Source organism: Falco punctatus, assembly GCF_963210335.1.
Source record: "Falco punctatus genome assembly, chromosome: 5".
Lineage (NCBI taxonomy): Eukaryota > Metazoa > Chordata > Aves > Falconiformes > Falconidae > Falco > Falco punctatus.
In genome coordinates this window covers 2,159,771-2,303,949 of record NC_137584.1, presented here as the reverse complement: position 1 = coordinate 2,303,949, position 144,179 = coordinate 2,159,771, and the positions used below count along the sequence as shown (strand labels likewise).

Here is a 144,179-nt window from a genome sequence, read left to right as displayed (position 1 = left end):
TGGTAGTTTCCCCTTAGTGTTTCAAATATGGCTGTGTTACTTTTACTGACCAAAGCTTTTTTTGTAAAGGGAAGATGGAAAGGAAGAAAGGCGTGACTCCTGATGCCTGCAAAATTCATCACTTAAGTAGTTGGAGGAAGACAACAACAACAACAACAACAACAACAACAAGATTAGTGGGATGATGGAGAAGGAGGGAATAAAAGGGAATAAAATGATCTAAGGGAGCCTGTGAGTCAGGCTGCCCTTTCAGTAGGATTTTGTAGCCCTTGGAGTATCACATTATACTGTGAAAATAATATAAGCAAAAGTTTTAATTTCTAATCCTTTGGAAAAGCATCTTCTAATTCCAAATCAATGTCAAAATATTGAGGGTTTTTTTCATCAAAAAGTTCAGGAAAAACTCTGGTTCAGAAATAGCTAAATATTGTGTTATGAGTCATTTTGACATTAAATTGGATTATCTGCCATCCCACATGGTCTCACAGGAGCTGTATCATCACCAGCTCATAATCTACTTCATAAACAGTGCTCAGTGTCAGGACTTCATCTTTCACAATGTACTGACACTTAGGAATCTTCACATGTTTCAATCAAAAGGCTACTATACGGCATCATGAGATTTATAATCCATCTGAGGAACATAGATTAGACTGTCTAGAGGCAGGATTCTAAGCACCTTAATCTAGAGATGTTATGAAATTTCAGTGACAGGAGGAGATTCAGGTTAATGCTGAACTGAAGTTAACATTTCAAATTTGGCAAAAAAGGACTGTTTAAGTATTCCTAATGGAATTTTGTTTTTAAATCACCAACATAAAAACATGGTTTTATAGAAAATCTATGTTATATAGAAGTTGGTCTTCTCTACCTAAAAGAAACATAGCAAAGATTTCCTGGCTATCTCTTGATGATTTTTAGACTATGAAGGAGAATGGGACACAGTTATGAAGAATAAAAGAACTCATTCCCATTGATTCTGGCAGGAAATAGTATCTACATGAGGCACTGCCTCAGAAAGGCAGGATGGATGTTAATATTAATAGCCAGACTACTAAAAAAGTCCGATTGCAGAATATAAGACAACACAGCTGGAGTATTCTGATGCTTGATAACTCTGGCTGGAATGATCTATTTCAGGCTGGATTACTGACTGATTTAAAGCAGCTAATTCATCTGAGCAATCAATTTATCTGAGCTATACAGAATCACAACAGCAAAGAATTATTACTTATCAAAGCATAATAAAATTGAGGTCATGTTGAGAACCAAGTGTCACCGAGATGTTGCTTTATGCCTTATCCCTGTGCAACAAAACAGGCAAGGAAAGATAATCTTCTAATCAGTCCAATATGAAAATTGGAGGTGAGAGGTCTTTTTATACTCTTTGATACATTTTCTATGCATCTTCTTTTTCAACATCTCAAAAATGAGATGACTCATGGAAAAATTTCAGCACTGTTGATTATATATATATAAAAAAATACTTTACAGGATATTTTTCTTCCTTTTTTTTTTTTTTTTCTGTTGTTTTGGAAAATGTGACAGAGCACATGAAAGACACATACCTCTTTCATTACTCTGCATTCTGTTTTTAGCAATTTCATCCTGTATTGCATCATGTTTCTTATTTGATGTAGTAAAGTAACTTACCATTTCTCAATCATGCCCCTTGTCTTTGTGGTTGTGAAAAGGTTGGAACAAGATGCTAGTGAGAAAGAACTAAAGGATAAGAGCACATTTAATGTCACTTGGTGTGGCTAGAAGGAAAATAGGTCTTGTCAAAAGTAAGATTTCATTTTGGCTGAGATTACCAGTTTGATTCAAGAAAATAACTGCAGAGGTATAATTGAATAGTTAAGAATTGCTGTCTAAAATTCAGATTTAAAAATTAACCTTCTGTATGATCAATGAATTAAGAAGCACACAACTGACAAACCCCAAAAGTCAATGGAGGTCATCACTTAAGTGCTTCTACTGGAACAGACTAGAAAAGGTTTTCCTGTCTCTGACAATTGTGATGTAAAAAGCATTAGCATTTTGTGGTACAAACTGTCACAAAATTAGACAGAATGTCTCATGAGAGGACTTTGTCCCTCTCTCCCAATGAATATTTAGCCACGCATATGAAGCAAAGAAGAAGTATTGAGACCCTTTTAAGAATTACTACACTACGGTAAGAGAATTCATTTGGGACATGGGTAATCGTGGTTAAAAATCAATCCTTAGGCTGAATCAAGAAAAAGAGAAATCTGCACCTGGACTCAGTGTATTTCTCAGTATTCAGGAATGGAATTTTGTTATCTTTAGTTTTCATTTCTGGATCTGAGAAGTCTCTCTGTAAAATTCTCATTGGAACCATCACAGTCTATGAAGGATTATTAATTCCAACATACTGATATAATCCATTGAAAAAGACCTTTAAAAACACCAGCCTAGGCCCATTTTCTATGGAAATTCTGCAGGATCTGAAAATACAGCTGACACTAATCAGTATCTTCTTCAATGGTATGGAAATAACATAAAACCACTGCTGACAAAATCATATCAAATGATGCAAAGATAAGTGGAATGCTAAATAATTATGAAGTAACACCATTGCACTTGGTATATTTCTCAGTAAACTGAGTCCATTCAGGCAGGATACATTACACCAAAATGTGTAGGAGGTGCTACACATATAGTACAGAAGGAGGGACCATGTTGTGAACACAGCAGCTGTGAACAGGGCTTAGGGTTCCCACCATCTGAGTCAACTGCTGCAGTAGAGGGTAGATGCCAACCCTGTTCAGATGGCAGGTGACTATTTCAGGCTCTATGTGTGTTTCTAGATGATACTGATTACTGAAGATCTCTCAAGTCTTAACAGAAAAGGCTAGTCACATTCAAATTGGAAAAAGTCTTACGTTTGTAACAATCTAAACACCAGGGAAATGGTGACTTCGTCTTTCCTCCCTCTCGTCAAGTGAAGACTTGATGACTTCAGGAGAAACACTGCTTCAGTCCAACAATTTCCAGTCTTTTCTTAGGTAATATTGCTTCTGTGTTTGTGGTCTTATCTTCCATTGCTATCCTGTGGCCTGGGAACCACTGACATAGCCAAAACCAAGTTATTAACCTCCAACATTTCCAGCAAAATGGAATGTATTGGTTTGTAAAGTAGAGAAGATTTGATGAGGTTCAGCTCTTTGAAGTGTGTTAGATATTTCAAGTGTATCGTGTGCTTCAGCAGTCAGTTCAGAAGACAAATGTAGCACCTCAAGGTGCTCCACAGGATAGGTACTTTCCCATTACTGATACGCCTAATTCTGCCATATTCCATCATTGGTGTCAACTATGTTATGGATCAGCTTTTTGACCAAGTAAAACTCCCTCCAAACAAGCATGCAGTTCCACAGGTTCCATCACTGAGGAAGTCTGGTATCTCATGAGCTTTTAACCTCCATCATAGACTTTAGTAAGAAAATGCTAACCCTATCTGGAAATTCAAATCCTTCCCACATGGATCATCCAGTGACTCCACTGGCTGAGATCCTAGAGGCCCTTTTGCCTCAGGTATTGCATATGCAAAGTACTTTTCCTTTACTTATCCACCTATTTTCATGAAACTGGAGAACTAGCCTGCTGCCCGGTCACGCAAATTCAAGCTTGTCGTTTGCACCTCAGTTTTAGGTACCCAGAGATGCTGTTTAAGTGCTTTAGCACAATAATCACTGAATGGAAAGTAGGTGTTTCCGAAGGCTTTCAGAAGCACTTATTGTCCAACTAACTTTCATGCCTAAACTATGGTCATCAATATCAGAGAGATCTCTAAAGGCACCTGTTCCTCTGCCTTAACTCTACAGGGAATTTAGCCAGCTGCTTTAGCACTTTTTTTGCTAGGAGTGAAAAGATAAACACATTATAAGTTGAGGAGATTTGGCTGAATGTTAGTCATCATCAACTATATAAGAAATTATCAGAGAACTCCAAAGGCCATACTAGCACACAAACATGCATGTATCGTATGATCCAAAGTCTTTTTCTCCATAGAAAGCACACTGAACATAAAATTCTTGATTTTTTATTTCTCTTTTATTTTTATCTCTAAAAGGAAAGCTTCAGCATATTTTAAGGTAGCTGACGTCCAAATTCTTTTAACAAAGCCCTATTGTAAGGAAATTTGAATCAAAGGGTTTTCCCATTTATTATAAGATATATTTGTCCAGAGAACAGTACTTTATAAAATTCAACACCACTTCATCACATTTTCCTAAGCTAACATTACCACTTACCATTATCGCTGAGGTGATGTGGCTGAACTATCCAGCAAGAATCTAACTCATCACCGGACTGGTCTTAGATGCATCAGTAAAATTGCTGGCAGCAAAGTCTGTGTGCTGAGGACATATGGACCTGCTAGACATGTACCTCTGTGCATTATAAACCTCCACATTTTCAGTTAGTGTACACTGAGAATTTTTATCCTTGGGCTACCTGCAATTTAGGATTTGACTTGGATTTCTTTCCCTGCCTCCTCTGCATGATAGCCTAAAGGTTAGTCCTTTTGATTCCTGGTGAGGTTTTTTTCTGCTTTTTTTCAGCATGCTAGACTATAAGGGTTATTTTCTCCATTATTCTATCTTTGTCTTATTTCTTGCCTTCCTTTAGCTTTATATACTTGTTCCAAACAGATGGCTGTTTTACTTCAGTGCTCTCCCTGAAATTCAATAGAAGACATCTTTCTAGAGATAAAGCTGCTCCTCTCGTAAATCTTCCTAGTAAGTTGGATTCATACACTCCACAAGAGATTCAGCCTTTGACTAGGGATTCCTTTCTCTGAAGTCGTATGGCAATGGAAAAATTCTTAACTGTGCAAGATTTTGGAACATCTTTTGAGCCACAGTTTGTGCCTCAGAACTTTCGAAGTTGCTCTCTCCTGTGTTCAGACACCATTTCTAACAATGGTATCCCATTTATTTGTTTTGTTTTTTCTCTCATCAAAATATTTAGAAGATATTACCTCCATTTTTTAAAATCTTTATCACAGGAAGCTTGCATACAGACTTGACGCTTGCATCCATTGCTTTTATGCAGATACTTGGTGGTTCAGCCTGAAGCTGTTTGATTTCTTTCTCAGGACTGTAGTGTTCAGTTCTTAATCACAGTGTCTTCCTCAGCATGAACAACACCAAACTGAATATTGCTATTGTTTTGCTTCATCACACGTTAAGTAATGCATGAGAAGATTCTTTCTTCTGATGGACCATTGTCTGTTTATTGACCTAGACATATTCTACAACTGTAGCCAGCCATCTAGCCACATGTTGGCTTCTCAGTCTCCCTTTCAACACCTTGCTTCTGCAAGCTGGATGGTTTCTTTAAGAATTTTCCAGAACTTTTAATTAATGCAAAATTTACTAGAGGGTAAACAAGCAAGCAGCAGTGTTGCCAGTGTTCCATAACTTTGGTTCTCCATATGGACCGATAATTTAGTAATCCCCTGCACATTACCAGTAAATTACATCCCCTCTGTAGTAGCAGATGATAGGAAAACATTAATTGAACCTTCCTGGAAATGCCACAAACTCATTTGGAACTGTGAATCTCCAAAATAAGACACCTATGAAATTTATGATGTAAGGGTCAAGCACAAATCAGTCTCTCAGTATCATTTAGTGGATCTACAATTTCTCTTGCTATCTCTGCACTTGGGACACAGACAACTCAAACTGTAAAACTAGCAGAAGACATGAGAGTCCAACGAGTTATGGTTACAGCAAACACTTGTGAGGTAGTTATTTGTAAGGTAATTAATTTTTGTATGAGCGTTTGAAACTTATACGACTGAAACTGTCAACACTTCGAACCTTTACTACTTGTAATGTTAATTTGTAATTGCAAATTACCTCAAGGCACTATAAACAAGTGCAAAGCACCTTCAGTATTTTCTCAGTCCCTTTCTCAAAGTGACAAAAGAAAGCATATCTCAGATACCTGAAGAAAATAAACAGTAAACACAAATTATTAGTAGTATAAAACCGCAATAATATCAGAGGCGAGTGGAAAAAGGTAAAATACTAAGAAATGCCCAGGAACAGTGGTGTTTTTTCAAAGGTAGGACCTAATTTGAGCTCATAAAATTGTACTCATAGTTATGAGGAATGTGGAGCTCCCACTGGCAAAAAGATGTTTCCTTGAACTCAATAAGCAGTCATATGTGCAAATCACTACTTCAGCGTGACAGTACCCTTTCTCAAGCTGATGCCATCCATTTAGGTTTACAGCTGTGAGACAGCAATACACATCTTTAAACAGCTCACCACACTTTTAAAACAGTAATGCAGCAACTCAGCTCCTCAGCTGGGATAAGCCACTGATGGTCCTTCTCCGAGATCCTTTTTTCAAACTAATGACTGGAAGCCCTAAAACTCCTTCATGTCCAGAAGTTAAAAAATATTTGTCTTTTTTTCCATCCCTCAACTTTACACACTTCCCTGTTTGAAGAAGGGCAGAGCAGAGGGAGTGGCAAGACCTTGCCCTGTCTTCTTTCTGTCTTTGTTCTTTTTAGCTTTGCTCAACAATGGTATTTTTTGTTCTGTAAGTGAAACCACAACAATGACCTCTGTTCAACAAGGACCACTAAACATATTAGCACTGGTGACAGGAACAGAGCTTGAAATACAGGTTCTAGAAAAAACTTAAAATGTATTTTGTTTTTTCTCTTCACTACATTTTTTGTCATAAAATTGCCACATCATCTTTTTCCTTAAAAAATATTGCTTTTTGCCTCCAGCAACCCACAAATCACAGAGATTGCTAATGATGTTTCTGTCTTCTCTTCTTCCCCTCAGAAGTAAAATTTTTGTCTGATGTTATCTTTCTAAGAGAAATAATCTTCTTTTAACAAGTGTGGTTTATATTTATTCTGAGATAGTGTTATCCTATCATGTACCTTTCCCATGACTCATTTTCCACTTTGTTGACTTTGATTTTTACATCTTTTAGGACTTCTGAAAGCTGACGGTAGGCATTAGGACTTTTGCATGAGAACAGATTCTGTTGGTGTAAATTACATTCAAATCTTCCTGCCCAGCATTTTCTGTTCCTCACTGGTAGGTCCTCAGAGGTGAGTGGCTAATACGAAGCACTGTACAGTGAGACTGAAATGGAATTCATTGTCAGAACTTACATCCTTATCCTTACAACCCTGAAGTCTCAAGGAGACTCTTCCATCTGTCTGAATTGAGAGGACTTTTTATCGCAACACAGTAGGCAGCACCCTTCAGATCTAGAGTTAGCTTTACATGACTTAGTATCCTTTGTTATATTATAAGGCTTTCCAGGGTTTCTCAGGGCAGATTAGCAAGGGGTAGTAGACAGTTGGCTGTCTTCTGTAATGTCATTAACTCATCAAAGGTCAGTTCCATTCCCACCACACACACCTGTGTGGAGAATGCTGAGCCTTTACAGTCATGCTTTCATTTAGAAAAACGCATGCATTCATTTAGAAAAGTAAAATGTAAATGTGGCGCAAGTAAGGCAGGAGTACTAGTTTTTATTTACTGATCTTGTGGTCCTGATCAGAATTACTCCAACTTATGCAAATAAGATTAGGAATTCAGCCATAATTTTGGTTGTCAAATCATCCTTAGTAGTACAAGTCATTTTCTGCAAGGGCGCTCAGCAAACCAGTTTCTTTTACAGCATATAGGGTTTAAAGTATATTAGACTCACTGTAGATGTTAAAGTTATTGAATAGGATGGAATTTGCAGCTCAAAAAGCTTGCAACACTACTGACTAAGAGAAAGCATGAAGAAGGAACAGTCTCTAATATTATTTTTTTTCTTTAGTCATACACTACTGGGGAGCAGAAACAGCATTCCAACCAGTGGGTCCTTATTTTTTTGCCACTATGTGCATCTCTATTGTGAGCTACCCCTGTACCTGGGCATCTTTTCAGCTTCTTAAAGCTTTCAATGTATGAGCTGTGATAAAGCTATTTTGGTATGAACTGGTTTAGTCTGGTTATTGACTGCTATATGAAAGTTCTGGGCAGGATTTACAAAGAAAGATACATAAGAGGTAAGTCTTAATAGAAGAGTGCCACTTCTATCAGCTGGACACAGTGGTGGTCGAATCTATTTTTAATAAAAAGCACATGACCTGTTGTTGGGATTTTTACTTTTCATTCCTTGGTTGGTGCAACAGAAGAAAGTAAACAGAAGAGTTTCAGCTAATGAAAGGACACGGCACAAACGAATACTTGTAAAATTCATGACATTAGTGGCATCTGCAAGACTTTTCACAATACTGGAAAATCCTCATTTCTTGCAAATATTTAACATATGAATCCATACCTAACATTCTATTCTTTGAAGTATTTGTGACTTTCTTTTTTAAAGGAGCAAAAGCCGTATAACATGTCCCATTAGAGGAATTTCAGCATGTACATTTCTGGATAGAATCTGTTGTAAATCTTCCAAAATCCCATTCTCGCCAATACCACTCTAGCTTAGCCATAGAATAACAGAATGGCTGAGGTTGGAAGAGACCTCCGGAGGTCATCTTGTCCAACCTCCCTGCTCAAGCAAGGCCATCTAGAGCAGGTTGCCCAGTATCATGTTCACATGTCTTCCAGGTATCTCTAAGGATGGAGACCCCACAACGTGTCTGGGAAACCTGTGCCAGTGCTTGGTTACCCTCACAGTATAAAAGTGTTTCCTGATGTTCTAAGGGAACCTCCTGTGTTTCAGTTTGTGCCCGTTGCCTCTGGTCCTGTCACTGGGCACCACCAAAAAAAGCCTGGCTCTGTCCTCTTCGCACCCTCCCTTCAGGTAATTCTATATATTGATAAGATCCCCCTGAGCCTTCTCTGCTCCAGCCTGAACAGTCTGTCTCTTCTTTCTCAGCCTTTCCTCACAGGACAGATTCTCCAATCCCATAATCATCTTTGTAGCCCATCACTGGACTCTCTCCAGTATGCCCATGTCTCTCTTCTAATGGGAAGCCTAGAACTGGACACAGTACTCCAGATGTAGCCTCACCAGTGCTGAGTAGAGGGGAATGATCACTTCCAACCTGCTGGCAATGCTCTGTGCAGCACAGGATGCCATTAGCATTTTTTCATGCCCATACTGAATAATACAAGAAGGGAAAAAAGTCCTTGTGTTTTCTCTGTGGAATACAGTGTTAGGTATTTAAATCTTCTTATAAGAAAGAAGCATTAAGGAAAAACAGCTCACCAGTGGTCATTGCAAGTCAATGAATCTTCTTTACTACCATCCATAAATATTGCTAATTCATTAGTGTTTCACACATTGAACTCAGAGATGAGAAAATATGAATCATTGATACATCCAGTATTTTTCAGCCACTTCATAACACAAAAGCCTGATCTATACAGTACCTTGTAAAAATTGTGAGACTCTCCATATCCTACAGAGCTGAGAGACCTATATAAGTTTATTTCCAGCTGGCAACTGGTTGTAGGAGGACTTCTTAGTAAATTCAGTTCTCAAAGGACAGATTCAGTGTTCGGAAGCCACCTGGCATCAAAAGCTGACCAGTTTGCTCCTTCATACATGGTATGAACCTAAGAAGTGTTCTCAAGTACGGTACCACACAGGCATGAGGGATACAACTGTGTTGTGCTTAAGGGGGACACGTCTCAATCCTCCAGCAACACCACACAGCTATCCATTTTTAACTTTTACTGAGGTCTTGCTCTGCTTCTGCCTACTACACACCTTTGATTTTCTTCCTGTTCTCTTCCATATTTCCATAACATGTCCTCATGGAGAACTCCTCTTTGCCTGGGAATTGTCAGCTACTCCTTTCCAGTGCCCTTGTGTTGGCTTTGTGCAGCTGATGAATGAGACAGATGTAGCAATCAAAGGTCTGGCTCTCCGATTTGGCTCTAACAACAAGCTAAAGGTCTGGAATTGATAAGAATTGAAACTTAACTAGGAACTAGGAACTCCTGTATGTATTTCATATATATCCATAGTAACAGCTCACAGCAGACTTTTTCACTTGGTCAGCCACCCTGAGAATGGTTGCTATGGATGTTTTGATGGTTTCTTTCTAACTACTTGACAATTAAAAGGTTTTGGAGAAACTGATTTCTTTGACAGTATATAATTTCCCTGAGGTGAATTTCACATCTGACTACATGCTATTCTGGCATTCCCCTAAGTACTGCAGTAACCGTTACACATGCACACACATACAGGCACAAATCAAATAGCAGCAGATGCTTATTTCAGTCAGGAAGTTTCCGGCACGTAGTTAATGAAAATACTCCACATGCAGATAGCCAAAAGTGACTATGGACAGTCTAGTTCAATGTAATTGCAACCCATCTTCACTATAATCTCTTATATGCATGTATATCACTGCATGGCAACAGGGCACCACACAGCCTTGCAGCAGGTCAGAACCCAAAGCATGCTTTTAAAGATGAAAAAAAAGGAAAGTAAAAAAGAAATTGCTTACAGCATCTGATATAATTTCCACATTATTGTATAGGACAATGGGACATTTTGTGGCTTTTTATTCCAGCACAGGAATTAAACTGGAGAATGCTATTACCTAGCGATGTGTTGCAGATTCTGAGCACTTACAGATGAAAAACAGCCTATACTGCTTTTGGATAAAATTAATAACTTCAAAGCTGCATAATACTGTCATTAAAAGGTTGGTACACTAATAGATTAATTAAAATTTGACTTTACAGGACAGATACATTTTATTAGTTCAAATCTCACCTGATTTTATTCACCTCTTTCTATGTTTCCAATTAAAATAATATGAGCAATTAATATTAATCAGAGAAAGATTTGAATTATTCAATCAAGTAAATCTTCCACATTTTTCCTCCTTTTAATAAGTTCTTTACGTTGTAGGTGTTCCAGCTGAAGAGCACAGGAATCACTTTGCATTCAACCTTTGTCTCACTTAAACATCAGGAAAGATTGTTTTTTTTAATAATAAATAAAAAAATCACTGTTCACAGGCACACAAAAACCAGCAATCAGTCGTTCATGTTATTATGCAATAGCTTATTTCCTCCCTATTTATATTTCATTCACCCAGGAATAACTACAAACATATAGTATAATGGATATTCTGGACACAGAAGACATTTTAGTACTGCAAAATCAAGCAATTTCATCATCACTTGCAGTCAAAGACTAATAATGAAGATAATAAATTAATGATTGCTAATTTCCTTTGTTGGTTCCTATTATTGTATTTATCTTACTGTCTTTCAGATACACATTTGCAAATCAGGTATGGAAGCAAGACATGTAAACCCCTCAGTGATGTAACTGAAATGTACTTTGCATCATCCACAGCCCATGTTGGAAGACTGACTTAGAGGCATGCTGCTGATTTCAGCAGACAGTTACGGAATGGCTTCATTTATGGAAATGAGAAAGAATATGGGGGGTGGAAATTGCTTTGAGGAATAATTCAAACTGGGTAGCGTAAAAATGGATATCATGTTGGTTAACAGATCCTAAAAAGGAGTGAAAGGTAATGACCGACTGATTGGCTTTGGAGATCAGTTAGTGCTGGTTTCAGTTAGCTTTTCAGGGTTGATCAGGTAGATAAAGTGAACAGGACAGTAACTTGAAAACAGCCCAGTTGAACAGATCTGTGAAAAGCAGTGAGTTAGATGACACGACACAAAGAGAGCTCGAGAGATTAGAAATCTGCGCCAAAAGGAGCAAAATTAATTTCCTCTTCTGAAAAAAATGCAACCTAATATACCTGGGGAAATCCAATTAAAAACAGATACAAAAATATTCAGTCCGGTGGAGAGGTCTGCGTAAGATTAATGATATAGAAGTCCCAAGCATGAAAGCTGAAAGTGAATGAGACAGGGGTTGGCAATGTGATAATGGCTGCAAAACCGATTGATACAATTTAGGGTTGTAGTCACAAACGCAGCACATTACGGAACAACAAGGCATGGGATTTTGATAGCACATGCTCATCTCCCAGGACTCTATGAAAGAAGATGCTCACAAATTTGAGGAAGTTCATATAAAAGCAAGAGCATTTGAAATTAAATTAAAGATTTAAAGAGCATATGGTATGCTGCTGTGGAAACAAAAAAACTGTGAAGACCTTTGACTTGTTGGGATTGAAAGGGCAGCACTGTCCATCCTTTCATATTTAAGGAGAGCCAGCTCAGCCTAGGAGAATTACATGCAGTACTCAGCACCACTAGGACACAGCTCCCACATGCCCACGCAAGATCCTTTTTCATGACAGTTCTCCAGTCAGTTTCAGTAACAGAAACAATACATGGACACTCCCTGTGAAACAACTTGGTAAGTTACAAAAAGACATTATTGTTGCTCAAATGTATGTTTATATGTGTATATCATACAAACATACAATGCATATTTCGTGTGTAACAGGATATAAGAATTTACACCAAAGCCTTGCGACAAAAAAATCTCTACACATATTTTTTGCAAATATAACCCTTGAAGGGAAAATATTTTTAATAGATACAGTTGGACACCTATTATCTGAAACCATTTAAGAATGTGAGCCAACTTATGTGTGAACCATAATTATACAAATATGATCTAATTAATATTTCAGGCCATAAGAAATGAATAGCACAGTATATATTGCTATATGAACATAATTAGTGGAATAATAATTTCCCATATTGCTAGAAAATAAGAATTTACATCAATTCTGATAACTAATCCTTTTGTTTTACCAAAGTGACAGAATTTAGGTAATTCAAATGTATAAATTTGTATTGATCTTTGGGAAAAGTTGTGGATCAAAATGGAATGTAGAGAAAGCTAAAATCCCCTTTTGCCACTTTACTTAAAATTATAATAGTAATCTGTGTAAAAAGCATTTCACAAATATTCTCCAATAAATTAAAATAAAGAAGCAAACTTTCCCGAGTGCAACTGTTGTTAATCAAAAGCAGCTTAAGTTTTCATCTCCAGGCACTGCATGAAATTCATACTGTAAATCTTTGATATCAAGTGAATGAATGTGCCACAGTGATATGGAACTTTCATTAAAATGTTGAAACAACTACAGCCGTAGTTTGCTTCCCTGAACAATGATTCAATACACAGCAAATTTTCAGTGAGTTATATCTATTTTGTGATGAAATCACAACTAATATTAAAAGTATCACAGCCACAGTTCTCCTGATGAAAGCTTCAGGTTGCCCTACTTGTTTCTCAGTTGCTCAATCCAGTTTATAAATAATCTTTGAGACACAAATATATGTGGTTTATGTTAAGTTAGATTTTATTTTCATTTGGGAATCCTTAAATAAGATCAGAAATGCAACATGGAGAAAAGATACACAGCATTCCCAGTTTCCAACAAAAAACATCCAGGCTTCTCTCGTATTCCTTGAACTACCTTTCATCAGATAAACTGTAAAGCACTTTTCCATGTTTTCCTGTACCTGCTAACAAGTAAAAATCAACTCTGTCTCATCTTAGGTCAGAAAATGCTCACAGCATAAAGAATCTATGTAGTTCAGAAAAAACACCTGCTTGATCAAAACAATCACCTCTCCAGGAAGCTAACACCATCTGGGAGGAATAACATGCATGAAAATACGCAGACATTCAAACAAGTTATGCAAGCTTAGGCATGGGTGAAATGACGGTTAATTTAGAAGTCGCCTCACAGTTGCTGAAATGCTGACTTCCTTACAACTGCGGCGGAAGACTACTGCACTTCCAGATAGGAAGATCATATGTTGAAGGAATCTGAAGGGAGAGGGAAGAGACAGGGAAGGGAGCAGGAAAAGGGAAAATATCCTTTAATTAGCTATATTGTCTTAAAAGTTTTGAACAAAAGAAGATTCAAACAGATAAAACAACACGCTTCCTTGGTAGACTTTTAACAATTTTATTCCTACCACTGACTTTCTAATGGTTAAAAGGAAAGTTTCTATAAATATACCATCTAGTACTGCCAACAGCCACAGTCCAACTCATAAACTTCAAAATAGTCATTTAAACAAAATATGGCATTCTAGTTTGTTATGTAGCAAAAGAGCAAAAATAAAATGCAAATACAAGCAATGAGGTGCCTAACTAGAGAAAAGTGCTTTGTATAACATTATTTCTATGCAATTCAAAAGGAAAAAAATATTTGTGTAGTTCTTTACTCCATCAAAAACTCATCCCCTCAAGTCAAATTGAAAATATCACAGATTCAATTTTATGGATACTTAATTTGGTTCTTTACTAACAGCCCTACAGGTCTGGACTTTCCAACAATGTGCATGCAGCTTGCTGAGAGTTAAATTAAAAGTGCTATTAACCAGTAATTTACCAACAGAAAACCGCTCATGAGCAGATAGCAAAAGAAGCAAAAAGAACAGGTTTTTTTATTGTAAGAAAAAATAATTTCTGTACTTCTCTATCCATGTATCAAGGCATCAAGTAGTGTTATTATTATTCAATAATCAGTAGCACTTTCCACATCTCAAAGTTGGTCCTCGTAACTGAGTACTATGGCATGCTGGCCTCACAACTGACTGAGTTAAGGACCGGCTGGAGCTGTTGAGGGCACCCAAAACTCCCACATCTTGACTTTGGTCTTGCCTGGATCCTATCCCAACACACCAGGCCGGGGCCCAGGTGAACAGATTCCCAGAGGACAATTTTTTTTGCAGCCTACACTTTCCTTGGGCAGCCCCTTTGCAGCTGCACTCCAGTTGTGGCTTTCTCCCTTTCCAAACTCTTGTCCTTGGCCTTTGTCTTGCCCAAGTCCCACCCCAAGAACCAGTGCCATGTCCCAGATAAGAAAGTTCTCCAGGGGACAAGTCTTTCAGCAGCCTACATCTTTGTTGTGGCAGTCCCTTTGCAGCTCCACTCCGACTGGATTTCTGTGGTTATTTTTTCTTGAACCCTGAGAATCCCAAGCGATAAGCTGACTGCCCTGGCTCTGGTTCTTAATCCTATCAGAGGCTCCACATTTCTGATAGGAAAACTCAAGTATCAGCTGTTCCTCTTCTTAGAGGATTTTCCAGACTGCTAAACACAGCTATCCCAGTCTCTCTTTTTCTCTTAACTGTAATTTTATTTGTAATTATAATCCCAAATGTAAAATAAGCCTAGACATTGCCCTCCTTCGTTTTACCCAGAAAAGGATTTGCTCAAGGGGAAACCTAGCCTACAGGCTTCTTTTCAGACAGCCCTTCGCCTGCACCGCTCCAGCTGTAGCTCTGGGCTTTTTCTCTCAATCACTAGAGAGCTGTTAAAAGAACCGAGTGGTGTAAAAATAATTGTTTCCTTAGGAACTTTCCATCTTCACTGGTACGATTTTTCTAAGGTTCAGTTCAGGGTTTGGGTTAAGGTTATTTTTGACTGGAAGTCCACAGCTAAGTTTGGTTACATCTGGACACCAGCTGACAAAGAAACCCATCGGCAGGTTAACATTCTCCTCAGGAGAACGCTGAATCTTTGCACAGGGCACCATCTTTGGCACATGCGTCAGCCATACATTTGTGTTAGAGCTAGAGGGGGTTTAGAGACCAAGGGAACCCAGAGATGAAGCTGTGGTGGGCTGCAAAGTATCCTCCGCTGTTACGTAAGAGCTGATACTACAACTGGAGAATCGCATCGTACTTGTTGAGGCATGTTTCTGGATAGAGAAGGTTTCCCCAACTGTGGCCCAAGCTAGGTTTAAGGTACACAGTTCAGATTAGATTTCCTGAGGAAAAGAAGAAGCCCAGAGCTTCAGGGGGATGAGACTTCCAAAAAAAAAAAAAAGAATCCTTTTGGCCAATTGTCAGTATGGATAAATTCCATCTAGACTTTTGTGGCACTCAGGTGAGGTGTAGGATTTGGTGTTAGGGCTTTGGTTACTGTTCTGAGAAAGAGCAATCTTAGAATGATACTTTGGAGGCATCTTTTAAATGTGAAAATCCTTTTCTTAGGAATATTGATTCTATTTGATTGGAGTGTTAGCCCTGTCCTATACATCAAACTAGAGTAATTGCCTAAGGCTAGGGTTGAGAGAAAGACATTTCAGAACTGCACTTGCAGGGAGACTGCGAATGGACTGCCAAAAGAAACTGAAACTCTCTCATGAGGAACTTTTTGTCATGACTGGGCTGGAACGCTTTTTTTCTGAGGCTTACCTTGCATTAGGGTCTTTTTGAAAGAAACATAGTGATTTGTTTGAATGTGTAAGATGTTTCCATGCATACTCTTTTACTAGCCTTAAATAACTTGCGGGCTAATGGTGCACTCATGTGCTTGCATGGTACCGTGAGTTAGGATTCCTTGTGCTAACCGCAAACTTTCAGAGGAGGCGTATATCCACTTAGGCTAAGTGCAAAAAGTGTGCAAGAAAGTTACAACATTCTTTGTAAAGGAATGAACTTTTTTCCCCCCATTTTTCCAACATACAGTAGTAATTACTTTCATCTTGTTAGTATTATTTTGACAATAAAAAACCTACATGTTCATGTTTTGTGTGATACTGTTTTCTTGTCCCTCTTGCATTATATGCATGCTCACACACATCTGCTCCAGAATTCTCTGTTGAGATCTGTAACAACTAAAAAGCCTTACAACCACCACCAGTGGTTAAAAGCAACTGAATGTGTTTTCAGTGACTTTCAAGGAAATAGATTCTATATAATTATTCTACATAATTACTTAATTGTATAATTTCACTCATGCTCATCATCACAGTATCTATGTGTTTGTGTGTGCTATATGCTACAGCAAAGCATCAAACAAACAGCTTTAGGACTGTAAATCTAGCACACGTGACATAGTTTATATTTAAGAGAACATAAATATACTTTTTGGTTGCTTCTGGCTGCATGGATAATCTTCCATAAACAAACTGCAGATGACTGAGCAATGTTAGCCTGAGCATGTCTATTTAGGAGGTCTTTTGTAATAAAAACCTCTTTTCTCAGGGAGAGGCTTATGCCTTAGGCTGTCCTCAGTAAGAACCAGAATCTAATTTTCATAACCTGAGGGAGCTCAGATGCTGTTTTTTAGTTTCACTCATTAAAAGCAAAAGAGACCCACCTCCAAATATGAGCAAACGGGTTCATGCATTCATACTAGGACCTGTCTCACCTTCTTGCCTACATGTGAGCAAATCAGTGTCAGTGAAATAAGGACCCTCTCTGAAAGGCTCTGACATAAGTAAGGATGGTTATGGCAGTAATGGTTATGGGAATAATCCTAAGAGTATTGCATTGTCACGCTTGCATTGGTCAGACTTGGTTTGCTTCTTTGGGCTACTTCCCATGAAGCTCACCCAGTTTGTGCCTGTGTTGCTTACTGCTTCCTTAAGCATATCATCCACTTACCAAGTCAGAATTCAGACCACTCTTATGAATTCTGCATCAGATATCACTTGGAATCCTCTTCCACCTTCTGCATGACAATCTTTAGAGCTTGAACGCAATATTTTCAGTAAAATATATGAGCTCATTACTTCCCAAGAAATTACTGTTGTAAACCTCCCCATTTAACCTCTTTTCATTATTATTTAAATACATGTATATGTTTATACAAAATATTTAACATACTTGTATTCAATACTGTCTTTATTCAAATAAAAGCATAACATATATGCACTGTGCTCCATGTACAAAATAAATACTGTGAAACTGCATGTTATCACTGGGCATATCACTAATGATTACAACGAAGTTATTACAGAACAAGAAAATGTGATACTGCAGTATTCAGCTACATGATATTGAAAAGTTCCTCAGATTGTTTGCTTAATACCTAGAGCATAAGACTGAGGTGAACGTAGGTATGGGGTATACTTTGTTGTTCTTCCTGAATAGGAATCCTGAGGGTTCTGGTTTGTAAATCTATGCATACCCAGCCATGTGCTAGTCTCAGAGGCAAGAGTATCACCATGGAAAGCCCAAATCAATGTTAACAGCTGGAAAAAAGTATCTGCACCATTTTCAAGTCCTTGTCTGTTTGGTATTATTGAGAATTAGAGAAATCTCCTGAGATAAAATGAAATTTTTAAGTATAAATATGAATTCTAGCAGATGCTATATTTCATATTTTATAGGTTACAGAGAGTAACTTTCTGTTTACATACAAGTGGAGGTAGGTGAGCAGGAGTGTTAGCTGAGGGTAATCAAAGTTTAACACACTTTGCTCACATATCAAGCTCACTCCCTTCTCAGTGCCCCTTCTGGAACATCAAGCAAGTAAATTTAACCTTCTGTTTTAATTTATGTGGCTGTATGTGTGTGTGTACACATATGGATAAAGGTTTGGACTGGTGTACTATGTACACATTTTTTTTTCTTTTTTATTTCTTTTTTTTTCCCTGAATGCCAGTAGTGCTGTGTAGTATTGTAACACCAATCAGCTACAGAAAAACTATTTTGGGGCTGTGCTATTGCACCCAGGGATCCAGTTGTGCAGGCCTAAGGCAATATCTGTACAAATGCTGCAAAGAAGCAATTTAATCACTACCTGGTATCACTGGAAACTGCCCAAAAGAGATTTACCCAAGTAGTGAGAGTAGTCATGTTTACGCTATATCAGGGCACAGGCTTGTCCATGTATTTGCCCTATGGCAACAGGGCTATAATTAGAGCTGTAGCTGCTGGATTAAAAGAGATGCTGTTACACTAAAACTCTTGTTACGAGCAAAAGAGAATACACCATACAACTGAAACTAAGAATGTATTTTTATTCCAATTAAAGTTTTAGCAGGCTAACAGTCTGAATTAGATAATTAATTGTCATAGCCCTCAGTGCATCAACAGGTTTTAATTGCTCTGACCTCCACCCATGTCCGTTAGTCTAGGAACTGCAGTTAAGCTCCTTGACTGAATTATGTTGCAGGTATGTTTGAGTTCAGTTCTGTTCCTGGCTTGTTTTGACTTGTTGCTTTGTATATCTCAGAACACCACTGGACTGTAAATGGGTCTTCCTAATTGTCACTGTCCCCGTACTTCTCAGGTCTATGCCTCTGTCAGAACAGATGCTGCCCCTCTTCACACTGTTGTTCCTGGCTTGTTTTCTCTTGCAGAGCAGCCCTGCTCTTGTTACTCCCCAACTGTATTACATCAGTCTTTTTCATAGACCCAAAATTATTAGGCAAAATAAATTTTTAGTATCTAACCCTTTCCTCTGCTGTTATGCTCAGCATTCCAGTGTTATCACAGATCCTAGAGAGGAGTGAGTGAATGAGCAACTGGCTAAGTGCTCAGCTGCTGGCTGGGGTCAACCCACCACAGCAGAAAGAGAAGGTCGTGTACTCCAAGCACAATACATTGCTACTGTTCTAGTTTCACCATGTGTCTTTAAAAATGTTTCTGGCCTTGTTTGTTAGCGGCTGGTACTGAGTACAGTTTTCACTAGTCAGATCTGGTTCATATCACATTAGGCAGATACTTGTGAGATCTAAGAAGAGATGGAGAATTTCTTCCCATCCCAGAAAAAGCTTTGCATACTGGAAAGAAAGAATGAGCACAGAATAAGATCCCTGTTTCTGTAGTGCCAATCAGCTTAACCCTTTACATATTCCCTAAAGCTCTTTCTTAGAGGAGATCAGTATCTACCTGCCCAACCTGACATCAGGATGTGACTGTGGTTTATATTGTGCAAGAAACAGTCCACAGGCATTTTCTAACCCTTCTTCACTTCTAGTACACTTACATGGGGACAGCTAAAAAAGTCCCTGACTATTAGGTTTTGTGGTGGAAAAGACTCGCATAGATACGCCCTCAACCTTTTATAACCATGACAAGGCATCATCTGTTACAGCATAAGCAGGCTGCTGAGGAGCCAAGGCACAGAGATGCACCTTACCTTCTATGACAGCAGTAAAAATGCACATTTTCTACCCAAGCATTGTCCATTCTGATTCAGACTAAGGTGGCTGAGCACCTTGTGTGGCTCTCCCTCATCTGTGCTTCAAGCTTCAGTAAAGAACAGGGGTCTGCTCCAAACCATCATGAAAGCTCTGTTAACATGCCAATATGAACGCTTTCAACACTTGTACGCTAAGTACATTACTAGGTTTTATAGGATGGAAAATAAAGAGTAAGAAAAGAAAAAAAAAAAAAAAAGAAGTGCATTTAAGGAAGACTAGTCTACCATGGTTATCGATTGAGACATGTTTGAAATCAGTAGTTTAGCACAAACATCAAATATTCACTCACAGATGCTGCCACCTAGAGTCCAACATTAAGACACTGAGAACAAGGATAAACTGTCAAGCAAAATTCTTGTATTTTTGTGGTTATTTTAAGAAGCAGAGGAAGGTGGAGGTGTTGGTTTTCAGGGGAGTATGTAGCAGGAAAAGGTAAAAGAGCAGACAAGCAAGAGGCTGGTAATCTGAAACTTTAATTTTGTAAGTGTCTTCCTTACAAAATCTGTAATGGGCAAAATCAGATCTTACACTGAAAGGTGGAACAGTGGAATTCAGCATAGGAAAGCAAGTCAGAGCTGGTATTCTGAACATTTATTAGAATACTTTATTCATACATATTTATTTCCACTTCAGTTTCCAGGTCTGCAAAATAATGGTCAGCAGACTAAGAGATGTTCTAGTTGAGCAGCCTTGCCTTCAATTTTGATGAAAAATCCTGCCAGTTTTCAAGAAAGTCTTAAATAAAGTATATTTAAGCTTCTTTCTCTCCACCAGTAGAATATTGCAGAGACAAAATATCCCCACAAGGTAGCCTAACTAGAAATCCAAGGCAGCCTAGAAAATGAGCTATCCTGCTATGCTTTAGAAATTGCAAACAGCAGCAACCCAGTTTCTCAGCTAACCTGAAGGAGCTGCAGCATTTGCTACAAGATGCCTAATTCAGTGCCTGGACTCTCACACTGTGTAATTTGTTTAGAAATGAGCTATGAACTTGGATCTCAATTTGCACAACAGGATATGGTTTGATTAAATGTGTCCGGATGCATTTGTAATGGGATTATAGATTTCAGTTAGAAGTAAGCAACAATCATTACAAGGTAATACTTTTTCATGCATGTTTTAACAAGCTGAATTGGAGCAACAAATAGGAATATGATGGGAAAATCTCCCATTTCTTTCTCCCCTCCACAACATTGTTAGTGTTTCTTCACACTCGAGTACTATTTTTTTCCAGCTCAGCCTCATGTTCTTTCTCTTTGCTGGCCTGTTGTCTAAGCAATGGCTTCTAGTTGCACGGAGCTCTGAAGGTGACCATTCTCCCAGTAACAGCCTGATCTGCAACTCTTCTGCCTGCCAGTAAGTGACAGTGAATAGATCTTTGCTACATTTGATTGTTGAGTCAAGAGGGTTAAGCCAATTTTTCCATGCCGCTCGTAGGTGTACCCTTTGGCTGAGCTAGCCACCACTCCCTTACCTTGGCTTGTGTCTGTTCTGCATGGTGAACAGGCTTGAGAAGACAGCCTCTGTTCACTGAGCCCCGTGACCCTCACAGCTGGCGACTGAAGAAGCGCCAACCCCCAACGCCTCCTGCTCAGTAGGTGACTGAGCCTCACTTATGCCTGCTCTGTCAGACTGCATCTCGAAGAGTCATTCTGCAGAACCCCGCACGCTAGGATTCTTTCTTCTCCAGGAAGCTCAGGTTTGGACTGATTTGGCCCCTCAGTGCAAAACTGAGGGTTTACAGCACGGGGGGTGGTCAGCTCTTTTCTGATGAGTAGACTCAAACCTCTGTTGCCTGTAGGAGAGAAACACTACTGTCACAGAGATACGTGCCAAGGTATAACCATGCAGCTAAAATTTCTTTTCACCAAATAGGATGGACTTATTCAAAATGGAAACACTCCCTGGCTGGTACTGCTCTCCAGAAGCGTGCATGTCCAGGACGTCTGACAAGCTGTTACCTGACACAGGCCAAAATAATGCTAGAAAAAGTGTTAGCAGTGCTGGACTTTGCTTGGATCTTTGCCCTGGTCTTGAGTAGTTTTGTGTCCTTGGAGAGCAGGAACTTAAGGCAGTGGTAAAAGAAGGTATGTAACTGTTTCTGAATAGAATGCTGGTCTTTTGGTAAGAAATATCATTTGTTAACTGTGGTTTAAGTGTCCTGATTCCTCCTGTGAAAAAATAGGAATGCTGAATGGAGAAGGTGAGAACAAGGCAAAGCAGTTTACTCTCCCTGTTTCCTTTTAGGGTCTCTGTAAATAACTATTACCGATACAAATAATAATCACTTGTGACAGGCAAGAGAGTTTTCTAACATATGTTTCAGGCATGCCATCAGGAAAGCCATTCAGTCCCATATAATATCCTCCAGGGACTGCAAGGAATGGGACAAGGAAGGTAGGGTTTATGTTAATGAACTGTCAACAATTTACCTGACACTCTCCTTGAGGGAACTGGGTGAAGATGGGATGTCAGAGATAGCAGCTGTTCATTTATCTTTCTCTGTTCCTCCTAATCTCTTGAAAAATTAATCTCTTTAAGGGTACTAGATGGAATCATAGAATCATAGAATCATTCAGGTTGGAAAAGACCTTCGAGATTATCAAGTCCAACTGTTAACCCAGGACTGCCAAGGCCATCAGTAAACCACGTCCCTAAGCACCACATCTATGGGTTTTTTGAACACCTCCATGGATGGTCATTTCACCACCTCCCTGGGCAGCTTGTTCCAACGCTTCACCACTCTTTCTGTGGAGAAATTGTTCCTAATATCCTGTCTAAGCCTCCCCTGGCATAACTTGAGGCTGCTTCCTCTTGCTTTGTCACTAGTTAACTGGGAGAAGAAACCTACCCCCACCTGCCTACAGTAAATCTGATACAAGCTGATACACATTTATTTATTTACACACATACACACACACTTATACTCCTGACAAGACTGATATTGCCACTGTCATTTCAGACAGTCACATCCCACTTTGAGGGTTATATAAACCCTGAAGTGCAACAGATGTGTCCGCTCGGTTATGTCACTTACCTGAAGCACTCTCCACTGCCTGTTGGTGAGCAGCTAGCTGTATAACGTGCTTCCTTACAAAGTATATAAATGCTCACAAGGAACTTCAAAGGACACAGCAAAGAGTCCTACTTTAGCAGACCCATTCATTCTAAATAATAGGCACCCCAGAGAATGGAGAGGAGACAACCTGAATAAAAAGAAGTTTGACTGGGCAATGATTAATGCACATATTTGGGTAGAGTTATCTGTTTTCCTCATCTATCATTGTGGTGGTTGGTGATATTTATTATTATATAGACATCTGGCCTGTTCATGGCATAGTCGGTTGATGGATTGCACATGCTCCGTCTCTATTCCAACCTACAGAACCAGTCTCCATTAGTTTGCACTGTACTGGAAAACTCCATTTGCATACACTGCCAATCCACTGGCACAAACAGTAATGACTCAAGCAATGCACTAGTTCTGCTGTTGCCAAAAGGGGCAATGGATTGGCAATTTCATTGCATCTGCCATAACATTCAGGCCAGCTTTCTCTCCTGCAAAGGAAAGCAAACAGTCTTCCAGACCAGATAAATTTAAAAGGAAATATGACAAAATCTGCCCATTCATTCTATTCACATATTTCTGTTCAGTAGTTACAGTATATCCATCACTATTTCATTTATATCCTGTACAGTAAGGGAAGATCTGGTGCCTCTTTGCACCAGTGTTCTAGATAGCTATTACCAACCCACCGAATTGAGCAAAGTGCTAAGATCAAACCCCTTTTCTACAAGAACAGCATGAAAATATGCAGCTGCTTAGCCTGGACCGATCACCTACTCTTTTCCTGATACTTTGTTTGATGAAGTCCTAGTCTGAGTGTACATTTTGTTCTTTGAAATGTACAGAAAAACATTGGGGGGGAAAGTGGGAGTTTACAGTACAGATAGAGAAATGGAAAGCTGACTGAGGAAAGAAAGATAAGAGAAAGTGAGACATACAAGTAACACTTCCAAAGCCTCACAGCAGATTCACATGAGGAATTATCCTTAACTGTGGCAGGAAGAAACTAACTATATCCCAGAGACATCTTTAATCACTTCAGCAAATGAGAGAATGGGAAGACAAAGGGCTGATGGTTGCAGTAACATCAGATAACTTATCCTGAAAATCAGTCCATAGGAGAAATAAATTTTAAAAGATACAGCATCTTTCTGAAAAGCACCTATCTGTATGCCATTTTCCAGGATCACAAGGCACATGGTATTAGAAGTACTTTAGACATGATTGTCAGAGGCCATACGCAAAACAAGTTTTAGTTAAATAAAGCATTATTAGACCAGACAATATAACTGAAGGTATTTCCCTTTTGTCTGAAACAGAAACCTGGCCTGCAAATCCTCCATTCTGCCCAACTTCCTAACCTGCCTCTAACCTTCTCCGCATCCTGCTGACCAATCATGGAAACCCTCCAGGAGAAGGATGTCAAAGACTCACAGATCAGAAGAGCATGCGTGTCTGATATGCAGTGTGGCCAGTAGTTTCAGAGCAACTCACGCAACCAGCAGAATGACAGAGAATGTCTTAAATGGCCTGTGTGATGCTTCCATTTGATTTAAGCTAAACTGTCTGACTAATCACTGACACACCATCAGGGAAAGATGAGAGGCAGTGGAACCGATGGAACAGTTTTGAAAGGGACCACTCTTACATGTCCCTTCCTCTTCATCCTCTCATCAGCCCCCCAACTCATATTTCTTAAGTTTTTAATTTATACTGCAATGCTGTTTGTAACAGATGCTCTTGCATACCGTTTATAACAGATACTCCATATTTGATCCATTTCTCTAGAGTTAAAACTAAGAAACAGGGAAGTACAAATATGATGGGATTCACACAGCGATAGGATTAATACGCAAAATCCAAAAGGTAGCTGCCTGGGAGAATTAAATGCCAGCAGTCATGAGCAATGATAAATTATTTTCAGAACATGCAGGCAAGCTTTAATGCTTTAAATTGGAGTACATTCAAGTTTGGGGTGAGGGGGTTGGGGAGGTCTGGGGGGCAGTTGGGCTCTTTTGTTTGTTTATAGAAAATTGAAAGTATTTCTAAGATTGTGTAGTGGAAAGAATATTCATCTCTCTTCATCTTACAGGATCAAAGAAGAGAGTACTGGGGCTGTGTACCCAGGAACTCTTGTCGGCTTCCACTGAGCAGTGCCAGTGCCACTGTATTCCATGTGGCACTATAATGAAGTTCTTTAGAAACTCAGGTGGCCCATATTTATTTAGCACATCATTTTTTAGTGCCGTTCTAGATAAGGGTTTTGATCTATAATTCCCTGTGCAGTTAAAAGCTGTTGCTGTTCTTATATTTTCACCGGCAGTTGAAATCTGCTAAACTAACAGCCTCTGTTGTGTGTTTGCCTGGATGCACGGCTGGGGTTTTTCAGCCGTTAGCCTTCAGAATTTACCCTTGATTCAATGAAGCTGAAAGACATCTGACTTTCAGTTAACAGGGTGAGGCATTTTTCACGGGATTGGAAGGTAATTTCAGAGGGATTACAGGCATACAAAAAAAAAATCACTGTGTTTTCTTCGGAAAGATAATTGATACATTATGTGAGTGAGGACATTTCACGGACATAGACTTCTGCTCCACATGGCTAGAAAAGCAGGGGTAAATCCTGCTCTGGGTTTACAGAGCCATTAGCTCCCCAGTAATTCTACACCTGTAAGACTATGCTTAATGTAGACACACGTGCATATTTAAACTACAAAAAAAGGCTCTTTTCTAAGCATGTCTATATTAAAGCATTTTAATTGCTTTTTACATCACATGCCAGCTACTTGTAAAGGTTACAATATTTCAGCACACTTATTTTTTTCTTCATATTCATATTTGGTTTGATTCTTTATTCAATGGAAAACTGGAGAACAGCAGAACAATGCCAGTGCCTTTCGGGCTTGCCATAAGATGACAAATGTAATATTCCTGACAAGCACTCTGTCAGGAACTGAAATCTATAAAAAAAGGATGACCAACTTTCTGCTCTAGGCCAGCTGTGCTGGTTCAACACTCACAGCTTTACTACTGCTGACAATGCAGTACTAATAGGAAACAAACAGCACTTAGATGCGGAGCATCTCTTACACATCTTGGGTAAGTGTAGACTGCATGATCCACGTCAGTTTAGTCCCATTGGGAAGCACGGACAAAATACACCATTGCAGGAATTACAAATTCTGACTTCTGAGCCAAAGGAACTTCTGTGACAGATCTCACATTTTAAAAGATTTAAGAAAATTTTCACCTGCTCTCTGGGGATGTAAATCCATCATATTAATGTATGATTTTGCTCAACATCTGTGGTCTCAGATTTCCCTTTCTATTCCTTTTACACAATGTCAGTCCATTTGATTTGGCAGTCATACTACTCACTTCCGAAGTCATTCTACTACGGCAGCTGGTTGGCCATGGTAAACATAAGAAAAATTAAAAAAACAACAAAAAAACAGAAAAGAATATGTTCACTACCTCAAGCATCTTTCATTTTATATAAACAAGCAAGGCAATTTATATTCATAGAATGTGAAAATCCAAGTTTTGGGTCCAATTTGCAGGTGTTACTTCACGCAGAAAAGCAAATGTGTGTAAGTGGATAACTCTTTCTATTTCAGAATTAACTTAGACATTTATACATAGTGTCAATTTTCCTCTACTTTTAAGCAATCTTCTGTACTGCGAATTTATTTTCTATAATACAGATGTTTGAGTTTCTGAAAGGTTTGGGGATGAGAAGCTATACTATCAGTGTTGAGCTGGAGCTACTCAAATTCCTTGGCATTTAAGTTACAGCTTTCTTCTGTGCAAAATCCAGGAGTAAAATAGTGGAACTTATTTATAAACCATCCAACCTCCTATTGATCGGGTGGTTATAAACCATGCCTTTGATTTCTGTGCACTACGCTCTCCAGCCTTTTAAAAGACTATTGCCTTAGCTACCTGCAAGCTGCATTCTTCTCATGTAACCTACACATCTCGTAGCCCACTGCAGAATAATCCGTTTTCTAAAAGCATATTTAATCCACTGGTGCACATAATTTGCTTCATTAGGTATTTCATACCTCATGCCATGAGGGTTTTTTTACTATATGAAACTAGACTGCCTGCCTTAAAACATGTCTCTGTCCTTGAATTCATTAAATAAATTTTTTTACAAGGAGAGGAAAAAAGGTTTAAAGAAGTCACAGCTGATTTCTGAAATTCCAAAGCAGCAGCAAACAGATCCAAGTTTGTTATAGGGCGCTTGAATTGAAATATCAGATTTTGCTTCTACATTTAGGATTCTGTGAAATCGTCCACAGAATTCTGTGAAATCATCTCACTTTTTTCTCCATTTCTTTAAATTCCATTCCCTGAGACTTCTGCCCCAGGATGTATTTTGCCTCCATATAGATTTCCTTTTCCTGTAGGAAAAGTTGATACCAACACCATAGGGAATCTTGTGCTGTCCTGACAAGCTTTTCCTATTATTATAATGGTGAGGCAGCTGAGGATAAAGAACAGTATAGAAAAAAGAAACAGTGAGGACCTTGCTCACTCTCTTCAGCCAAGGTGGCCTATTGTAAATTTGATTTGTGTAAGACAACTGTAAAATGTCACAAATGCCCCTCCTAACTTCAAGAAGGGCAAGAAGAAATATCTAAGGAATTACAAGCTAGTCAGGCTCACCTCGATCCCTTGGTATGATGGAACAACTAGACCTGGCAAACAGCTCCAAACACACGAAGGACACAATGGTGGTCAGGAGTTGTCAGCACAGTTGCAAAGGTGAAAGCATGTTTCACCAACCTGGCAACCTTCTACTATGAAGTGACTGGCTCGGTGGACAAGTGGAGAGCAGTGGATCTTGCTTATTGTGACTTTAGTCTCCCATAATATCCTTACAGACAAACTGAGGAAGTACAGATTATATAAGGGGACAGTGAGGTGAGCTGAAAACTGGCTGAACAGCTGTACCCAGAGGGCTGTGATCTGAGCACAAACTGCAGCTGGAGGCAAATCACCAGTGGTGTTACTCCAGGGGTCGATACTGGGGCCAACACTGCTCAACATCTTCATTAGAGAGCTGGAGAATGGGACAAAGTGTACTGCAGCAAGTTTGCAAAGGACAGAAAACTGGGAGGAGTGTCCGCTACACCAGATGGGTGTGCTGCCATGCAGGGCAGCTTAACAGGCTGGAAATGGGGCTGAGAGGAGTATCATGACGCTGACATGGGGAAATGCAAAGTATTGCCTGTGCGGAGGAATAATCCCAGGCACCAGCAGATGCTGGAGGCTGAACACCTGGAAAACACCTCCGCAGAGAAGGATTTTGGGGTCCTGGTTGATCAAGAGGTGCCATCAATACACCCTCATGGCAAAAAAGGCCAAAGAGCATCCTGGCCTGCAATAGGAAGAGTGCTGCCAACAGGCTGAAGGAGGTCCCCTCTGCTCGGCCTTGGTGAGGCTACACCTGAAGTATTATGCCCAGTTCTGGGCTCCCCAGTATAAAAGATATGGAGCTACTGGAGTGAGTCAAGTGAAGGGCCATGAAAATGATAAGGAGAGGCTGAGAGAGCTGGGATTGTTCAGCCTGGAGAAGGCTCAGAGAGGATCTAATTGGTGTATATAAATACCTTAAAGGGAGGGAATGAAGAAGAGGGAGGCAGGCTCTTCTCAGTGGTGCCCACTGACAGGATAAACTGGAATACAAGGGATTCCATTTAAACAGAAGAAAAATGTTATTACCCTGAGAGTGGTCAAACTAGATGATCTCAAGAGGTCTCTTCCAACCCCCACCATTCTGTGATTCTGCGAAAACATCTGCCACTGAGATGGAGGAAATTGTCTTTAAAAAGCAGTCTAGAGTTCCTCTGCTGCTTCTGGTTTAAAGTCCAGAACCATAAATGCCATGAAATCTGGTGTCTTAATTAGACCTTAACTAATTTTAAATTTTTATTCTTGGAAGAGTCTTAACCTCCGTATCTCCAGCCTCCATAGCTTCTGAGAAAACGTAAGGAGTGAACCAAAAAGGCTGTAAACTAAGAAGGCAAATAAAGAACTCAAAAAATATTCCTTTAATGAAAAAAAAAAAAAAAAAGAAAAATATAAATAGAAAGCTAAAACTAATAATTTTGGGGCTAAGCTCCAGTTTTGCTGAACATTAGGGACCACTATTGCTCACCCTATCACCAATGAAGTTAACTGCTGAGTCTCTGTGGCTCCTGTTTACAGCACACCAGGTCACCGTGCTCCTGAAATGCCAGTTAAAGTGCAAGCAGAAGCCAGGCACAGGCATCTCCCACTCTTGTACGAGACCTTTACTCAGCAGGTTCCCTCTCATAAAACTAAACGTGCCTCCCATGTGCCTCCTGGCCACAGCTCACTTAGTTCATGAACACCATTACCATCACATGCTCCTTCTGCCCATGCTGACCTCACAGCAAACTCAAGTGAAATAATAAGAAATTTCAAAGGAACAGAGATAACGGTTACAAATTTTGCCTGGTGTGGTAGTCTGAGTGCTGAATAATCAAACACGATATATATTGTCTTTTTCCAAAATGCATTTAAGCTGTTCCAAGCAGCTTTGTTATGGATTCTCATGGCTGAGAATTGGACAAACTTGAATAATTTCCTGTGATACTGCTTTGGAGACAATACCAAAAGACCAGTAGAAACATCTACCATCTGTAAGCTAAATCTGGGTGTTCAGTGTCTGTACAGCTTTGATGAAAAGCCCAAGAGCTTGTTAGCACATTCTCTGCTGCGGACATTCCAATTACAAAAGTGAAGATTAATGTTATCAACTTCAGTCACCTGAAAGTTACTTGACTCCTTGAAAATGAGTAACCTTAAGCCCTATATGTATCAAGGGAATAAATGAGGCACCTCCAGAAGGTAGTTCATCTCATCCTAAATCTGGTGGTTTAGACAAGATGAATGTCTCCCTGCAGACACTTGTTTCACTTCACTGACTAGGAAACTCAGTTTAAACTTAGACAACTTCCAAAATTATAAGTCAGGTAGGATAAAGGTTGCATAAAACATCTATTCTCTGAGCTCTGTTAGGCTCATGTCATGACTAACAGATGCCTGTTAGTCAGACATCTACATAGGCATTTTCATTGGCCGTATATGTCCAGAAACACTTAGAAAAGCAGGTTCCATAATGACAGACACGTTCTGGGTGCAAATCTTGCAGAATCCAGCTCAGTTAATACATAGCCAGTAGTTACTAGTATCTGAAGGCATTATATAGTGCTACATAATACATATAAGCCTTCAGTAAAAGGCATGATTTTGCAGAATTCTCCTAATGGACTTTTCAAATATCCTGTCTCAGACACTGCAAAATGAGCAACCAAATTTCCAAGGAGAGGAGCTGTTGACAAGGCTGCAGTAGTTAGAAAAACTAAACAAAGCACAAACTCTACACTTAAAGTGTCCAGGTTTTTTGTGGTTTTACTACTTAAAATATATAATTCATTTTAATATTATCATGCTTGGAATTCCTCATATACAAGATGAGACAAGTGAATTCTCCAGTTTTCTTATACAGCAAATGCCAAAAGTACAGACATTGTAAGCAAATGTCACGAGAGAGGGCATAAGCATGTAACAAAACAAAAAGAGCACAGAGCTGTTATGGAAATAATAAGTTGGCTCGTCAGTCCCTCAAACTGAAGTTAACTGGTGTTACCCTTTGGGCTAAAAGGGTGGCCACCCTCTCCCAATCTTTTTGTCACTGCATACTGACAGGAATTGGAAATTTGACTTCTGTTCACATTTTGGAGCCATCTTAGGAAATGTTTTTCTTCCTGTTGCTGTGTATAAAATGGAGATAATGGCTGCAACTCAGCTTGAGGCTAAGAAATCTGGAGACTAATTTAGTTGCCCAAGTGCAGATATCTTGTGCGTATGCAACGCTTTCAGCTGTTCAAAACATCTGCATAGTTAAATATGACACGACGCTTGAAGAAAGCACATGCTTCTACAGGGGCAGTGAGAGACCAGAGGCAATATCCCATAGAGCCTAAATGATACTAGGGATCTACTTACATGCAACTGAATCCTTCCAAAAGGTAGGTGCCTACAAGCATGTTGCTTCTTTAAGCTCTCATTACAATCAATAAACATCTAAGCAGCATAATCAAAGGAGCCTAGCAAGCATCGTCTCACTGAGTAGATAGTGACAGCCTGAGTTAGTTGCCCATCTGTAGACACCCAGTATTATTTCAAATGTCATAAGTTATTAAAGACTCATGGCTGCCAAGCACGATACAGGACTTGAGGAAGACCAGTGCCCTTCTGGAGTGGTGGCTGGAGGCCAGCAGGGGAGTTTTTCAGTATCTCAAATAGTACTAAATACCTGTGCAACCACCTCTCACAGCTGGTCACCTTAAGCTTGCTTTAGGCTCCACTAACTAGGTTGACTAGATGTTCATTTTAGCTGCCTAAGCATAAGAACCTAATTCCATTTGAGATGTCTAAAGGCCTTCCATGTGGCTTCCGGAACTGCCAAGGTCTCCCTTAGGCCTTTTGTCACACCTACCAGATCCATGCAGATATTCTGGATACTTTATAGCACCTCATATGGCTCTTTTCCCCCTTATTTAAGTAGCTGAATCAAACCCTAGCTCTCCATTGACTGGAGAGGCACCTTAGACATCTAGGATGCCTACAAGTACCTATACACAGATGACAAATTTAGGTACATTAATCTCAGACCAAATCCCACCCAAGTTTCCTCATCTAATACTTACAATTAACTAACTTGGAGGTTGTTAGAAGAGGGGGAAAAAAAGCATGAAGTGCTCAGGAACTTTCACCTGAGGGCATTGCTCAAGAACAGCATTCTGTTACTAGTAAGAAGAGTAAAATTTGTACTTGCGTTATGGGAGCCAATGTTATACACAGAGCTTCAGTTGCACATCAGTGTAACTGTTGGCTCTTCCTTAGACAACAGCACATTCCTTCATTTCTAAAAACTGAGTGACATTGTTTTGCTACTTTGCACTGTCACAGCTATTAGGTACTCCTTTCCTAAACTGAGCCTCCATTTTATTATGTGAGATATATATATATATAGTCAACAAAAGGACAAACCTCTGCCCTAGGAACTTGCAATGGAATAACAAGACAGCAGATAACAGATGGAGACTAGTTGCAATAAAGGAAGCACAGTGAAACCACAGCACAGCTTTACAAAGTCAAGTGCTCTCTGCATACCAGCAATCTAACTGTTAAGTCTTGTAAGAAAACATAATTTTTATGAGAAGTTCTTAGTTCCTAAACTGATTTTAAACCTTTTTCCTTATTTTGAAGTCAATTTTAAAAAAACTGACCTCAGAAACAGTTAAACAATTTTTTTTCAAAAAATTGTAGACTGTATCTAGAATGTACCATAAAACCCACTACTCTTGACATGATTTCCCACTGCAGAATAAAGAAATAGGTAAGATGAATTAATGAATTCTAAAATTCTTATTTTTTTTCTTTTTTTTTTCCTTTTTTTTTTTGCTTTTAATCCTCCTATCACCAGCTTCCTCTTTGCTCTTTCATTAGACTGACACTACTAAAAGAGAGTGACTTCTGTAAGGAAAGAGTTAAACATGTAATATCCAAAATACTGAGAGGATGTGGCACGTAGAGAAAACAGAAGAGGAAAACCTCTACAAATTAATTTTCTGAGATTTAAATTTTACATCAGTCCTGAAAAAAAGCAGTATGATAATAATTATATTGTGCAGAAGACCAATACCTTAAGGGTTATTTTTCCTACCTAAATATCTGACTCTTTAGCTTCAGAGGCTGTCATGTGAGCACACAGGAAGAATTGTTTTCTCAAATCTAATATTTGCAGATGTAAATTTAGCAGAAGAAAGTTGGGATTTATTGTTACTTCTGTTTTTTGCTGTTTGTTTCTAATAGAAGGATGAATTTGCTTCTCATCATGCGTTGCCATTTCATAAAGATCCATCTGAAAGATAGTGAAGTGTTTTTATCCTAGCACATCTGTGCTATTTGCAGTGTGTGCATCATGAAGGCACCCTCTAACAAAATGACACAGAATGGAATGGATTAATACCTTGTACTAAAACAGAACACAGTTGTTCTGCTTGAGCATGCCTGTAATTTCAGAGGCTTGGTGCAGGACTGAGTTGAAACAAAAACAAAACCGTACAAAATTCACATTAATCTTGTAAGAGCAGTCAGGAAATGGACTAGCAAATAGTATGCAAGAACATGATCAGAAGCAGTTGGACTACTGCAATTTGGCAAGTTACCATGCATTACCTGAGACGTGATGACTGACTACTGCAAGCTCCTAGCCCGTCCAAATTGCAACATAAGATCCAGTCGTTCCAGCCCTGAGTTTATTTTCTTTCAGCTGGAGAGGGTCAGAGCACATTTTTATCCACAGATATCATCATGCTTTTTTGACTGTGTCTCCACTCACAGAACCTGATTTAAATACAGCATAAAGCTAGGGTTTTTGAAGCTTGATTTACTAGGGACTTCAGTCACAATACATTTTAAATAATCATATTAGAACCGACCTTGAATCTGATTTTCAATTTCTTTTACTCACATTTACAAAATTATCAGATCTCTGAATCATTTGTGATTCATTCTTCCTACAAAACCACTGAACCGCACATAAGACCACACATAAGAATGAGATCTCCTACAGTGATCTAGACTCTGAATATTTTAGACAACCAAGTCTCATAATTTTCCCTTAGAAAATTCAAATTGGAAACCAGTAGAGTTGTTTGCCTCATAACTGACATCTTGAGGTAGTTCCAGAACCTCATTGTTCTGGGTGTTTGCACCAATTTTGTCTCTAACTTAATTATAGCTTTTCCCTATATGTCAGTTTTTTACCTTCTAATTAAAGGCTTAACATACTTTAGCCTTTTTTAAATCTTCTTGTAAAACAGACTTTCCATTCCCCTGTCCTCATAAATTGTACCTGCAGCTCTTACAGGGACTTTTTTTTTTCTTTTTAACTTGGACACTTAGAATTGTACTGAATTGTAATGATTCTGATAACCAGCGTCCTTCACCGTGGCATTAACACTCCCATCTTTACTAGACACATCTTACCCCAAGCACCCTTGCATCATACTGATCCTTTTCACAAATATTGCACATTTTTAGGCCACGCTGATTCTGTGATTGAATAATTCAACTAAGTGCTATGGTGACACAAAAACTAATGCTCATAAATTAGTTCAGTTTGGAAATCAGATGATTTCTAATCATCTAGATAGACTGACTCCAAAACAGCTTTCCTGACGGAAGAGAGCATGAGGGAGCAACCCAACTGCTATTTGCAGGTCAAAAGCCTGCTCCCATGTAAAGTGATGGAAACCACATAGTTCAAAGGGGCAATATCAGAGGTCAAGAGGTGACAGAGAGGCAGGCAGGCTTTTGAAACCTGGTTCCTTCCTTCTCGTTAAAATTCCCCCCCATATGAGTTAGGGAACGCTATACTTGTTTGAAGTACTCTTCCATGTTACAGCACTGGACTTCCAGCACCTTTAATACTTGATCCCACACTGTGCCCTGAGCTGGCACCTCTGCTGATGCTTCAGTGTCTGTCAAGAATATGCAAAACCTCAGTGCACTGCTGCTTTAGGATGGGATTGATGACACCTCAACTGCAACATAAGCCTAATACAGAAGAAGCATCAGAAAGAGCTATTTGAAAATATATCACCATGAAAAAAAATATTCTGGGGATGAAAGTACCTGGGTTTTTTTTTATTTGCATGTTTGTTAATATTGCATTTTGAAATTATATTAAATATGAATCTGTAATTCCCTTCTATCTTTAAGTGCTTTTATTTTATTTCTCTGCTCTTAATTGCTACTCAAGTCATTGCTTGGCATTGGATTTTGAGAATTTCTGTTGACAGACACCTTAAAACTTTCTCTGTTGCCTTTGATAGTATAAACGCTCATTTATTTACACAACAGCATATATTTTCTATTTTTTGCAATATTTTACAAGTGCTTCTGGTTTACTATGAATAAAAATTTTACATGCTACTACGGTGCTCTGTTCTGTTACGGCTCAGTATATCAGAGTAAGATACACTTGATGTTTGCAGTATTTCACTATGACATGCTACATTATTGCTGACAAATTGGTCTTATATTTAGCATAAATCAAAATATTCAGTTGAACAGCAAAACATGGGTATTTACAGTGGCTTTTGTTTTTTAAATTTCTACAAATATTCTACAAATACAGCAGCACATTTGATTTTTAACTGGGCATATGGCTGAAAACCTGCAGAAATATGTCCTTCTTCCCCTAAATATTCTGTACTATGTTTGAAGATCAGGTGAAACAAAGTTAATTTAAATTCTGTATATTATGTGTAATCATTCCTCAAAAAAAAAAATCAAAGGGGGGTTTGTCAAACACGGTGTGGAACTTCACTCATTTAAACATTTCAGTACATTTAGTCTTCTAATCCAGGTGGAGAAAACAACCTTGCCAAACAAGGATATAAACTGGACTTAATATTTTGAAGGTGAAAAAATTTCCTTAGCTCTATACACATACTAAAAAAAAGAAGAAAGTTACTTAAACCAGTAAAAAACCCCAACGAACAGTATCTATATGAATATAATTTTCTGAATACATCTGAAACACCTGCATAATGTTTATGAACAGGGCAGCTGCTGATGCAGTTAGCATTCAGTTTTACTTGTGAGATTTTCCACATGCATGTGCTGTTCCATGCCCTGCACATCTATAAATATTTTAGTCAGAGGAGGCTTTATTATTGATATGAACATTCACTGCAAAGGAAGAACCAAATGAATACCAAATTTCTCCTATCTAGAGCTAGGTAGGTAATCACACTAATTAATTGAAAGTATGGTGTTTCATAACTAAACCAATTATGTAGGAAAGGCTGTCTGAGGTTGAACTAAATACCCTCTCATTAGCATACAGCACAACCACTGTGCAACAGGACAAGAAAAAAAGTATGATGAAAAGCAAAACATTACATTATTTATAACTGCGCATTAAAGAGGGACCGTAAAAATGAAAAAAAGCCAAAGCCACCCATGGCACACACAGCCAGGGTGAAACCCCTGTCCTTCTAATGTACATCCAATATCCAGTTATCATTTTAAAAAAGCCTGTGCTTTATATTGCCAACTCCCTCTGATAAAGGAAGTGCTTGTTATGCACCTGTTCCTTCATCAGAGTAATAACTCTGAATCACCACACCAAAACTTAAATTTTGTATACCATCACAAATGAGATATGAGGTAATCTTTTTGATTGCTAAAATCAAAGTAAGCAAATTAATGAGCAAAACCTGAAAGCTAAACCTTTTAAATTCACAAATACAGCTGTTTCGTAGGAAAAGATGAGCAGCAAGTGATGAAGATACTACCATGACATAGGCAGAATGAAAGAAATATGTAATAAAATTCAAATTTACATTCATTTCACCAGTTTAAAAACTATTTTCAGGCATCCTGTTGGACAATTATTTACTCATTTCTGCTTGCATCATTTCTACTTTTTCATCACTACTGTGGTTACACGGCTATTTCCCGTCTTTGCAGGTATCTTAACCACATGCCCCATATCAAAACACACAGTCCAGTCCACCAAATAATCACATCTTTATGCTTTATTCCCCTGTTAATATCAGATCAATTCCATTCCCAGATGAAGAAGCTGTGACACTGCTGTTTCTGAGCGAAAGGAAAATATACAATGCATATCAAAATAGCTCTAATTAATTTTTTATGTCAAGTAAAAAGTTTTCTGATAAACCATACCTCTTAGGAACTTTGCTTTCTATTTCATATTACTCACTCTTTCTATGTAGTTTCTATATACAGCTAAAAACAATTTATGTGGTCAAAAAAACCCCATAGTATATTATCAATTTAATTTGTTTGTACAACACATTTATCATGTCCTTTGCATGGTACTTTAACATTGTAGCATTGTCCTCTCATCCTGTGGATTTTCCTTTATCAATAGATTCATTTCCTAATCTATCTTGAGATCAACAGGAGCTACATTGAGTAACACAGTGGTCATTTAAGACATTATCCCTATGTATTCAGGTTTCAATGGCATTAATAATACTTTTTTGTGACACATTTACATTCTCTTCTTTCCTAAATGAATACTAAAGATTTCAAAGATCATCAATGTTCAAAGAGTCTGCTCTGCAGTAAAGGAGGGTGCAACAGGGGCATTTTTGCTGGTTCACTAGTTACTTCAAACAAGCATCGCATCAATGTCTTCTTTCAATTATTTTTTATTAATTAATCTCTTTTTCAGGATAATTGCTGTAAAGCAACAGACAGACACCATAAAATATGCAACAAAAATATGTGTGTACACAGAGATCAAAATGGAAAATAGAAAACCACAGATTTTTTCAGACCTCTTGCCTTCTCCCAGGGAGGTTTCTAGAGTTGCGAAGTGAGTTCTCAAAAACTCAAAGGACACTTCTATTTGGCATTAGGAACCAGTGTTCCAGTGTATGGAAATACAAGCACTTGGAGTCTTTGAACACAATCCTGAAACAGAGCTAGGTGTTTCTACACAAATAAGTTTGTGTACTTGAGTGTCATGTTTGTCTCCTACTCTAAATGCGATGACTGTATGAACCTTCACCAGCCATTTAGCTAGAAGACAATATCTACAGCTGATTGGAATGGGCCACCATTAGTTAAAACTTTCTGTAGCACTTGGCAGCCAGCTGTGAGTCAGTCCAGTTCTTCAAGTTATGTTCCTTTGGTGATTAATGCACTACATCAGCAAGCAGGAGCAACTGCAGAACTGAGGTTTCCCGTGCCGAAGAGAAAGTTCAGAATAGTGCATATGAACGTACATGAATACTATAACATGAGGTTTTATAACATACTTTATGTCATACAGACAGTATTGATTCATTTTGACAGCATAAATAACCTCACCATTTGCTTTTATTGTCCCCAGTTAACAGGGTAATTGATATTCCCAGAGCGAATCAATGCAATATTGTGCACAGCCTTCATAAGAAATTATTTGCTTTGTTTTGTGTCAATGAATTATGGCCATCAATCCATATTATAAGCGTTATGTAAAGGTTTATTTAAACCTTTTCTATCATTAAAGCTACAAAAACCTTCACGATTTGTTTATATACCTGCAACAACGAAATAAAAATATTTCTGTTACCATGGCAGCTCTGGAATCAGTAAACTTTGGAGTACTGTAAGAAATAGTGCCAACTTTTTTTTTAAAACAACGTACTTATCACATAAAATAGATGCTAATAATGTTAGAGTTCAGTTAACTGCAAGAGGTTTGGCATGTATAGTGAAATGAATCAGTTGCTGTATTTTTAACAGAAGATTTAACTTAATTTGTAAGCCATCTAAAGAAAACTGACTTCTACAGGAAAAAAAATCTGAATTGGTACTTGAATAACTATTAGGTATAGAAAACATTAAAGCACATGTTGTGCATTTGTACATATACCTCAAAAGAAAAGGGTCCTTATAAAATCTCTTTGATTGCAGACTCAGTACAGAACTTGCAATTTGGAAATATCAATATGCTTATAGCTGTTTTGTGTTTATATGATTCATCTGCCCCTTTGCACACTGGTAAAACACAACACTAAACTTCAACAAAAAACAACCCAGCTCTATTTACAGATGCCTGCTTCCACAGATCTGGCAACTGTGGCTTGAATTCAAGTTATATACACAGAAGTGAAGGCCAAAACTATTACAATTCACTTTTTGATCTTAACTACAATGCCCAATTTGGCTAGCCCCAAGAGAAATTCAGACTTTAGCTGGAATTCTCCATAGCCTGTAGACTATACTCATAATTAAAGCACTTCAGATACATTTAAGGATAGGCAGGAGGAATCCAGTTCTAACTTCCCAGTTTGTTTTCCTGATGTTCTCTATGATAGCCTGTTTCTATGTAATCTTCATAAAAGTTGCCCCCACAATTGCTCTCACATTTTTCCCGTACTCTGCCAATACATTATTCATTCCACAAAACCACTGAAGTCTAAATCAAGGATCTAAGGAACCTTCCTTCCTGTCGTCTTTGGCAACGGAGAAAAACAGGCACCTCCAGTGACCAACTGGTTAACTTGTCTTAGATGTATATTTTAGGAAGAGCTGAACAATTTGAGGACCCTGTCTCACTGTCTGTGAAGGCTCCAAGACAGACCTCAGCAGTTAACTTCGGATGCCTAAGCTACACGAATCCTGCCTCTAGTTTCTCATCACAAAGAAAATTACCACTAAAGGTGAAGACACATACTTATCCCACTAAAAACGTGCTTCTATAATTTACTATGCCAGTATCTTGCAAGGTATTTGTTGTTCACTGTATTTAAACTACTCCCAGCACGACACAAACTACGCCAGAGACACTTCCCTGTAACTTCTGGAAGGCAGAGAAAACAGTGTCAGTAAAATAGTGGCCATGCCAGAGCCGTATCCACTGAGGTAATTTTGCCAGCAAGAAATACGGAAAGCCCATGGCACAGCCCCAGCAGCACGGACCACACTGCCCGGGCCGGGGGCTCACCGTGCCAGCTGCTGTCCCACGGGAGGTGGCACACCGTGATGGCTGCTGCCTGCCCCGAGGCCTGTGCAGCACACAGGGCTGTCACCACAGACCAGCCAGCTTCACCTAAGAGCTTTTGAAGCTAAGGAGGCTTCAAAACTGTGTGGCCAACCTCTGATCAGGCAGCTGAATAACTTCAGCTCACCCCTCTCTGCGTAATAATGGTGCCATTAAATGGCGACACCGTTTACCACACGCCGCACTTCCAGTCTAAATTACATCTCAGTTTTCAGTAATGTCAGTTTATAACGTTGCTTGTATTTCCATACATGCGCTGAAAGCCCGGATTACATGTCAGACCCAGTCTTAGCCCCCGCCCTGCCAGTGACGCCGCCCTCACGGGGTTCAAGCGCGCTGCCCAGGCCTCAGCACCCCTGTCAGCCACGGTGCCACCGCGCTGGCCCTCGCTACGGACAGCGGCAACGGGCTGCACCTGCTGGGCCCCAGCTGCTCCAGCCAGGCCCCAACTGCTCCAGCCAGGCCCGCGTGGGGAAACCGCTTTTTCCTTTTGAATTGGGCTTTGTTTTTTTCACGACCGTGGTTGCGGCGGTGGCCGGCAGCGCAGGGCACCTCCCGTCCGAAAGGTGGCGCTGCGGGCGGCGATGGCGGGGAGGAGTTTGTCTCCGCTGGCGGCCCGTAGCCCGCCCTGCGGGGCTGACGTGTAGCAGCGAGGCGGCTATGGCGGGCGCCTGGGAGGAGATTCGGCGCCTGGCGGCCGATTTCCAGCGGGCGCAGTTTGCCGAGGTGGCCCACAGGTGAGCAGGGCGGTGCCGGTACCCGTTGCGGCCCCCGGAGCTCGCCGCCTGCCGCTGCGGCCCGCCTGCCGGCGCCCCCCCGTTCCCCTGCTCTGCCCGCCGGCCCCGGGGGGCGGTGTGCCACGGGCCCCGGTCCCGTCACACAGCGGGGTCCCGGCGGGTCCAGCCAGGCGCTGCCCCTCTGCAGACCCCCTTTGGCTGGCGCTGGCCTGTGTGGCGGTGCCTGTGAGCCCGCGGGGGCGTCTGGGGCCCCCAGATATGTAGGTCAACGGGAGTGCACGGCTTGTAGTCGCCGTGGAGTGCGAGCTGCTAAACGTTGTCACGGCTCTTCCTTGTGTGTTGTTGAGCAGCTGAGGTTGTTGCCCAGAACTTTGGTTTACTAAAGAATGGAAAGCGCACCGAACACGTAAAAAAAAAAAAAAAAAAAGAAAGCCAAAAACCCCTAAAAAAGTACAGAAAGATCAAAGACACAAATTCTGTAAGCACAGTCATTCATATGTGCATTCTCTTAGCAAAAGGGGCTGGTGGCTGTTCAGGAGAAAAGCTCTTTTAGAGAGCTGACCCACATAAGTGAAGCCATATGGATGATTTCAGAGGTGATAAGTAGGATCCTGAAATTATTTTTTTGTCTTAAAAAGTATTCACAGAAAGCAGCAAGTAATCTTCATTACACTTCCTGTGTTTAGTATTTTTGAAACATCACTTTAAAGTTAATTTTATCAAGTACTACTTAGAATAACTGATTATTCCTTGTGTTGTTGATAGATTGTCAGAACGGAACTGTATAGAAATTGTCACTAAACTGATTGCAGACAAGCAGTTGGAAGTAGTGCACACACTTGATGGAAAAGAGTATGTCACTCCAGCACAGATTAGTAGGGAGATCCGGGATGAACTTCATGTTTGCGGTGGTAAGTGTGGCATTTGCTTTCTTCCTCTGGATTGGGAAGTGAATTTTCAAGACAAGAAAGAATTTGAAAGTTTTATTCAGTACTCTTAATCTTGCAAAAAAAAAAAAAAATGAGCTTGCTTCCTGTTGCTTTATCTACACATTAATTCACCTACTGGTATTTTATTTTCACTTCAGATCTGTGTTAAGCTTTTAGGCAAGCCTATCAAGATACGTTACTTGACTCATTTTCACCACAGAATTTCTGAGGTAGAAGCAATCTAGCAACTCTTTTGAAGGAAATTTGTAATTTTAGTATGGTTAAGTATCTGTCGCAGATGTTTAGCCTTGACTCAGAATTTCAAAATCATTCTTCTTGCATGTCATTAGTAATAATATTTTTAAATAGTCACTGGAAATTGACAAGTCTTTTATTTTACCAGTATGAAGAGCCATCTGCTTTGTAAGATCCAACAGGTATATAAGAAAGTTAATATGTCAGACTGCTTTTTGTCAATGTTTTTAATGAGAAAACAGTGTGGTGTATGTACCTTTAGGTCTTTAAGGGTCAATTTCAAGGCATTGTTTGGAAAATTAACTTCCTTAGGTTTAGACAGATTAGTCATTTTCTGAGGATTACCACAAGTATGCCTTCGTTTGCGTTACACCATTGTGTATCGTATCAGTATGATAGCTTGAGTTGAATTCAAAGTTGCTGATTTTTGTTAGTAGGAACACACAAAGGTAGAAGGTTTTGGCAATCTCCATTTTGATACTCATGGACTAGTGATCAAATCCAGATCAGCATCAAGGCAAAAACTAATTGGCAGGCAGTTTGAACAGTGATTTTTACTTCTGGAATTTCTGTGCTGGATTGTCAGCAAGGCCATAGGGTAGAACACTATGGGATATCTTGCACTGACCACCTGTGGCTTCTGTGATTTGACAGTATATAAAGCTGAAGTTAGTTTAATTGGTCTACAAAAAAGTAATGAAGAAATATTTTGTACATGATGGACTATGCTATATTCTCAACTGTTCAAACATGTTTTGTATACTAAAAGTATATTTGTACTTTTTTTTTAAGGTCGAGTAAACATTGTTGACTTACAACAGGTAACTTTTTAGTAATAAAAAACCTATATATTTCTTTCTTTTCTTCAACGTGTATATTGTAAATATGGACTTCATCAGTTATATTCCAGCCAAGTTATTTTTGTAAAAGAGAACAAACTTTATGAAGAGCTTATAGCTCATGTCAGAGTACTGCAGACTACTGAAACTGTCCATTTACTGCTTTATTGAAAGCTTCTCTCTGCTTAATGATGATCTAGGACCTCTGAATTCACCACTAAAATATGCAGATTTTCTTTATGAACTGTTTCTTTGTAAACTAAGGGGGGGGGGAACAGAAAATAAGTATGTTTTCTATTTAAATTTAAAGCTGCAGGAGCAGGTATAATTAACTTTGCATGTCTCTCTGGATCTTCCCTCTTCCTTCATTAATCTCTTGTCTCTGCTAATCTTTATCCTCCAGTGGTCTTCCTCTGTGTCTAATTTTCCCTTCTGGCCTGAGTATCAGAACTGGCCTGGAATCAGAAAACCTTTCTGAAAGACAATTTTGTATTTTCGGCTCTTAGCCTTCTGGAATTTTTTATTATATAGGTTTCTTTTAACCTTGTCACAGTTGCAAAGAGAGCTTTTTCCCCCTAAAGCATTGCTGCTTTATTCCAAATCACAGATTAATTCTGTATGTATGCAATACTAGAAAAATAAAAACCAAGCTTTTCTCAAGACATAGGAATATGGGAGTATAATATCTGAATGTTTGAGAATTAATTTCAATTTAAAGTTCTGATGAGATGTTTCATTGGATTATTTTTTTAGGTAATAAATGTGGACCTTCTGCACATTGAAAACAGAGCTAATGACATTGTTAAATCTGAGAAAACTATTCAGCTTGTACTGGGACAGCTTATCAACGAGTGAGTACTGTCAGGAGTGTTATGTATAATTCACATCTCTCTCTATTTTTTGAAATGTAGACTAGAAGCGATGGCCAGCCTTTGTTGCTTCTGAAGTGAAATACATTTTTCTTGACTGCTGCTAGGGCTGTTTGGTGGTGATCAGTGCTTCTTTTCCAAATGGCAAGTGAGGCGTCTCTCAGCAGAGCCTGCAGTGAATCCATAGAGCAAAGGCCTTACATAATGTCGCTGTGCAGTATCCTGCACTTAAGAGGCTTTATTTTTTACCTAGTGTCTGTGTACAGCAGCCAGATCTCATTTACTCTGCAGCTTCGCTGTCTTCCTCAGCTATTGACAAACCCTTTCATTTTTCCCCACCTCTTGCTTTAGCTCACAAGCCTAAGATGTATGATCAAGTTATTTTATGGCATTCAGCACAAAAACCACCACTGAAATAATACTCTTATGGGGTTGTTCCTATTACTGATTGTGCTGCAGGATTTATTCTTGGCAAAGAGCGTGAAGTTCCTGGCTCTCTTGAAGTAATTAAGACCTATCTTGCTCACCAAAGCCCTTTCCTAAGTCTCATTGACATTTAATGTTTTCCTGTTGCTGCTTTTTGACAGTTTCATACAAGCAGATAAATGGCCAATTTTAATAGTAGCTACCTGGTTAGCAGGCTTTTTTTAAAAAAAAACATATTTTCACTCTACATTGTTCTCCTTTTTTTATGTGAAATAACCTTCAGATTATTTTTTCAAAGATGCAACAGAAAGAGGTATAGTACCAGGTCAATTAAGAATTCCATATTGGGCTGACAGATTAATCTTCAATTTCACATTTAATGTGTTGGGTTATGGGTTTTTTTCCTCTTGTTTTTAAATAAGGAGTTACCTGGATCAATTAGCAGAAGAAATAAATGATAAACTGCAGGAAACTGGCCAAGTGACAATATCGGAACTCTGCAAGGCATATGACCTTCCAGGAGACTTCCTGATACAGGTGATGCAAGCCACCAACCTAGCAAATGCAAAGAATTGATGGCGTTTACCTTCTTTTGTTATCTTTACCATATCACATGGCTTTAATGGTGATGAGCTGCTTGTCATTCTAAGCAGAGAAGTATTAGATATATAAAGGTTGCAGTGTAACAGCTATTCACAGGTTGAGATTGATGTTTGCCTTTTCATTACTGGGCAAAATTTCTTCAGAATCTTTATGACTGTTAGGAACATATTAGGATTAGTAATGTTAGAAACGGGTTAGATTAGTGTAAGATCTGAAAATGTATTTGTTTGGAATATTAAAGTAGGGGTAATTTCATCAGTCTCATTAGCTAACCAGGAAGCAGAAATACAATGGTAGAGATCTTTCAGTTTATTCAGAAAAGGTAAAATAAATGTTCGTTTCTAGAAGCTGAAGCCAGACAATCAGACTAGAAACAAAAAACTACTTACCTTTGTTAGTGACTACTGTAGTGTTTAAAAGAATTAGGGAGAATTCTCTTACCGTTGTTGACTTCCAGTCAAGGCTGGGTTGTGTTCGGAAGGTACTGTTTTCAAAGGGTGATCCTGTGGTATGTGTTAGGTGAACAGTCATATTAGGTACCACAGACAACCTTGTTGACTCTCATTTTATGAGCAGATTTCCTCTAAGATTTGTCTCATGATCAGCTTCTACAAAAACATTTTTAACATAAAAAAATTATAATTCCTGGGCAATATTTCCTGGGTTTAGTTCACTTTGCAAGGATGCACATTTATAAACTGTTTACAGCTCTTTCTTTTGTGTTTATTGTTGCTAATTTATATTTTGGTTGTTTGAAAAAATGGATAGTGTGTTTGTCTGCCACTGATTTGTACAAAATTAATACAAAAGTTAAATCTTAGCTTTCCTTGTGCATCTCCAAACCATACTTACTTCTTTGCAAAGTTTTCTTTCATCATCAGATACACATGTATCTGATAGAAGAGGGGCATTGTTAGGAAAGCTGAATTCTCTGAAGTTTGGAATTTGGACCATAATGGCATCAACTTGCATGTAGTAAGGCACATTCTCAAGATACCTAAATAATAATTTCCACTTGTACTCCTCATTTCTGAATATTTTGTCCATCTTGGCGAAACTGACTTGCTGATCTGTTAATACAGATTTTTTGATTAATTTTTGTTTAATATTGTTAATATACAATTTTAGCAGTCATCCCAGCTTCTATTTGCAGGCATTATCGAGGCGTTTGGGTAGAATTATTCATGGACAACTAGACCAGGAAAACCGTGGAGTGATTTTTACAGAAGCCTTTGTGTCCCGGCATCGAGCACGCATTCGTGGTCTCTTCACTGCGATTACTCGGTAAGTTACAGTACCTGCAACCACATATGAAAATATTGTTACCATAGGTCTTTATGGACCAGATTCACTTGCGATTGAAAAAGAAAAGAGAAGAAAGACCAATGGATAGATTTCTTCAAGTGTAATTCAGTTCCTGGGGTGAAATATTTAGTTCTATTTTACTTACTGTTTTTTACATGGTGACCTCCTTTGAAAGGAAAACAAGGGAAGTATAACAATATACTATAGAAAACATACGTAAGTTTTTTGGCTGAAGAAAATGTTAATCAGTAGTTTTTTCATCTGTTTGGAGATTATCTATTCTTATTGTCATTCTACCACTCCCCAGTTATTTAACGTGGTGATGTCTACCCAACACATGTGATTGTAGATAATTTTTTGTTATTAAATCAACAACCGTCTATGTTAATTTGTGTGAAGATAAGAACTTGGGACAGCAAAAGTTCCTTTGCAATAATTGTCATATCTTCGTTATAAGATACAACTTCATAGTGATTCAAAAGTAAAACCTTATAAGCTGTGATAAACCTCAGTGTAGCACCCTGAGGCTAATACACTGTGTAGTTTTGTCCATCTGAAGTAACCTCTCTTATTGCTAGATTCTCCACATCAGTTTCAGGTCATTAACGTATGTTCTTTTATTTTTCTTTTTTCCAAGGCCTACACCTGTAAATAACTTAATCACTCGATATGGATTTCAAGAACATTTACTTTACTGTGAGTTTCAGTCAGACTGTTTTGTATTTTTGTTAGTTAATTCATAGATTCTTCATTATGAGAAGTATGCTTCCATAACAGCATTTTAGTATATAGACTTACTTCTGGAATAAAGAATAATATGGTTTTCTTTAGTGTAAAAAGTGTTAAACCTTTTCTGCTATCCATAACTGAAGAGATGTTCTTTTTATCTAAAGCAATGGAAGCATACATTGATGAAATGCCTTTGGGGGCAGAATGATGCAAGAAGTACAGTACTCATTTTGTCATCTGCTTCCGTATTTGCCCTTAGCTACTGGCAGTTTTATCAGTGAAGCACACAAAAGGGGACAGATATTATGTAGCCAAATGGCATTAGCTACTCTGGATTTTATTTATTGACTTTTCTCTGCGATAGTGGAGGCATAGCTTTTGTTATGCTCTTAGTTAAATGTCTGTACGTGCTGAGAGATAAAGCATATCCTTTAACTGTTTGCTTTTATTTTCTGCAGTTCCTTTTTAAAATATAAATGTGTAAAAATTTCCTATCCAGCTGCTGAAACTTTTAGGCAATACTTAATTGTTTCTCACTTCTAACGTTGCAGCTTTTCTTTGACTACCCCCTCCCATCTGTCCAAAATACTGCTTCAAGCATCATTAGCCTTGCATGCTGGCAGACCAAGTGCTACTGGTATTCAGAATCCCTTAATGGTTTTCTATCTCTTCTTACAAAAGTTAATGTTTGTCTTTTGTTTGATTGGGTCTTTTTGCCTTCAGGACATTGCCCACTTTAGCTTCCCTGTGATATTTCCTTGCTTACCTTCTCGTTCTTAGCAACAAACTTATTCATTAAGAATTAAAATCTTAGCATTTAAATAAAATTGTATAAACACTCTACTTTCACTTAACCAATTTAAGGTTTTCTATTTTTTTTTTTTTTAATGTGCCATCCAGGTATTCATAGAGTAAAAGGAAGATCTGTTAAACTGCATTATAATAATGTTGCAGTACCCAGCAAATTATCATCTTTTTCAAACAGGTCCTGCAAGTACATGATCATGTTTTGCTCATGTACAGTGTTAATGTGAATTGAAGTTCTAGTGTTTTCCTGACACCAGTAATCATCATGATGGCTAAGTGTGTTGCTAGTTCTTTCTTTTTATATGCATACAATTTTTTAGTGACTTTATTAATCTTTTTCTGTAGTTCTTCTTACTGTATTTCATTTCCTCTACAGTTTTGAAAGTTTCAAAGAGCTGAGCTAGTACACATTTGATTTTATTCTGTCCATTTGCTGAGATACCATTTCAATTTCACAAATGCTGGAAACTTGAAAAATTTCATTTAATTATGTTACTTATACTCTGTGATTTTTATGTTTGTCATTTTTAACAATCTGTTTTAAAGTTGTCTTTGTCAGTTTTGTCAGGAAAAAAATGTAAGTTCAGTGTACTGTTTGTGTAATTTACAAACAGCTTATTATTTAATCAACACAGTATTACACAAGATGAACAATATTCTTTGGTTCTGTCACATAGCTGTGTTGCTATTCATGAAAAACTGGCATGCAGTTATGATAGAAAAAAAATTTTGAAATCAGAAACTGTTCAAATTAAAACACTAATTTCAAAGTATGATGAAAGCACAGATGTTCATAATTTCTGAATATTGTGTTGCTGATGTAGGGCAGACATGGAGGAATGTGTATCTTTGCCACACTGGCTGAGACCTAATAGGACACTACAGACTACTCAATCGCCTTTAAAACTCGGTGTGACATTACAGTAGTTCTGCAAAGGTCCTGTTGTTTTGTTTTAAAACAAAGACTGTCTAGACATAATTGTAGTAGGGGCTGTGAAATTTCCTATGAAAGCAACTTCTCTGCCCTGGAGTTTTAGAACCGGCACTTGGCATAAAACAAAAATTAATTGGCATCTTAAGTTCTCCCCATTTCTTTAAAGACCGGTTCATTGCTAGTGCTCCACAAAATTGTTTGAAAATCTATTAATAAAAAGAAGTTCAGATTGCAGGGAGCCAAACTGCATTGTCTGACAGTTGCTTAAATAGAATAGGTATGTTGACTCTTTTCTAGGGTAACTAAACAATTAGTATAAAACACGAATTTTATTTTCAGAATCTATCATATAAGCTCAATTGTATACAAGGTCACTGAACCACAGCAGAATATGATTTCTAGCTCTTGTCTTAGATTACATAAAGCTATATCTTGTTTAAATCGGTTTATCTTCTACATTTTAGCAGTATAAGTACTGTTTAGCTTTGTTAGTGGCAGTTTTGTTCAATAGCTGCTAGCTTTAGAGGTTTGTCTACACTATGGGCATATCTGACCAAAAAAAGAATAATGCTTTAATATGTAGTATGTCTTCTGGAACCAGGTTTTCAAGTAAATTTTCCTGTGTAGGTGAGCTAAACCTCCGTAGGCTGCACTAAGCATGTGTTAATGTTGACTGCTGCTCATATTTAATGAGGAAGAAGCAGTACCATGTCATACCATTTAATGTTCTGTTCTGGGGTAAATTCTGTCTTTTAATGGAATAAAAATCAAAGCAAAGTGAGATTATAAAGCTATCTAGCAAAGCTCTGGAAAATTAGCAGAGCTTGGCAGTTGGTGTCACTAATTTTTATACTGACTTACGGAAAGGCAAAAGCAGAACATGGGAGGCAAATCAGGTATTTCTGTGCACCTTTAATGGATAGAAAATATTTCGCATTGAGAAAGGCTTAGTACTTTGGTACTACCAGCTACCAGTAAGTTTTTTATCAGCAGTATTTGTGCATTATTGGCAACAGTGTTGTAAAACCATGAAGATGGTCACCAGTAGACGGTGCTCATATTTATGCAGTTTAGTTAGAAATTTTTCATGTCATTTTACTGTGTACAGATCTCACTTTTTCCAATCTTGTTTAACATGCAAACAGTGAATTTGAAGAGAACATTATTCATAAAATGCTCCTATTTTATTGGCTCATCAGAGAAAGATTCTTTTATGACTTCTTTTTCTAAATTAAAAGCTCAAACTGTCGATATGTGTGTTCAGTAAGTTTTACTCCTGCCATTGTGGCTCACTCTTTTGAAACATTGTATTATTTTGAAAGCTTTTATCAAGACATTCTGGTAAGTGTTAAAAGTAATTGATAGAACTCAGAAATGTTTCACTGGAACAAGCACAAACAACTAATGGGTGGGAAAAAGAAGAAACAAAACAAGGGAAATAATTACTATGTTTTGATTAATGGGTGTATTGAAGTGGAAAATGTCAATTTATTTTCTTCTTGTAGCTGTGCTAGAAGAACTTGTTAACACTGGTCGTCTAAAAGGCACAGTAGTTGGTGGGAGACAGGATAAGGCTGTGTTTGTTCCAGACATCTATGCCAGAACGCAGAGCAACTGGGTGGATTCCTTTTTCAAGCAGAATGGTTATTTAGGTAATTAATCTGTATTCTCGTAGATAAAATATCTTTCTAAAACTAGTTTAGATAATTTGTCTTACCCTAATATAGCTAGTGTCTAGAGTGAAGCCTCACAAGAATAAGTGGAAATCAATACAGTAGTTGATACTCCACGGTTAAAAGTCCATCTTGCATATAATCATATATATTGCTGCATCACAAAAAAAAACATATTTCAGCAGAAAGAACTATACTGCTAAACAGTAACTTTATTTCTCACAAATAGAGTTATAAATGCTACTTTTATTACTGTTCTGAAAACATTTCTTAAACTGCCCATTGTAGACTTCTCAGATGGTCATGTTTGACCCACGTGGTTGGGGTTTCAGTCCAGGCATCCAAATTACAACCAAACTTTGGCTTTTAATAATCCAGATAACGAAGCGCGCAGTGCACAGGAAGAACCTTTTCCAAAATAAAATTTAAAGAACTGGAGTGGGTAGCACTAGGGTCCTGGTTTGAATCCAGACAAGTCTGTCTAACTTAAAGCTGAGTGATGCTGGACAATGGTGTTTTAAAACAGGAGCTATGGGAAGATGTGGACCTGAATAAATAGAGGAAGGTACCTCTGTGGTCCCAAAGGGCCAGCCCTAAATAACAGTTAGTCTGGCACTTTGAAAAGGTTCAGCATAATTTACTGTGGTAGTATTAAGTGTTTCTGTAATACTGCTTGACTGACAGAATATCTGTCAAAGTCTTTGAATGTTTCCAGAACATCTAAGATTGAACTGCCAAATAGTTGAAATGCTTTGCTTATGAAGCATTGCACAATTCTACGAGTATATTGGAGTAACTTTTGAAAACAAAACATTTTGACATTGTAGATACTGTAAATATTGTTCATGTAATTTTAGAATACTTTGGAAAGATATAATTGCAAGGCTAAACTTAATGGTGTAAGAACCTGCACATTTTTATTTTTTTTCTAAAACTCAGACCAAAGTCTCCATGATTTAATCTTCATATTTCTAATAGCTATGTTTAGGTGTAGCTTGTATTGAACTAAGTTTTAGGTCAGCATCAGCTTGAGGCTGCATTTACTTGTATGAAAACTATATGTAATTCTTCAATTCCTGCTTTCAAAAAAATAACCACATAAGATCCTGTATGTATATGGAGGTACTTAAATGTAACAGACATCCTATTTTATAGAATTTGATGCATTGTACAGACTTGGCATCCCCGACCCAGCAGGTTACATCAAAAAAAGATACAAGTCCACACAGCTCTTATTTCTCAGAGCAGCTTGTGTTGGTCAAGAAATTGTGGATCAAGTTGAAGCCTCTGTAGAGGAAGCCATCAGCTCTGGAAACTGGATAGATGTAGCAGTAAGCAATCCTTTCAGTTGTTGGATTTTTTTTGTGTCATATGGTACTTTATTGAAACTACACATATGTATAATGAAAATTCCATGTTGTCAAAGAAGAATATTCAGTTTAAGTAAAATAACAAGTAAAAAGGCATTATTTGCCTTTTAAGTTGGTCTGAACAAAACCAGGGGAAGGACATATCAATATTTAGTTGATAGATACCTAAGACTAACTTTCATTTCAGAATTAGTGCTAATGTATTTTTCTAGAGAGTAGTATATTTCTGTGGGTTTTTTTTGGAAAAATTTAAACTGAATTCTTGAGACAGTTCTGTTAAGCAGAGGGTTATTAGCCATTATGCCCTGGCTAAATCCTAATTTTAGACATTACAGCACTCCTTTGTTGTTTGTAAGGAGACCCACTGTTGTTTTGTGTTTGATATTACCCTATATCTGTTGAGTTGCATTTTGAAGAAGCTGCAATGGGGTTTGCTCAGAGGTAGCACATATTCTAAAGCAGTGTTGATTTTGTATGTTAGAAGATTTAAAATAGAGTTTACTCTTAAAATACTAGTTTAATTTTAAAAGTGCAATATATTTTAAATACTTAACAGATGTCAAATGGGTTGTCTGTGAATTCTTTTTGTCCACATACAAGTATGTCTGTCCTTTCTAGAACAGGTTATTGTATATATATGATTTTGATTTTTCTTTACCCTAGACTCTTCTGCCCAGCTCATTGTCAGTAGAAGATACTGGGATTTTGCTTCAGCAAGTGATGAGATCTTTAAACAAAAATTCTTCAGGTTTAGTCTTCAGTGACACCATTGTAGTCAGTGAAAAATTTATAAGCAGCTGTGCCGATCTATTTTCTGGTATGATGCAACAGAAAGCTGAAAAGGTACAGGTGTTTTTATTGGTCAAGATGCAATATACGTTGAGTGTTGGATTATACTTTATATGACTTTGTTTGCTGTTACCATCTCTTTACATCTCATCTGAAATACAACTTGAGAAGGACAAAAATGAAGAAAAGGTTTGTGTATGTAATTGGTGTAATTTAATGTATATTCAGTTGCACTCAGGAAACACCATCACACTAAATGTACGATCAGATGCTGAATTTTGAAGAGAAGAGTAAATGTCTCATGTGTTGCACTGGGAAAAGATAATGTTACATTGATATAACATATTAATATAATATATATTTTAATGTATAACATAACAAAATAAAAGTGGACAAATGGCTTAAATGTTTTCATATGTATCTTTTGTTGCTGTGTGTATCTTTTTGCTATTAAGTGCATATTTTTCATTTTAGGAAATGAAAAATAACCCTGTTAATTTAATCACTGAAGAAGATTTAAAACAGACTTCTAGTCTAGAGAATTCATATGCTAATAAAAAAGACAAAAAGGATGAAAGAAGAAAGAAAGCAACAGGTAAGGCATCAATATTTAGCTTAAGCCAAAACCAACAGGAAAAAAAACAAACCCAAAAAAAATACTTGTTTAGCCTTGGAGATATTGAAATATGAAGTTAATATATTTTGTAGTCCATTAGTTGCCTCCAGTTCATTGCTGAAGTTATTTAATAATCCAACCACTTTTCATCATTATACTGTAGATGTAGATATATCTGAGCTATGTCCGTGAGAACTAATTTCAGATGTAGAAGTGCAGACAGAGTACCATAAAGGTATCTTGAGTTTGTCCAACACAAGGCAGCTGGTTTTAGAAGCAAGGAGTCCATGTTCGCTTATTGGTGTGTATGCTATGGTCACATAACACTGAGTTGTGCAGTGAGGGCTGACCAAACAAGTATTAGCACAGGGACCTTTCTACTGTTTTTTATTACACAGTGTAGGTACACTCTTACTCTCCACTTTTCAGGGATCCAAGAAAATGAAAATACTTCTTAATAGTCTTGAGAAGTTAATTCCAAATTCACTCTGTCTAAATTGATAAATGAGGGTTTTGGGGTATTTTTTGGAGAACATTAATATTGGATGTCTTTTCTGGGAGTCCCATGCAGACAATTTTCCGTTGTTTGCATGCATAACAATTATTTGGAATTTCACACAGTTTACTTTAAGGTGTATTCTGGGTTAAATTAATCCCAGGTCTTACTCCATTTTTGTGGTAGCTGTTCAGAATAGGTTTTAATCTTGAGGAAGACTAAAAATGTGTGGGTTTAACCCTTTCAAATCTTTCTGGGTTTTAAAATATTATTCAGACTAAAGACTGTATTTTCAGTCCCAAAAACTTTATGTGGCTCTTGTGTTGCTACAGCACAGCTGAGCAATCTATGTTGAACTCTTATGCTGAGTTTCATGTGAGGATTAGAGCACTGATGCATCTAGCTTAATGGAATATACTCATCTGCAAAATTAAACATTATATTCTACTCTTAAAAAGGCCATGACTGAGTTGACATGGAAATGAAACTTTTTCTTGTCAAAAGAGACAGCAGATTTTCTAGGCCATAGCTGAGGCACAGAAGCTTGAACTTTAATTGAACTGTCATACATAGAATTACTTCAGCTTCCAGCCCTCTGAGGAGTGAGACTCTACTGAGCATGTACTACATGTCTAGACACATTCATATCCACAGGTAACATATGCTGCGCTATCAGCAGGAACTACTCTGAAGTGGTTCCTGAAGAAAGGAAGAGGTGGTGAACTGGTTTGCTGTTCCTGCAAAGTAATGCTTAAAAATCCATCTATAGCATGTAACAGCTGCAGTTAGCTTTGTGAGTAATAGCATCTTGTCTTTGTGTTTCCTTTTCTTAAATGATAGTACTATTGCATAATGTAGTTATGTGAAAACTTGGACCATGTATTTAAATGGAAATATTAGTACTTTCTCAAGACTTAATACATATATAGAACCAATTATTCTGGAGTTTAAATTTCTTTCAAGTGGAAAACGAAGGGAACAAGCTGTGAAAAAGGGAACAAACAGCAGAACAGTTTACCTTGTGGAGAGGGCCTGGATTCTAAATTGAGGTCCTGTCTGCAGCATGAATACATGGATTACGGGACCTATGAACTAAGAAATCTGTTACGTTCGTCAGAACTGGAACATCTCATTGCTTTATAATCATCTAAGAGTAGTTGAAAAAGAATTAGTGTTCTAGATAATTGAATGCACGCTTCCAATAATATTTTGGATAAATGCTTACTATGTAGGATTGGTCCTCTGAAAGTTAGCAAAGTTATATTATCTGGAATATTTTTGAGTAGGTCAGTTATTCTGGTCTATTATTCACTGAATAAAAAGAATAAATGCTTTCTAAGATGCTATTTTCAGCCAACAGAAAATCTCCCATTACATTGTGGGTGCTGGTAGCTCATCTGTTTTCAGCTGGAAAAAGATGCTGCTCTTTTTTTTTTTTTTTTTTTTTTTTGAGAGAGAGTTGTACATTTGATATGGTTAGTATTTGTGTTTATTAATGACATTAGCTTAACTAAAGTTTTGACCGTAGTTGCTTTTTTTTCATAAAAATGACATTTAAGGCCCTAAGATTGTGGAATATGTATTGTAGGTAATGTTTAGAATCAGGTTGTGGTTTCTTAAATTAGCATTAACAAGTAACACAGATAAATTACCATGATACTGTAAACTTAAGTGCTACAACTTGACTGTGACCTAAGCAAATAATTCTCCACCAGAGGGCAGTGGGAGTGTGAGAGGAGGAGGAGGTGGTAATGCTAGAGAGATCAAGATTAAGAAAACCAAGAAGAAAGGAAGAAAGGACGCTGACAGTGATGAAGAGACACAAGCAACTAACACAGGTTTGTTGTTTTATTTTGGGCACTGTCTGTTCATACTGACATGTTTTTATCATTTACTTTTCTACATCTCTGTTTTAACCCACTGTATTGATAGAGTCAGGTAAAATATCAAAGATGAGAATGCTGTTTAATTAGAATTGTATCAGTGGCTATGATATTGCTACTTAAATGAAACGGACATACTATATTCACTGACAAGTATAACTCAGTCTTTAAAAAATAAATTTAAATAAAGGAAATGAGAGCTTTCTTTTTTAAAAATACTGCTTTTGTGTAGGAAATGCTTTAGATTTTGGGATTAATATTACAATTGGTTTCTTAACACCTCCTGAATGTAGTGTAAGATAACAAACTAGTGTATGATAAATGGAGGAGTTCTCGTCCAGTTCCAAAGCTTAATTAGTTTAAATTAACAAATCATAGCAATAAAACAGTATTTAGATATTTTTCCTCATAGGGATAAAATATGCAGTCAAAGTTTTAATATTTTAAATAAGATTCATCATGTTAAACTGAGACTTCTGTATCTGAGCTAGCTACCTTTGTAACTGTTGACTTTGTAGTGAAGTAGGTACTTTGAAGGCCTAGTCGGTTCACAGTTGGTTTACATGTGCATTGCAGGATGAGTTTGAACTGCTACCATTGGTGCACATTTCTCTACCTTTACTGTTAGGAGAAGGAGCATGGATGGCTTTCTCAGAAGTAGATGCCTACATTGTTAGTCTTTTAGCAAACAGTAGTTGCAAGTGAAAAAATCTTAATTATGTGTTATTTCTTTCATTTGATGGAGTACCAGAACTGTGTACTTCCATTTTATATATAGTATCTAGACTTTCAACACTGACTGAAAAATACTTCTAAACATCATACTTGAAGTTGTGAAGTATGGAGTTTTAATTTTGTATGATACTACTCACAGATTACCGTAATTCACATATAAATGAAGTTATTTTTCAAGACTGCTCAGTTACTGAGTAAAACAGTGTTAAATCACTTTTTTGTTGTAGCCTTACATGTTTTTATGGTTGTTGATGTTTGTATTGCTGCATTGTAAATAAACAGATTGAACCAAATTCCCAATATAAACTCCGATGTAGCCTTCTCATTTATAAATAAGAACCTTCCAAAACCTGATTTAACCTCCCCTTTCCACCTGTTTATGTAGCCTTGTATGTTGCTCGTTGCTGCTGTGGCACAGCTAGGAACATCATTGATTTCCATTCATTCAATTACTTTATCTGCAAAATGAACCTGTTTTATGGTGCATCTGGAACATGGAATGCCTGTCCTTTTCTGGTTCCCTGTCATCATCCTGATTTCATTCTTATATGTAAAAACCTAAATTCTGCAGCATGCAGACAAACTTCGTACTTCGTCTAAAACCAAAATGCAGATGCAAAAATTTGTATGCATTTACAAACAGCATGTAAGTTGATTTTGTTACTGGGAGTTCTTCTCTAGTTTAATATTCTTGTTTTATCATGTCTCAAATGTTATACTGTAACCTCAATTGTAGGATACTCTTTTACTAAATGGGGTTTAAAAAAACTCCAGCAACCTTGTGAAATCCTTCAAATAGGAACATTCTATTCAGTTTTGGTGTTTTATAAAGCTGTGTTTGGTCTTGGTGACATCACCGTTTCTGACCTAATTGATGGGCCAGGCAGTTTGAATTGTCTCACCAAAAATGCATGCCCTAATACACTGCTTAAGTTGTCTATTACAGAAAATAATTTCTAAGAGATCAAAAGATAAATTTTGTAAGTTTTTCATATGTGTAAAACTTAACTGTCATGTGTAGTCATCCCTTTTTTTGTATTGTTGGTAACGCATTTTTTCTGTGGAGGTTTCGACTTAGAGGCATTTCAGTGTCCCATGCCACAGAGTACTGTAGCAAAACTTAATATGATGTTTTCTCAGTGAATGTTGCTCATGGCCACTACAGGTAGGAATAAGCAGCCGGAGTTCCCTTTCATGTCACAAGAGGAAATTCAGGATGTTTTAAAGACCTACATGCAGGATTGCCCTGAAGAGCTTATTGCAGAACTTGCTGAACATCTAGAAAGGTAATTTTGTGATTCAACTAGAATTAGAAAGTGTGTGATTCACTTCAGATGAATCTTCAATCTGTTTTCTTAGAAAAAGATGTTTTGCTGATGGAAGTGAACCACAGTATTCATTTTTTGTACAGCACCATGTTACATACTTGCTTATGTATCAGAAAGCTGTGCTGACACAGTAAAGAGAAATAATGCTTCTGCTTAGCAGTAGGTGGTTCTGCATCCTTCATCAGCAAGCGTATTTTCAGGTTCGTGGATGTATTTCCACCCCCTTAAACTGACCCATGCTGGGGTTTCACCAGTCCCATCTTGTGTACAACCCTTGGTGTATGTTCATGTTTTCTGTCTTCTGTGGTTCTACTGGTACCTATGTGAACTAGGTAAGCTAGGTCAGCAAAGTGATCTAAGCCAAGATGAATAACTTTTTTTAAAAGGCGTTCCTTACAAGAGAGAGAATGCAAGTGTATGTGTTCAGGGCAAAAAGAACAGGATAGGACCATAACAGCCCAAGCCTGAATAAAGTTGGAGTGCAGAGGTAACTCCATCTTTAGAAGGCCCTGTGCTATTTTAATGCAACTTAAGTCTTCCCCTCTTATAGCTCTTATTGATCTGAAATTTGTACAGAGACCCCTGAAAGAGTTTGTGAATAGTGTGGGTTCTGGAAATCTTCTCGATCTTCATCTTGTTACCATTTAGGAGTTGTTATGAGTTAAAATCTTGGCAAGCATATACGTACCATGCATACTGTAACCAACAGTACTTCTGCTATTACAAATGTACATTTTAATTTCCTAGTGCCTTTTTTCTGATTTCCATAATTTGCTTTTTATTTATCTCACCATTCTCCAGCATTCATGTCCCATTAATTTACTGTGTAACGAGGCAGCTTTCTCTGTTGCTGGTATATTTGGAAAAACTTCTGTAGTTTTGTACTTTGCTCAGTGTTCCCTTTTTCTCCTTTCTTCTTCCCTGTTCCAAGACCTTTAACAAAAACTTATCAGGAAGTTGTACGTTCTGTTTTTACGTCTTCAACATCTTCCTCTGGAGCTAGCAGAAGACAGACTATGAAGGACTTACAGGAGGAATTCTCAAACTTGTACAGCAACATTCGGTTATTTGAAAAGGGAACAAAGCATTTCACAGGTACAATGAATATATACTTTTAAAAATGAATATGCTTCTTCAAGGAAATTGTATTTATTCCAGAATCTATATTCAAGGAGAAAGAAGAGCAACATTTTAAAAAGGAAAACTTAGAAATGTGTTTATCCCTCCTAACACTGACCTTACGCTGGAGTGCATTGCTTTGCACACTTCCTTAAAATATATTCTCTTTATTTCATGTCCAGTCTGTTATATCTGCTGTCAAGATAATTGTGTGTTCTTGTCCTTGCTTCCAGAGTGTTTGCATGTCTTCACAGTTTTGGTTGTTCATGGGGGAAAAACAAAAAACAAATTAGTAAGCTTACTTCATTCTGTCACCTGTCCCCCTAATGAAACATTTGGATACTACCTGATTCTAAGAAGCCCCTGTTAAAACCTCTTTTAGGTTTGGTACTGAAAGTAGCTGCTCCTTGAGGGTAGTTTTTCAAGGTGTAGATTCATTTTGCCGTGAGTTACTGTGTAAAGCGTCTTCTTTAGGTACTGTATTTTGTGACAGAAAAGTAGCATTAGGAAAATATTGTAGCCGTTTCAAAGATTCTGCTGTATTCAACTTTCTTCTAGACCTTCCCCTGTGGAAAACTTAGAACAAAAAGAAACATAAGCAAATGTCCCATTTATTCCTATGTTTAGTAATAAATAGAATTATTTCCCATTAGCCTTTGTTCTTGTGCATGTGTTCCATAGGCTCTTTTTTCTAAAAGTCTATTGTTTCAATCTTAAAGTCATGTGCTTGCTCTTCTTTGAACTGCTTCTCTTGTAGACCTTTCCTTTACATACTTTTTATTTGTTGATGGATAGCAGTGGTTGTTCATTAGTGGTTTAGGAGGATTGTACAGGGATTAGCTTACTGCTTATACAGATACACCTTTGAAACACTAACAAAGCATTAAAATGCTCCTACAGACCCGAGGGCTGATATTTTTCACTGAGGTAAGTTCCATAAGCAGTTGCAAATGAGGGATGTTAGCTTCATGGATCCAGATAACCTTCTCAGACTAGTCATGGTTGATAGAGTCCACATTTTAGGAGGTGCTGTGATAACTGTCATAGGACTTATATAACTATAGTAAGTTACTTTTAATCACTTCTTTTTAACAGATGAGACTCAGACTAACCTTGCCAAACACCTGTTGAAGACTGTCTGTACAGACATTACAAATCTTATTTTCAACTTCCTAGCATCTGATTCAATGATGACAACAGAAAATTTTTCTACAATCACAAGTGAGGTACACAGATAACAGTTCCTTTTTAACAGTCTCATGTAGATCAGTGATGTTTATTTAATATTTAATTATCTTCTGTTTAAATATGCCTACAGCTAAAATGGTAATAAATATTACAGATTATTTCCATTCTTGTCTCATATAGGTCCGGACCAAGATTTTAGGTAAATTGCCAGAAGACACCAAAGGTCCTTTAACTAAACTGCATACTTCTCTGAATGGCAAGGTAAAGTGATCCAGTGTCTGAGTTCAGATTTTCCATTCTGCTGATGCAGTGACAATAAGCAGGTGACATACATAGTGTAGTACGTAACTGCTGCTGCTGTGAAAGGTGAAGACAAAATAATATTTTGCATTTGTGTAAGTCATTGAGAATAAGTACATTTTCATATCTGTGAATGTTAAGAGGTGAAAAGGTGGCCTTACAGTTTTATACTGATAGTTACCTAGTTTTTTGCTTCCAGGTGGAATCCAGAGTGTCTTTTATGTGCAGGTGAGAAAAGTAAAAGCTGAGAATCAGCGGTTTGAAGTTGTTGGTGTTTCCTGGATTTTCTTCCTGAAGTTCCTGATTGTTCTCCCATGTATTTCTTAACTAATAAAAATCCTAGATATGTAAAAAAAACTTTTCAGATTATGTCAGTGTAAATACAAAAGAAAGCCATTTATTACTTCTTTTATGTGAAGGGCCATAATGATATGTTTCTTAAGAAAAAATATTTCTGTAAATAATTGTAGAACATGTATTCCTTTTTTAATTCTATTTTTAATACTAATGGATTATAGTTGCTGTTAATATTTAAGTATATGAACTTTTGGAAGATGAATAACATTAATTTCTAGTAAGTACTTTTTACTTTCTCCTTTCTTCCCTAGTTTATTCCAAATTTATTCACAGTCATCTGCTATGTGATTAATTGTGAACAGTAGTTAACCTATTTAATAATCTGCTAACATGTTTTAAATACTTATATAATTTTTTAATAGAGTATAGAAGATTTTCTTTCATGCCTTGATTCTGCAGTGGATATATGTGGTATTATGGTGAAAAAAGGAGACAAAAAGAAGGAAAGGTACCTTAATTTTATTTATTCTGTGCACAGTATGTGAAACTTAGCTTTGTTGCTGCACAAATGTTAGGTGGTTACTTTGGTAGCAGTCATACGGACTGTGTACATAGAAGTCTTTCTTTCCAAACTATTTAGCTGAAAAATACAAAGCCAAGCAGTCTTAATTCCATAGGAGCAGAAGGAGGGGAAGGTTCATATTTAGCTAAGTTACTTGAGTTGCTGCTTACAACAACTCATAAATTCTCAAGGGGGCTTTCAAAATTGGAGGTGCACCAATGCTAGCTTTTTTTTTTTTTTTTTTTTTTTTTATGTAGAATTTCACATGAAATGGTCAGTCAGAGGAGAAACTTAAAATTAATTGAATTCAGATATGTTTTAGTCTGTTACCAACTACTCTAAGACAGAATGAGAAGCATATTTTTGTATAATGTATTCCTGTTCCTTAGGCAAGTCCTGTTTCAGCATAGACAAGCTCTGATTGAACAGCTAAAAGTCACAGAAGATCCAGCTCTTGTTCTGCACCTGACATCAGTACTGTTATTTCAGTTTTCAACCCACTGTATGCTTCATGCACCAGGAAGATCAGTACCGCAGATCATTAATTTCCTAAGTGGCAAGATTCCAGAGGTATTCCTGTGTAGCTTTTTAAGGAGAAATACCTTTTTTATATGACAGAACATAAAAGTGGTGCCTTATATTATTTCTGCTGCATAAGACTGGCACCTTTGTGTTTCATGTCTAATCACTACTTTATGTACATAATATAAAAGTTCTCTGATCATCTGTATTGTATTTCAGACATCATTTCAGGGATCTGTCTTCAAGATTTTTAAAATGAAATTTTAAATCTATCTGTTATTAGTACAAGTAGCTTTTGCCTTTATCCATAGAGACAGCTATGTATTGGGGGATATTCTTATAACTGAAATTTTTTACACTGTTTCCTCCCAGCTAGAGCATGGTTGCTTTTGAAACTTTTCTAATTCAGTTTTAAAGAAATACACAACTCTTCAAAAGAAAAATATTTAAATTCTATATTCTAAACTGGCAAAACTAGTGCTGTTTACTAACTGCATTGCTTTCCCGCTTCAGTGGTTAATTGCCCTGTTCTTGCAGCACGGATGCACTTTCATTTTTCTGACTCTTTGAATGTCTCTCAGGATTTACGTTGCAAAACACCTTGATAGAAATATATTTATATATCTCTAACCCTCCTTAGGCAAGAATAGGAGAATGCTTTTTTGAAAACTTCATATCTAATTAAAGGTCTGTGTACCTTCTCAATGTGTAACGTTGACGTTCCTTTATTTTTTTCTGGTTTTCCCCTCAGGATCAGCATTCTCTGTTAGTCAAATACCAGGGATTAGTAGTGAAACAGTTGATCAGCCAGACTAAGAAAACTGAACACGGAGACAGTGACACAACAGATAACCTGGAAGAGGAGGAAGGAGCAGACACCATTCGAAAAGAGCTCCAGGAAATCACTACCTCTATCAAAGATCTTGTTCTGAGACCTAGGAAATCTTCTGTAACAGAGGAATAAAATTATTGTTCAGTGCATCGACATCTATGATACAGTCAGATTTTATTTTTTTTATCCTGAAGGGAAAGATAGCAGAAAATGCTTGACAAACTAAAATTTGGCTTCTAACAATTGCAAATAACAGCCAGTGAACACAGTTGTTGGGTAATGGTGGCAAATAGAGGGTTTTTACGTACTACTGCAACGTACATTTAACACACACATACGTTTAACACACTTTAAATGTAGTTGTGACAGAGCGCAGTTGTGGACACTTTGGGTAAGAAATTAGGGGTTTGTAACTGGCATATTCATGTGAGGCCTCAAGAAATGGTAATTCTTCAAATAACAATGCATTCTGTTCCATACAGACACAGGCGTATAGTTTTACTTTTCTGATTTGGATTTATAGTGATCTAAGGATTGCATATAAGTATATAAGCCTGTATATCTTAATTTCAAATACTAGTTTTGAAACATATACCGATCCCTGATAGTATACCAATGAAATGCCATCTTTAGGTTTTGATACCTCTAGTGGATGTTTTCAGCTTCTGTTCACTGGGCCACAGCACTGAGTACAAGTGTATAGTGCTAAACTTAAGAGAGCTGACCTAGTACTAATGTGAGTTCGTAAATGTACTGAAAGCTTACGGAAATCGGCACACTCATGCTGTTAATGTCCATAATAGCTGTTCATTTACACCTTGTAATCTGGACAGAGGAAATGATACCCTTTTGCATTGATGTTTTGGGAGAGGGTAAATACTGTTACGCTTGCCATATTTTACATGCTGTATGTTCATTCAGCAGACTTACAGAGTTCTTAGTCCACTTCCCAGAGCTGTTAGAAGCACTTGCTGCATTCTGTCATCTTCTTGAGAGAGCTTGTGGTATTCTGTTTATCCTGAGTTTCTTGAAAAGAATTTACACAGAATCACAGAATTTAGTTCATGATCTTTCTACATATACTTTATAGACAAAAATATTGGGTAAAGTGTTTCCCTCAAGTTTTTACCAACCTTATTTTTACATGAGCAGTACTTTATGTCTTCAGGAAAGTGGAAAAATGTGTAAAATAGAGTTCTGCTACTATTAGCAATGTAATTCTTGTATGTCAAATGTACTTCTAACTTACAAGAGCAGATAATTTTCAAACTGGAAATACTGTAATTGTATTACTTCAGTACTACTCATTGATTTCATGTGGGTGATTTCAGGTTTTTGCATAAAATCAAGTTTGAATAGTTCTTTTTACTAAACTTGTCGTTCACCCATTCTTGCTAAAATTCTTTGATGCTGAAAGAAAGCAAATTCTGTTTAAGCCCTACTCTGTTCAAATGTTTCTGTTTTCCCACAGTTCATGTATTCAATAAGCTTAATCTTAAATATACCTAAGCCTGAAATTGCAACAAATGAAAGTTGAAGAGGTCAAGTACAGAAGCTCAGTAACAGACTAACCAAGGTTAAGTTAATTTTGGTAAAGTAAAAGATTGAATTTTATACATATATAAAAGCAGTAATGTTTAACAATTTTCACATCAATGCTGATCTTTTTACCAACTGGAAGGCAAAATAGTTTGCCAGTTGTAAGGCAGAAGGAAAGGTAGTTGTTTCTCTTTCCACAGCTGAAGCTATCAGCTGACAGTAAAGGATGAGGAGTAAGAGATGAAAAATATTAAGACTGCTTAACTTTGTTTAAGAAATAGAGTTTGCATATAAGGAATAGGTTTGATTTCTGGTTATTCAGCCAAAATAATTATTTTAATTCCTATACTGAACGTAAACAATTTTATATGACATTGAGCTATTTTCTAAGTCATACACCATGCGAAATTATGTATGCAAATATGAAATTATTTTAATATTATTAAATGATGAAGTATTTAAAATGCATTCTGTTGACTTAACCAGTGCTTGATCATCTTGCAGCATGCAGCATTGAAACAGCAATTGGTAGTATGCACTATTTGATTTGTTATGAGTGTCCCTATATTTTTGTTTGACAGTTTTATGCTGTAATAATAATGTATTTATAAAATTTATTACATCGTGTGTTAGACTTGCTATATTGTACCCAATGTTGTAAGAATTACTTAAAAAAACATATTCTTTGAAGTAGATATGAGGAAGGCACTAAAATTCAGAGATGTCTTCTGGCTACTTACAGAATTCAAGAAGGCTTGAAAACGTTCCCAGATATTCCTGTCGTCTCTTAGAACTGGAAAATCGGTCTTTAGTTTATGATATAGAAGTATTTTGAAAAAGAAAGAAATGAAATATTCACAATTTCCTGAATATTTTGCTAATTCCTGGGGGGGAGGCGTCCTCTACCTAGGAGAAATGTATGCAGGAGAAAGAGTAATCCTGTCTTAGAAATCAGAGGTTCAGTTCACAAAACAAAACTGCCTTTGGAATGTCTAGGGAAATGAAAGGCAATATAAAGTATACAAATCAACACTTTTGCTTTAGTTTCAGGTATTTAGTGGTCAGCCTTATATGCCCTTCAGCTGCGGTACTTAAACACCACCATTATATTATAGACTCATATAGCTGATGTGTAATTGTGCATGTATGCATATGTACACAATTATTTATAGAAATTAATCTCCTAGCCTCATGTGCTGCTACTCTCAGCAAATTGAAATGGGTGTATTAGCCATAGGTAGAATAATACCTTTCTCAGCAACAGTGTTTCCCTCTTTTTAAGTGGCAAAATCTGACTTTGGCAGCTGGTTATTTGCAGGTCTGCTGGAAATAAGCAAACTATTGCTCTGTTAGAACTTGCAGCCTTCTTTCAAATTCTCTTGTTACACAGCTTCTTAAAAAAAATAATTACACAAGTTTCTAAGTAATAGCACTGGGATTAGTTGTCTGTGAATTCATCTTACAGCTTGTTCAGATAAAATTAGAATACTTCTGTTCTCTGTGTAGGCTTATGAGTAGGCTACTTGTGCCGTGGTTGCTCCGTGAATTTTTTCTCTAATACGTAAGTTACATTTTCCTTATGCCAGGAAAATGGAAATTTCTACAGAACGGGGTTATTGTGGGTTTTTTTAATAGGAAGTGTAGTACTGTTGCAGAAGACACAAGAGTGACTGAACCTGGTCAGACCAAAGGTCTGTGTAGCCCAGATTGTGTCTCCAGCAAGGGCCACATGTGGATGCCTAGGGAGGAATATAAGAACAAGGCATGCAGTGATTTTTCCCTTGAGTCCTTTTAGAGCCTCCAAATACATGGTATTCAAACTTTTTGAGTGATGATTATACTTTAAACATAGAAAATAGTATTATCTGAAGCTTTTGGATAAACAGGATACTTGTGAGGGCAGAATTCCTTTCTCTGCTGACCCAAGTAACAACATACTCAGTAAATGCCAAAGATGTTTTCTCAGGAAAACAAGTTATTTATTTATATATTTATAGGAATTCTTAAGGAATTAGATTTCCTTTTTTTGTTTTAATTTAAAAAAATAATAATCTGAATTGGGAAGAGCATCTTGAGTAGTTTAAAGAGAACCATTTGCTTGATGAATTTCCCAAATCCTCAATATGAAGAGGAAGGTAGGTCAAGACACGTTATATCTGGGCACAGATGAAATAAGGTGATTTCTAGTTCAGGAAGAGATGTGAGAGCTGCAGGAGTCATCACCTAACTGATACTCTGAAGAAGCAACAGTATTTTTGTTGACCTCCTGAGTTGCACTCTGCACCTATGGGCAAAACCCAATTCTGTTTTAAATGCTTCTCTGGCTATTAACATAGTTATGATCTGTATCTACAGTCAGGCAAATTTGAGGATAGTCTTTGAAGTTTAAGGAAGGTGATAGCGATGGAGGAGGTGTCTGTGCTTCTCATCCTTCCCAGAAAGAACATACTGTGTTAGAAGTACTTCTAAGTGTCATTACCTCTTTTGACAGGTCTGTTTGGGTACTACTTTTGTCTTGCTGTGGTTTGGGAACTTCAAAAGGTACTTGGTCAAGAATTGTACTTTCAGTTTTCTCTTTCTGGAAGTAAAGGCAAGAGGAAGTTATTTATGGTTTTCATTCTAGACTCAAATTCACACCTAACTTGTCCTCTCTCTTCTCAATGCGAAAAAATTGCAAGCTTGAAAAGTGCTTGGTATAAATAAAGCTTATTGCTCATATGAAAATAAGAGAAGAGATTTCAGTCTAGTTTATGATGAAAGGAGTGTCTGCAGAGGTTTAATAAACCAGTTAGCCACAAATAGAGGTAGTCAGTACTTGGCAGTAGTAATCAGAGCATCAGTCTTAATTGTAAGATACTACCTAGACACAGATAACCTCCAGAACATGTCCAGATTTGGCAATTTTACTGAAGTCTTCAGATAACATAATACATCTTTAAGCCATTTAAACATTTCCTCTATCTGTGGTATAAAGCAGCTCCCACCCACTTGACATTATAGACTAAATGATTCAGACCTACTGGCTCTTGGTTGTGGAAAAATCTGCCTGGAGGTCAGTCGTGGTTCATACCACAAGCAGCCATCCTTTTTTTCAGGCTGCTTAACTTCAGTCTGCATTTTCAAATGGACACAATATCCTCAATTTCAGCTGCGATTAATTAAAGGTCTGCAAAGAATCTTATGCAAAGCATAAACACTTCTGCATGCTCTATGCATGTGGCAGACTGTCTGTGAAAGTTAGCTGGCCCCTGTTCTGTCCAAGCAAAAAGGAAAAGAGATGACTGCAATTCAAAGAAGGCCAAAACCAAGAAATACTGAGAGCACCCAGAGGTGGCCATTGCTGCCACCCTGATGGTAATGCCGTATGAATGCTGTCCTGCCTGCTGGAAGAGCAGCAAATTGTTCCAGCCCAGAAACTGCTTTAGTAGTGTCAGAAGAGTTCTGACGGGTCCCTGGAAGTTTGTCCTGAAGTTGGAGGAGTGTTTCTCCGCGCCCCCCATTTCCTGTACACAACCGTCAGACTCTAGTAATCCCAACTTGGCTATTTCTGTTCTGATTTAGAAGCCCACGTGGCTTCTATGCATGGACCAGAGTGTATCTGGTGATGAATGATGATCAATCGTTTTTTTTCCTTTTTCCTAGTACTAAACAGTTTGGGGCATGGGGGGTTTGATTCCATAGGGTTTTTTTAACACAAATGCCTTTTTCCTTTTGACAACTGTCTGAAATATGTTCCTTTAAGAACCTCCTACATGGTATGTATTTGCAATTTGTAAACACAATATGTCAGAGAATGATTTGATTCAGTGGTGAGGCAGCCAGCTATTTGTATGTCATGAGGTCTAAGGGAAACAAACTGACCCTCAGCCTTCATGCATCCAGCCAAATTCTGATGGGACCCTCAAATAGCTCTGGCAAAGTGTTCTGTTTCTTTTGGACTTGAATGCTTGTTTCTGTGAAGACGTGTAATTATTTCTTCCTTTATTTTGCTGCACAAGTGACCAAGAGAAGCAGCTTCAAACCAAATGTGAGTACTAAGGTTCTTTTCCACTATTCCTTTATCTGACAACGTTTATGTGTGGTAGCATACAAGGTATCTAATTTAACATTTTGAGCAAGTAAGCAGGAACTTTCTTCTTCACACACAAAACTGCTAATTAAATTAGATGCAGAATTCTAAACATATATCGGGAGATGCCACACTTGTTTTGGATGCAGTTGTTTTCATTTGATTATTTCGCTCGCTCATTCATTTACAAGAAGATTGTTTGGGGTTTCCTTTGTAATGAGATGAGGATTAATTTTGTTTACTCCAAAGAACAATCCAACAAAAAACATGTATGCTGTTTCCTGTGACATTTCAATCACCGTTTTTATCTCTTAGCAAGCTTTCATAGCTATTTGCTGTTGCAAGAAAATTTTCTAGATAGTGTCTTTTCTGATAAGGTAAGTCACTTGTTTCTAGCATAACTACTTTTAATGCTTAATGTGGATTTTTGTTGTTGTTGTTTTTAAATAAAACCAGTTTCCAAGCTGGTGTTTATAGCAATATTTTCACTTGTTATAAAAATCAAGTATAATCTCTAAATTCTCCCTCCACAAGACACTGCTTATCTTTCAGCTATCACAGTTTTAGAATCATAATTTTGGTTTGGAATTTGAAGGGAAAGAGTATAATAGAAGGGATATACCACTGTTACTGAAGTGGTGCTGGAAGTGTCTGCCTATATTGCAGAACTGAAACAGTTAGGGTAACAGTGGCAATAGTCCTTTACGTCTAGTATATTAATTGTACTGCTACCTAATTCTATAATGGCAGTCTTTTTGATAATGAGATTACAATTAAACTTGAACAAAACTATCAAATGTAATGTTTGAAAATATATTTCTTTAACTGTCCCGGTTTTCAGAAGATGTGGTTTTGTATCTGGAGCTGGGCACATAATCTCTTACCTTTAGAAAACAAGTTTCAGATGCTTTTTTTGGTTTGTGGTTAATATTTTCACTCATATTTTTCTTCTGTTTGTGTGATGAGTTGACGTTTCTAGAGTAATTTAACAGAACAGGCTGTAATGGATTTAATATGTTAACTTTATAACAGATTGCTGATGGTCTTCCCATGTGATTTTATTGCAGTGTCACAAAAGTCGCTTTGATTCAAAGTTGTGTAATTGGTAGAAACTTAAGGTGACATACTAACTTTCTTGTAGTATTAGAGCAAAATGGAATCAAAAGCTGCTTGAAAGAGAATCTGATCAGTTGGGAACTATGGCATCTCTGTATTATTTCCAGGCAGTCATATTTTACCCAGCGTCTATTTTTGATTGACTTGGTAAGACATATGTTCTGTGGCCTCTACACCAACAAGCCCAGCTTTCTTCATCTTTTGCCATGTCTGAGTTTTATTTCTCAAAAACAAAGTGAAAAGCTTTCAGTACTGCCTAACCACAGACAGACAGACTGTTAAGATGTGAAAATCTTAACCAGCATGCTTCCAAATGTCAAGCCCAGTATAGAGGGTGAAATTGTGACCCTTTTTGAAAGGGCAGCCCTCCTGTTGACCAAACAAGCTCTAGATGCTGTTCAGGAGTTTAGATCACCTGGGGAATAAAACTGACCTGAGATTTTCGGCATGCTTCCCTGCCAATTAAGGGTAAGATGATGTCTTATGTCTAAGTCGAGGATGCTTGGTAAAGTTCATGATTTCCAGTTCAACTGTTCTATTAAAATCTCTAGAGTCCAAGTTTGGAAGTTGGCATGGTGAAATGGTGCTGATGGTTCACTTGAGCTCCTGCAGTGGAATTTGTTCTTCTGGGAAAAGGGTGTGCAGCTCTAGTAAGAAATGAAGCTGTGAACTCCTTGTTTCATACATCTGTATTTTCCTTTAAAATGTAAGAGGAATGAAATAAGGACATTTTTGTAGAAATACGCAAACATTACTTCAAAAACACTGAACTGAGATATTAAAAACAAGTTAATAAAACCCCAACACATAAAATTCTGTGGGAGAGATACAGTGAGGGACGAGACTGTTACAAATGCTAACTGATCTCCCTTGGTTGCCTTTATAATGATGGCTAAATTAAATTTCTGCTAGGAGTCACCCTGGAGAGGAATTTATCTCTCTCCTTTAACTGTAAAAAATGCCTTGTTCGTCAGCCTCAGTAGGCTTAGGCCGGCTTCTGTGCATATCCCTGTTCTTCTCTGATATTGTAGAGTACACATCTATCATCCCTTCTTGTTTCCCTTTCTTAGAATAAGAGTTTTCTTTGATTCTGCTTCATTCAATGCTAGTATGTTACTTTTCTTCTCAGCTATGATTGCCTTTGAGTTTGAATTTGCTCTGGGTCCATACACGAGGACTGGTAAATTCTTGCACATCTCAACATATTACAGATAATGGTTCTGAACAGGCTGCCCGAGCTGGTTGCTGGCCTCACACTTGGAGGTTTTATATCTCAGAAAAATATTTCTCTTCCTGTAATGTGTCTTTGTTGCCCTGGTAGCAGAACTGATAGAAAGAGTGACCAAGTGACAGCATGGGGTAGTTGTTGATAGAGCGCGCACACACAGGGGACCAGAATTCAGACCAGAGTGACCGGCTGATCTGTGCCTCAGTTCCCCATCGGTAAGCTGGGTTTGTTACAGTGGGGAGAAAAGTATTAATTGAAAAAAATATTATCCAAGACTGTCTGGAAACAACCCAAATCCTTCATAACCAGGAACTCTCTCAACCACCGTGGCCCTGAGTTTTGACACAAAACTAGAGAAATTCCACTCGGAACATTTTGCGTAAGAATATTAGTCATAACCTCAGAGACATTAAGGACAATTTCAGAGTTCACAACTGGAACATTTTATTGGTTCAGCTAATTTTGGAACTCTGGCACTGGAAGCTGACCACCCAGCAACGTTCGTACAGTGCTTTTACCTATCCCAGAGCAGTGCCATGGATACAGACTGATGAGCAGACCCAGCTACTGACAAAGGTGTGGTGGCTGGCTCTTTTTCTTCCCAGTCCTCCGGGTTTGCTCTCCAACCTTGAGCAAGTCAATTACTTGCTTTGACAAGCATTAACCTTTCCTGTAGGCAAGTATCTCACAACTGTGTTTTAGGATCATTTTATTATTGTTAGAAAAGCGTTCTGAAATATTTGAAAGGAAGGCTGTAAAATACTTCAGAGGTTGTAATTCTATTTATCAGAAACCCAGAGCAGTATTAGGCTGTAAATCATTTTATCAGGAGCCCAGTCTTCCTCAAGTGAGCTCTTCAAGTTTCAATTTCAGCTACATCATGATTCATTTATATTTTATAACATGCAAAATTGTGGCATAATTAGAGTTCTGTGAGTCTGGGATTCTATTTGCATTTTAAAATAAAGGAAAAGATTAGGGGGGAAACTGTTTCATGCTGTTCTTCTAATTGTCAATCTTTGTTTAGTTTGATGCTTGCAAATTGAAGAGCATTGAGAAACATTTCAAATTAAAAGCTCACAATATTTGGGTGGGTTTTTTTTAATACAGTAGCAGAATTCTTAATTTGTTTAATTACTTGCTTAGATGTTTTACTGAAAATATTTACCAAATTTAACATAAATTAGCAGAAAGTACTTGAACTGTATTTGTTCCTTAATGCAGTTGCTGCTGCTGCTTACCACTCTCCTCCTCAGACCAACCTTATCCCCCACAGCTGGTCAGAGTTATCATCTCTGAGCATCATCCCATGCTGAAAACTGGTCAGTTCTATTCCAGGTTTGCAAAGATGGTTGCTGCATGCCAGGCTTCATGTCATCACTTGATAAACTTTACTAGTTGCGGTGAACTCGTTGTTCCACAATATCCTTGAGTTAAACAGCATGTTCGTAAAATGTTCCTAAATGTTAGAAAGGAATTTATTCATCCTTGCCAAATTTCTTCCAGAATGCTAAGACTTTGCTGATGGTTGTTATTTGTCCGAGTCAAACCCTGACTGTCTCAGGTGTTCAGATAAACTTTGTCCTTAATTTTCCTTCAGTCACAATAGGGCAATCCTACAATGGAACCAGCTTTTAGGTAATGTGTATTTATAATCATAGAAAGAAATCCATTCTGAAAGTCATAGTGCCAAAAACAAACAAACAAAAAGGACCTTTTCACATGCCAGGACATTACAAAAATCCCAGCAGAGCAGTAACTGAAGGGTCAATAACCTCACATCATAATAAAGACAGACAGAATACCACGGTCTACTCATTGCAGGGTCTAATTTTAAACCATAGCCCCTTTTAGGAAGATAGACTATGTTAAAATAGAAAGAAATATGTTTAATGTCTGGCACAGAGATTTTAAGGCTTAAGGGAAATGTTAGGAGACCCAGTCACATAATCCTTCAGCAGACCTTATCTTCTAAGTATGCAGAACAGGTAACGTAAGGGGCACAAAGATTTCAAGTACATGGCAAAGGTCACTGCAGGACATGAACAAACCCCAGGGCTGAGTCTCTCTGTTGCTGCTGACAGGACATGAGGATTGAAATTAAAACAGAATCGATGCCATGATATACTCTTCTCTTGTTTGACAGGACAATATCTACTGAACTACTCAAGACCCAAGAGATCTTCAATTAACATTTGTTTTCTGGTTATTGGATGATGCACAAAGCCACATATTTAAAGAAAAGGGAAAAAAAAAAAGGGGGGGGGGGGGGGGGAGAGAACCCCAAAACAACCAACAACCCAATGAAACTTAACATTTTTTTCTATACTCATACTAGTAACACTTCATTATTTTTCCTCCCTGGCAGAGAACAAAGAAGAAGCCGAAGGCCTCCGCTTCCTGCCCTTACTTCCATATCAGCCCCGTTCCTAAAGGGGTTCACTGCCTTCAAAAGTCCTGTTGTCAGCTCTCTTCTAGAACTGAGTTTTTACATTTTGAGTCATATATACTTTTGCTGTGATGGAATGAAATGTGCTGGTTTACTATCAACAGTGAATATAGGACACATCATAGAAAATGTGTATATCTGCATATTTTATCTTTTTTTTTTCTCGCAGCTCAAAGACCAGCAGCCCACCCTTGATGCACCTGCACAGTTAAACTAGTAATGTTTTCCAGCTTTACAGTGTGTTTAAACCAAATACATGGCGGAGAATAAAAGAACAAAGCTACCCTGCTATAATTCCACAGCTTTGGTAAAATGCACGTGCAGCTGAATTGTACTAGTTTGTGACTGCAACCTTGGTCCAGGTGTTGAGACTTCATAAGTGAATTGTGCCTGGAGCTCCCAAACAGATGTGAGGACACCAAGCCTAACATGCAGTGGTAAAAACCTAGTCCATAAAATTTTAAATCACCTAATCTGACATGCATTAATTGAGTTAACTTATTCAGCTACATTAATTTACATACGTATGCAAGTGGTTTTGGGGTCCTGTTCTAACAGAAGACAAAGCAGGTGTTCGTGTAGCATGGAGGGAAACAGAAGGAAGTTAAATACATTCCATGTATTTTCATGTTGGTTGGTGATTCTGCATTTTCCTGGAAACCTTTCTCACCCTCTGCCTCAGTTGTATTGTATAACCAGTTAATTACCGTAAAAGTGGTAGTGGCACAAAAAAAGGACCACATCTTTCAGGTTTTCTTCACCATGTTAGACCTTTCATGGTCTGCCCACCTAGCAGTTACAATATATACGTATGTATTTTAATAAGGCTGTGTTATTATTGGATCCCTGTATTCCAAAGACAGTGCAATTGCAGAGGATCGTTACTGCTAGGTAGCGTAACGATACCTATGTGTTAATTGCCAGAAAAAATGCAGGAAAAAAATGCCTTGGTTTATAATCAGGCTGTTACTAGTTCTACTCAATGTTTCTGCCCATTCCTTCTCTCCTTGATCCTACGCCTTGGGACTGCCCATCGTGAAGCCTGTTTTCCCTTGCGAAGGTCTGTGGAGGCACATCATGGAGTCCCTCTCCACAGGAAGGAGATGGCCACAGCAGTGGTCACCCTAAACAGTTCATAGGTAGCGTGAAGAGAGGGTATTTATGCTACATTTGTCATTGCCAATATTTCTTAGATTGTATATTCCTGTGGGCATAATAAGCAGCCTAGGGCTCGTTTGCAGAATGACATCATCTCTGTTTTCAGTGACAGGTTCCATAAGAAGGTGGCAGCCAAGGCTGATGGAGCTCCTCAGGCAGCACAACTGGCCATTCATTGGGCCTACAAATCTAAATACCCGGAAACAACGATAACTGATGTAGAGATCTAACATACCAATTCTCCTTACAGTAACCTTTGCTTTTCCTAAGCTGTAATGCCACCTAGCTCATGACAATCTTTTAACGGGGCTCAGATCAGAAATCTTCAGTTTTGGTTCATTTTTATAAGGTGTCATATTTTTATTACAAAAGTGCTGCGGTTCAGTTTATTTTTTCCTCAGAAAACTAGGTCAGGTTGGCACAGTGCAGTTGGGAGAGAAAAGAGAAAGGCTGTGCCACTGCATCAGATGCTTTATTACGACTTGGGGGTTTTACGTTTGGTTTCAGGGGAAGGAGGTCTTTTTTTTTTTTTTTTTTTTTTTTTTTTTTTAATAGGGTAATGAAAATCCTTTCCAGTTTTCACTTGCTGCTAGCATTGCTGCTGCTGATGATGATCTTTTCTTATTGTTCATTTTATTTTTTAAAGCAGTTCTAAAGTAGGTCACAGGCTTCTAAAGAACCCAGCTAGAAGAAGTTGTCCTGCATAGTCAGTTGAAGTTTGGTTGTTTTTTTTTTAAAGGATTTTAATTCATGTGAAGTACCCATTCTCACACAACACGGTACTCTTCATCCACCTTTCTGTCCCTGAAGTGAAACGTAAGGGTGAGGGAAATTCAATCTCTGCAGGTGATGCAAAGACAAGAAATGACCTATTTTTTATTGAGATCTTAAAAAGTTTGCAGTCAGCATCAATGTTGCCTATTGAAAGTCTGTTACCTCTTGTTAGTGGCAGGGCTGTTTCGTTTCATGGTCTGTGAGCACATCGTTCCCCAGGCATCATTTCCTATGGGTAGTATTTTCTCCAGGAAAGCTTTCAGTCCCAAATGCAGGCTTAACGTTGTTTTCACGTAGATGTGTTCCTGCTGGGTGGGGTTAGTGTACAGCTGTGATGCTGCTGTTTCCTCAGTGAGTTTCTGCTTAGCTGTGCAGGCATTTTGACTTCAGTGCGCTGGATAGAGGGGAATCGGGAGGCAGATGTTTGATGTGCAGATGCTGTTCTAGCAGAGCTCGCTCAGAAGTGCTGCTGTGATTTGCACACTGGGGATGAACTCACTGGTAAAAGTCTCAGATCGGGTTTTCAGCACATGTCTTCATTTGTAACTTTCATTTTCTTTTTATTTAAGCACTTTTGAAGTATCTTCTATGATTAGGGGATTGTAGGTGAGGACGGAGGCAGGAAAGAGGACTGGAAAAACAGGCAGAAAGGGTAGTGAGGAAGAGTTCCTATTCATTGCCAGAGATTGGCTGTGGCCTCAGTGATCACTTCTCATCTTGATCAGTTCAGCCCCAGATATTTAATGTTTCTTTTTCTCTTTCAAAAACATGTAGTACTTGCTGGGTTGCAGGTTGACAGGAGGAAAATACATTAATATTTCCATGCAAATACAATATGTTATTATCTACATTCCCACCATTTTAATTGAAGAAACTGCAACCCAGCATAAACATCCTTTTGCTACCAAATTTCTTCTCTCAAAATGAGATCACTCTAACTTAGATTCACATCTTTTTTTCCTAGAATAAAAGTTAACTATAAAATTGCTTCTTCAAATGAAATTTTTAACTTTATATCAAAAGTGAAATTTAAGTTTTTACTAGAAATTTTTCTGTTGATAATTTAAGATCCAATTTTAACCAGTATTTTTCATATTTCACTTTTTTGAATCCTGCTTTTCTAAAATAGACTTAGGTTTACCATGAAATATTTTTTATCCACAAATACTTTCTATTAAAAAAAAATCAAAATTTTAGAAATAAAAGTGTTAGCAAAACTCCTTTTTATTCCAAAAATACCCTGATGCAATAACTTTTCTTTTGATATATATTAGTTTGGGAAGCTTATAAATGCTTAAATTTCAGAGCATGAATTTAATCTTCTAAAGGGGATTAGGAAACTTGCGCCGTGAGCAGGTTGTTGCTTGTAGGATTTCTTGCATCTTAGGGTGGTTTCACTTGCTGAACTGGAAAAAAAAAAGATAGGTACAGTTACAGCCATCTTCCTTCACACAGTCTTTAAGTCATCACACAATAATTTTTAGATCTGCTTCCTCTGCTGAATCCTCATAAAGAGTGCACTTAGTATAGATGTTGGTGCCGTGAGCTCTCCTTTGTTCCTTGCTGTCCCGTGCCGGGCGGTGGCTGAGCGCTGGAGCAGAGCGCTGCCTGCGTTCCCTTCTGAGCCAGGTCACTGAAACAGCCGAGCTTACTGACGGCATCCAAACCTTTACACCTCTCCTGCAACCTGGTCTGTAACAATTAACATTAGCTTACAATGTGAAATGATCACTGAGAAAAAGGAGTTTTGACTTACACAAGCTTGCAACAACAGAAATAACAGAATCTTCTTTACTACGGTAAACCAGGTACTGCAGACAAGCTGGTAAACTCCTGGCCACCAACAAGGGCCCGGCTTTTGGGCAGTACCGACACCTGAGTATCAGAATGATTGACTAAGGACACATCGATCTCATTTCATGCTCCACACAGAACACAGTGACAACACAGAAAATAGTATGTTTCTCTCTTCATTTCACGCATGGCTGGGACATGAGAATGTTGGAAGTGATTTTTCCCTGTGGAAATGCTGAATCTACTGAGACCAGTTTTTTCATTGATAGAAATCACATGGAATCCCTAGTTTCCTTTGCTCTTTCCTCTGCTTTTTCCTCTGTAACCAAATTTGTGCAATTCCACTGAATGTATTTCAATTGAGAATTTAGAGACTATGTTTACCATATGTGAAATATCAGGAAACACTAACATTAATTGTGAAGAACCTAATTGCTGACATGTATATAGGCAGCAAAGTTCAAAGTTCAGCTTCAAGCATGTAAATATTACAGGTGAAAGCAATAGCATCATCTCATTGTTTAGGCTATGTGCACATCTAGCTTAGGTGAGGATTCACAGTAAGTCATCTACAGAAGACCTGTTTCGTTGTTATGGGAATGACCCCACTCCAGCTCAAATGCACATAAGGGAGTACTAACATTTTGTGGACTCTTTGACCCTTCTTCTTGTATCCTTCAGCAGTGATAAACCTTTCTGTGGTTCATCACAGTCACAGAATGGTTGAGGTGGCAAGGGACCTCTGGAAATCATCTAGTCCAACCCTCTGCTTAAGCAGGATCACCTAAAGCAGATTGCCCAGGGCTATGTCCAGTCAGGTTTTCAATATCTCCAAGGATGGAGACTGGAGACTACACAGCCTCGCTGGGCAACCTGCGCCAGTGTTCAGCCACTCTCACAGTGAAAGTTTTTTGTTCTGTTTAAATGGAATCCCTTGAACATCAGTTTGTGCCCGTTGCATTTCCTCCTGTAGTGGGCACCACTAAGAAGAGCATGGCTCCCTTTCATTCCCTCCCTTTAGGTATTTGTATACATTGATGAGAACCTCTCTGAGCCTTCTCTCCTCCAGACTGAATAGTCCCAGCTCTCTCAGCCTTTCCTCAGAGGAGAAATGCTCCAGTCCCTTAGTCACCTTTGAGGTTCTTTACTGGACTCTTTCCAGTAGCTCCATATCTCTCTTGTACTGGGGAGCCCAGAACTGGACCCAGCACTCCAGATTTGTCTCACCAGCGCTGACTAGGGAGGAGGGATCCCATCCCTTGAATTGCTGGCAATGCTCTTACTAATGCCCTGCAGGATGCTGTTGGCCTTACCCACAAGGGCACATTGTTGGCTCGTGTTCAACTAGGTGTTCACCATGACCCCCAGGTCCTTTCTGCAAAGCTACTCCCATCTGGCTCGCCCCCAGCATGTGCTGGTACCTGCAGTTATTCCTTCTCAGAGGCAGGACTTCACATGTCCCCTTGCCGAACTTCATGAGACTCCTCTCACCCCACCTCTCCAGCCCGGTGAGGTCCCTCTCGGTGACAGCACAACCATCTGGTGCATCAGCCGCTTGGCCCAGTTTTGTGCCATCTGCCAATGTGCTGTGGGTGCACTCTGTCCCATCTCTGGGTCATTACTGAAGGTGTTGAACAGTGTTGGTCCCAGTGTCAGCCCCTGGGGTACACCATTAATGACATTACTTTAAATTGTCTCCTTTAACACTGTACCTATGATACAGCAATGATTTCTCATCCACATCTTGGGCTCATGGCTGCTTTGCCTTTGGAGCTCGGGCAGCTGAAGCTAACCAATTTAAAACTGTCTAAATGTCTTCTAAGTCCATAACTTACCAGCTAATTTGGGTATACTCTATCACATGGCCCTTTTGTACCAGATGCAACCCTCAAACCTCTTTTGTGGTTGAATATAGAGAGTATGACTGAGAATACTGCCAAGATTTTACATGAAAAGGTACACCAATGCATGGCTGAAATACTTCATGGCTTTATTGGATTCTATAAATCTGACAGGAGTCAGAAAGGAATGAGTTCCATAATGAACACAGGAGAAAATGTTGGCTCTACCAGACTGTGAAAACCTATAAAAAATGTGGGTAAGAATAGTTTCAGAAAAATAAAAGATATTATCTAAGCCATAGCATTAATCTCTTTTTTTCATGTACTGCTGCTGGCGAAGGTATTGACAGGACCCAGGAATGTGAGCAGATGAAAAGCTTTTGTGTTCTTAGGTAATAGCTTCAGAGAGACTTGAATCGATACCAAACACTCCAAAGACAGTTTGTCTCTACTTGAAGGCGGAGCTGCATTATTGACCAGCAATACTGCTCATCAGCAGAGCTTGTGGTGTTCGGAACAGCAAGGCCAGTTATTCGGGAATGGAATCTCTGGCCACCACTGTAGTACTTGTATCAAATGATGAATTGCCCTCCCTGACTCATGTGTTGATTAATTTAAAAAAAAAAAAAAAAAAGAAAACCAGCAGATAATTTACATTTAATTCTGTAGGCCATTAGCAACTTTTCTGTCCCCTTCATAAAAAGTCAGCTTTCAGCTACTGTATTAGAAATACTTATTTCTGATCTCTGATTTTTCTGTACAGTGGGTTTACTGTGATGGTAATTCTTGAGTTTCACTAGCAAGGCTTGTAATAGAGGAAAAATATCCATTAGGAAGATGCATACGGAACCACTAGTTTGAACTTTGCCAACTAAATGCTCAGGCTGGTCTCGGTAACAAGTACAAGTTGTATTGGATGAGCTGGATGCTTCTGGGGGAAGTTCTGTGGGTGGATCAGTGACAAGTGGTGTCCCTTAGGGGTCCGTACTGGGACCAGTACTGTTTAGTACGTTCATCAGTGACACAGACAGCAGGATCGAGTGCACTCTCAGCAAGTTTGCAGATGATGAGCGGTGAAAAGCTGGACAACAGCTGGCAGCGTGCAGTCGCAGCCCAGAAAGCCAGCTGTAGCCTGGGCTGCATCAACGGGAACACGGCCAGCAGGTCGAGGGAGCGGATTCTGCCCCTCTGCCCCGCTCTGGCGAGACCCCACCTGCAGTGCTGCATCCAGCTCTGGGGTCCTCAGCACAGGAAAGACACGGAGCTGTTGGGGTGGGCCCGGAGGAGGGCCATGAAAATGCTCAGGGGGCTGGAGCACCTCTCCCGTGAGGACGGGCTGAGAGAGCTGGGGCTGTTCAGCCTGGAGAAGGGAAGGCTCCGGGGAGACCTTACTGTGGCCTTTCAACACTGAAAGGGGCTTGTGAGAAAGAACGGGACAGACTTGCTGTCAGGGCCTGTTGCGATAGGGCAAGGGGTAATGGTTTTAGGCTGAAAGAGGGTAGATTCAGACTAGATATGAGGAAGAGATTTTTTACAGTGAGGGTGGTGAAACGCTGGGACTGGTTGCCCAGAGAGGTGGTAGATGCCCCATCCCTGGAAACGCTGAAGGTCAGGTTGGACAGGGCTCAGAGCAACCTGATCTAGTTGAAGATGTCCCTGCTTATTGCGGGGGGGTTGCACTAGATGGTCCCTTCCAACCCAAACTATTCTATGATTTGTGAATTAAAGCAAATTACCTAGCTGCCATAGAGGCGATGGGGCCAGGCTCTTCCAACTCACTCTGTAGCTAGTAAAGAGAGTTTGAGGGACATAGGCTACTCAAGCCTTTTCTGCAACAGCACTTCTGTTTGTCTGCACCACCGAAAACACTTAGTTGACGCACTTTCACTGCTCTAATTTGTCCTAGTTTGATGTTTAGGTAAGTAGTAAATTATGCTGTACTGGAATAAAGGAAGAATTTAGATGACTGCACCAACATTTGAGTTTGCATGATGTAAACAAAGCAGACAGCAATACCAATTAAGGAGAAAGTTACAGAATTCCTGAGATGCTCAATCCCCTGGTTAAGCCAGAGTTCTTGTTGTTTTTGCTTGTGGTCATGGGGTGTCTGAACACGGTACAGTGCAGTACAGTGCAGTTACCAGCTCAACCTCTAAATGAGCTGCTTTGCTTAGATGGTCCACCAAAATCATGTCTCTTGTGACAGCACTGTCCTGGTTGGCATCCATCCTGTCTGCTTAAAGCATAACTTCATCAGTGAGGGCTCTGGACCCACTCAGATGCTTCCAGAACCTGATTTTGTGTTACTGTGCTGTGCAACAGGGATAAAACAGCTTGTTCAAAGTTAGCACCTGTGTTGCTGCTTTCCTGTAGGTACTTTTTTTTCCCTTGATATATAATATATGCCCATAGTTCCTGTTGCTTCTCTAGCCATTTTTAGAAAAGTAAAAGTTTACTCTCCTTAAACACTCAACTATAACTTAAAGGTGTCACTGGGAAATGCAGTTACTCTAGGAGGGAAGAGACAAAGCAAAGGTATGGCCAGTGCTTTGAAAATGCATTGTTCTTTAACTTGGGAGTTGTTTGGGGTTTTTCTGAGGGATCAGGACTTTTATTAGGACTAGTCATGATAATATAGCCGATTTCTGGAGGGCAGCCGCCATCCAGAGAAATCAAGAAACTGATTTCTGAAATGAGGAAAAATTTCCTTGCAGAACATTGTTAGAAACATTTATTTATAAAATAGGGATATTGTTAGAAACTTTTCCTTTTAATATTGTTAGCTTTATACTGCGGTTGTAACCCTGAGTCACTAATGTATTTTGAAAATGTATGTGATGAATTATTCAGAAGCTTTCACAAAAAAAAAAAAAAAAAAAAAAAAAGGAAAAATGAAATCAGCAAATTCATGTAAATAAGCAAAACCCTGTTCCAAGATAAAAATATATGCTTACCTGAAAATAAACAAGTGCCTGGGATGGCTTGCAGGCATGTCCCATTCATAATAGATCAATTTCTTTTTCTTATCCCTCAGTGTTCTTGCAATGATCTATTTTGCCATCATTTTTCTTTCTTTCTGCCTCTCTAATAGACTTATCCCAACCATTGCATGTTCTTAAAGAAAAAGATGATGCAGTTCAATGGCAGGCTTATTTAGATCAGGAAACATTCCATTGGAATCACCATAAAGCAAAAGATATAATATTTTTTCATGTATGGATATACCTACATGCATATGTATATTCATTCCCATCTAAGCAGTCTTAATGTTTCTGGACTTTTAATAGTTATATAACATAAGAGGGATTAACCTACATTTATAGAAAAATTCAAGATAGAATATTAAGAGATACATTAACATTGTGGCTGTGCTTTTTAGCTCCAGTTAGGAAACAAGCATTTTTTTCCTGAAAGTTCCACATTTATCAGATTTCACAACTTCACAGTCATTTTCTTATGGCTTTCTTCACTGGACATCTTCTAGTGCTCTGCATTTTATAGGAAACTACATGACTTTACAGAAAGTCCCTCTCCTATTTTCTTGTGACTAATTTCTGCCATAATCTGCTGGAACAGCAGGTAGACTAGCCAGCTCTGTTGTTTTATTTTCATCTGCTTTATAATTCATACCATGACACTGCTGCATGCTCAAATGTGACCCCAGGGACTCCAGTTGCAATACCCTCACATCCTCAGCAGCATCTCTCTGTGCCCCCTTGGAATATTCTAACACTACAGATGATATCATGTATCTGTGCCTACTAGACACATAGAAATCAACAGTATTTAGCTTTGTTCCAATCTAAATAGCAAAATCCTCTTTTCCCAAGGAATGGAAACATCACAGTCTTTCCCTGTGCCTAGGACACGAGTTAGCAGCTGGAATGCTGGAGTCAGCGTTTGGTTCCATGAGACTGAATAGCATCAGACCTCCAGAGATTTCTTAACTGACCTTCAAAACACAAAGTCTAGCTTCCAGCAAACTTAAAGTAAACATATTTCTCTAGAGATTAGGATCAAAGCACAAGAAAAACATTCTACTTAGCTACGTGGTGCTCATACCATTACTTATTTATTGGAGCAACGGTAAGCAGTGCTGGGGCAGATGAGATACACTTTTTTTTTGTTGCATGGCTAATGGTAAACGTAGTTCACAAAGGTTACCCAGACATTTGCCAAGAGATTTGCAAAAATCATCATTATTTTTCATACCATTGCTGCTTCATTGCCAAATATGGTCTCATATCATCATTGTTGAACTCTGAAGACTTTCTCTGAAGCAAAGTTTTGGGAGACTTGAGTATTTTACCAGAGGAGCAGCTCAAGGACACCCCCAGGCTTTAACTGTAGTCTCAGGGTACTCTTTTAATGTTCTCAAGCAACGACTGCCATCTGTAAAACAGGAGTAATGGCACTTTGCTCCCATGTCCATACAGGTATTTAGGAGGATAATTACAAATTCAGAAGTTCTGAGGTATTACAATAGTGGGTCTTGTTTGTGCATATAAACTAGGCTTCCTGTAACAGATTGGTTTCCTGGGGAAAAACAAAAATAATAATCAAGAGGACCGCTTTTTTAGGAAAATTGATGGGTATGCAGAGCTTTTGATAACTTAAAAACCTATCACCATCCATTAGCATGAAAAGACAGAGATATATCTGCAGATATCAGAAGCTATTTGTTGGTGAGCTTTGTGCAACAAAATCCACTGTAAGTAACACAGGTTCTCCATCCATGCTCTTTTAGGATTTTGCTGCTGCCACTTTTAGGCAGAGATGAAACTGTGTTAGGAAGCTGGTGTACTGATTCAGCAGGGAGGAGATCAGAAAGGTGATTGACTCAAGGTTGCCCTCAGAGACAGTTCATAAGTCTAATTCCCACAAAAAAAGAACGAAAATTCCTCTGAAATCCAGTTTCAAGTCTGCCCTATGACCTTGCATATGCAGCCCAGTTAACCACAAACATTCTTTGATTCTCTTCCTAGCCATCAGTTTATACTGCTTCCCCAGTACGGAAGAAAACGAGCAAAATTTAAACTTGTTTTTGGTGATGACTATGTAGTGATTGTGTACCAAATGCATTGTGCTGTGTCTACTTTTTATATGTCATGCTGTGCAAATGTACAAGCTGATGGATGTCATTTTCTCGTATACACGGCCTCATTCATTTCACATCCACATCTCTGGTCTTAAAGGAAATGGAAGGTCAGATTCAAGCCCTGTTATACTATTGTTCCAAGGATATCACAAAAAACATACCTGTAATGTTTTTAAGAAAGCATGTTTCCCACTGATCTGAGTTACAGATTATTTGATTTCCTTACTACACTCTGTCTTGGCTAGCACAAATATTTAAGGCAGTCAGAAATACAGTAAATCAATTCAACTCAAAAGATTTTCAATTTACAGGAACAACAAGTTTTCCATAGCTTGTGCCAAACAATCGAATCATTACTTTTGGTCTGAAATAAGCATTATCGCCTCTCTCCCTGCCCTTTTCCACTGCCTTACTACTATCCCTCCAGGATTAAATTAATAAATGCCTGACTTTATGCATTGGTGCCAGTGGAGACCTGCAGTAATTGTTCTTTCTCATAGTTCAAATGATCATTTTAGTTTACATCTCACAAAGTGGAAACCCAGAAATAGATGATATGCCTTTTTAAAACTGAACCATGGGTATAGGACAGGCAGTGAGTGTATAAAAACAAGTATGAGGCAGTAACTCTAAACGGACTAGATTTCAGCTCTGTGATGGCTAAGCACTCCCTCGAATCTTGTTCCTCACGTGCGTCTCTTCCCTACTTTCAGGCTTTGCATCTGGTTAGGATAAACTGTTTTTCAAAGCACAAGGATTTCAGATGCTAAAAGTCACTGAAACTTAAATATTTTAGGAGACCATCCCCATTAGAGGACTTATTCTCAAGTCCTCTAAAATTTATGATTGTTGGCACTGTCTGCAGCTACACTCAAGTTTAATGAAGAGCGCAATCCAATGAGTCCAGCAGATGTTTCTGGGTTTGCTTCACTGGGAACTTTCTGGATTTTTCTTCCTTCATTCCCAGGAACCAAGACCCAATTTTAGCAAAGTGCTGATAATCCAACCAGCAACAAGACTAAGTCTTCATCTCCACGATCCTGAAAACATTCAGCATTGCAGATCTATAAGCAGCTGACGTTTGCATGCTTATCCAAGCCTTCTTAGCCTGGAAAACCGAAGGATGGGAAACTCGTACAAGTGGCTCTCAGTAGATTTGTGGTATTTCCTGCACTTGTCTGGCACAGAACTATAACCTATCTCACAGCATTTTGGCACTGCCAACATGGAACCTGGCAATAAAGAAATAAAATAAATATGTAGGAAAAGGAAATATTTTCCAATAACAACAAGGGAAACCTTCTGGGAGTTGCAGTTATGATTTAGTTTATTTCTCTTTATGAGATAGCTCTTTTGCTATCCAGAGGTATTTGTGTCACCTTTCATTGCCACCAAATGTTAGCAGCATAGCTGGGATTATGTGAATAACAGCCACATAGTTTGGACTCCTTTGTCTTCCTTCTGTTTGGTCAGGTAGAGGGGAGTATTTTGAAAAGGAAGGAATGAGCAAAAAGATAGGAATGGCAAGAGAAAGCCAGGAACACATTGCAAAGTGCTTGACACTTTTCTTGGGCCTTTTAGCTCCATAGCTGGTTTATTTTTTGAACTATTGCTTCTCTCTCTGTTCCCTGATTTCTCGATAAACCACAATCCAGTAGGTAATGCTCATAATGCCAGTAATACGTAGCGAATGCAAAGACAGCTTTATCTTCAGGCATCTGACCTAAGAGTGCAAGTACCATTAGGTTAAGCTGAGGCAACCTTCTTGCTCCCTGTTATGTAGGTAACAAAATAAACAGTATATGTTGTTAAAGACTACCATTTTATTATGGAACAGACCAGCATTAGAAATTCAGGGCACTGCAAATGACCGAGAAACACCTGTCCTGACTTCCACAGGTAAGGCAGCATTACTTGTTATCTGAGCAAGCAAATAGTCCTCCACTGAGTGATTTTTTCCATCTTTCCAGAGCACGTGGAGAGCCCCACCAGAATGACCAGCAGTCACACAGACTGTCACTACTGCCTGCAGTCCCTTCGTGGAAGGAAATATGCATTGAGAGAAGAAAACGCTTACTGTGTTACGTGTTATGACAGCCTGTTTGCCAACCCCTGTGAAGAGTGCAAGCAACCTATTGAGTGCGACTCCAAGGTAAGCATTTAGCTTTCACTTCTTGTTCTTTTCTAAATTATATACAAATCCCATTTCTTTAATGGCAGATTCTATATCCAGAGCTCTGCATATCCCTGTACTGGTGAAGAGACCTAAGCATAGCCATTGTGCAGCCACGCACAGCAAAGAGAAACGGTGCTACTTTCCAAGAATGGGAAAGCTCTGGGGCCAAAGGTCATGAAATCTGCACATACATGTGCCTCAAACATACGGCAAGGCTGTGGTGTATGTGTGGAGCACAACTAGACTCCATCCTTCCCCTCCAGTCACTCTCTGGCTGCAGAGACTGTGCAGTGCTTGAGGGACGGTAGGGGGATGGTGTAATGCGGTGGATCAAGTTGAATGACACTTTGAAATATCTGAGAGATGTCCATGGAAAAAATATTTTGAGTATTGGATAAATTACTTTTACTATAGGTGTTGACATGCAGATGCCAAGCTGAGGAAAACCCATATTTACAATTTATATATTATTCCCTCTGTCTTTTGGAAATGAGGTATGTTTTAATTTTAACTTAATTCCATACTTACCTTGCCTATCTCGCAGAAGGCGTGTTAGTGGCAGTGTTTCTGAGCTTGTCTTTCTTTTCACCTCTCCCGTTTTAGAACATTAATTAATAATACGAGTTCCTCTGTGGCCTTTGACAGGATTTCCAGTACCCTGTACTCCAATTTAAAGCCTGTACACTTGACTTTGAATTTTTAAGTTCAGATGAAACCTATCAAAATGCCTTTGTTTTGCCAAGTTCGGTGTGTAGTGCTCACCTTCTCCTCACGCTCACTTTGCCTATGCTCTTTTGAAATAAAAGGTCAGAAAGTTATTAAAACAAGCCTCTCGGGAGGTCTCCCTGGCCAAAGCACTTCATGGTTTGCAAAGCACGTTGTCTGACTAGAGCTCAGAACTGTAAAGGAATCATCCAAGGAAAATGCTGATCTGGCTGACACTCCTCAAACTCTCATCAGCATTTTTCAACAGCAGACTTGTACATGTAGCACCAGTCAGGGCCACCTGAAGAACAGGTGCTCTGAACTCACTGATTTCACTTTTAAAGTTTAAAATTAAGTGTTAGGACTACCGATGTCGAAGGTCATTAACAGAAACAGGTCTTTGGACTAACTGGAAGGAAAAGCTGGGAGAAAAAAGCAGGAATAATAAGACAGGAGTGCAACAGGCCAGAGTCAGCTGAAAAAGCGGACCACAGAGGTCTATAGCTGGTTGTCCCACCTCTGCCAAGGTGCTAGAGCTTGGCCGTCTTCCTCCCCCTCTTACCCAGCCTTTGCCTCAGGCTGCGCCGGGGTCATTAGCCTACTTTCTGCAAGGTTCAGAGTGCTAACTAAAGCAAAGGAAAGTGGGAAGCTCTCAGCACCTCCTGAACTGAAGCATGGTATTTATTTCATTTTTAGCACTTTAAAGGGTGGGGTTCTGACAATGGAGAAAAATGAGGTTGGATTTCTGCCCTTTTGTGCTTCTTACAAAGGAGAACTGGAAGGGTCTGGCTTACTTTTTAATTGGGAGAGTGGGTGGAGAGGTGCATTTTTCCCTTTTTTTTTAATCTTGGAAAAATAAAATCTGCTGTTTGCTCCTCTTTTTTAATTCTTAGTCAAGGTCTCATGCATATAATGTTAGCTTTTTCGTCCCCTAAGCCTGCTGAGTCTTATACATTTTTCTGCCAAGTTTTTAGGAGGAGTTATATTAGGTATAAATAAAAGCAATGATTTTTTAATAATCTTCCCAAGAATCATTTTGTTCTCAATGAGATTTTAGTTGCCTGTTGTCTGCAATAATATGATCTTTCTTTAGTGTCATATAGTGTCAGCTGGAAGAAAAAGTTGTAATGTCAAAAAACACGAGGTGCATCTCGGAGTCAGTGGAGAATGCACCTCTTGTCAGGTGGCCCATGCACATTAAAAATGTTGATCATTTGTTTCCTCTTGAAGACCAACTGCAAAATACAAAATGATTCTTCCAATAAAAGCATATCTCTGGTGTTACATACGGAAAGACAATTGCCTGTGCCAACACGGCTCCTAATGGTCTCTGCAAGAGATCTACAAAATACACTGATACAGAGATGTTGAGTGATTATATCATCTCTGAGCACACTTCCCAACGGACACACTTGTCATCTCTTCAAGTCGCCGTTGCAATGCTTGCCATTTTTCACTTTATTTCTGGGAGGAGCGGAGGGATAAGAACACTGTAAAGAAATGCATTCATTAACATGGCCTTACTTCCTCCAAGGATCTGGCCTACAAAGGCCGCCACTGGCATGAGGGGTGCTTCAGGTGTGCCAGATGCAGTCGCTCGCTTGTGGAGAAACCATTTGCTGCCAAGGATGAGGTCTTGCTGTGTACCGAATGCTACTCTGATGAGTATTCATCTAAGTGTTTCCACTGCCAGAAGACTATTATGCCTGGTAAGATTATAGGGACCCTTTGGTGGAAAATGGAACAGCATTTCTAATTATAAGCACAACCTTGAATAACCAAGCTACAAGGTCCTTGACTTTCAGAACAGCTTTCAGGTAACTACTCCTTTGTTTGTAGTACCCTCCCAGGAGTGAAGAGACGCCACAACACAGAATCATAGAATCATTTAGTTTGCACAAGACCTTTAAGATCATCAAGTCCAACCATAAACCCAGGACTGTCACTTCCATCTCTAAACCATGTTGCTAAGTACCGCATCTACACGTTTTTTAAACACTTCCAGGGATGGTGATTCAACCACCTCCCCGGGCAGCCTGTTCCAGTGCCTGACAACCCTTTCAGTGAAGAAATTTTTCCTAATATCCAATCTAAACCTCCCCTGGCACAACTTGAGGCTGTTTCCTCACTTGTTACTTGGGAGAAAAGACCAACAGCCACCTGCCTACAGCCTCCTTTCAGGTAGTCGTAGGGAGCAGTAAGGTCTCCCCTCAGCCTCCTCCTCTCCAGGCTAAACACCCCCAGTTCCCTCAGCTGCTCCTCGTAACACTTGTGCTCCAGACCCTTCCCCAGCTCCGTTGCCCTTCTCCAGACACACTGCCTCTGGTCTAGCACTGACAGGGTTTATGAATACTTATGAGGAGTATTCCAGGTCAAGACAGGGTAAAATGTGTTCGTGTTGAGCCCTTGATTCTGTTGCTGTTCTTAGGAAGCAGATCCTGCTGTGAGCGTCGGTAGACAGAGCTAACGTTAGCAGGAGTGCCGGATTAGACAAGACACCTGCACTTTTGTCTGTCACATTGAGCAGACCTTAAGTTTGTGTTCTTTATACCATTTCTTTCACTCATAAATATTTTTTGTTTAAATTGTCAAAACATGGCATTTCATGTTCAAATCATTATTGGCATCTTTACTAAAAAGAATACGAGCACATTTGTGTTTACAATAGGTTTTTTCCTGCCATTAGCAAACTTCAAAATTCAGCACTTTCCACTAAACTGCCTTTCAGGTTTTGCTCGGATCTGTTCAGGACATCCTCTAGACCTTTCATAGCTACCACACCAGTAAAGCTCATACAGCAGAGAGGTTGCCTAAAATCTGCCTCTTCAGAGGTATCTAAGAGAAGCCACAGCGCTTTGTGTGGCAAAACGAAGCAGCTTGCTTAGGAAAGGGGCTCCCTAACATTTGGAAGAGTGAAGTACCCTCAAAGCTTGAACCTTTTTACAGATCACATATGTAGCTCCAAACACCAGCTGCAAACTATCTGCCATGGCTGCTTGACTACTAGTTTGGGAACCTTTGGCCAACGACATCAGTAAATTTGGCAGTGACATAGGAATTTTCTTTGTCAGTACATCTTCATGCCAAACAGTAAGGTATAGGCTGACAGAATTAAGTGTCTTAGTATAAATACTAGGTTACTGGTGTCGTGGTTCAACTTGTAACATTAATTTGTGTTTTTACAGTTTATTTCCTTTTCATTACAGGTAAAAGCCGTATTAGCAGAAACGAATATTGTAGCAATAGTGTTCAGTTGAAGGATGATACACTGCTTACATTTTACATAGTTTAAAAAAAAAAAATGTCTAATAGGTACACCTTACCAGATGTGACGAGAATAGTTCAAGAATATACTCGGGTTTGCATTATTATCCTCTGATGTATATCTGCCTTACAGATTCTGCCCCAGACTCCAGGAGACTAAATCCTTGCAGCAAGTGCTGAGACTAGGAGTAACAATGCAAATAGGGAACTGAAGTAGCATGAAAATGCCAACCAGTTTCTATATCGTTAACTTCTTTGTCATCAGCTTTCTAGCTCTGTGCTGAAACGACCCAGCAGACAAAGACAGTAAAGTCAGCCTTCTGATTTATGTTTACATGCAGCCACTAGTGGAGGTTTCTCTCTCCACTAGCCTCACAGTGCAGGAAACAGGTATTCAGGATTCATCAGCTGTATCAGCAATTCTCCTCTTTGTGTGGAAAGGATGGCAAAGCACCTGGCACCTCCCTTTGCAGTCTGATGCTACCAGCAGGGGAGGAAGTTATGGTGGAGAGTCACTGGAAAAATCGTTCCTGGATATATGTGCATATCTTGGACTTACACATCTACATTAAGGTGTACAGGGCACCTGTACGCAGAGCTAAGAGCTCTGAAACTCCTCTGACAGACACTTAACTGAGTGACTTTCTATCCTTGCGCCGCATCAAAAGCATCTAGTTGAACATGATAAAAAGAACTGTCGATCTAGGATGGAAATATTATGAGCTATGAGACGAGGCAGTGTAGTGTGCTTTATCACAAAAAGGTATTTACTTTTAAAAACTTGCCATCTTATGCTGAATAAGATAAATAATTCATTTATAACTGAAGGGCCTTCACTTAAGGAAGCCAAAATTTAGTGCATTAACAGATGTACTAAACATCCAACAAATTAATCTGTAATTCATAAAAGTGCTGTGTACCTGAACATTATCACTGAGTTGGCTGGTCTGAACAAAACTCTGAGCAACTAAAGCATATCACAGGGAAGTAACACTAAAAGACTCATATAAGGACAGAGTAAAAATCACAGCTTAGGCAATTTAGCACTTCTTTTGCCAGGTGATCATATGTCATCAAATGTGTTCTTGAAACTTCAAGTACATGCAGAGAACCTTATCAGAGGATAAGTGCTTTCTTGGGTGATCCAGTACTGAGATAGAAGGTTAAAAACAGGAGTGTTCCCAGCATTTAAAACTTGTATTACAAGCTGTATCTGGGGGGATTGTTCACTTTGGGTTTTTGCAGGTTCCCGTAAAATGGAATTTAAGGGAAGTTCCTGGCATGAATCCTGCTTCGTTTGCCAGTATTGCAGGCAACCATTGGGAACAAAACCACTGATCACCAAAAACAATGAGAATTACTGCATGCCCTGTTTTGAGAAGCAATTTGCTCACCATTGCTACTCTTGCAAAAAGGTAATTAAACATAAAATTGAAAAATTGCCCTAATGAGGCAATATTGCTCATGTGGGAAGGGGCTGGATCATGTGAAATGCATGGTGAACTAAGAGTAAGAGCAGAGTCTTCCTTTTGGCATCGGCCACTGAAAGCCAAGTGTGACAGTGTCTGCTGTCCCCTTTAGTTAATATTGATCTAAGCCTGATTATATTTGAAATAAATTTATTGATCAGAACAAATGCTTTAGGGTTCTTTTGTTACTGATTGTGAATTTTAACAAAGGTAGAATTTTTCTCTGAAAGTTATGCAAAACCCTGATAATCTCTGATTTTACCTTGATAAACATACCTCCCTTTTTGATGTTTTTCATATATATACACATGCATAATAAGCCACCTAAGCTAAGCAAAGCATTCACAGTCTTGCCTGGTTTGTTTTGGTTTTTTTTTCATGAAATGTATCAGGCAATAATCAGGTTAAGTAATATTCCATCATGAAAATACTACTCAAGAGTTCCACTGTTTCAACATATGATGCTTCCCCTGTGGGTAGCAGAAAGTTTGAATTCAAAAGGGTTTTTCTTTTTCCCCCCAAATACAAATAAATCAATTCATTCCTCCCTCAATTTCTCATGTTTTAAAATTGTCTCTGGATGATGAAAACACTCTTCTAGATGTTCTCTAGGGAAATGTTTGAGGCTGCTTTTTATGGCAGAATTTAACTTATTCTTTAGTACCTGTATCACTATGGAAGCAAAAATTATTTAGGTTTTTATCACTTCATCAAATAACTTATAATTTTTGTACTTATTTAATGGTTATCTGTAAAACTCTAACAAAAGCTTTTAATGTAATAAAAATCTGCTGCCTGTTTTTTTTCTTCAGTAGTTAAACTTCAGAAAGTACTTTTATATATTCCCATGTCTCTACATCTAGCCTTTAATTTGCATTAAATGATCACATGGCAAATATAGTAATTCTGCTCTATGTTTATTAGAGGCATAGAGGTTAGCACTTATGTGAAATAATCAGGATTTGCTTCTTAAAAATTCTAGGAATGCAACAAGTCCCCTACATAATAGCTAAAGCAATTTTACTATTTAAACTTGCCTCAGTTCCCATCAATAAGAATGGAGCCCAAAAAGATTAAATTGCCAAACTGGAGTCTTGAATTTTGTGCCAGAGATTTTCAGATTTTAATGGAAAAGCAAATGAGAGTTAGAAATAGCCCGATACTGAAATGCTAGGGGGATTGGGAACTGCTTAGATTTCTTTGTTGCCTGACGTCACCCAGTATTATACTTTATTTCCCTGAAACTGTATTTCCCTGGGAAATTTGATGGTGTCACTGTTTTTTCTTAATGAAGCTTCTCCAAATTTTTCTCCTCCTGTTCCAATTATACTCATTCATACATTCATTCACTGTCATGCATGCGACTTGACAGTAGAAACACTATCTCACAGCTCATCTTTATCTCTACAGAAATTTCTCTGAACAGTCTCTCACAAATTCTGTGAAACCAGCTCTTCACCACACATATGGAAGCCATAAAGCAACTGGAAATTTCCCTCTTCATAAATAACCAGTGGAGAGCTGTGAATGAGTTGCAGGGATTGGGAAGTTTGATGATACTGATAAACACCATTTTTTCTTCTTCTGACAGTGTAGATCTCCTTCCTGCCTCACTTTTGCTTCTTTACTGTCTTTCTTCCTACTTAAAATACTGTTTCAGTGGGAGACAGCAAACTGCCAGTTCCAGCTGGAGATTAGCCGTAATCTCAGCGTATGTTCTCTCATCCGCTGTCCGCCACTGAGAATTGTTCTTCTGAGAGTGTACCTGATGTTAAGGTTTTATCCACATGTATAAGAGGAAAATTTCAGAAGAAGCTAACCTGTTTATTACAAACAATGAGGTTATCCTGTGACAGAAAATCGAGAATAACAAACCAGTGGCATGTTCAGCCCAACTACAGTTAGTCAGATTGACATCCCAGATGTGTGTGGAAAGAGAGAAATGAAGCAGAAGGACTTATGAAGGGCCGGATAATCCTTCACAATTCACTTTTCATTGTTCACAGTTGTTCACAATTCACAGTCTCATTGCTCTGTCCCTGTTTGTCAATACATTAGGTAATAACTTCTGGGGGAGTGACCTACCATGACCAGCCTTGGCATAAAGAATGCTTTGTGTGTGCTGGGTGTAACACCCAGCTATCTGGACAAAGGTTTATTTCCAAAGACGAGTACCCGTACTGCATAGACTGTTTCAGCAGGCTGTATGCCAAGAAGTGTGCTGCTTGCAAGAAACCTATTACAGGTGAGTCTCATCTTCTAGAAGGAGCCAGAAACTGATGTATCCTCTCAAAGCAGGCCTTTACTTTAGAAAACAGCCTTAAAAGTCCCATCATAATGAAAGACTGAAGGAGTTAACTACTAGAGGAACAATCTCCCCATCACATGCAACATATCATGCTAGGACCTACTGGTCATGCGTGTTCCCTAGCTGCTAAGGAGTTGGTTTATGCGCCAGAAGGAGTTCCTCCATTGTTTTAGTGCCTTCTGCACCAAAATTCATCTTTAAGAATACAAAAATGGCACTTTTGGCTCTTCTCAGGACAGTACACACAAGTCCCTCATCTCTGCAATTTCTTTAGCTTTGTTTTTAAACGCAAATGCAATCAAACTGGACATGAATTAACTGCCTGTTGGTAAATCACACTTGTCAAATCAGAAAGCTTGCCAAATGCAACAGAGCTCTATTCCATGCATCCTTGTGTACTTAGCTGATTTATAGTTGGACATATGTCACTAGTCTGTGATACCTGAAGCTTTCTGGGAGCATTTGCTGCCGTTCTGCATCGTAATTCTGTTATGTGTGGACTCAGCTGTTGAAAAGTACCACCTGATTGTTACAGGTGCATGCTGTATATTTAAGTGGACAAAGGAAATGAAGAATATCCAATCAAGTGGGCATGTTTTTACAAAAACAAACAAACAAAAAAAAAAAAAAAACACCAAAAAAACCCAACCCAAAACAAAACCAAAACAAAGAACCAAACAACCAAACCAAAACCAACCAATAAAATAAAATCCTGAAAAAACTCCAAACCCCACAACTCCCCGATATTTTATTTCAGACACTTACATTAGGAATCCCATAATCTAGTAATTTCCTACAGACTCCATTATGAAAAAACTTAGGTCTAAATAATTAAATTCACTCGATGTTGTAAGGAACTACATGTATCAACACATTGCAAATAATTTTCATGAGAGTTTGTTGGGAAGTTAGCAAATCTGAGTGGACATTCTGACAAACTCATTCTGTTCAGAGTTTGTAATGGGATATGAAAACAAGTTGTGGCTTTGCTTAAAATATTTCTTACTGTATTTAATTTTAAAGGTTTTTGTCAATTCAGCCAAGAAAGGATATTTCAGATTATGATTTTTGTTGATTTGTTTGTTTGCTATATGAATGACAACCTGATCACACATCAGAAAACAACACATTTCGTTTCTGAACCATGTCCAGAAATACTGGCTTTACATCTTCTTTCTCGTAATCTCTTTCAGCTCTTGGAGGTGGCAAATTTATCTCATTTGAAGAGCACCAATGGCATGGGGAATGCTTTAAATGTGCAAAATGCTCTGTCTCGCTGGTGGGCCAGGGATTTCTCACTCGGCTGGATGATGTCCTTTGTCAGAGATGTGGCTCTGCTTCATAGTTCTGTGGAGAGCTGTACAGCTGCATTATTCTCGCTCTGTAATGATGTACTTCTTTACTCTGCAGCAAGAAAACCATATAAAAGGTCTAACAGTTATTTAGTCATTGAAGTAACTTTCCAACAGCAGTTTAATTCTATCATAGTTTTCAACTGCTTATAAAAAAATGTAAACAGCTGTATACTGTTTAAGAAATAATGCGGAAAAGGTTTGTATATATTTTAAAAATAACTACAGTATCTTTCTCCTTGTAACACACTGCACTCTGCTGTTAGAAGCTTCAAAATTTACATTTTGTTTCCTATGAACCAGGGAGGACTGTGAAAGCCTATATGGCATATGACTAATGATGAGGCGTTAGCACTGCTTCAGAGACGCAGACCTTGGTGTGGAAAGCTAAGCATGTGCATTTTTCTATTGGGTCATAACACTGATAAGAACAACTTGTAAATATCAGCTTTCTCCATACTTTGGGCAAAAAAGTTGTTGACAAAGCAGGCAGAAAGTGGGAGGAGAGGGTACTTTTTCACAGAGGGCCTCCAAGTCACAGAGGCCCATTCCAGGGCCAGATAAAGGGAAAAAAGGTCATTTTCCTCTCCTTACTGAGATTCCTCCTTACAAATATAGTCTTTAGTCATCCAAAAAACTGACAGGTCCTTTCACCATATTGGTTAACTGTACTTAATTTTTCAGGCATAACTTCTTTACAATGTAAATAAACCCATACACTGAGATACTGTAAGAGATGATGATTGCCCCAGATTGGATAGTGCTGATCTACACTTTCCCATAGCTAACATGCCTTAAGACTTTGTCTCTGTTGTCCTCACTAGACCTTGAAATACACACATAGAATATATATTTTTGCTAGTAGACAAAGAACCAACTTACACTTGTCCCTTTAACCTTGTACTTTTCCTCCCCTCAAAACTCATTTGCCAGCAATTAAAGCACTGTAAATGGCCTTACCATTTCCACCCCGCTAGGTCTTTGATGCACAGCCTGCCCCTTTTCTTGTAAGTGCCTGCTTGTCTATACCAGGGTACAAGCTCTTCAGAACCAACGCCCAACTCATTTTGCCATGTGCCACGTGCATTTGCCGATATTATGACAAGAATTGGTAACGTTGTCATTGCAAGCCAGGCAACCCTTGCTTGTAGTACAAGGTGTTAGTTTCTAGGTACCGGGCTTTGAGGAGGTTATACCTGCTTGCTGAGCTTCAGCACTCAAGTGTGTATCATTAAAGGTCATCTAGAGCTGAGTTACAAGCATTTCTCTTCTTTCTTCTTCCATACTGTAAGTTACACTGGCCTAATTCATGTTACAGTGCCCGTACCAGGACATTGTGAATGGCGCAGTGACACTAAGAACGGCGGATTCTGCATTACTCAGCACTGTTTTAGTCCTCATCTCTCACGTCTTTCAGTCATATATTCTCCTTTAGATTCTGACCTTAAGTGCATAGAGTTAATGGGCTGACCTGAGTGGTGGGCTTTATCCAGACTGAAGACAGCCATTACTTTAGGTAGAAAAGTGAAAAAAAGAAAAAAAAAAAAAAAAAAAAAGAATATGTGTGCCTAGCTAAGCCAGAGCTGAACTGCAGTGGCATAAAATCAATATGGATAATGACTGACCAACAAGTACATAGCGGTCTGTTTTCCAGTCAATAAAATATTGATCTTTTCCTCTGCATGGTGTTCATTTTTGGTTTTCAGTTACTGCTTTCATGGCAGCTTTTATTGTGGTCTAGAGTTTGATTAGTTTATGCCTTTTCATTTTATCCCAGCTGCTTCTTTTTCTATTTTCACATTTCATTTCACATGGCTGATACAGGTTCTTGGTAAGACTTGCATTCCCATAAATAGAAATATGTTTCATTGCCTTAAATATATATGTATATACACATACACACGTACAGCGGTTCACAGTTATGTATGATGTTCTAAAAATGTGCACTGAGTTATCAGAAATTAGCCCATTAGTAAATGTTAATTGTCTGAAAATTTTAAATGAAAATGATGAATCACTAGATTCAAGCTTGTCTGTGGGGTATAACTTTTGTTTGTGTTGTGTGAAATAACATTCAGCAAAGTGCAAGAATGCGGTTGGGCCCTTTATTCTGTCTTGTCTGAGCAATCTTCCAATTTAATTACAAACAGACACAAGAATTACCAGGCAGAGTCCTAAGACATGACAAAGTCACAGGTCAGACACACTGATCATGATAATCCCCATCTTTCAGCCTTAACATTTAGGAAAATGAAATTCCTCTCTGACTCATCAACTAATTATATTTTTAGAAATACCAACTGAATTATTTATTCCTCCTGCAGTAAATACACTACAATCAAATCTGAAACTGAGCATTTTCACTTCAAAATAATAATAAAAAATAAATGTGATTGCTATAAATACTTGGAATAAAAGTTATATTAGATATCAGGTTGATATTTCCTGGTGTCTATCACTAGCAACCAATGCCTAAACAAAAATGCAGTAATACTCTTGTGGTGGGTTGACCCTGCCTGGACGCCACCACCAAAGCTGCTCTATCACTCCCCTCCTCAGGTGGACAGGGGAGACAAAATATAATGAAAGGCTCGTGGGTCAAGATAAGGACAGGGGGATATCACTTACCAATTACTTTCAGGGGCAAAACAGACTTATGTTGGGGAAAAATTAATTTAATTTACGACCAATCAAATCAGAGTAGGATAATAAGAAATAAAACAAAAATCTTAAAACCACCTTCCCCCCACCCCACCCCTTCTTCCCAGGCTTAACTTTACTTCCAAATCCTCTAACTCCTCCCCTGCAGTGGTGCAGGGGATGGGAATTGGGAATTATGGCAAATTCATCACATGTTGTTTCTGCTGCTCCTGCCTCCTCAAGGACAGGACTCCTCACATTCTTCCCCTGCTCCAGTGAGGTCTTCTCTCCCCAGGGGCCCACAGGTCCTGCCAGGAAACCTGCTCCAGGGCGGGCTTCCCATGGTCACAGCCTCCTTCGGGCATCCACCTGCTCTGGCATGGGGTCCTCCACGGGCTGCAGGTGGGAATCTGCTCCACCGTTAACCTCCATGGGCTGCAGGGACACAGCCTGCCTCACCATGGGCTTCATCACAGGCTGCAGGGCAGTCTCTTCTCCAGTGCCTGGAATACCTCCTCTGCTCCTTCTTCACTGGCCTTGGTGTCTGCAGGGTTGTTGCTCTCACATATTCTCACTCCTCTCTCCAGCTGCAGTTCTGCAGTGGTTTTTTCCCCCCTTCTCAAATACACTATCCCACAGGTCCTACCACCATCACTGATGGGCTCGTCCTTGGCCAGCGGTGGGTCCATCTTGCAGCTGGCTGGCATTGTCTTTCGTGGACACAGGGACAGCTTCTGGCAGCTTCTCACAGAAGCTGCCCCTGTAGCCCAGTCACTAGCAAAACCTTGCCATGCAGACCCAATACAACTCTGTACATTTTGGGTCACCTTTGCTTATGTAGATAAAATCCAACCTGAATAGGTACAGAGAAGGGCTGCAAGAAGGAACAGTATGTCTCTGGAGGACTGCAGACCATGGAGGGCTTTAGACAGCTACTGCAAGCCAAGAGGCTACATTTGGTTGAAGATCAAAGGCAAGTAAACTCCTCAGGACTGGAAACTGGAAATTAGAAGGATGCTGCTGCTGAGCAGTGAGGGTCCAGGATAACCTCTCTCCAGAACCAAGAGGGGAACAGCTATGCAATCATTTTCACAGTGATGTTTGATCAGTGTGTTAAATGGCACACACAACATGATTGCCTGGGATAGCAGAGCACTGTGCAAAATGAACCAGATAGTCAGCTTCAGTCTTTGTGTTGCTAATATTTGATTTAATTCAGGATGATCAGGGTACAGACTCCAGTGCAATTCAATATTATTAAATAAACTTCAGAGGATGGAAGTTTGAAAAAAAAATACTTTTAAGTCAAATTTTTTTAACATCATGTGCTTTTCTTTAATATTGTACTATTTTATTTTTTAAAACATATCTAGTTCTTCCTTGTGTATTAGCTGCCCAGCTCAAAGGTAATCACATTGCCTTTGTTATGGTCAAACTCAATTATCCTAAGGTGCAGTGATGTCTCTAATGCCTTGATCACATCTCTGCTGTATTCAGTTAGGACTGGAAGGAAGGATGCCATTTGGAACTAACTTCTGAAGATTGAAGTAGGTGCCCTATTACCTCCCTTAGTCCTTAAGGCTAAAGTTTTTCTTCACTACTGCCTAATTGACGGAGAACTCCCAGAGATAAGATGCTTAAAATACAAAGACAAGCCCTACAGTATTGTTGCCAAGTAACCCTTCTCTACCCGTATTTCTGAATGTCACATTTTTCACTCTGAGACAAGTTCATATAGCGAGAGCAAGAGATCAGCCTTTTCCTGGACTACTACTTTTAAAATCCAGGTGTGTTTTCAGTAGACGACATATCAGGGAACACAGAGTGGGTAATGCTGGAAACCAGGACCACTTCCCTGCATTTCACAGGCGGTGGCACATGCTCCAGATTTGACATATCTAGGATGAAACCTAGACATCCTTAATCCTCTCTCCTTGTCCCCTGGCTTTCCAGAAAGAAAATCCGTGAGTCTAGGCTGGGGACGAGCTACGACATAGTCTGGCCATATCAGTGAAGTGGGCGTCACATCACGTAGGGTTTTTTTTCAGTATCTCAGCACATGCAAGTTCAACTGGTTCTTGTACTCTACCAGTGGATACCATCCCGGGCTTTCCTTCTGGTAAGAGTGGCTCAGTACAACCCCAGGAACACTAGGAGGGGAGTGGTGATGTTTTGAAAGCCTTCTGGACCTGTGGTTTCAAACATTTCACAGGCCTCACCACAAGAGGGGAGGTACCTGTTCATACCCCACTGGGTTGACCAGCAATTTCAGCACCTGGTAAAAGTTTTGGTGAGCTTCACTTAGTTTAATAGAACAGATGTAAAGCAGTGTATTGTATTTTAGGAAGGCAAGTAAAAACACAGTGACTTTTATACAATGATAGATATTGATAGCTGGAAGGAAGTAATATTAAATGACTGCCTAAGTGGAAGCTGGGAGATTATTTCTCTAAACAAAAAAGTTTCAAGCAATTGAAATATGATCAAGGCATTGGGATTCAAGCCTATAGCCAGAACAAACTTGTTTTCCAATCAAACGGGAATGCTACAACAAATCCTCTACATTTTTGTTAATAATATCTCAAAGAAAACATGTGTGTGTGTGTGTGTGTGTGTGCACATGCGTATGCTTGTTCACCCCTCAATTGCCAACACTTGAAATGACGGAGTCAAGGAAATCTGGCTACCTTAACCAAAGTACAAAACCTCTACCATGGTTATCGATTACTATTTCCAAACAGAAGTTTCGGTCCATCATACTCAGAAGCACCAGGTACAAGTACTTTGATATTAAACGAGGACAGATAAGACCTTTGGAGGACAGATATGTGCACAGGGATGTAACACAGGGATGTTATCCAACCCAATACATGGCTGCGGTGAAGGATCTAGAGATATCAGCTTTGGCCAGAATCATTAAATTATTCTTAGCATGTTAGAGAGAACATTTGTTCAATAGTGTCCATTTAAAAATTTCTGTAGACTTTCATCCTGCATTTTTCATCCAAGTCCTTACTGGGGCTCCTTGAAGATGAAGCCAGACAGGAGCATCTCTACAGAGCAGTCACCCAGACATGCACAATAGGTAACAAATACAGCCCATAGGAAGTTGGATTTGCTCAGTGAAAACTAATTCAATGCCAGAACAACCATTTTACAGAATTACATCCAAGCTAATAAACCTTATCTCTGTCTTGGATATAATTCAGTATCTGGTTTTATCAACTTGCAGCAACGTCTGCTGCACATTTTTGACTGTCCTCTCCAGTATGATATTTGAGACTGTATGGGCTCATCTGATTCACTGAAGATTTTTGTTAGTACTGACTGAATTACTAGGTTACTGCATACAAGAAGCTGTGCTACATCTCTGAAAACCAGGAGCCACAAGTCCCTTTCATGCACAGTTTTTGTGAAGCTTTGAGAAAAATCACATTAAAAAAAACAAAGAAACACTCAGCTCCCACCTGTAGCCTGGGCACAGATACAAAGATGACCACCAAAATATTCAGACAAGAGCAAGCAAAGGAGCATGGCCTCAGACGTTTGAGGAACTGAGTCAACAGAAAACTACCTAGCAAACTCAAAAATCAATTAAGCAAGTTTTTTGGGTTTGTTTTCTTGTTTTGTTGGGGTTTTTTTTGCATTCAGATCTTCTACTCCAGTATCTCAGTGTTCTCTCAAATCACTTGTTAGCTCTCTCCCAACACCTCATGTGTAATCATCCCCAGGTGCATTCCCATAACTTCCACTTGTGACCAGGAGGAGAGCAGTTCACTGTGAAAGGACCTCAGTCTGGCACAGTGGCCCAGCCTCAGAAACTTCCTGAGTGTTGTTAAAGAAAAGATTAGCTCAGCTGGAGGTAGCAATATCCAAACAGCCTTAGATAGTTGCTCACATCGGAACCCCAGTGCTCAACTTAGAGCAATTTTATAGCAAAGACATACCTCAAGTAGCCATATGCACATTGTTCCTGGATTAAGATTCTCATCTGACCACCTCTGTCTTCACCTTAGACTTTTGCTTTTGCTAGACTAATGAAATATGTACATTAAAAAAAAAAATCTCATCCATCCAAGCACAGCTTTCTTGGGTTATAAAAAAAAAAATATGGTGCAAAATAATGTAAACAGTTTACCCAGTTCTGCTGGATTACATTTTTTGTTGTTCTTGTTTCCCAAAGGAAAAAGAAAATGGATTACTTATTTCTTGAGAACAAGCTCTTCACTTATAAAAAAAGCAAATCAAGCCCTTAGTCAAACATTTTCATTGGAAGGACAGCAATCTGAGTAGAAATTTCTGGCTATGAAAGCAGATGGATGTAAAACGCTGCTAATATGAGGAATAGGACTTACCTCGAGTAATAGAAAAATGGATAACAAATCTGTAACAGAAAGCGTAGCCTCACATGTACTTTGTGAGCCTGTGACAAAGGACCAAGCTCAGGACAGCAAACTCCTGTTGGGCACCAGCCTGTTCTCATACAGTCTTGGAGAAGCGACAAGTTGGGTGACCCTAACATCACCTTCCAATGTTTTTAAACATTTGGATTTCTTTAACCTTTAACTCTTGAATTTCCTGGCTTTCTCACAATAGCCATCTTATTCCTTGTTAGTTTGATTCTTTCTTAATTGCTACAAAAACCTTATTGTAATCTTAACTCTTAGCTAACTAAAAATTAAACCCACCCTGACTGATTTTTTGGGGAGGACAATATCTGTTATCGGTTTCCAAGATCTTCAATTTAAAGCGTGTCTTCACTTGCCTACAAGACACTGTCAAAGTTAAATGCTTTGAACCAAGCTCTGTGCCAAACTTTCTCAGGCCAGTTTCCGCTTTCCTCTTCCCATTTTTCCTTTTCATCCCCAGAAGGTTTCAGTCAAAACCATTTAAGATTTCACAAAATGAAAAGCGGGAAAAAATATAAAGTTTGCCCTATAGTAAAGAATCCTGAAACTTTTCATTGAGGACTTCAGGTGCTTCACTTGATTTTGTCTCAGGAGCATAATTGGCAACAAAAAAGAAAACTTTTTTTTAATGTAGATGTCTCCTGCCATCCCTAAAAAAATCCACTTGTCCCAATTACATCTCTTCTGCATTAGGAATGGCAGACCCATTTCCCACAGGCCAAATGTGTGGTCCAGGTGCTACATGCTCAGTGACAACCACTTGTAAGCATTTTAGGTTGGGTACATGTTTCAGTTCCTCAGCTGTAAAATAGAGATAACTCCCCATCTTGGAGGAATCAAGGTAGACAGTTGTGAAAATGGATCCATCTAAAGCATTGTCATAGCAGACGGCTGGGAATGGGTTCCCTAGGAAAATAATTATTATGGGCTGTTTTGCTTAAAGCCTGTGCTATGCAGGAGAGGTAAGGGCACTGCAGAGGAAGTTCTAATTCCGATGTTTCCTCACCAGGATCAGAAACAAGCTCTGAAAAGTCTAACCCAAATTAGCCAGGATTAGTCACTTTTATTTTTGTTTAGTATTTTTGGCAACCCACCAAAACCCACAAGGCTTTTCAAAACAGGGCTTTAGTGGGATTTCTGCCCTCCGCCCATGCCAGGGAGGGAGCAAAGGCCTGGCCATGGTGCCCAGGCACCCTTTCCCACCAGCCCCCAGCAGACAGCACAGCAGGGTGGCCTCCTGGCCCATGGCCACTCCAACACAAACCTGACACCAGCCACAAAACTTCAGAAACCCTTACAATTATATGAATCCAATCAAGTTTCCCTTGTTTCTGAGGCAGAGATGTGCCCCGTGGACTCAGACTTGCTGCACACCAAGTTGCTGCCTTAGAAACACAGTGATGCTTGTCTTCTGGATTTATTAAGGCTGATCTGCCTCTCCTGTTGATGTGCTGCTGTCAGGCACAGACATGGGAGGTGCACTGGACCCAGCTTCCTCTGTCCCCTTAAGCAGCCCCCACTGATTTCCACAGAGCTGTTTCTGGAAGACAAAGATTCCCCATCACGAAGCAAACCGCAGGGCTGTTGACTGTAGAGAGGAGACTCAGTCAGAACATAAGGCTGTGATACTGCTCTTTATGGGCATCTAATTGGTTCTCATTACTGAAATTAAAGTCACTGTGTGTGATGAAAAGCAATGGCCAAAGGTGGAAATTCAGCTGCAGCTACAGTCTGATAGTTAAATAAGAATAACTCAGACCTGCCAGAACTGTTAAAGAGGAGTTTAAACTTAACAGGATTCCTGCCTTGCTTCCCTTTTGCCTGGAGGCTTAGGTACTCTGCTGCATTCCTGGTACAAAAACAACTGATGTTGTTTCATAGCGAGAGGGAAGCAAGGTCACATCCTCCCCGTTCCACCCTTCACACTTACTGGCTCACAGTGGGAGCATTCAGCAAGCTGGGATTTGCACTCTACCAAACTGAGAACTCGCACCAAGGGAAGGTTGCTGGAAGGCACCTTACTGTCTTACACCTCCTTTTTACTGCCTAAAACAAGAACATATCATCTAGCAGAACGTCACATGCTCTCCTTTGAAGTAGGATATCCAACAGACCGTTAGTGCAATAGTGAAGACTGATAAATAGCCTGCCATCTGCAATGGATGTGATGAAACAACCTACCCTGGACACCAACATTTGTTTCCAGCCACCTTATCTAGGTTTACAAAGTCTCTGTTGCCCTACCTAAATTGCAAGAACCTCACTCTCTCAAGGAATCACAATAGGCTTCCTTTTAGGAGGCACAGAGAGGTGGCATGAACAAAAATCAGGATTCACAGCAGCTGTTGAACTGAGCGGTGGAGTGTCTTAATTATCCAAAATTAAATATTGCTGGGAAAGTTATAGGCTAAGTCACACCACTCACTTCCAATTCAACAAGGGCAGGAAAGCAAGACACGTCTTCCTCTGGGATGCAAAGCCATGAAAGCTCTACCAAGATACTTAAGTGCTCTACCAAGTACTTCAAGCAAAGTCTTGATAGAAGGACATTTGTGCATTACCGCTCTTCTAGATGTGAGAGCTCATCAGTGAGCATGGTTATCAGGAATGTGAAAAACATCAGCTCTCTTCTTTATCTAGTTTGGATTCAGGATTTAAACTTTCTTAAGAAAGTGTCCTGTTCTGAGCACTGGTTATTTGTGCATTTTGGAATCAATAAACGTGCCACATTTCTTGCTGAAGAAATTTTCATATCACATAGTATAATTAAATTGTCATTGTTTTAAATGTGTGAGAAGACCTCTATCATACACAGTCATGTTACTCAGCTAGGAAATCTCAAATATCCATTTCCAGCTGCAGCAGATGACAACAGTCACTATGTGACTGTATCAACCAGCCCCGGGAGTCAGACACAGGTTTTTTGGGATGCAGCTTTTCCCAAGGAGAGGCTGTTTCTGCAGACATTCATATAATAGGGCAAGGGCACTGTTAGCTTCTCTCCTCTCAGGACTGCACTGTGGACACCACGGTACAGATTCAGCTGAGAGATCCCCTCCAAAAACAACACAGAAACAGTTTCAGCATGGTGGTACGCAGTCAGGGTCATTAATCAGTAATATTTGCTGAAGTATTCTGAGCAATTCACTTTATTTTCTTAGAACAGTAAACATGGGAAGCAAGAAATTTAGCTCGTTCATAGCTATTACCAGTAACACCATGATTTCAAACACTGGTCCTGGTGGGAACCCCCTCTTTCCTGAGGAGCAGTAGAGAAGTGGGTTTGCAGAGATGCTGAGCTCATTTTGCACCATGTTCACATAGGTGCTCTGGAGGTGGAAATTCATACATTTTATCAGGCAACTGGGAAACCTTTCAAACATATCTGCTTTCTGCTTCTCATTCTGTGTGGCCAGATGGGAATTTTAAAATTACATAGAACTGAAGCAGTCAAGAATAACTCTCAATCAGTCTGTTCCGGGAGGAACTGCTGGGTTAAGGAGGACTACTTTTACTCTGTTGTATGATTGGATAAATTAGAAATAGATTGTCCTTAACAATATCTCTGGTGGGTGCTAAGGTGTATATAATTAGTAACAGCTGGATGATAGCATCCCAAATAAAAAGGTATGGTGTAAGCAATGAAACAAGAGTGTATTAATGGAAGAATAAACCCAGTAATAACTAAGAGAATGAGACAGAAAATAAATAGGTCTGTTGTAGCTAGCTCCAGCTTTATTTATTGGAATAATTCTTGTAAGTACCAAACCAAAAGCATATGCGTAATTCCTCTGAATATCAAATATTAAACAGGTAGACCATGTTCTAAGAGTGACAAGCATAATAACAGAGAAATGAAAGAGAGCAAATGAGAATTTGAAAACGAACAGTAACACATCAATCAGTATTAATACCAAAACTTCCTTATATTAAAAGAATGTACAGTTTAGTTGTGGAAAGATGATGCTAAATCTAAAGACTTGCCACATGAATCAGTCAGGTTTTAAAAGGAGTAGTCTTTGGCCAAAAAGAAAAAAAAAAGGGAATAAATATCTGAAAGGAAAAGTCCTTTATTCTATATAGCTATCCTACATTTCATTTTATTGTCTATTGTATTGTCACAACAGTTCCTGGGTGACAAGTTGATGCAATAAAGTGCTGTAACAATTTAAAATGTATCTTTCCCTCTAAATCATTGGTATATTTTCAGCATACTTAGCATTTGCACCACTTTGGCCACATATAGCAGAGTTTGTGTAGAAGCCTGTCATTGTAATCCAGGCTAGCTAAGATTATTTTCACTTGATGAAAACGTTTTGTGTTACCACACAGACTTCCTTATCTTGTTAACCAGAGAGACAGGTAAGCGCGTGTACACGTTTATTTCTCACTCGTCCCACAGCCTTCACAAACAAAGATGGCTGTCGTCTTTGTTCCAGCGAAGCTATGAAAAGCAAGTCCTGTGCCCAGCAGACACAGTACAGAATTTTCAAGAGGCTTTGGCTACCCTACCTTATGGCCACACTGACAGTTACAAACTCTGTCCTCAGTGACATGGAGAAAATCAGGAGAGCTGGTTTTGCACCCACACAATTTAGACAAACTAGTTTCTTTGTTCGTGTACAGAAGGTACCGGTCAGACAGCAATAAGCCTGTCTTACCCCACTGCACACAAGTATGGGTCATCAGGATGCAAGCAGCTTGCACAGCTTCTCTGCACTTACACAGCACACAAAGGAGTGTGAAAGTTAGCTGGACAGCTAAGCGAGACTACTTTTAATCCACCAGGTCGCAATCCATCCTCTACTGTGTCCAGATGAGTCTTTGATAATTCCTCTGTCACTGAAGTTACAGGTGTAGCCTGACACACTGTGCTCCAGCCACACGAGGTGGCTCAGAGGTGAGCGCACCCATCTCGACCTGGTCATGGAAAGCTCACAGCACAGCCCCCCACTGTCCGGCATAACAAGCCGGTGCTGAACGAGCTTTCCAGAGTGCATTCTCCAGTCAACTCAAAAACCTCTTTTGTCAGGTAACGGAAAAGAGGTGGCGGTTCTGACAGGTTTAATGGAAAACCAGAGCAAGTGGCTTTTACGCTCTTCACATCAGCCCTCAGGAATGACCAGAAACTCACCTTTCAGCATGAAGAAGCAGAAATTCAGGTCATTCGCCATTATGCCTTAAAAATTCAGAACTCACTAAAGAAAGTTGTTGAAAGGATGATGTATTCGAGTTGGTTAAACATCACCGGCAGTGCAGTACTTCTCTTTGCTATCACAGGAATCTGCCGTTCATGTGTCAGCCAGGTCAGCTATGGTACCTCTCACAAAGGGCTCTTCATAGAGCCCATCATTTGCATCCAGACAGCTGCAGCTAAGTCTCATCATTAATTTTGCCACAAAATGTGTGTCACTGCCTCAGAAACAACAAGTATTTAATGTGACACACTTTTGCGGTTTTTACATTTCTGGGGTTGAAAGTATTCTCTCTTGAAACAGAATTGCTTAGTGTTGCCACATGTTACTTGACAGACAGCCTGGCAGAAAAAATCCATCACCCCAAGACCACCTGTAATCTCAGGACATTGCCAGTTACCTGAAGGTTTACTGCATGACATTGTGTGAAGGAGAAAAACTACAATATTTTTCTCATTTCCCTACCAATTGTCACGCTAGCCAGTAATTCTTCATAGGTAGCAATAGTACCTGGTAAGTAACCTTCACTATCTTTAATGCCAAAATCAAATATAAAATCACCCTGAGCCAGGAGCTGCTGCTTTGCATGGAGGTAAGGTCCCACTAATATTGACTAGGAGTACATCTCCTCTTTGAGACTCGTCTGACTGACAGACTGTCAGCACACCTAAGCTCTGCTTGGGAAGGAAAAAATACAGTTTGAAGCTGTCCTCAAAAGCTGAGGGCTTGTGCCCAAGTCACAAGAACTACTCAAGGTCAAGGGAACTTCTACATTAGGCCTGCCAGCACTGGCCTGGGCTTGTTTTTGAAGATCATCGGCAGCTGATGGGGACCTTCAATCAATTTAACATCTGGGATGGGAGAGAGAATGCTTTGTTAGAACCATCATAAGAGGGAAGATGGAGGCTTTTCTGACAATGATGCATTTAGAATTGGAGTTATATTCATAAACACAATTCTTTAACTGGGATTTTCCTTTTTACATACCTGAGACATTAGGTGTTTATTTTTTAAATCCTGAAGCACAAGTCTTTATGGAATAATATTTGGAGGTTTTTCAGTACAGCATTTAACAGTATTTTGGAAACATTAACCACATTTTAAAGGTACAGAATAGCAGCTAAATAAATTGATTGGCATATTTATATTCATGGGCAGTTGGGAAGAGGGAGGAAATGGGCACATAGCTTTGTGGTGAAACAGAAGTCTCACCTTCATAAAAAACTTACCAAGCAACATAAACAAAACCAAAGTCCTTTAGAAGTATAGGGGGAATAAGACAAAACACAAAAATACAGTTCTCAACCATGTAGACACATCTTGAGACACTAGAACTAGTATTGCTTAACTTTGCTAATGACCCAAGTAGCAGGAGATAATGTACCCCTAGCAAGCTGTGGATCACACCAAATTGTAGGGAGTAGTTCATATGCCAGGTTGCTGAGTTGCCATTCAGAGAGCCTATATGGGCTGGAGAAATGGGCCAACAGGACACTCGTGAGCACAATGGGAAATGCAGAACAGGCCAGAACAACCCCAGGCATCAGTAGAAGCTGGAGTCCCAGTTTTGGCTTTGTAGAAAAAGACCTGGGGGTCCTGGTGGACAACCAGCTGAACATGAGCCAGCAATACATCCTTGCAGGGAAGGAGGCCAAGCACATCTTGGCCTGCATTAGGAAGACTGTTACTAACAGGTCAAGGAATGTGATTGATGTTTGCCCGCTCTTCAGCACTAGTGATACTGCATCCAGAGTCCTGTGTCCAGTTTTGGGCTTCCCAGTACAAAAGAGACCTTGCTAAACTGGAGAGACCACAGCAGGCAGAGGACCAGCAAGTCAGGGTCTGGAGCACTTGTCCTGTGAGCAGAGGCTGGGGGAGCTGGACTTGTCCAGCCTGGCAGAGACAGCCAAGAGATCTCACTGCTGCCTACAACCACTTAAAGGGAGGGTGTGCAGGAGACTGAGCCAGGCTCCTCTCAGAGTGCAGAGTGACAGGATCAGAGGCAGTGAACATGTTGCAATGAGGAAAACTCAGAGTCCATGCAGGAATTCTGTTTGTTTGTTTACCATGAGTGCGGTCAGACTCCAGCACAGGCTTCAGCTGAGAGGCTGTGGAGTCTCCATCCCTGGAGGTGCTCAGCTCAACTGGGCATGGCCCTGAGCAACCCGATCGACCTGGCCCCACTTTGAGCAGGGTGTTGGACTGGACAACTTCAGAGAGCCTGTCCAACCAGCACAGTCTCTGTATCTGTTAGCAATCTTATGATCCTCACAGCACCCCTTTGAAGTGTGAAGGTTTGATGTATGTGTATGTCACACCACAGGGGATGAGGGAATCCACATGAAACACAATTGTGATGTATATGGTATCAACACTGTTTCATGGTTGTTCTGAAGCAGTCACAAACATGCAAATAATTAATTCTAAGTCCAGAAAAGTGTACATTCTAGAAGTAGCAACTGCAAAGGACTTCGAGGCCTCCTGATGAAAACTTAATGTGAACCTTAATCATGCCTCCAAGAGGGGAAAAAAAAGAAAAAAGAAAAAAAGATTATACAACATGGTAACAGGAGATGTACCCCAACTCAAATAACTGGAAAGGTTCAGATTTCTTCTACCCAATGATAACACTGTTATATTCTTCTAGATAATATTCATGACACTACTGTAATTAGTCTTTACTCCTAACCTCTCAACTCCAGTCATTTCAAAAGTTTTAAATTACAGCCAGTTATGAAACTTCCCAAATTTGACACAGTTACGATACATTATTTTCTAAAAAGTCCATACTTTATAACAACCGGCTAAGGTGCATTCAACAAGCTGCACTAGACCAAAGAGAACTCTGCTGGAAGGCTTTCCCATTCACCATATACTTGGAGCACAAATTACTCTGTAGAAGCTCTTCTTGCCTGCCTAAATAGAGTACAAAAGGCGAAACCCCATTTAATATAAAACTGTTGGATGGAAGTTATAATGCTGTGCAAAACTTGTGAGGATTTGGGCGAGTTTATTGCTTTACTCTTGGGTATTACACTACTGTGCAGCACAACTATTCAGCTGATAGTCTAGAAGTGCCAGCAGTGTTCACAATGATATATTTGTCCATATGTAACCGTAAATCATGCCCACAGCAAAACCAACCACCTTCATAAACATGATTTATTTTCCTTCGAAATTATGATATTGCTAACATATTCCAACCTGTTGTAAGAGGGTTTTTTTTTCTCTAACCCTGCTCCTCAGAGGAATGTATTCTAAAAGGTATTGCGGGAGGCGGGTAAGGGAAGTATTCATCTTTTCTAAGCAGAATTTTTAAGCAATTCAAGGGGTGGGGGATAGATTTTCATGGCTTTGAATGCAGTTAACAACTCTGAAATAAACAAAAACAGGAGTCATCCTGCAATTCATCAGCTATGAAATAACTCGGTAGTGCACAGAAAGCAGTTTGTGACCCTGGCCAACCTCTACCCACACTCACTATGGCATTGAGGAGACCTTTGTACAATGAGATAGCACTCCTACATCTGTGTGGTGGAATGAGAGATTCCTGCTGCTCTGCAGAGCTGTGCCTTGCTTCATTTGGCTGAGAGGATGAGGCTCCAGGTCTGGAAGGGGCCCACATCAGAACATGAGTGTAGTCACTAGAAAGGAAGACACTCAAAACAGCATGAAAAAACTTCAACTCCTTCCCTCTACAAAAAGGAAAAAAATGATGGTATCACATAATGGAACAAATAGGCTAAGGGAGAAAGGACAGAAGAAAATGTTTCAGAAATAAGAATGGGATAGAGACCTGCAACTCAAGCCCAAAAAGTCAATTGACAAACAGACTTCCTAGGTATAAACCAAATAATCATTTCATGTAATTATCTCATTCTTTCAAAAAGAAAAGAAAAAACCACACAAAACTCATCCCTACTGCCTATCAACACTCCCTCAAATCCATCCAAAAGGAGAAAATATATTAAGCTCCTTCCAACAGCAGAGTTTGCCATGGTACAGAAGAGCAGAGCAGAGCCCACTCCCAACAGCAGCAGTCAGTGATGCTCAGCTACATCCACATCTGTAGATGGCTTTCCAGGGGATGCTAGTGAACAACAGCATCAACAGCTACTTCAAGACTTTTCTTCTCCTCCTCCCCCTCCTCCTACCACAGAAGTCTGCTTTTTCTTTCTCTTTTCTGAAAAGTAACAATAACCACATCAGTAGTAAAACCATTCAAGTACAAAGGACTTTACATTCTCAAAATGGGCAGCACAAAGTGGTCAGAGCTTAGATTGCTTCATCCCAGAGTTTGTATAATCTTAATTGGTATTGAAACTCAAAAATATCTCTTAGATTAGATGTCCAGTTAAGCTCTTCTCCATTTCAGGATTTACCAAATATTAGATGAAAGGGAATGGGAGAATTACTTTACTCCTTTTGGTCAGCCAGATCAAGCCAAACACTCTGTCACAACACTGATAGTGGCAGTACACCATTAATCTAGCCCTTGAGAAGTTTAAAAACTTGTTAGTAAATTTTTACTTAAAAATAAATGAGGGCTACTCTCTATGTTCCTAAAAAGCAAGTACAAAAACTAGGATTATTTTCTGTAAAGAGTATTCATCCAAACAACAACAAGAATTAATCAAAGTAATTTTAATACCCTGGTAATATTTATTTTCATTTCAAAATAGGAGGAAAACATTTTATTTGCTTTTCATTTGTTCCAGACTACAACAAACATTTTTACGCAGAAGTTCTATGTGAAAGCATTGACATGTGAGGGTTTGGCTTTGAAGATATTATTGCACCTCCATTTGAATGTCTGTCTTTCTGCTTGTGGTTACCAAAGCTAAACTGAAAGCATCCTTGACAGGGTAGAGAGATTTGTTCTAAAAGATCATCCTGTGATCCAGGAGCACCAGTGGTTTTGCTGGAAGAAGCACCAACACTAATCGCAGCCACCTTCTACTCAGACAGCAATGTTCTCCAGAACATTCCTGTTATGTCCTCTGCTGTGTCCCAAACTCACATTACCATAGGAAAGCTTTGAGACATCAGTGAATGTCACTCAACATTCTGCTTACAGACAGGATTAATCATTTCCTCCAATAGCTCATTCCAGACACATCTGAGGCAGCAGCCTCCCACTATAGACAGTTAATTAGGTCAGCTTGGGGCTGATTCTTTCACGGTAATGTCATTGAGAAAGACAGAAATACATGACCCTCGACAAGCCGTGTACAAAGTCCAGGTTTTGAGAAATGGCTTCTGTGTGGTCAGCAGCTGTGCTGTTTTCCGCCAGACAGCCTGACACTGACCCAGATTAATCACTGTACATATGCTTTTGCTCCTATATATGTTTGTGAAACTTGTCAGGTGCCATTCAGTTCAGACATACATTTAAACTCACAGGGTTAAATATACTAGTATACCTCTAACCTCTAAACCAGACCATGAAAACTGCTCCTGCGCTGAACTTAATCTATATCCTGTCTCCAAAATACTTGCATGAATACATACATATGCACGTGCAACGTAAGTTACTGCGCCTTCAAGAGCTGCTGCTGCAAAGCTAACTCAACCAACATCACCTAAACCCATAGTTGCATCTTTTGGTAATAAAAATTTCCTTAACACCATTGACAAAGCTGAAGCTATGCCATTTGGTTCCCATGTTTAAACTTTTCTGGTTTATTTCTACTGATATATGAGGGTTAGCCTTGTCTTTTCTTGTACTTGTCTGTACAGTGAAAAGCTTACCCTGAATGGGACCTCAAGCTTGTATTCCAACATACTTAGAACAACCTTTCAGACAGTGATTGTGCAAAGCAATGTAACTTTCTGGATTTATTTGATCTGTATCTTTGGAGCAAACAGTTAAACTGCCTGTCTCAGAAAGAAAATAAAGCACTTGAACTCTTGCCTTGGTCCTAATTTAGAGTTCTGTTTGCATGTTTGTTTTAGCATCTTCTGGGAACATTCTGTCTCCTCAAGAGCTATTCTACCGACACAGAAACACGATTTTATTGAGTTTTTTTTCACAAGCTTTATAAACTTAATTGTCTCTTAAATATGCAAAATTCAAGGATATAAATTATGCTTGGCATTATAAACACATATGGCCATAAATAGAGAATTTCAGCAACTGTTGTGCTGCCACTATATGTGAATACAGTATTTGGCTGCTAAGTGGAATGTCAGCTAGAGATTTTTTTAGAAAAGCTGAAGGAAGTCCAGTTTCCACCTCCCTAATCAGTTTCTCCAAACCACCTAAATACCAGTGAGACATAATAACTAAATGAAAGATCACATTTTTATGGACTTCTCACTTCTCTATATTTGAGTGTTAAACACACCTCATTGAACATAATGGTATTTCATCTTCTTAAATTACTGCTATGGAAAAGCAAAGGGAGGAATTCTTTAGGTTTTGATAGTCTGATCAGTAGGCAGAGAGTCAGCTTAAAGCAAGTTCAGTGAGCTGTGGCATTACAGTCATATCGGAGTATTTTATAGCATGCAAGAAGTTTGCTATGGTCACAGCAAATGTCTACCAGAACTGGAAGCATTGTTCTGCATACATTAACTTGTTTGTCACATTGCAGAATCACATAAAACCTCACTGTAGGGTGACTCAGTTGCACAAACACATGGGAGAAAACAATTCATTACCAAAGTCTTAAACTGCAGTCAAGAGGATGCTTGTGAAAACCAAAATGGGATGGAAGTACAGTAGGATTGAAGAACAGGGCAAGCTGCAAAGTAAATCCATTCTGGACCACTGCAGCATATTTGATTTGGATGTTCTCAGATGTCATCCTCAGGGTAATGTCAGTGATTGCCAGTCTGTCAATATGAGACACTTGCTTTGCAGCTATGCCAGCCTCAGAGGCCGTTCTTCCATACCAGCCCCATACGTCAATACCGTATTTAAAGTACCGCACCAGAGCTGACATAGTTGTAACCACTTGTTTTCTCATTGCTGAACAGCACTTACTAGTCTCTTGATTTTAATGCTAATTATGGAGTAATAAAGAAAAGAAGAAGGAGAAAGCAGTTTATCTATTTCCTTTCTGTTGTGCTGGAAGAATTGGCTGAAACAAGCTCAGCACACAATGTCTTCCTTTAGGTGACAAATACAGAATACCCGTGTGCAATGGTAAATTGGGATGGGACAGAAAGTTGGAGTATTTCACAGGTGACAAATTGCCTTTGCAACAAAGCACAGCTGGCTTTCAGCCAGTGATAGTCCAGCTTATTCCAAGCTCCGCAACATCAGAAACCTGATCAGGTACCGCGTAAGGAGAACCATATGACAGCTTTCCATGCTGGGGATGGCAGCAGCAATGCGTATGCGTGCAAAAAGCAAGTTCAAGTTTCAGCTGCCATTGTGAGTGTTGGGGGACGAGAGCAAGGGGAGGTTTGCAACGTAAACAGCACTTTCAAACAAAGTCATTGAGATCTGAAGGTAGTAAAAATATGTGGAGCAGAAGGATCAAGACTTGGGCACCCCAGAATACAATGCATTCTAGGGCTGCATGAATAACGACAACCAAAAAAACCACAAACCAATAAAAACCTATTTAGTAAATATATTTCTGTTAAGCAATTTTTTTTTCATTAAACATCCTTGACATAGAGGAAATTGTGATCAGAAATATGTTGAAATAATGAAATTGCAAGGGATTTAAACCCAGCACACGAGCTTCAACTTGACTTACCACCAAATAAGCTTGTCTTCCCTCCTGTTTTATTAGATAAGATAACCTGAGTGAAAGATCCATGCTTGTTCACCTATTTACTCTCTTAGTGGAAATAAGCCTGTCACACTTCTCTTACCTTTGCAGGCCTGAAGACTGCAACAGCTGAAAGAACCAGATGTTCTCCATTCCTCTCTTCTCATAGGTTTTTCCTGGCAAAGCATCTAATTAAGTTTTGCTTGGATGCAGTTTATGTGGTACTAAGTAAACAAACTCATGTATTTACTAAAACGAAAGAAAAATCCAATTGTCTGGTTGGATCATACTGCTTGAATCACATCTTGGAGCCATCACTATATCTGATGTAAAACTGCAGAGAAATAAACATCTGAGGCCTGGTGGACAATGAACTAACACGCAGTAGTACATAAACTTAGTCAAAATAAAGCAATATATTGGGAAATGGATGAAAAAATAATGGATTCTCAGTGGCCATGAGTATTTACTAAAGGAGAGGCTGGACTACCTCTTCACCAAAATAATTTTTAAAGTCCCCTGTGGTTAATCCTGTGATTACCAGATCAGTAAGTCCCATGTCTCTCTCATTAAGCCAATAGCCCAGATGTCTAGGAAGAAAAGCAGAAAAACTCTAAAGCAGGCAATGGAACATGCTGTAACTGAAATCTGCCAGTTCATTGATAATACAGTGGAAAAGGCCTTTTCTAGGGGCGATAGGACCAACTCACAGTTTGGCATCTGGAGACCTGGCATTCTCATCAAGAAAAAAAGAAGAAAGATTTAGTGAAGAAAAAACCTGCTGCAATGCAGTAGTATATTTATCATAAAAACTGAGGGTCATGTTTTTCCCCTTCACAGCCTGATATAATGGAGGCTTCTCTGGCATGCAGGGAAACAACACAAAACAAAACAAAAAAAGCAGGTAACATTAGCAATAGGAAAATAACAACAATTGAAAAATGAGGACTATTGTCTGAAAAGTAAAAAAAAGTTTAATATACTCAAGGAGAAAATATACTCAAGGATAACCAAGCTTCAGGAAAGACAGAGGCAATTGATGTTCAGTTCACATTAAAATTAATGAAAACCAATTTCAAGCCACTTATTCAGAGAGTTCTACCTATTAACCTACAATGACATTTCTCCTAATTTAAGTACAGGAGTTCTACTATAAAACACCTAATTAAAGATGCAACAAAGCACAACAATAAAAATGTTTTCCAAATTCACCTGGACTGAAATGAAAAATAATTCTTCATGTCTTGTTGTATATAAAAGCATTTGTTCCTGCCAATAAGTGTTTTCCCAGTTTCTTAACTGGATTCTGTTTCTGGAGTGGATAATATCATTCCTGCATTTCCACCCTATCGCAACATTATTAGTTAGGGCAACAAAATCAGGCTTTTACTGTCACCACTTTTCCAGGGAAAGGCCTAAGTAGAACATAAAATCTCATTCCAAACAAGCCATTCTGTACCATGTTCAGTTCTACTGAACAAATGCACAACCTTCCAGATTATGTGGGCTCCCTAAAATGTTCAGAGAAATTAAAGAATAATCCAGTTCAGTTATACCAAATGCAGCAGATTATACTAAATGCTTTCAACTAAGCATATTCAATCTCAAGTCTTGACAGTTCTAATTATCCACAATAGTTTTCTGACCCTCCTCCTACATTTTCCTCCAGCCACAATTTGATTGCTCCCAGCTGCTCTTAAGCTTCCTGTAACTTCCCATAATTGACCATCCCTCACTTCTCCTGCAGGTTCTTGCCATGCTCTCCAAGCCATGTACAACCCAGCTTCCAAACAGGTGTCACCAGGGTTCAAAGCTAGTTGATTTCAACACATGTGAAGTATTCAGTCACCAAACTGGGTTTCTTTTTATAAACAGGCTGTGCAGCAAGCAGCAATCACATTTCAGAAGACAGTTTGTAAAAGGTGCATTGGTTTTAGAGTTCAGTGTTGTGAATGATAGGATGCTTAGTAGCTCTGCCTGATTATGGAGTTCTACCTCCCCACATTTCATCTCTATTTTCATTCTTGGGAACAAACATACATTAGAACAGGTCTAAAACTTATACTAATATATACAGCAATTTCTTGTTGGCAATCTAAGGCTACAATCTCCAGTATTATTTGTAGGTCCCCAGCTGGTGTCTGGAGAACTTCCAAGAGGTATCCTTCACCAATAACTTGAGGACCTTATGCATGTGCCCTAGGAGCACTGAACCACTAGGCATCTGAAATGAAGGCACAAGTTGGGCACCAAATTTAGGCAGATGCTATCCCTCCCTTAATTCCACCCCTCTTCTTTTACAAACATTTCTGTTGAGATGGCTGTGTTTAGCCCAGTCACCAAACCACCCCGTGGACCTGAGCAATTCTACCTAAATGAGCAGACTCAGGCAACACCCTGAGCTTCTCAGTTTCTCAGTTTCTCAGTTCTAGGCACATCTGTACCCAGCTAAATATCAGGACAACATCCAGACACATGCATCATCTTTCTTCCCACCTCCCCTTTACCCTTTCTTCCTGCCCTTTCATTTTCACCAGAAGGGAATCCATGGGCTCAAGTTGGACAGCTCACGCTCATCACTCAGCTTGGGTGCAAGCAGAGAGGCTTGACCTGTACCATGTTAGGCGTTTTTCCTGAGACACAGGACACGCTGCTGTTGCTTAGTCAAGACTTGGCATGGCTTTTTAGATCTAGCCACAGTGCTCTTCTGTAGCAGGCTTTTCACTTCTTGAATGCATACCAGACTTTCTTCTTTTTTCCTCCCCTTCAGATTATGAGATCTAGCTACAGTTAACAGAGCTGCACAGAGTATGGCCTTTTATACACCATCCGTGGGTATAAACAAATTATGAACATTATAATAAACAGCTTCCATTACAAATTGGTTGCTGCATAGATGGAGTATCAGAGGCAGTGTTTAAAGAGCACAAAGGGCAGTTTTATGAGTGGTTTATGTTGCCTTCTCCCCTTCCAGTTTAGGCCTTTTGTTCTCACTGTCTCCCTGCTGCTGGCAGCAGCGTAATGCAGCTCTGCAGTAAAAGACATCAACTGACCAATTTTTCAGCCAGATTAGCAAAATGATCTGACTCTCTCCATCATAATACCAGCACAAGGAAGGCAGTTAAGCAGGAAATCTTCATTAATGAAATCAGTAAACTATTAAGAAAAATGTCTGAGCAGCTTTCCAAGTGCATCTGCCCTACAGTCTTAGCATTTACTGCACATTTTCTGGAGAGTAAATTAAGTTTCTTCACAGACAAGTGCTCTACCTTGGGCTACATTGCGCTCTGCTGCTTGCCAAGATGAGAGCAGGCTCTGGTTGTAGGCAGTATTGGCTGCAGATGTGCAGGTAATTGGCAATTGTTTTTAAAGAAAGAAAAAAGACAACATCTGTTCAACTTGTGCAACTTCAAAAAGCAAATGCTGAAAGGAAAAGATTTCTAATATTACCAGATTAAAGATAAAAAGTTCAAGACTGTAAACAGCGTCAGTTTTAAACACAGGTACTTGTTCAGGTAAAAACATGAAATCATGGGGAGCAGAGGGAAGAGGTGCAGGTAGGGAATAGTTTAAAGTTTGTATATTTATAATTGTCTGAAAATCCTGCAAACCTGTCTGAGTTTTAGGTATTGGATGTTTACCTCTGCCCTTGTTCACCCTGTGTGGCTTGCCCTCTGAGACTGCTCTCAGTCCACATAAAGCCGAAAGCACAGCAGAGGATCTTGACAAGAGCACTGAGCACCCTGTAATTTGGATACCTGCACAGCATATTTGTTTTGACATTTGTGAAATTGTCAGACATCTCATATTTGCAAAAGCATATTTTTTCCAGTCTGGTACAAATTTACAGGCTTAAGTATCTTCTGGCAAGGATATTTATCCTAAAATTTCCAAACTAACTGACAAGGCCCACTAAATTCCTGATAGTTCCCCCAGTTTTCCAGAACACCATAAGCCCATTCTACCTCAGCAAGATGCTTTGGACCGAACTGATTTATTATCCCCTCCTGCAGGAATATGCCCTCATCAAAACAAATGATACTCATTATGCAAGAGGGATCCAAAACCTATAGCACACAAAATAAAGCTGTTCAGATAGAACATCTCAGCTTCTTCACTACTTTGAAGCATTCACTGGGACTTGATTACATTTTTCTGAGACTGTTTCCTTTCAGTTGGTAAAGAAACCTTTCCTGCCTCCATTTGTAAGTGCTGCCTAGGATGACAGGAGGTGTTTTGTCCATGGCTAGCTGTTTCTAGCAACTCCCAATTTAAGAAATGCTGATCTGGAGCAGTCAGGACTATAGTCCACTCCCCAGTGCTGCATCTTACAAAACATCTCTCTGACTCCCTCTCCTCCCTTACATAGCTAAGACACTTTATTTTACAACTCTTCATAACTTATTTCCCATGCAATGTCTGTATTATCCTCATCAAGTGAAGAAAGCTTATTCCATGTGACCTCTTACTTAGTTTCCTTCCTGATGGTCTTCATTCATTGACCATTTTCCTTGTGGTGTTCTATGTAACTAGCCTTTACACTCTGTGCTACCCCACCAGAAGGTCCAACCCCACATTCCTGCCTTTTTTGCTTTTATCAATACTAACCCCTCTTGGTCACTGGACAGCTATATCCTGGAGCACATCCACCTGAAATCATTGCAAGAGAAAAACAGAGTTAATTTAAATTAGACTTTGTAGGCTGTTACTCGTACTAATCCCTTGACTGACTATCCCTTATGAGAAAATGTACAAGAGAAAAAGGCCAGCACAACATAAACCAGATCCATAATAGAGAGATCCAAGTGGACAGGTCCAAGTTAAAGTCAGTTTTGCATTCCTGAAATCTTAGGGGTTGTCATAGTTCCTAAAAAAGGGTTTTAATCATCAGCTCACTGCTAACTTATACTCTTAAAACAGTTCCTTATGCAGTTACCACTAACCACACTCAGGAGGGAACGTAAGCCCTCCCTGTAATCTCTGGTTTCAATTCAACTGCTTCCTAAATCTTTGGTTAGGGCTTTCATGAGGAAACCTAAAGCTATCAAATTTTTAACAAACTTGAAACTTTCCTACTCACTGAGCACAGGCTTCTCAAGAACAAAAATGATCTGTTTGCAAATTGTCATTTGTGAATTCACAGATTCTCACCTGTTCACATGTGCAGCATTAATTAATTTAGAGTTATAGTGTAACTATTATAAATACAGCACTCTCAAGAGACTTACTAGGACTCCTGGTAGGTCTGTGTGTACACACAAAAAATATTAAAAGGGACTAAAATTTCGGGGCGGGGGGTGGGGGGTGGGGGGTGGGTGTGGAACAAGTGAACTGCAGCTGACTGATAGCAGAGGTTTCAAAAATACCTTTTCCCTCACTGATCTTCCTGTCAACTTGCCAAGGAACTTTAAAAAATAGGAATTTAGGGAGTATGGCCAATGTCAGGGAGTCTTACAATTTTGGTCATGAGATTAAAAAAAGTTAAAAACAACAGCCAGAACTAAAAGATCTTTTTTGTTACTACTTTAGCTTTTGTTAGCATTCAGATTTCAAAGTCTCCAGCAGTTTGATTCAAGTTGGGGGGATGCTTCCCCGCAGCACAGTAACATGCTTTATCTTTTGTAAAATACCCGATATTCTTACTGAATCAGCCAAACATTTGGTTATTAAAATAACAAATCTACACCACAGGCCAGGCAGCAAAATGGAGAACAGTGGCAGTGCTGCATGCCACGTCTTTCTCATCCCTCCCAGAACAGCAGAAAAACATTGACCATTTACTTGACATCGAAAAGACAAAAGAAAAGGATCAACACCAGCAAAGAGCTGCTCCCATTGAACTCTTCTGGAAGTTGCACTCCTCAGAGCAAAAGTGGTGTAAAAAAAAAAAAAAAATGGAGTAAAAAAGACTTGATCTGGCAGCAAAAAAAGACTTGATCTGGCAGCAAAAAGCAACTTTTTGGTACTTACATTTTTTTGTGGTCCTCTGAATATCAATGCAACTCCCCCAGAGTTGTAGAAGCCTTTGAGCAGGTTTAGTCTAGGCTTTAAACATGAACAGCTATTACTAGAATGACAGTTTCAGTAGGGTCACCCACCAGCCTTACAACCATCTGTCTTTGGAGTGCCAAAGAGCAATCCAATATCCAGGCTGGGTGGCCTCATTAAAAGCATCCTGGGATTCCTCTCCATGCTTGCATGCTGATTACCCATGTCCGTGCTAGGTATTGTGCCTAATCCTCAAAACTAATGATGTCTGTCTCCAGATCTGAGGCAGGCTCATTGTTCTCAGTCTTCCTGAACTGACAAATCTCCCACGGACGTAGCGTGAGAGAGCTTGCTGGAATAACTAACAAAGGTGCCAAACATTACTATAGCAACTGCAGAAAAACATGGGCTCTGTATCTATCCCAGCTATATTTTCTATTTCTTTTATCATTCATACTCAATCTTTACACAACTATACTGCAGTGCTTTAGCATCATAAGCCTTTATATTTATTACAAATAAAGTAAACCAATGTTACTCAACGTAACTGCATTTCCTTCCCTGGAGATTCACCTTGCACATTCACTGGCAGACTAGCTCCCTTTCTGTGTCAACAGAGAAAATTAAACCTTTCTGTCCTAAAGTGAACTGAAGAAGAGTAGGAAACAGCACGACAGAGCGTATAATGAAAACACTCTTGGAATGTACATCATATAACTTCTTATTTTTTTAATGAAGCATTTCATAGTTTTTTACTGTAACTCACAGCATTGTAAGAAGCACGAGGGAGACCTGAATGCCGAACTTTTCTGGTTTTCCAGCTTTAACATTTCCCTGATAGGTGTTTGAAGGAGCACAGGATATGGAGTGCTACTTGATTGCATATCAATTTTTGTATGTTAAATTCCCAATTTTTTTTTTCTTTCCTTTTTTTTTTTTATACACCTAAATGCACTATGTTCAATTAAGAGAATTTAGTCTGTCAAAAAGAGTGTGCTAAGGGTTACTCCGATACTTGGGACTCCAGAACTGCCTGGGACTAGGGACCAAACCCCAGATTTCCAGATTTCCCTTTTACGTGACAGAGAGTATGCTACAGAATGGCACTATCTATCTGAAGGAAAAACACCTCCGTTTTCTCCATTATTGCTATACAAGTTTCAGCACTGGATTCCACTCACTGTTCTGGCAATTCCCTCTAGCTTCGCAATACTCTGGGCAATTACACCATTAAAAAAAAAAAAAAAAAGAAAAAAAGTCCAACTGTTTCCAGAAATATGAGCTAAGTGCTTGGGTTTTTTGTTGGACTTCAGATATCAGAAGATGGTGATGTAAATTCCACACAGGTCCTGTGCAATGACTCCTTCTTGCGTAAAAAAAAGCCTTTTAAGCCTTTTAACACTTTTTATAGAGAATGTTTTGTGGAGGTGTGTGTATTTGTCTCAGACGGCTTTTGATGAAATAATTCCCACTTTTTATCATACGTTTCATCCGAGTTTTGGGATAGTTCTAACAGCTGGCAGACACCTCAGACTGGGTGTATATTCTAAAGGGATTATGAAATTTTATCTTTAAAATTAACAAACCTGTAATCCCATGTTTGGCATCATCAGCATTCGCTGCACTGTGCAGACATTTACTTTTTGTTTACTGTTGTTTAAAGTGATTCTTTTAATATTAATCCTAAAAACGCGCTATCCCACTTCATAGTTCTTATATTTGAGCAAGTGATTTGTTAAGCAGAGTCAAAAACATTGAAGACTTTGATTTTCATAAATTTTGATTCTTTTGCAATTAATAACTGGCAAGGTATTTATTTAATAAAGACAATGTTATAATTCACATTAATTGGCTAAAGTATGAATCTGGAGAAAGACATAAAGTGTTCAGGAAAATTCTGAAAAATATAACCTTATCAGCTGAAAATGAGTCCTAAAAAATAGTATGCCTTGACTATTTCTGAAAAATTTCAGAAGTTTCCTCTTTTATAAACATGTGTTGCATATGTCAGGCCAGAGATAATTCATATAGCACTAATAACTGTGTTGTTACCTAGAAAAACTCTTAAGCCTGCCTTCATAGTCAAGTAGCTCATGTATGATCTGCATTTTTGAGAGAAGGCTTACATTTTAAATCATGGAAAATATCCACTGTTTAAAAGTAAATACAGTATAATCAGCAAGAGAGAACTTTTATAAGTAAACATGAGAGTAATTGCTGAAGCAACAGCAAAATAAAACTCTGCATGAGCAGAGAAACAAAAGAGGCCTGGAAACATGAATCTGTATTGTCCTGTCCTGCTTCTCACCCCAGCTTGTCCATATGCACTTATAACACACCCACTGGGAAAAAGAAATCGGTGGCTATGACTCATCTGGATCTGGGTCCATGTGGATAGGCCAACCTGTTATGTGCATGCCTGATTAGCCAAGAGGTTGCTATGAAAAATTATTACAAGTCAGCTGTGCCTCCCTCAGAAGAGTCATAAATTTCTCCTTTATCCTGATATTTATTTCCATTAGACTAGTAGGAAAACATCTTTGAGTACTCCACCCTTTTCCAAACCTGGTTAAAATTAGCCAGCATCAAAAATATAACAGGGAAGAGACTTGGCAATGGGATCAATGCAAAAATTATATAACATTTTTATTATTTTTCTTTTTAGGAATTCAGATCTAAATGGACTGTAAGTTGAAGAATCCACCCGCCTTTTTATTATTAAACGCTTTTTTACCCATCCCAAATTCAGCAAAATGAGATGTTCATCAATTTCCCAAGTGAACAGATTTTTCACCACTCATAACTCAAACTTTGGATCTTGCAGTGAGCACTGAGTCTGCTGCAAGCCCCACAGGATTCAATGGGGCTGAAATGTCCTGGATAGAGACGTGGAGCTGCCTGCCTAGGTTGTTTTAATGATAATATTTACTCAGCCAATATTTCCTTGATAGCTCAGCACCTCATAAACTGCAAGTTATTTATTTTCAACTCTGTGAAGTATGGGAGCCCCTAGTTTACACATAAGTTACCTCCACCAAGGGAGGTGACTGAAAAAGCATTTAGCACTGTTGCAGTAAATTTTCAAATGCCAGGATCCTAAGCAGAATAAATGATTCTTCATCAGGTCTTTGCTTTCTTTTATTGCGCAAAGAAGAGCAATTTAAGCTCTTTTTCTATGCCAAACAGGCAGATAACATGCATCTAAATAGATGCTTTAGGGTATCCCATCTTTCCTCCAGATGCCACTCCAGGAAGACGCAGTCTCCAAACGTATTGTGTCATATCTGTCTGCTCCCCATTACCCATGACTTGGTAACCAAGGGCATCTCCAGTAGCACTAGGGACATATGTTTATGCACCTAAGTCACACCGAAGATGGGGAATTTACAAGGGAATTCACAACACCCAGCACTCTCTGCATGGACGAGACTAAAACATCTTTAAAAAAATGAACAAGTCCAGAATAGGTGGGAGCATTAGACAAAATACTGAAGGATGCCAAATTTGTGAAATCCTTTAGGGTTTGGGTATGAAGTGAGTGTATTCCATCCATCATTCACCAGGAAGATACTGCCTGCACTGACAGCTGTAGATGTGAAGAATTTCGTAAGACTTTACAGTCACTGCCAGGCTAGGAAACATCTGATCTTCAGGATCTAGATTTTGAATTTGTCTGCTTAAATACCAGACATAAATGATATTTTAGGCCTTAACATCCTTTTTGTGCTTGAGCTGAAACGATTTGATCTGTCATAAAGAAATTCTGGTGGCCCATCCATCCTTACAGCACATCAGTTTGCAAACGAGTAACATAATAATCCCAACTCAGACCCTACTTGCTTGATTATTTATTCTGATTTTGTATTTTCTGTCCTAGAAATTACTCTCAGAGAAGCCTAACATGACATTGAAGAGGTAAGTTTAAAAAGAACAAAGGAGGTACAGGCTTTCCGGAAAGTGAAAGGCAAAGCCACTGGAAGATTGGAGGAGGTTAAGCAGGACTTATTTATGCAGTTGGAAAGTACCACTCAAGAAAGGTCTTATCTCCTTTAGTTCTGCTGCCAGGACTGATGAGTGTTAAATGCACTAGCACTGCAGGATGATTACTAAAAATAAAAAGAAAAGCCAAATAAATGGCAGTCCTTACTCTCCCTAATTAAAACAGGTTAGTTACAGCAATTTACTGTCAGAATTAATGCAGCATCAGCCGGGCAGATGTGATCTATCAAATAGCTCTGCATTTGCCAAAAGAAATTCATTCAATACGACTGGATTTTATAAAATCTTCATTGCATCTAAACATCTGCATCTAAATCTTTACAGCTTTATGGCATTTTTTTTACATTCCCTTTTCTAAATGTTTTATTACCAGAGGGTATTATAGGCTTTAACAGATTTATAAATATGCATTCCTTTATCTCTTTCCTCTGCTGAGAACACAGACTGTGAAGCTTTGTCTAGATCGCTGTGGCAATCATTTCAACTTCACCACTAGCAGGAAGAATCAAGAAAGCTAGTTTTCATGGCACTGGACCTCCATCTAGTGAGAAGAATAGTGCATGCTTCTGGGGCATAAAACCAGCACCGTTCTTGTTACCATGTCAAAAAATTTGTTCATAGTGGGAATTGTGCTTAGCTGCCAGAAGAGATGTGGTTGTATTTACATCAAGTACAAAGGAAAAAGTTGTTTTATATTGTGAAAAACTTCACAAAATTCACAGACTCAGTTTCAATTAAATGTCAGTGATTGCTCACAGATCTCAGTAAAGGAAACAGAGCCTGAGAAAAACCTGTTGTAGTCGGACACGTGTAACAGCTGATGCTGTGCTGCAGTGTCATGCTTCACTGTTTATCCAGCTTAAAGCCTGAAAAGGCCCTTCCACAGGCCCTCTTCTGAGCTGGGGAGCTGTTATCACCCCCGTTGCACAGGTAGGGAAGAAACACACCGACCAAGGGCTGGGTTTTAAAGGTTAGAAGTGTAGAGACAGGCACCTACTGAGCTTCTCAGACATGCCTAAATCTTTTGGTTTTTTAAATCAAGGTGTTAAGTGCCTGACTCCTCCCAAGAATTATGGCAGATGCCTCTCTGCACCTATTGCTACATAAATGCCTATAAAACCTGTCCCGACATGCCAGATGGATAGGCTGCTCTGCTGCCCATCTGGAGGCTGACAGAACCGCAGAGTTAATATCTACTCGCTGCTGAACCTGCAATAACGACAGTTCAGTGTCCCCGCCAGGCGCTTGCATCAAGGAAATCCTCAGAGCATGCTTCACGAGATCACTGTAAAAATTTCTGGGACCTTTTTACATGAAAGACAAAGCCACCACAGGCATCAGAATGCCCAGTTTTCTCCGATGTCTTAACTTTCAAGAGGTCAGTTTGAAATTTTTTTCTTCTGCTTTTTCCAAATCCAGGTATCTGGATTATTGCTGCAAGACGCTATACTAAAGGAACACCTTTTTCAAGCTAGGAGAAAAGTATCTTTGCAAAAGCCTGTCTCAGTGTTTGCAAATCACACACGACCAACAGACAGGATTATTTTTTAAGACGTAGGTATTGCCTATAAATATTATGACAGAAAATATTTTCAAACAAGCAATTTGCTTTAGAAGTAATTAATAAAATCATATGATATTTTCAACAAAATTTGAGAGACTTTAAAGTATTTACATTGACATAAATAGACTCTTACTTTTCAAAGCCAAAAGTTGCATATAAACACAACTTCTGTTTTAATGGCACTAGATGACTTTTTATTTAAAAAATAAACTCTTGTTTCTCAGTTCTTTTGTACCACATAATTTCTTCCAAATCATATATTTTGTTGGTGTACAAGCAATAAACCTAAATAGTACGATCTACCTGCCCTGAAAAATATTACTATATACCAAGAAGATACTCTTCATATCGTACAAATTTCAGGTGAAATACTGCAGTGGTGAAATTTCAGGTGGAATAAATGAATGTATTTGTTTTGATATACTTGTCTGGACCAGACGCTAATGTTTCTCTAGCTGTGATTACACCAGATTACATCTGTGATTCAGATCCCTGGGTATGTTTCATTCATTTTTCCAGCCTCACTTTAGTCAAGTTACTTACGGTGAGTGCTTCTATATTGTTTGGACCATGAGCAGAAAAAAAAATAAATCTACTAGATACTAGATACAGTGGATCTTAGTAGCAGACTTGCTTTTTGCCAGAATGCGTTAAGTTTTGCTATCTATCATCTAACCCATTTTTAACATGAGATGCCAAAGAACAACTGCAAAAATAATAAGGAAATTACAAAATAAATTTATATATTCATATTACCAGGCAATCAAAAAAAAACACACAGGAGAAGAAATAAAGATTCTATTTTCTATATTCTATATAATTTTCATACTGTAACACTGCACAGTATGGTCATAGATTTGGAGCAGCAGGAGGATTTAAATATTAAAAGGTTCTCCAATTTTATTTTTCAGAGTGGCTATCCAAGTCTTTGATTTTCAAAGGTTATGAAACTTTGAGTGAATTGAATTTACGTTCATATGATTCTTCGTGATGCTTATACTGTTCACCTACATTCTGTTAAACAGCTTCCTGAGATGAGCAGCTACTCTAGGTCTGACTGTATCAAACCGTTGCTGATAATATTGCTCCAGTCGGCTTTCTGGACCACAAATAGTGCAGTTCAGTGTCTGCTCATGAAGTGGACTGATTTGTATAGAGCCAAGTGGTTCACAGGCAGTAAGAAGATGACTGAGATAAACCTTCCTGTGTTCAGGAAAGATGTATTAGAGATTGGAAAATCTTAAAACAGAGCTCTGAATTCCTGCGGGAATCCCTGGGATGCCCTGGAGAGCTCTTCATTTGATTCCATAGCCCAGACCTTACTGCACTTTAAAAGTTTTGGACTTTATCATCAACTCAAATGCAAGAGGCAAGCCCATGTTCAAGGCAACGCTATGTTCTCAATTTATAGGTGTTGTTGCTAGGCAAACAGGAGCTCTGGGCAAAGACAAAGTAAGCCCCAAGTAAGTCCTACAAAGAGAAAAACAACTCCTTCCTCAAAAAAAAGGCCCATATCATTCAATGATGTTAATGACTCACAAATTACAGATCACTGAGATATGTGCATCCAGACTGAAACTCTAAAAAAAAGTTAAAACCACCAAGCGTTCCCTGAACTACATCTGGAGAGCTACTGAGGTAGCCTAAAATACCCCATAATAGGCTGAGCTGTTAAATTGCAGGACCTGTATTTGTCACACAAACCTAAGCATTCAGCTTAGCCTACACAGATGCTTATTGCAATGTCCTGCCTGTGTCCCCTTTTTTTTCTGCATTAACAAATGAGGCTCTGAGGGATTAGACATTGGTTCTGTATATTAAGATGCTCTAGATTTATTTTTCAAGGACTGGGAAATTTATCCTCCTTTTTCTGGGGAATTACCTAAGTATACTGGAGAATTGTCAGCATTCTGATGTGCCTACCTTATAACCTTACTACAGAATGAATGGTTTTGTCCAAAGACAACGTACGTCTAATATTTTAATCCATGACTTAAGACTTGTAGAGAAGATTGGTTTAAACAATAAAGATCACTGTTAGGAGGAATATACATGAATGCTACAGGAGTTGACAAAAATGCATGAAGGGTGGAGTGGTTTCTCTGTAATCATAATTGTAAATAGTGATGAACTCTAATAAGTTACTATTGCTAATCAGAGAAATCTAGGAATCAGTTGAGATCTGTTCCTAAAAACAATGCAGCATTTGGAAAATAGAATATTAGGAATCACTACAGAAAGAACTGAGAACAAAAGAAAAAAATCTAGTAAATTCCTCCTGAACGCTGCATAAGTTTTTGGTCAATTCATCTTGAAAATAACAGGAAAGTGTGCAGGAAAGGAGATCAAAGATGATGGAGGGTAGGAAATGGTTGCCTAAGAGCTTTGGAACAGATTCCTGACAAGGAAATGCTGACTAAATTAGGACGCTTTGGTTGAAAGGACACAACTGAGGGAGGATACAAATTACTAGCCTTTAAGACAGAGTGGGTGAATCAGAAACAATTATTCATTTGCACGGGGTTTGTGCGGCAAGGTTTTGGTAGCAGGGGGGCTACAGGGCTGGCTTCTGTGAGAAGCTGCCAGCAGCTTCCCTTTTCCCAGTAAAGCCAATGCCAGCCGCTGCAAGACAGACCCACCCTGGCCAAGGCTGAGCCCAGCAGTGACAGTGGTAACGCCTATGGGACAGCACATTTAAGAGGAGGGGGAAATAACCCTGCAGAACTGCAGCTGAAGAGAAGAGTGAGAATACAGGAGAGCAAAACCCCGGAGACACCAAGGCCAGTGAAGGCGGGGCAGGAGGTGCTTCAGGCACCGGAGCAAAGACCCCCATGAAGCCCATGGTGAGGCAGGCTGTCCTCCTGCAGCCCATGGGGGTTAGAGGTGGAGCAGATACCCACCTGCAGCCTGTGGAGGACCCCACACCAGATCAGGTAGATTCACCTGAGGAGGCTGTAACCCCCTGGGAAGCCCGTGCTGAAGCAGGCTCCTGGCAGGACCTGTGGAAGGGACCCATACTGAAGCAGTTCATGAAGAACTGCAGCCCGTGGGAAGGACTCACACTGGAGGAATTTGTGGAAGACTGTCTCCCTTGGGAGGGACTCCACACTGGAGCAGGGGGAGAGTGTGAGGAGTGCTGTCCTTGAGGAGGAAGGAGCAGCAGAAACAACGTGACATGTGATGAACAGACTGCAACCCCCATCCCCACCCCCTGTGCTGCTGGGTGGGGAGCAGGTAGAGATTCTGGAGTAAAGTTAAACCTGGGAAAAGGGGGTGGGGTGGGGGGAAGGTGGTTTAAGATTTTATTTCTCATTATCCTACTCTGATTTGCTTGGTAATAAATTAAACTGATTTTTCCCCAAATCAAGTGTGTTTTACCTCTGGCAGTAATTGCTGAGTGATGTCTCCCTGTCCTTACATTGACCCATGACTCTTGTTATATTTTGTCTCCCCTGTCCAGCTGAGAAGGGGAGTGATTGAGTGGCTTTGGTGGGCGCCTGGTGTCCAGGCAGAGTCAACCCACCAAATCATTGTATGCCATAATTCAGAATACAGACTGCGCTACCTGAAACTGTTCGACAATCGCTCTGAAGGGAACACTTGTTAACATTGTGTGGTTAAACTGGGTTTGTCTAGTGCTACTGAAGACCATGTTGGAGATGTAGCCTCCAACATGGGTGGTCTTTCAATTGCTGCTACTAACAGCTGGGAGGACATAAACAGGAAGGATCACTTCATGTATGCTCTCTGCTTTGCACTTTTCATGAATAAATGCTCCCCAGCTGGGAAATGTGGGCCTAAAGGAGGAAAGCAGGCTGTTCTGTGCAGAAACAGAAAACCTTATCAGCTGATTAGACAGAGCAGAGGTTAAGTCCTCCAAGGTCTCAGCAAGAGACAGCATCCTCCATTTCTGATACTACGCTTGCCAGAGGAACTGAATGACAAAGATATCAACATCAGGCACACTGAGTAGTCTTCATCACAAATAGGAAACAAACCTAGAAGGTCAACTCTAGATATAATCCAACGTTGATGTCATTTCCTGCATTTTGCAGACAGGGGAACTAATCCAGAGATAATTAATATCCTGTCAGTTTGGGGTTAGAGCCTGGCTGAACCTCATAAAATTTGCCTCAGCCCATCAATCCAGCCTGTCCAGATCCCTCTGCAGAGCCTTCCTGCCCTCAAGCAGACCAACACTCCCCCCAACTTGGTGTCATCTGAGAACTTACTGAGGGTGCACTCGATCCCCTCATTCGATCGTCGATAAAGATATTAAACAGAACTGGCCCCAATACTGAGCCTTGGAGAGCACCACTTGTGACTGGCCACCGACTGCATCTAACTCCATTCACCGCCGCTCTCTGGGCTCGGCCAGCCAGCCAGGATTCTACCCAGAGAACAGCACACCCGCCCAGGCCATGAGCAGCCAGTTACTCCAGGAGTATGCTGTGGGAGATGGTGTCAAAGGCTTTGCTAAGCTCTAGGTCAGCACCATGTACAGCCTTTCTCTCATCCACCAAGTGGGTCATCTTGTCATAGGAGATCAGGTTAGTCAAGCAGGACCTGCCTTTCATAAACCCCTGCTGGCTGGGCCTGATCATCTGATTATCTGATGTACAGGCCCTGTACATGCCATGTGATGGCACTGAGGATGACCTGCTCCATAACCTTCCCTGGCACCAAGGTCAGGCTGACAGCCCTGTAGTTGCCTGGATGCTCCTTCTGGCCCTTCTTGTAGATGGGCGTCACATTTGCTAACCTCCAGTCAATTGGGACCTCCCCGGTTAGCCAGCACTGCTGATAAATGATGGGAAGGGGCTCGGTGAGCACTTCTGCCAGCTCCCTCAGTACCCCTTGGGTGGATCCCATCTGGTCCCATAGACCTGTGTGTGTCTAAGCGGTGTAGCAGGTCACTGACCATTTCCCCTTAGATCATGGGGGCTTCATTCTGCTCCCCCTTCCTGTCCTCCAGCACAGGGGGCTGTGTGCCCAGAGAACAACTGCTCTTACTGTCAAAGACTGAGGCAAAGAAGGCATTCAGCACCTCGGCCTTTTCCTCAGCCTTTGTCACTATGTTTCCCCACATACAATAAAGCATGGAGATTCTCCTTAGCCTTCCTTTTGTGGTTAATGTATTTATAGAATGTATTTCTATGATGTATTTATAGAAACTTTTTAAACTGTCTTTTATGGCAGTAGCCAGATTCAGTTCTAGCTGGTCTTTGGCCCTTTTATTCTTCTCCCTGCATAACCTCATGGCATATTTGTGACCCTCCTACACTGCCTGCTCCTTCTTCAAAAGGTCATAAACTTTTCCATTTTTTCCCTGAGTTCCAGCCAAATCTCTTTATTCAGCCAGGCCAGTTTTCCCTGCTGGCTCATCTTTCAGCACACAGGGATCACCTGCTCCTGCACTTTAAGATTTTCCTTCTTGAAGGATGCCTAGCTTTCCTGGACTCCTTTGCCCTTCAGGACTGCCTGCCAAGGGACTCTGTCAACCAGGCTCCTGAACAGGCCAAAGTCCACCCTCTGGAAATGGACGGCCAGACCTCCGGACCACCTCCTTACTTCTCTAGGAATCATAAAGTCTTACCACTTCGTGATTCCTATGTCCAAGATAACCTCCAACCACCACATCCCACAGAAGTCCTTCTGTGTTTGCAAACAGGTCCAGCCAGGTGCCTCCCCTGGCTGGGTCACTCACCAACTGTCAGGAATTCATCTTCCACACACTCCAGCAACCTCCTAGGCTGTTTCCTCTCCTCGGTATTTTATTTCCAGCAGACATCTAGTAAGCTGAAGTCCCCCATGAGAACATGAGCTAGTGACTGTGAGACTTCTCCCAGATTATAGAACAATTCATCTGTCCCTTCATTCTGATTGGGTGGTCTATAACAGACTCCCACCATGATATCTGCCTTTTTGGCCTTTCCACTGATTCTTACCCATAAACATCATTAAGCTCCAGACAATCAAAACACTCCCTAACATACAGGACTACCCCACTGCCTCTCCTTCCTTACCTATCCTTCTGAAGCGTTTATAACCATCCGTTGCAGAACAGTTGTGCGAGTTATCCCACCATGTTTCCACGATGGCAACTACATCATAGTTTTTGTGCTGCACAATGGCTTCCAGCTCCTCCTGTTTGCTGCCCATGCTGCGTGCATTGGTGTTGATGCACTTCAGTTGGGCTATTGATCCTGCCACCTTCTTGGGGGGAGAAGCCCTAATTCCTACATGACCATTCACAGGCACTTCTGTGGGTTCTAAGACATCAATCACCCTTGTGTCTTTGCTGCAACATGGATCTCCATCCCCTACCTCCACCAAGATGGCAGATCAAAGGACCTTGACATCACAGCATTCCTCAAACATTGGTGTGCTGCCCCCAGGTTTGTCTCTAGTGAGCCTGGGTTTATCCCTTTCTCCCTTCAGATCTAGTTTAAAGTTCTATCAATGAGCCCTGCTAACTCCTGCGCAAAGATCCTTTCCTGCTTTGGGAGAGCTGTACCCCCTCCATTGCCAGCAGGCCTGGTGGGGTGTAAACTGACCCATGATCAAAAAATGCAAAATTCTGCCGGTGACACCAGGCTCAGAGCCACGTATGGAGCTGGTGGCTCTTCCAGTTTCTTCCCTCATCATTCCCTGCAACTGAGATGATACAGAACACTACTTGTCCTTCTGATCCCTTAACCAGTCACTCCAAGGGCCTGAAGTCTCCCTTGATTGCTCTCAGACTTGTTGCAACTTCATTGTTGACTACTTGAGAAATCAGTAATGGATAATATCCTGAAGGGCTGTTCCAGGGTAGGAAGGTTTGTCTTCACGTTCTTTTTTCTTCATGGAAGCAGTTTTGCAGCAGGGCATAGGCCGACTTAACCTCGGCCACACCTCCATGCTAAATGAAGCATCATCCTCGTTATTGTTCGGTTCCACTTGCCGAGCCTCAGAGCTAGGATGGCCGGGCACCCGGGAAGGCAGGGTAGTCACAGAGGGGATGCACCTGCTGCGCCAGGCAGGAGCTTGTCCCCATTGCCCCTGTCCCTTAAGTCGCTGTGTTCAGCCAAGCGGAGAGAGGACAGGGAGTCCTCTGTATCGTGCACCCTGTCAGCCTGTCAGGCCTGTCCCAGGGAAGGTAGGGTGCAATTCTGTAGTCAGTCTCTCTCTCATACTCTTTGATACTCTTCAACCTACTCACCTCCTCCCGGAGCTCCATCACCACGCGGAGGAGTTCCTCTATTTGGGCTCACAGCTGTGGTCACTGCTGCGCTCTGGTACCGGCATAAGAGCGGGGCACAGACTGCAACCTGGCAGCTGCTGGCAGTGTGTTCCCACTGGAGCTCTGCCTGGGCAGTTGCATCAGCCGTGGTGGGGGCAGAGTTTAGAGAGGCCGGGGCTTGCTGCTGGGTGGACACCATTTCTCCCTGGTCGAGCTGGCAGGGCTTCAGCACCCTTCCCGCTTGCTCTTCTGTGCCCACTGCCACATCATGCCCTGTTTGCCCACCCTGGTGTGTAGTGCTCCCTAAGGGCTTGTTTTATGCGGGGGGGGTGGGGGTGGGGTGGGGTGGGGTGCTTGGCCACCGTTGCTCCTGGAGCTACCCAGGTCCCGTCAGCTGCTGTGGCATGAGCTGGGGGCTCCCAGTGGCTCCCTCAGCTCCCCTCGAGGCTCCCGCGGTTTGGGAAACCCCTCGTGCACCACACTGGAGCATTACACTGCTGATCATGCTGACGCCAAAGCCGCTTAATTTGGTGACTGAATTCCTTTCACAATATATTAGTGTACATTTAAAAACCCACAGATTTTCACTTTCAGAGAAAAGCTTGAAATATTTTTATTTATCCATTTTTCACATTGCTTTCTTTTCATATCTGCCTTAAAAAAGGCAATATATTTAGCTGAAGCACTGGTTTCAGTATCCCGGCCATGAGGAAAATACAGAAGTAGAAAAATCTTTGGTCCATAAGTGATATCCCTACTGTATTTTGTGCTATTAAAATATTTATACTATACATGTTATTGCAACTTTAAACATCTGTCAGTACGACTCCTCCATTTTTCTTTTTCCAGCTTGCTTGGCAGAATCTGTGGATTCTAAAAGGAATGATATGCTGGCCTGAAAATGTACTGCATGTATTTGCAACAACCTTTTCCTTAGCCTTTTTCCCCTTTTTTTACCTATTTCTCAAGTTTCTATTCTTTCTTTGCTTATCTTCAAAAGGTGTATATGAACAATAATCCAGCATTATAGCCATTGCCTGTTGCCCTGGATTGTCCTGGTCAGTCATTGCCTTAACAGCAAGATAATCTGTTCAAAGTGATACAGCTCATCCCACATGTTGGACATCTGCATATTGACTTCAAGTTCAGGTATTGGGGGGAGAGTCAGAGGCAGGGTCAGGTAGGTGCTGTGGCAGTCACCTGTACCTCAAAAAGTCTTCAGAAAACATTGAGGCTTGAGATGTTTGCATCAGCTTGATGGGAGGTCTCCCAAGACATCAGTGACCTCTAGTATGAATTTTGGAGACCTGCACATATTATCAGTGAAAATGAGGGCAGTATTTGCTTCTGTTCTCATTTTGATTTTGAAGAGTATGAATCCAGGAGATAAGACATCCCTTGGAGAGGGAGGCAATATTTTCCTTCTAAGTGGCTCTCTTTCATATGCCTTCGCTTGGCGCGTGTGATGGGGTTGTGTCGTAAGTACTACAGTGTAAGAAATGGGCATAGAAAGTTCAAATTAACATCCATCAGATCAGCTTGGTCTGCCTCAACTCTATATTAGAGGTCCACAGAAATGAGGGCCTCAGGAGGAGTAAATATGTGGATTTCTCTGACACAAAGAACGGTTGCAAACTGTAACAAATATAAGGACAAAAATGCCTCACATGGTGAATTCGAATGGACCAAACACAACACTACATGGACAGCATGTTCACAGCCATGAAAGGTGTTCTTAATACAGCCCCTTGCTGACTCCTTTAAAGACTGTTATTATTCCTGCAACTCAAAGCTACAAAAAACTAGCACAAACTGAAAACTGCTGTATCATTCTCCTCCCCCACTGAAGCTTGAAGTTATCTATATTTGGATTATCTTTAGATTTACACTATGTTAGATTACAGCATATTTGGAAAACTAAAGCCTTAGGAGAAAACCAATGGCTGTGAAGGCTAAAAAAGCCTTGAAATAATAAGCCCAGCTCCTGCTGGAACAGAGATTCAGCACTGCAACTGTGTGAAAGCAAATCAAATAATCAGTTTGGATTGCCAGTGGATCAGGACTCCCCAGCAGCTGCCTTTTCCGTTTTTCAATGGAGACCAACAGATGGAAAAATGCTGAAGAGAGCACGCTTGCTTTCTCTGGCCACTGAATAATTTCCTTCTTATGCCTTTTTGTCTATCTGTAACTTATAGCTCTATTTACCCAAAAGGATTAGAGCTTTCTGTGAAACTGAAGCTTGGAGGAACAACAGAAGGTCGTGTATATTCTTGCTGATAGAGCCACCTGTTGTCTGGCCACATACCCCATTTGTTTGCTACCGACTCGCTCAGCCTTACTCCCCAAGCCCAGCGATGGCAAACAGGACCTACATTTCTTCCTTTCAGTTTTTACTGTAGGAAGTTCACAAAACGATAAAAGCTGTCTGCCTGGTTTTGTAACCTTGCTGTAGTGAAAGCTGTCCTATCAACCAAAAATCTTCATGGTCTTACCTCCTGCCACCTGCTCAGCCATACAAGAGACATGATGGTGGCATGGGTTTCCAGACCTAGGAAAGAATTCTGAGTCAGGTACACAGCCAGAAAGGCATGAGAGAGGGAGAAAGGCAGGTTATCTATAATTGCTGAAGATGTTTCATGGTGGCAAATCATCTAAGCAAATCATCTGGTTTATTTTCTGCAGCAACTTGGCTCTGCTAGAGATTCATTTTCTCCACAGGACTTTTGGCAATGCTGTTAAAGCCTGCTGAGACACTCTGGACTGCCAAAATCCACACTAGCAAGGATCTCCAAAATGCTGACATTTCTAGGTCAAGCTGGTTCTGAGATAAGATTTTTATAGAAAATATCACAAGGCATTTCAAAAAATGAAACACCTAAGTGTTTTTAGAGGCCCTTGTCTACAAAAGAGACATTGTCCAATTATGTTGAAACTTTTCCAGAAAAATGTACTTCTGGTTACAGCTCAACTCTACCTGCCAATTTCACATGGGAAAGGTTTTTAAAAAGAAGAATAAAAAAAAAGGCATTCATTTGTTGATTGAATGGGGATGAAGCAGCCAGAATTATAACAGAAAGTGAATCACAATTTATCTTTGGACTTACTGTACAGCATCTGTAATTTCACCTGCTCTCATTTCACAGGAAGGTGAGGACCAGAAAAAAGTATGAAAGACTGAGCTGGAGATAAATCGAAGGAGGCCACGGGCCCATGCCTCTGATTTTCAGAAGAGCACAGGGGAAATGCAAATAATTAGTTTGGTGGCCTTTTGCCGCAGTCACTGTCTTCTGCTTCTCGGAGAGGCTGGATGAACTCAGGCATATCTTTAAAAGATTTTCTCAATTGCTTTCAAACTCTAATCGACTAATTCTTCAGACTGGTCATCTCTCTAGTGGACTTCTTCCACGAAGAAGCCATGTTTATTTTAATTTCCACCCACAAAGGTGTTGGTTTGGTGTTTTTAAATGTTTGTGGGAGGATACAGCCTTTAAATTGACAATCTTCTTTTGTTACCACAATCTTTCAATTTCTAATTAAACCAGTTAGCTGCCTGAACTGAAACAGCAACTGGGCAAGCACCATTTGTTTGGGGTAAACCTCATGAATAATACTTTTGCTGGGAAGGATTAGGCTGGCTTTAGTCAGCATCAGCATTTTATGTCAGAAAATCTGTTACACGATCTGTCAGATTATATTCACTATGTGAAGGGCTTTTTTAGGAAGAAGCACTCAAATTAGACTTAAAATATTGCAAAGCATTGAGATATGCTATAAAGAAACCCAGAAAAAGAGACCCCACTGAAAAGGTGACTAGGAGAGCTCAGATGTGTTACATTTTATGGGCTGGTAGCAGCTCCCATGCACAGCTCCAGCTTAGCCAGGATACTCCTGGGTGGCATTTAGACCCGACACTTCAAACAAAGGGGAGGTGTCAGCACCCAAATGTCTTGAGCTGGCTCCAGCAAATTCCAGGGTTTCACACTTACTTGGTCCCAGGTCCCTGCCACTTGAGGAGAGCCACAGAGTAACACATTTATTTTCCAGTTGCCAACAAGGAATCCATCAAGAACATATTTTTTTCTGCTCAGAAAGTGACTGGAAAGCAGTATGAGGTCACATCTGGGATAAATCCAGGTAGGGCACACCAGGACAGAGCAGCAAAGGGGATTTAATTTGTAAAAAAAATCAATACTCTTATCTCAAGGGCTAGGAATACATTTCCCATTCTGAGGTTGCGCATTGTATTTACCTCTTTCAGTTACAAGTTCCCTTTAAAACTCTTCCTAGAGAGCCAGGTTTTGGTCACTGCAGCCCCTCTGGATGCCAGCAAAGCTCACTCTCCCCGAGATTCCCAGAAGGGGCCAGCTGTCTGCTTCCACCAGCCCTCCTGCACAGCCCTCTGCCGTGGCCCAGGCTGTAGCTCTGCCTTGTGGCACCACTATCTGTGATAACAGCCAGTATTGATTCTGGGAGCAAGGACAAGAGAATAACCTTGCCCAAATGATTCTGTGATTCTATGATAAAGGACCCTCATGGGATACTGACATTACAGGGCGCCCTGTGCCTGTGGGCTGGTTCTGTGGTGGCCTGTGTAATGCTCAGGGTGGCCAGGCATCCAGGACATTAAGGAAAAACCTCCAAACAGCAAGTAAGCATCCAAACGCATACTCCACACTGAGGAGCTGATACCCAGGAGCCTGCGGACCCCTTATTGTTATAACAGGAAACTAGGGAAAAGGAACGGGGAAGTATGAGGCATCACAAGCCGGTAGCCTGGCTTTATTGGTGAGCCTCTGCAGGTAGTTAATCTGAGGTCGTTAATCTGGCACTGAATCTGCAAAGATGGAACTCTCATGTTTGGCCACAGGATTTGAGTACTCATAAGCAAGCTGATCCTGATGCTCCCCCAGCTCCTGTGGTAGCACTGTCATAGCAGCTCTTTCTGCTGGCATGGTTGAGGCACCCACCCACCAGAGGAGACTGGTGTGTACTGGTACCTGTGGCCCTTGGTCATCTACAGAAACTTTGTAGGACAACTCTTTTCCTTACCCTGAGGGGACAGACACTGAGCTCCAGACAATAAGGGCAGGCCCCTGGAAATCTGAACGGATGCCCCAAGGTTGCCCATAAGCTTTTTTGCCTTGTAGCTGGGTACCAGCCCCCTAAGCGGTGTGTCAAAGATGACAGGATTTTGCAATCCTTGCCAGCAAGAGCAGGCAGAGTTGATACAAGAAGTGTCAGAGAGGTGATGCAGACAAGCTGGGGGAGAAGCGTGGGCAGAGAAACCAATGCTGGTGAGACATGAAAAGCCGGTGAAACAGCAAGATGGAATTTACTTCTGCCAAATCTTGCACTCAACTGAAGCAAGCTGGAGATGAATGGCTGTCTAAAGCAAGTGGGGACCAAAGCTAAAGCCAGACAACCCACAGTGCCCCCTTCAATGAAAGAAGGCTTTTTAAGGTTTATGTCTATTCCCACTGCTAGGATAGTAAAGCACTCAAGCTTCCCAGAAGCTAAGGGAAAGGTAATTGAAGAATTCAAGCTGTAGTGTAATGAAATGCGCTTTCCACCCACTTAGATTTAAGGTTGTGATTCACTACTGCATTTATGCAGTTTCTGGAATGGGAGGGCATTGTGGTGCATCTAAATCAGATTTCTGAGCCAGTGGTAGCAGATGGACGTCAAAAGAAAAAAACATAGTCAGATAGCTAAAATAAGCAGATATTTTTCACCGGCTCTATTTCAGTGATGGTGTCACCCTCTGTCATTGCCAATTCTAACAAGACTAGTAACCTCTTTAAAAAATGCGACACATGGAAGATAAAAATACCAAGAGCAGAGGTTAGCTAATTTTGTAGCTTCACAGTTTTTGCACAATTTGCATCATCTGTATCATCTGTCTGACACTTTGACACACAGTGTATACAGAGACTGTGCTGGTAATCCAACTGTTGTGCCGTGTACACTCCTGACTGTACAGGAAGCCAACCATTAAAGGCTACCTAATGAATATTATCATAAAAGATTACATAAATAGACATCATCAAAAATTGATGGCAGCCATACTTAATAATGAATTCAATTTTAGGGAAAAACTATAACAGACTAAGAATTTGTATAGTTTTACTTTATCATTAATTTGCTTTATTAGAAGACAACGCTATAAAAAAATAAGCAAATGAGGCACTGGAAAGTCTTTTATGCATAACAATCTTTAACAGAGAAAAGTTTCATCCAATTTAAAAGTTGCTCAGCCTTCCTAAAATTTCACTTAATGTTTCCCTATCAGAGCAGCATCTGGTTTTCTCATTCCTGCACTGGGAAGTTCTGTACTCTCACTTGTTATTAAAAACCAGCAAACAAACAAAACCCACAAAACTCCACCAACTTTCAGAACAGCACGGCTGCTTATTTGATTGGGATGCTCATGACAATCCAGTGTTCACCCAGAGTATGCAATTTAATCTCAGAGAGAGAAATCACTCCAGCATAATGCCAACCATTGCCTGTGGTTTCAAGCAGAGGAATAAATAGTCCTTTCCAAGTCTAGCTTAGGTGGTGATATTAATAACAAGTAAATTTAGAGTTGCATGTAAAGCAGAAAAGTCCAGTCATCAAGAGGGAAACCAGAATAGCTTATAAGTTAGGAAGAGATATGCACTGATTTAACATTTTTTTGCTTCTGAGACTTCCAGTTAGAGAAACTGTCGTAGTCAAATACGTCATTAACATTTTATTCAATGCTTAAGATAAAATGTGGCAAAAAGCGTCCATCTGTTCATCTTTAGCACCCACCCAGACAGAATCTATAATGCCAATTTCTGCTCAGAAGTACACCGAGGTAAACCAGTAATAACTACTTTGACAGTAATGTATTCACTTCAGGTTTAATATAGCATAAAATTTGTTTCCTGTTTGGCAGCTCTCGGAAAGAGTAGAAAATCTCCCTGCAGCCCTACTTAATACTTCTGAAAAAATTTCCCTAGAGCCCTACCTAATACTTCTGAAAAAATATTGCTCCTTATCTACAGTAGTGTTTGAGTCATTGTTTGGCAGATAAGTGTAAACACTCTGTCCTCTGTTTAACTGCTGGGCAAACTGCTTTAAGGTGTCATCATTTAGAAAAGCATCATACAATGCCACAGTCTGTTGAATACATAGAAAAAAATTTAAGGAATTCTTTAATATCTGTTCTCTATCATTTATCTATCAAACCTATTAATAACTCTAATCAGAAAATATAACATCTGAGAGATATAGAGTTAAGGTTTACATCAGTCTTGTGAATCTGCATGTTTCTAGCGTCCTCATGGCACATTGACTGAATATTTTCCCTGAAGTGCAAACCTTGACAGGTTTTTCTAAAAGCCCTGCTTCTTCACTTCAAATCAGTCCACCTTGTGCCTCAACTCAGCTGGCTTCGTAAGCATGTGAAACCCCACATCAGATCTGCAGTACGTATCAGGTTTTATCAAGAAGAAATGCTTAAGAAAACGTTTCACCCATCTTCTGAGAATATCCAGAGTGAGCTTGCTACATTCCTCCATACTGGCAGATAGTGCTTTGATTCACAGAGTTGCCAACAAGTGTGGACATTAGGGTAAATCTGCCTGGACAATTTGAAAGAAGGGAGGTCTTTTCCTGCACAAAGCCTAAGGACAAAATTTTGCCTGCCCCCTCCACTTTTTTTTTTCAAAATTCTGTAAAACTTCTTTATTCCCATCTCAAAGATGGCCCAGTACATTCCCAGTAAGGCAACAAGCAGCTCTGTTCTCAATTTGAACAGAAGTTGTTAACTAAAGACAAGGAATGATATTACAACTCAGTGAAAGATAAAAACTTTCAGTCCAAACTCTTCCCTCCCTCATTTATACTTTTCCACAAGGATTCAAAAGGCAAGATGTCAAAAGATGATGTGCTAAGTGGCAGGGTACAGAAAGCTCTGCACTTCTTGTGCTCAATGGAGACTGCGAGTATAATAGTGTTGAGAGACCTTATGGTACAGCTAAAGAACCTGTGATCATCTGCAGCCTCCAGGCAAAGCCTGTGATGAGTATGTTACTTAGAGAAACACATTAAAGGGTGGTAACAGTATGAGTTGATTCTGTTGCCCGCATCAAGTTCTGAGAAAAACCCTAGAAAAGCTCCATTTGAGGATTTTTCTGATAAGATTAGTTCGATATTACCATCTATAGTATCTCAGTGGTTGCTGGAGGCCCTCCTAATCTTGGACTTCAGTGCCTCTAATCAAAATGATCAGCATGGATTCAAAACTGTAATCCTAATTAGAGTTTTGGTCACTCTCCAAAACTTCCAGGATTTCTCAAAGGCAACGACATTTTTAATGTTAAAATAAAACTGCTGCATTTGTAGTAAATGAGTACATCTCAAGTTCACTGCTGTATTTTCTACTTGGCTAAAAAAGCAATATATAAATTGAATATCAAATATGGATTGATGTAAATTTCTGAAGAACCACCTGTTATATGATAACTTTAGAAATCTACTTTGAAACCATGAAACAAATCCACTCCAATTCATTTGAAAATTATTAAATTCTTTTAAGCCTGATTATTTCAAGCATACAGAAGGACAGTCACCATTTACTGATGAAACTATAACCAATGGAAATGCATACAATGAGCCAGTGTAAAAAGTGAGTTAGAATGGCAGCGGGGTTGACTAATGAGGTGTTTTGGTTCCTCATACCTAGAAGCAAAATGAATGACAAGTAAAATACTTCGCGTCTATCCTTACGTTTCCAACACCGGTTGTTTAGGCCAGGTGAGGTTATTAGCTAGGATAAGGAAAGAGCTGTTGAAGAAGTTTTCAAACAAGCCGTTGGCACCCTACCTTATGAAGAAACAGAAAGATGGTCTTATGAAGAAGTGGAATGCATGGAAAGGTAGCTGAGACATCTCTCCTTTTCTTGCTGTCTTGCTGTTTCTGGGGTGAGCTACCTGCCCAGGGGCAAGCGGAGCTCCCTGCGGCAGCCAGCCCGGCTCCCCTGGCTGGCCACGGGCAGCGGCTCTTTCCCTGACTCAGCCTGCCGCCTTGCAGCACATGCCCTTCATTTTTTCTCTCCCTCTGGAAATACAGCAGACCCTGGATGGGGTGCTGGCAAGGATTTTACTCAGATGTAATAGTTTGCTAAGGAATTTAGCAAAACTTTCCTCACTGCATTCCTACAGCTGGGGGTATGAATTCAGCTGCGTGACTTCGCGGGCTTCAGTGGGAGTTACGCAGCGATATCTGAGCACAAGTGAGTTTGCCTACATGTTCCCATGGCTGACATTCATTAATAGGACTGTGACCACAGAAACACAGTAATCCTTTCTATTGTGATGCATACAACAGGGTGACATAATATTTGTTTGTATTTCTGTCCATTTTCACTTTTACCTTTACTCTGGCAGTAAAGCTACCTTGACAGATAACAAACGCCTCCTTACACAGAAGCAGTTTTAAAAACAATTGTCTTTTTGCAGCTCCAACAGTTTTCAAACAAATTTAGCAGTTCTTGCAAGGGCTAAAAGTGGTTAGTCCTGTAGCATCTCTAGCAAAGTCCCTACCCATTTAGCGACCCCCATTTTGACCTGTAATCAACAGACAGGATCAAAAGGAACTAGTTTAGTGCCCTGGACAGACTGCAGAAAATCCTTCTGACGAGGCTGCAAACATGAATGCCAATTAGCACCAGTGTTGATAGCAGCTTGTTAAGGCTTGGAAAGAGCTCTTAGACGCTCTTAGAAATTCATATCACCTACCCTACAGACTCACTGGGAACAACATCATGACTTCTGACAGTATTTCTTCTGCCTGTTTAACGCAGCACTAGGTTAAAGCAACCTGGACGGTGTACCACAGTCCCATAGTACATTACAGTGACTATTACAGTAATCATGTACCACAGTACATTACAAGCTCTGTTGTACCTATATTTAGGTCCCAGATTGTGAGGACAACTCTCTGTAGGTGGAATTGGAAGGCTGATTTGCTGAAGATATTAAAAATATCCTCAGAGAAGACAGATGAAAGAGAGAAATTCTCCTGGACACAGCTTGGAGCTAAGAGAAAAACCGTTAGGCAAGCTTTTATCTGTGCTGTACTTTATATTATTCATTTTAAAAAATAATATCAGTTTAAATGATATCATATACCTGTACCATAACAGGGAGTGGTATAGAACAGTCTAATAGTAACTAAATATAACTAACAATGCAAGTACTAGATTCAGGATTTGATGATAGCAACATTAATAATAATAATAATGAAGAAGAAGAAGAAAAAGAAGAAGAAGAAAGAATGGCATATATGCCTTAACAAAAACTTTGACTTTTTTTTTAACAATTGAAAGTCAAAATCTCATGGTAGTGATACATACAGTAAGTTAGCTACAGGCAAAATTAATGGAGCAAGTCACTGAAAGAAAGTAAAATGTGATTAGTCCTGAAAAACGGGTGAGGGTCAGTGCTGGCAAGGCCTGTCATGAGAATGACACTGGAGAGTCTGAGAACTGTCACCTAAAAACATGGGGGTCATTTGTGAGTTTTAAGCAATGTCATACAGGAAAGGAACAAGGTGCTCTATTTCTGTTGCTTACGTGCTTAACCAGAAGCAAGAGAGAAGCAAAATGAGACAACACTGGTCAGTCAAAATTTGAACTAAAGCAATCTACTGCCTCTTTATACCTCTGAGTAGAGAGGATTGTTGCAGATATTCAAAACACAGCAGGAATGCTGTATGAGATACCTCATTTCACTGCCCACATAGGATTTGATTCAGCAAAACTAGAGAATAAGCACCACAGAACAATTATGGTGTGATTCTGTGCTTCTTTCTTTCTAAAAGAAGCATGACCATGGTAATAAATAAGTCACAGCTGGAAAGGGAAGGAAAAAATGAGCTTCATCTTACCACACTTTAGAGATGCAAAAGTTAGCCCCCCAGTCTAAGCTTACCCTCCTCCAGAGTCACTGGAAGTAGGTGGGCATTTCTGGAGAATGACTCATCCTCCTAAAGTTTCTTGGATAGAAGGGGTGATTCACCACCTGAAGGTACCTAGAGAGCACATGAGAGTAGCTTACATTAGATGTCTAATTTATTGGTGCTGAAATTTAGGCAAAATGAATCTCTAATACAGTAACTATCTGATATTTCTCAGAATCCAGAAAAAAAAAAAATTACAACAGAAGGTGCATGAATCTGCCTCACTTTGTGAGACTTATATCGCTTTTCAAAAGCTGACAAATAGTTACAGTTTATTCTTGACATAATTCAAAGCAAATGCCATTAAAAGACATGTACCAAGCAGGTAAGTGCAGTACAAAGTACCATTTTACTGTTCCTTTTATTTCTCAC

General features: G+C 39.5%; 2 protein-coding genes across 4 annotated transcripts; both read left to right on the top strand.

The window, feature by feature from the left end:
* Nucleotides 1-40,172: 40,172 nt before the first annotated feature.
* Nucleotides 40,173-61,886, top strand: UFL1 (UFM1 specific ligase 1). Its single transcript, XM_080389044.1, has 19 exons — nucleotides 40,173-40,325; nucleotides 41,091-41,236; nucleotides 42,302-42,330; nucleotides 43,102-43,199; nucleotides 44,066-44,180; nucleotides 45,400-45,530; nucleotides 46,189-46,247; nucleotides 49,527-49,673; nucleotides 50,850-51,025; nucleotides 51,728-51,907; nucleotides 52,328-52,448; nucleotides 54,681-54,803; nucleotides 56,749-56,869; nucleotides 57,843-58,006; nucleotides 59,126-59,256; nucleotides 59,399-59,479; nucleotides 60,238-60,323; nucleotides 60,767-60,947; nucleotides 61,651-61,886. The coding sequence occupies exons 1-19, from the start codon at nucleotides 40,249-40,251 to the stop codon at nucleotides 61,861-61,863; spliced, it is 2,379 nt and encodes a 792-aa protein (XP_080245170.1). The 5' UTR covers nucleotides 40,173-40,248; the 3' UTR covers nucleotides 61,864-61,886.
* Nucleotides 61,887-63,982: 2,096 nt separating this feature from the next.
* FHL5 (four and a half LIM domains 5) lies at nucleotides 63,983-95,752 on the top strand. Of its 3 annotated transcripts, none has more exons than XM_080389058.1 (6): nucleotides 63,983-67,297; nucleotides 84,768-84,949; nucleotides 87,213-87,387; nucleotides 90,188-90,357; nucleotides 92,470-92,656; nucleotides 93,913-95,752. In XM_080389058.1, exons 2-6 carry the CDS (start codon nucleotides 84,791-84,793, stop codon nucleotides 94,062-94,064), a joined length of 843 nt encoding a protein of 280 aa, XP_080245184.1. In that variant the 5' UTR covers nucleotides 63,983-67,297; nucleotides 84,768-84,790; the 3' UTR covers nucleotides 94,065-95,752. The 3 variants fall into 3 exon arrangements, with proteins under 3 accessions (XP_080245184.1, XP_080245186.1, XP_080245185.1); XM_080389060.1 differs by having other exon boundaries at nucleotides 67,203-67,716; XM_080389059.1 differs by having other exon boundaries at nucleotides 67,203-84,949.
* The last annotated feature ends 48,427 nt before the right edge of the window (nucleotides 95,753-144,179 follow it).

Coding starts and splice junctions, on each gene's coding strand:
- UFL1 (XM_080389044.1), top strand. CDS start 40,249: ATGGCGGGCGCCTGGGAGGAGATTCGGCGCCTGGCGGCCGATTTCCAG. Junction 45,531..46,188: donor CTCTTCACTGCGATTACTCG/GTAAGTTACAGT, acceptor CTTTTTTCCAAG/GCCTACACCTGTAAATAACT. Junction 54,804..56,748: donor GACACAAGCAACTAACACAG/GTTTGTTGTTTT, acceptor TGGCCACTACAG/GTAGGAATAAGCAGCCGGAG.
- FHL5 (XM_080389058.1), top strand. CDS start 84,791: ATGACCAGCAGTCACACAGACTGTCACTACTGCCTGCAGTCCCTTCGT. Junction 84,950..87,212: donor CTATTGAGTGCGACTCCAAG/GTAAGCATTTAG, acceptor ACTTCCTCCAAG/GATCTGGCCTACAAAGGCCG. Junction 90,358..92,469: donor ATTGCTACTCTTGCAAAAAG/GTAATTAAACAT, acceptor TCAATACATTAG/GTAATAACTTCTGGGGGAGT.